This window comes from Pollicipes pollicipes, unplaced genomic scaffold (genome assembly GCF_011947565.3).
Source record: "Pollicipes pollicipes isolate AB1234 unplaced genomic scaffold, Ppol_2.1 Scaffold_4740;HRSCAF=5597_pilon_pilon_pilon, whole genome shotgun sequence".
NCBI lineage: Eukaryota > Metazoa > Arthropoda > Thecostraca > Pollicipedomorpha > Pollicipedidae > Pollicipes > Pollicipes pollicipes.
In genome coordinates, this window is record NW_023596545.1 from 35,177,780 (window position 1) to 35,281,117 (window position 103,338).

The 103,338-nt window shown below is 57.2% G+C and overlaps 3 protein-coding genes across 3 annotated transcripts; 1 reads left to right on the plus strand and 2 right to left on the minus strand.

Annotated features, from left to right (window-relative positions):
* Window positions 1–1,784: 1,784 nt before the first annotated feature.
* LOC119098696 (NAD(+) hydrolase sarm1-like) lies at window positions 1,785–49,135 on the minus strand. Its single transcript, XM_037221694.1, is given in 13 exon segments — window positions 1,785–2,354; window positions 2,749–2,932; window positions 3,319–3,440; window positions 3,806–4,089; window positions 4,686–4,768; window positions 5,310–5,515; window positions 5,517–5,588; window positions 7,046–8,212; window positions 8,653–8,865; window positions 15,800–16,612; window positions 17,537–17,674; window positions 48,181–48,848; window positions 49,102–49,135. Coding segments are annotated over 12 exon segments (3,972 nt in total). The 5' UTR covers window positions 49,127–49,135; the 3' UTR covers window positions 1,785–2,354; window positions 2,749–2,751.
* A 14,726-nt stretch (window positions 49,136–63,861) lies between these two features.
* Window positions 63,862–65,257, plus strand: LOC119099312 (protein FAM92A-like). The gene has a single exon (XM_037222444.1). It carries the CDS (start codon window positions 63,978–63,980, stop codon window positions 65,013–65,015), a length of 1,038 nt encoding a protein of 345 aa, XP_037078339.1. The 5' UTR covers window positions 63,862–63,977; the 3' UTR covers window positions 65,016–65,257.
* Window positions 65,258–77,574: 12,317 nt separating this feature from the next.
* On the minus strand, window positions 77,575–80,264 carry LOC119099405 (meiosis-specific nuclear structural protein 1). Its single transcript, XM_037222546.1, has 3 exons — window positions 80,090–80,264; window positions 79,414–79,675; window positions 77,575–77,805 (listed from the first exon to the last, which is right to left on the minus strand). Exons 1-3 carry the CDS (start codon window positions 80,261–80,263, stop codon window positions 77,699–77,701), a joined length of 543 nt encoding a protein of 180 aa, XP_037078441.1. The 5' UTR covers window position 80,264; the 3' UTR covers window positions 77,575–77,698.
* Window positions 80,265–103,338: the final 23,074 nt, after the last annotated feature.

Genomic DNA, 103,338 nt, shown 5'->3' on the forward strand with positions numbered 1-103,338 from the left:
CCTCCACGGCCACGTGCTGTTTCTGCGAGGCCGGCCGCATCAGCTCACTGCTTTTGCCTCGTGATTCCTCGACTCGATGCCGGCCGAAACGAGAAATCTCATGTTTTCAGGATGTATTGAGGACAAGAGTCGATCGACAAAGATACAGGGGTGAATGGGCACACAGTGTTGCATCCTACCTATGAACGGTTTGTGAGACATCCTGCAACACACAGCAGTACGGCACGGGCGGGATAATCTAGAGCTCCGCGCGCCTGCACAAGTCAACCAACCAAGCATGTATCTCGAGCGTAATATCAACTACCTAGTCACTTTGACAGATAAAAAAACAAGGCAATGGAGCTCCGATGGAGGAGCAGAAACAAGCGCTTAAATACTCTCAGCGGAAAAGGAAAATGGTACAGTGTGTATCACACTCATTCGCATTCAAAAACGCCACCCACACGCAAGTTACACGCATATTGTACCAACATGGCTGTCAAAATAGTTCCGTAAAGCCACAGGGCGTTGAATCGTGCATCGATCTTTTGACTAGGGCTTCTCCCAGTAATATACACTAGACTGGTACCTACAGCCATATACAAGCACATCAGCATCACCGTCATCGCCACAGACGCTTAACTACGTCACAAAACGCCGAGGTAATCACTTCGACGGGCTGAAACACGGGTGCGAGTCTTAGCTGTGTTAAAGCCGCGGCTGGGGCGTGCGTGCTGGGTCGGAGCCGCGCTTCACAACGCGACATCCCCGACCATTTTTCGGTGGATGGCCAAAGTGGCAAGGAACTGCCTGTGGCCGCAACATGCATGGCCGTAGTACGCACATATAGCTCTGGTGCGCAGACCCGCAGGAAAGTTACACCGCTGAACGGACCAATGTCGAAAACATTTTAACAACGTTTCGTCTTGGGAAGAGCGGTTCAAGACCGTTGTACAGCTGCACAAAGGGCGGAGCGACGACTGACGCCTAGGCGCTGAGTGACCTCAAAACAGCAATTCTACTGGCACCAGGACGGCGGACGGGATGGACAAGGCGCAGCGACCACGTCCCCGCTGCTAAGACCCTTCCCGTGCTCGCGTCTCCGCAGAGACCGCTTCCAGCCCACACCTTGCGCGAGTCGGTTTGAATTGCATCCGCTACAACATGAAAAACGGGAGCGCTCGTGTACCCCAAGGGCGCCGTTCGCATTCACAGAGCAGCGTCTGCCACTGTCGTACGGAGCAGCCGCGACGCGAAGCGGAGCTAGCTGCCAGCGCGACCCACGGCCGGCTACTTGTCTTTGGTAATCATGTTGCGGACCTTGTGCAGGGTCCGGCCGACCAGGCTGGCCTTGTGGCGCCCCTGGCGGGAGGCGTCCGAGTCTCGGCTGGCCTCGGACGCCACCGACGGCTCGCGCTCGGCGTCGGGCGCCGCCGGCGTCTCGGGCGCCGGCGCCGGCTCGGTGGCGCCCGGCGTCTCGACCGCGCCGTCCTCGCCGCGACAGCAGCCGAGCTCGTCCTCGGAGCGGCTCAGGAACGCGCTGTCGGCGTCCAGCGGGCCCGGGCCCGAGTCGAGGATGGCGTCCAGGCTGCGGCTGCGCGTCATCTCGCGCCGGCGCGCGCCCGACACGACGGGCGAGGCGCGCCGCTGGTACTGCAGCAGGCGGCGCGGCGAGAGCGGCGACATCGGCGGCCGGCTGGGCGTCCAGCGGCCGGGGCTCTGGCCGCGCGACAGGCACGGACTCTGCGCGCGCGCCGCCGCGCCCAGCGGACTGTGACCGCGCCCGCCAGCCGGGAACCTGCAACCAGGTGACGCCGCACTGTGAGCCGCGGGCTCCGCCGAGCGGCCATACGCTCCACATGGCGTGGAGAAGCGGACAGACGCTGGCGCGGGTGGCCGCCAACGCCGAGCTAAGCGGTATGGACGTGTGCGGACATGCCAGCAGCTAGTATACACACCGGCCACGCCGCCGAAAGGCGAACAGTTACGGACTGTACAGGTAAAAATAGATACAAACACACCCGAGAGCAGCATGAAACACGGACACAGAAACTGACAAGGCGACGAGATAAGTGAGGATGGGAAAAGAACGAAACATGCCGGTTGCAATGATGTCCCGAACATCATCCCAAACGCAGACGTGCTTGTCTTCATGCATTTAACATGCCGACGGTCATACAGACGCATGCAGGGTGCCGGCAGCAGACGTTGATCTTGTAAATAAGTAAACCATGCGCGAGGCTGTTGGACAAATGTGTACCATTCGTCGCACGAAAACAAGGTTTGTACAAGATACAAACCAAACTGGTCGACTGAATCAAGACAAAAGTGGCCGGCTCGACTGTTCATTTACCTGATGTGTCCTCATATGGCCGCTTGAAACGAAATCACTTTCAGTCCGACGTTCTTAAAGGTCGACTGCTTCGCTTTGCAGTCGTTTTCAAAGGGCATGAATCCAGTAACACAACGTTGTACACATCTAGTTCAGCGAATACCTTGCGTACGCTAAAGGAAATAAACCATGATCTAGCGGCAGATATGTGCTCAACAGGTACCCCTCTGTTAGTTCGAACAACACCCATCCTCCTACCCCAGTCAGTCACCAAGCAGCTCTACGAAGCGCACCTCAGCAGCGTCCAGGCGTGTTAGTCAGCGGCAGCGAGTGAGAGAAAGACAGCGTGGAGCCGCTCCCAGAGCTTACCCGGCGCACCGTCCACCACTACCGCCGCCGCGCGCCGCCGCACGCCGCCCGCGCGCCGCTCACTGTACCTGTTAGGCGTCTCGCGCCGACTCAGAACTCTGCGTGCGCAGGAAGGGGTGCGGCGGAGGCCGGGTGGACGGCGTGCCGGGCCCGGTGGTGTGTCCTCCGTACCGGCCGTCCGAACGGTTCAGCTCGCCCCGCATGAAGCGCTCCAGCTTGTCCACGCACGCCTCCTGGTAGTCGTGGATCCACCTGGCGGCCGGCGGCGACACTACGGTCAGGCGGGCGGACTGACGCTCGGGTCGCCCAGCGGCGGGCCGACGCGAGCGGTGTCGGCGGGCGGGGTCACGTTAAGGGTCGAGTTCGAGATGGACCGAAATAGGGGCGAAGGCAACGTTCCGTTCCAAACCGACATAGACCGTGCAGTCGTCCCCCTTAGTGCCACATGACAAGCGCTGTTTGTTACCGCCGCACTTTCGTATTCAAGTACACTTGCCACAAGTTGCATGCAATGTAACACAATCTACCAATAGTTCAAGCGAACGTCTTTTCGCCGTCTTTCTCAACATAAGTCAGCTTGTTAATCATTGACCATAAAATGATTTCATAAAAGACACGGCTGCTGCCCCTGGGCTTACCGGACGCCGTTGAAGGTGCACACAGACTTGATGTCCTCCGGCAGCTCGTCTGCCTCCGGCCATTGAAAGTTGTCGATGATTGGAATGATGTTGCACTTGGACTGAAGTGCCGCGTACACCTCCTGAGGGTCACAGAGATGTGGTCAGGGTGCAGTCACGGGTTTGTGACCCCTCCGGCCTCACCGGCAGTCGTGGTCCTGCTCCTGCGCGCCCGCTCATTGCGGCCCAGCCATTCGCACTCAGCCTTCTTGGTCTATCAACGTATCTATTCTCAGATCTTCTGATTCCCACACTGTGCACCTTACCAGTTCAGTCCCCACCTTGTGCGTTCAGCTCTTTCGGTCATACAAAGTGCAACCCCTCTAGTCCCGCAAGGTTGACACAGCACTCTCAGTCTTCAACTTGCTCACCATGTCCTCTGTCCTTACCTTGTGCACCCAGATCCCGTGCCTTTACCTCGCGCTGACCCCGTCCTGCCGGTCCTCACCTTGTGCACCCAGTCCTTCTGGTCGTAGTCCTGGATGCAGCGGTCGAGCGCCGACGGCGTCAGCACCAGGATGAAGTTCTTGGCCTGCCGGATCGAGTTGAGCAGGTTGTTGTCGAACTTGCCCGCCTCCAGCCGCTCGACGTCGATGAAGACGGAGAAGCCGCGCAGCTCCAGGTGCACCTTGAGCAGCGACGCCAGCTGAGAGCCGTTTGAGCGCCGGTACGAGATGAAACAGTCGAGCGTCTTGTCCATATCCTCGGACACTTCGGGCGGCGCCGACTCGTCTGCGGAACGAGGGGGGGGGGGGGGGTCAGGGAGGTGCGAGTCCACTGGCGTGGCACGCGTCGGTTAGCAGAGGGAGTCCATTTTTCATGAGTGAAAAGTGGGGCACCGGGCACGATCAATATCTTGAAGGCTACGCATTTCGTCTTGGACGAGCCGCCGCAGCACCCAGTTGTGCGACCCTCGCTTAAAGTAGGGCCAGTGACGTCATTTGGTCTTCTATCTGACGCCCGGCGGATGAGATCACCGGCGCTCAAAGACTATCTGTCCGCGATTGCTCAAGCAAATAATGGTCTCTTGATCCTTGGAACACCTTCAGAAAAGGACCCACCCTTGTACCTTCCCTGAACCGACATAGGTTGGTTGCATGAAGATTCTGGTTCATTATGCAAAACACACATCGCACTGCATCCAAAACGCTTCGTCAAAGCCCGCATACCGGCATGCAGTTTCATAACCACGTCGGTGATTACCTGTAGGGGGTCGACATTATGTCAAACACGTCACGATAGAACACGAGAAAGTCACGCTTTATGCGGAGGGGGGGGGGGGGGCTGCACTGAAACTGAGCTCTCGTCCCGCTCCTGTATCTTCTTACTCTTTATGGCTTCGTGTATCCGCAGGCGGTGAATGGAGTTAGATATGTCACACTCGAACTGCAGCTGCTCATCCGTCAAGTACCTGCAGGAAAGTCAACAGGAGCCGAGTCATCCTACGGGACACGGCTTCCGGCCGCGTGTTGGACTGGACGATAACGCCCTATCTACCCCTCTTTGATGTCAGACCTAGTGGACGTTATCATTCGCGTCTCGGGGAACCGGACTGTAAATCGACCGGCTAAGATCTGAACACGGTCTCATCCAAAGCGTACGCGAATTCCCTGAGGCTCAGCAGCAATCCACTGATTCGATAATTCATTAATTGGTATGGCCCCGCGGTGGCAAGCAAAGCCCCGCAAGGGCAGTCATAAGGACAGCTGCACACATTCCAGCCACGTCAAAGCTGCGAATAACCATGAAAGCCGAGCTGCGCTCGATGCACATTCATTATGCAGGGCTCAACAGCCAAGACTCTGCATCAGTCGACAGCAGAGGATCAATAGCTCGAGTATGAGTCGCCCACACGAGCTATTCGAGCACCCAGCGCGTGGTCCGAGCTAGCGTTCCGCCACTATCGGGCCAACCCGTCGAAGGTCGGTCAGCAGAGGCGGGTGACTGCCCACCTGAGACAGTCCTTGTCCACTCCGCAGGTCAGCATGGGGTACGTGTAGACGCTGAACTCTGGACTGATGCTCTGCAGGAAGGTGTTGAGGCCCGTGGAGTCACAGCTGGAGTAGTCAGCCATCTTCTTTAGGTTGCTGAGCTCGCGCATGAAGCGGTTCCTGAGGATGCCGTTGGCCATGGCAATGTCGTCCTTCAGCATGTCCTCCTGTCATGCGCAAGAGGAGGTCGCCGTCCATCCGCGATCGCACGAAGTCGTCGGCAAATTGGGAGAAGTTAATCTGTGGAAATCCATAGAAGTGGTCAGTGAAAGGGGTTCCTGCTTATGTGGGGTCATTTGGCTTGGGAGACTCGGGAGTAGTTTCAGAGCTTGAATTTGGAAATTCTTAGACACCTTTTGTTTTGATTGAGAGTGAGGGTACAGGCTGACCGAGTCGTGCTTGCACGTAAGGTAATTTGCACTCAAGATAATTTCTAACCTGAACGGCCTGGACAGACTATCTGCGACGTTTTCTAGACTGTAATATCGTCACAGCTAATGATCCTACGTTAATACAGCTTTCCGCAAAAATAGCCGTCATGCCCCACACATTGTGATTTTGTGCTGCTGTTATTATTTTCTTGCAAGCTGTTCGAACAGGCGAGATTTTCCTGCAACATTGCAGCTGAAACAATACATGACCTTCCTCATACGCTTAACACGTGGACGAAACAATTTTCAACCTGCAATGCAGCTGAGGAGCGCGGGTGAAACAAAGCTGCAGATCTCAGCGATCCGGCGTCACCACGACACCATACAAGTGGAATAGAACGCAGCACAGAAGGGACAGTCTTATGAAGACAATTGTGAATCAATATAAGTATACCACGAGCGCTTGTGTGCGAACCAAGGAACCGATCAGTCCCCTTTTCGAAATTTTTAAGTAGCGATGTTAGACATCGGCAATCAGAGGAGGTAAGGACGGGAAGCCGATTGCGCGGCAACGGTGAATATGCCCCCTACATTTTACCAGGTGATCTCAACACTGTCCATCGCATACAAGCGTCAGCAATCAACAAAGAGATGGCCAACGACACCTTTTCGCAAACCAGCCTCGCTTACAGGACGCTGAGACCTAAAACGAGAGAGATCGCGCATTGGGAACATTTTCATCGTGCCTTTCACAGCGACGCAGTCTCTGGAATTAGCTATTCCCCGGCACAGCTGATCAGAAATACACCACCAGCGATAACGACAGATGACAAGGAATTCTGAACGGACGCAATGTGCGTAACAGCGGTGAAGGCAATAGCAAAACGAATCACGAGTACAATTCCCGCGCTTTCCTTGGGTGAATATGAATGCACTGAGCCTCAATGCAACAGCAGTCATAGTCAGTCATGTGGACTGTGAATGTAACCTGGAAAGCGCGTTCACTATTAATGAGATTACAACTTCATGAACGCTTCGTCCACGATTAACAGAAGCGATAAGGGATGCATTTTTGGCTCGGTCCGCCACATCACCAGTGCTCATGACGTGGCTCGCTGTGACAATACGTCAGACACGCTCGACAGTCCCTAGAAGATTCCACTTCAAATGCGACGGAACGCCACCGCGTTTCCACGACTCCAACCGCTCGCTGAATTACAGACTCCGACAAAAGTGCGACACATGCCATCCATCCCGCCACACAGCAGGGTCAAAGTCTGACCTGGCGCCCACACCCGCCTGCAGCAGCCTGTCTCTCCAACTCACCTGTTTCACCCACTCCTTGACGTCCTCGACGCTCCAGAGCGGCACCTGCTGGCTCAGCTTGTGCGGCACCTCCTCGCCGAGCAGGCGGAGCGCCTGCGCCGCGTACTTGGACGCCACCGCGTTCGGCGAGCTCGCCACCTGCTTCAGAGGCTCGATGGCGCCGATTTCCTCGAAGATCTCCGGGCAGCCCTGGCGGATCTTGATGCCGGCCTCCATGCAGAAGTGGAAGGCGGCCAGCTTGCGCGCCTCCTCGCGGTCAGAGAGCAGCACGGGCACGAGCCGCTTCAGCCAGCTGCGCGACTGGCCGTGCACGTGCGCCACAGTCGACTTAGAGAACTGGTCCGGGTCGTGCGAGGTCACGAACGGCTCGACCAGCTCCAGCGTGCCCGACTTGAGCACGGCCGCCTCAATCTCCTTGTTGGCCACCATCGACGTGATGGCCAGGCACGCGTAGTACTTGATGTTGTCGTCGTTGTGGAAGGCGAGCGGGAAGAGCCAGCTGGGTACCTTGCGCTTCATCATCGCCTGCTGGTTCTCGGGGCCCCCGTACAGCGAGAGGTTGGCCAGCGCCGACGCGCAGTGTCGCAGCGTCTCCAGATCCTTGTTCTTACACTGTGTGATGACGGCGTCCAGCCCGCCCATGCGCACCACGTCACTGCACGTCCCCTCGCTATGCTTGAAGAGGTGCTCCAGGATACCCGAGCCGACGCGCGACTCGCGCTCGTCGGCCTTCTCCGCGCACGTGCGGCACGCCGAGCGCACCACATTGTCCAGACCGCGCTCCACCACATACTGCCGGTTCTCCGTCGTCAGACACTGCTCGAGCACGCGCGCACTCTTCAGGTCCACCTCCTTGCTGCCCGTGTTGCACGTGCGCATGAGCACGTCCAGGCCGCCGTTGTCCCTCATGACGTCACAGAGCGAGTTGCCGAGTTCGTGGCCGTATGTAGGCACGGACCAGGCGCGGCGCATCATAGTGTCCATCTGGTCGAACATGGAGAGCTGCTGCGAGGGCTCCTGCTGGTCCAGGCCGCGCAGCATCTGCGCCATGTGGTGGGAGCACTTGATGACCGCCTGGCCCACGTCCAGCGGGCTGGTGCTCCGCTCCAGCCGGTCCAGCTCTTCGACGGCGAACGCCACGGCCGGACTGGTCGGCGTGGTCACGCCCTGCCAGTAGCCGCACATAACTCGTCAGTGCCCGGCAGGTGTGACTCACGCGCCGGTAGCCCAGCCGGACGTCACCGTCGCCAACGCAGAGCCTCTGCTCTGGCGATGACTTATCGCGGGGTCAGATGTCGCGAAACAATGAGACCGGGAGGTGGGCGCGGGAGCCACCGACCGCGTTATGCCTTCGCTGAGTCCGCCGCACGACGCCTGCATCAGACGGCACAGTGACTACCCTCCGGAGATGCCAGCTCAATCGCAGCGGCAGACGGACGAGCCCAGCCACTGCACCCAGCTTTGATAGCCCACGCACCGCCCACACACGCTACCTGAGACAATGGAAGAGGCACGATACGCGCACGCTTGTAAACATGACTAGCATGGCAGCGCCACTTCCGGGGAACTCGACCCCTCGGTGCTCGGCTCCCTCGCTTTGTCCTGACCTGCTGCTTGTTGATGGTGACCTTAGAGTGGGTAGACTTCTTGGAGCGCTGCTCCTGGTTGACCACGCCAGCCGCCGTGGTTTGCCGCTGCTGGTTCTGCTCCATGGCCACCTTCTGCGTGCTGAAGCCGTCTGTAGAGAGCTTGGCGCCGGCCACCGCTGCCGACCGAGACTCCTGATGCGTGACGTCACCTGCCTTCAGCTGGCGCGCCTCCTGAAACCACGGCCAATTACGGATCAGCAAGCAGCTCCTGATGTGTCGCATCACCTGCCTAGAACTGGCCGGCATCCTAAAAAATGACCAACCATGAACCAGCAAAAAAGTCCTGGGTGCCATGTTTCCTGACCTCCGCTGTTTTACCTCCTGAAACTACGATCCACCACGGACAGCAAAATCATACCAGATTTAGCAGGAGGTATCTTGTTGAGTTCAGATATACTGCACACGTATATGCGTCAAACCTCGCCCGACACTGCGTCGTAAAAGTCTGACTTGTGACGAGCCGAGCTACTCAGGTTCAGTGTTACGCGTTGACCCACAATGTGTGTGTCATTGGGGCTTTACGACGCACTCAGCTGCTGAGGCTGTATGGCGTCGCCTACCTCTCACACTGGCAGGAGGGGCGGGTACCGCGGGGAATCGAACCCCGTACCTCTGGTTTCCCAGACGCATTGACCCACAATGAAAACACATCTTCTCCAGGGGACAGTTAGCCTCTTGTGCCACAAGGCGGTACGCGGCACCAGTGATTTCAGCCCAGCTATATTCTTCGAATGCCCGTCAGCTGGAGCCAACGGCATGCCAAATTTGCTGGAGCCAACGAGACCGAAATTTTCGCGCAGAAGGCAAGGCAATCGATCACCGCGCGGGCGGCGCGTGGAATGCTAACACCGGAAGGCGGCGACGGATCGGCGGAAACGGTTCCTTCAGCCACATGAAAATAACCAGCTCAGGCGCATACCGCATCGACCGCCGACGATACCTGATCGTTGACCCTCATCGGCGGCATGCTGACGCGCGCTCTGCGCCCAGCCAATGGCAACAGGTCGGGCCAATCCGTCAGAGGGGGGGGGGGGGGGTAGGGTCGGGGGCGGACGACGGGGCGTTTTGCGCAGCGGCTCGGTCCACAACCGGAACCGGTTCGGTTCCCGGCAGGGCGGCTCGTGAATCGTCGGCGGCGGAAATTGCTAACCCGAACCGTTGGCGCACAGATGCAGATGCCGTTGGTCATAGCGGGATACTAAACGTCAACTGTTGGTAAGTAGGGTGAATGTGCCAGCGTTTGCGGACCAAAATCGGAAAGTGACGCATTTGAAGCAAGGGACTTTTTGCAATCTGATCTTGTAGCTGTATCCTGAATTCCGTACTTTCAAAATAGAAACGCATTAATGGTTGAAGCCATGCTCATTGTTCATTGAAGACCAATACAAGCACCAAAAACGATGGCCGATCAAACAAAAAATCACCCACGTTTTTCACTTAACATAATAATTTTAATTTGCGTTGTCTTTAGCGCAGGATATCGTGGAAATGCACGTTTTCCTGGCAGGAGTGCCAGTATAAATTGTGTGAGCAGCGTGGACCATTTACACCCTTTTCAGGGACTGCACCAATCTGAGATGGCCTCATCGTTCTTCGCATATCCTGTAAATATTGTCCCTGATCCTCAGCCGCAGGGATGCCTCGGCGATGGGGAGCTCCTGTTTCATGTCGTCCCACTGTACTTGGGCTAGCGGCGCTGTGTTTGGGCGGATGCAGGATACCACGGAAAATTGGCCACGCAGCTGACCAGGAGCGACTGAAGTGCCGGATCAGCCAAACACTTAAAAACAGGATAACAGCCAGTTGGCTGGCACAGCTGGCAATCCTGGCGGCATCCTTTACTGCGCGCACGCCTCAGTGGTCGGGCGTCTGCCATTCCTCACCAGGACCAGAGTTCCGAACCTGTTTGCGGCGGGCGAAGTCAAGATACAAACTGCCGCTGTCTCAGAACAATGCTCGCCGTTCAGGTCACTGAAGCAACATTACTCCGTTGTGGCGATGGACGCAGACGCAGACAGTTGTTAGCGGCAGAGCCACGCAGTATGGACGCCTCCATTTAGCTTGGTGCACCCAGACTGGGCTGAACGATAATCCTCACTGCCTATGTATGCGCAACAGTGTGTCCAATGTCGACAGCTGTTCCCAAATTTTGGGCAAAAAGACTGAAGCCATGACAGGGGCGGGTCTTCTGCACCCTGCAGCTCCGCCCACCCCGCCCTCGACATGACGCCGTCACATCTCCCCGCACGCGGCCTCCGCGCCCGGCGCCCTGAGACCTGCCGCGGCCCGCGGCGTAGTCCTGCGCTGTGTCGTCGGTTCACCGCCGAGCGCGGGCGGCTCAATGTCGGGACGCTTGAGGGCTGTGGCCGTGCGGCGTCGGTCACAGTGGACCGGCGCGTGCCATTGACGGAATGCGGCGCAGAGACCACCTTCTCCAATGAGAGAGAGAGAGAGAGCGAGAAAGCACCAACACCTAACTCACAACAGACGTCCAGCCCTGCCTCCACCGCTATCAATCCTCGTCGCACGCGGTAATAACTGAGCCGACGAGAATGCTAACCAGCCGAAAAACAATCTAACAAGCAGTTATTCACGTCGAAGACAGCTCGATATCCTACCAACTGCGCGGGGGTCCTCATCGCTCAAAGGCGGCTTCACTGCCGGCCCACGCACAGTGATGTTAGCGGCGCCGGCCGGCGCGGCGGCCGCTGCTGGCGCCGGTGCGCCACGCACTTCGCCCCTACCTTGATGACCAGGTGCGGCATGGCGAGCCTCCCTGCAGGGCGCCGCAGCGCTCTGCTCCGCGCGCTGGACCCACCAACCGCCGGCCACCACTGCCGCCCGACTTGGTGGAGTTCCAGTGGAAGACAAGTGAGCTCACCGTTATTTTTAGCGGCGGGGTCGCATCCCTCAGCGCGCGCAAGGAAGGCCCCTGACGTGGTGCTCGGCTGTTTTCGCCAGAAGGGGCCGACCTGGGCAGGCCCGCGCGGGCGGGGACGGCCCACGGAGCTTGGCGTGGACGGCTGGAAGCGGCGCCACAGCTGCTCACGACATGTTGGCTGCCGTCCACCGATGAGCTCTTGCCAGCGGCACGCGGTATTGGGTTCATCTCTGACGCCAAATAACAATTCCACTTGACCACTTTGCTCGGAGTTATGGGCGCGCAATGGCCATGATAACCGACATGACCTCGACCGCAGCGCCTGTCCCAGCCCCTGAACACCCTTTGGGGCCGATGGCTGTTGGACTCTGGCAGGACAGACAGGCTGTCGGTGGAGATCGTTATCGGTGGGCCTGTTGGACTCACTCTTGTGATAGGTCGTTGCGGCACACACATAAAAAAGAGCGAGACGTCGCCCACGCATTTAGACTGAAGCACGCGACGCGCGGGGGCACGCCCTATAATAACATGCGATGAAGGAGATAAGCGGGTTTAACACACCGTCTGCCAAAATGAGAAATGATGGGCATCCCATATTTAGAGTTATTAGCGACGAAATTTACATTTCATTACCGATATTGATGGATATCGATCACTATAAATGCGTCTGGCTGCTGAATTAAGTTCATTAAGGCAGACAAAGGACGCCAAACCACGAAGACGTTCACTCCACTAAGAAGCAGACTTCTTACAAGACGTGTTATATTTACGTTGAATAGAGAGGCCTGAGTGAGTTAGCCTGATGGCTTGACTAGCAGATTGGGACTAAAACTGGAAAAACCGGACGCCGTAACCAGGCTTCGTAAACAGCATGCCATACATTTAAGCTGCATCATTATATGGTTCCTACATCAACGCCTACGCACTGTTGTTCAGCGGCCCATCCCATTGTTATAAGGCCTTTCAAAGCGCCTTGCTCTTATGTCGATTGCGTAAATCTTGTGCATTTTCAAGTGCCAATTTCAGGGCAAACATAATTCTGGCGGCTTAAAAGGCCGAAGCGTTCACCGTCGGCACACAAGGTCATGGACGTAGTCACCGTTCACAAACGGGAACTGCTCGGCAGATGGTCCCAGACCTCCATCAACGAATTCGCGTGGCGGATCAGTGAGCTCACTGTCAGAAGCCGAGAACGAAGACCTCGACATCACGGACCTCGACCTCGCATGGACGTCATAGAAGACTTCACGTGAGCGTGGCGATTAACACGACTCGCCATCGACAACCCAGGGTCCCACGACGGCACGAGCAGCGCGCCAGACCACATCGGGCCAGCCCAGGCGACAGGTGGCGCCACCAGCACCTGCCCGCGCCGGCCGGGGCGGGCGCGCGCCGGCCGGGCGAGCGGTCACCGGTGAGGGTCGCGACGTGTTTGTAAACACGGGCCCCCTGACCGCAAACAGCTGGCGGCGGGTGGCGCCCGTCACCCGGACCTGGGATCGTACGCAACAGAACACGGACAGAGACTCGTTACGGCACATGGTCCGTCCCCGGATAAATATTTACCGGTGTCGGCTTGCAGAAGTGACCTTGCGGAGGCACCATGTCAGCAAGGACATCAGAGCCGGCGCCTGCGGGTGGCCGCCCGCGGCTGGCGACGACCAGGCGAGTTTCAATCGAACCGCAAGCGGCGAAATCAGCCGCCTCGTCGGCGTTACGACTGGCCCTGCCGCTGTCCCCGACCCACAAATAGCGCGCGTCTGGTTCGATTTCCCGTGCCGGCAGCCGCGGCGACGTCGCAGGGAGGAGGAAGCCGCCGGCGCCGGGTCCGGCTGCAGCTGAGCATCGATCCCGACGCTGGATCAATCTGGCGTCGACGCCGCCGGGTTGGCAGTTACGGCGGGGTCAGCTGTCGCCACCGGGCCGCGACACGCACGCGGCGGCCAGGCGGCGGACGCCCGGCGGCGAGCGCGGCTCGGCGCCGATCCGCCCGACGCGCGAGGCCGCCCTCATGCCCCGGGACGCTCCCGCCGCGACGTTGATAGTAAATGTCAGCTCACACGTCCGATGCGACGGCTTTGTTGTCGGCGCCCTTGAGGCGGCCAGGGTGACAAGGAATGATTACTATGCACCCATTCACAGCCGAGTGGAATGCTGGCACGAAGGTCACGGCCACCTCAGCCAGTCGGACCCTCCATTAACTACCGTCGCGCTCGTAAAAGGGCTAGGAAAGCCAAGGCGACTACAAAACGCTGCAGCACAGCACCTTTCATGCCAGCTGAACCTTACACCCGGTCGATTAGTTAGGTACCTGACTTTCCCACAATGGCGCAATATACTTCTTTAATCCCCGTAATTTGTGAACACTAGGGACCAGTTATGAAGGGCGCATACAGTGCCAGACGGTTTACCGAATTGGGGTATTAGCGGTGATCCTAGTGAGCTGTGACATACTAATAAGAGCGCGACGTAACGCGACGCATGACATGACATTTGATGCTGCGGATCAAAGATTACGCGTTCAGTCCACGAAACGGCACGTCATGAACGCATCGTGCTTCTTAAGTCCCGAGGGTAGAGACCACCTAGGTCACAAAAGTACAACTTTGCCTTGATCAGTGAAGCGATCTTTGGATATCTGGAACATATTTCGCCGAATATGACGCGAAATTTGGCTCAGCTGTGACTCGCTACGATTTGGCACGCCCTGTTTATCTGGCTAGCCCCAAAGCATCTCAACTACGGCTACGTTTCGAGCGCCATCGCTCTCCATACACTTTACAACTTACACTTAACCCATGTCACACGCATCACAGCCGCCATCACCCACAGCAGAACCAAAGCTCCCCTTCTCCAGCAGACAGTTCATGATTTCTCCTCCAACACACGCACCTCCAAACGCCCCTGATGCCAGCACTCCTTACCCCACTCCGACCATCACACCCCAGCGGTCCTCTCTCCCGCCTCACCAGTCACTCCCACCTCACCCCTCCGACGGCGGCCGCTCCTCCCGCAGCAGCCGGCGGCTCCGCGGCGACGGCGGCCGGCGGCCCCTCGGCTCCGCCCTGGCCGATCAGTGCGCGCCGCAGTCCGCTCAGTCCCCCGCCCAGTCTGCGGAGCGGGCTGCCGTACATGCCGGTCCGGCGGCGGCGGGCGCGGGGCGCGACTGCGGCCCGTCGCGGCCGACGCCGGCCGTATCGATCCCGACGGGGCACGCTCGTCCCGGCACATCCGACACAGCGCGCCGGGCCGACCCCGGCCACGTCAGAGCGGCGGTCACGGCCGACAGCGGCCGCCCCGCCGTCGGCGACCGGCCGTGTTGCTGCTCACGGGCGCGGAGCTGCTCTGTCGCCGCCGAGTGACGAGCGTGACGAGCGGGGTGACGAGCGAGGTGGCGAGCACGGGAGGAGGCTGAGGAGTGCGCCCCCGTCTCGAGCTGTCTCGCTCCGCTGGATGGGAAGGGGGGACGCAGCGGGACGGCAGCGTGCTGGCACAACACCGCTGAGAAGGGCGACGCCAACGACGTCGTATGAGAGGTACAAAGAGCAGACGGAAGGCAACATGGCGAGGCGGCCACTTCGTATGCGACGTGCGCACGCGGAGCGGGTGGTAGCATCATTGTGCGGATAGGAATAAGTAGCACGCGAAGATTGCTGCTTTGGCTCCACTGCGGAGTTGCCTGCAGCGTCCAATACGACACCGCTCGTGGCGAGTAAAGACCTGGCCGACCTTGCACGGCCTTGCCCCGTGCTTTCGCCTTGTCATGAAAAATACCAGAAGCTTTATTGCTGGAACAATACCCACCACAGCAACCGTCTGTAAAGATGCTTCGAAAGGCCAGGTTCCGACCTTCCTCATTTCCCTATCGCGTTTTCCGCGAAGAGAACAATCATTCAGCAAACGTTAGAGCGCGTCCTCCCCTCGCCGTCGCAGAACTGTAAAGGCTACGTAGTATTGTCAACGCTATGTTTAGTTGTTCGCAAATCCTTGGGCTCAGAAGACATACCCTTCCTTTTAACCTTTCTCTCGCGGTCTTCAGGAGCTTATCAGGATACCACATCGTTCAACGTCTGCTCAGTCGAAATACCCGCATCGGAGTCGGCTTGCCAGTATGGTGGAGAGGCCCTTCTCGGCAATAGCATCGAGTTCATCTCCAGCAGGTCTTACTTGTCTGGTGGAGAGGCCCTCTCGGCGGTGACCCCGTTCATCTCCAGACGGTCTTACCTGTCTGGTGGAGAGGCCCTTCTCAGCAATAGCACTGAGCTCATCTCCAGCCGGTCTTACCTGTCTGGTGGAGAGGCCTTTCTCAGCAGTGACGCCGTTCATCTCCAGGCGGGCGCGCATGTCCGAGCTCGCCTTGTTCTCGTGGTAGGAGTTGTCGCCCTCCTGCAGGCGCGTCATTTCCTCACTGTTGGCGGTGGCCTCCTCCGTGCTGAAATCGTTGGTCACCAGCTTCTTATTGGAGGTCGAGTAGGACTGCTTCTGCTCGAACACCTGCACATTGGGGTCCCGGCTGGCACCATCGTCTCCACCCAGCTCGATGTTGAGCAAATCACGGTCGTCCAGCTTCTCCATGGACAGCGAGTCCTTTAGCTTGTCCATGGACAGGTTCTTGAGCGAGTCGAAGCTCTTGGCCAGCTGGCGCACGTTGGCGGCCGACGCGAGTGAGGCGGCCGACGTCTGTGACTGCAGCGCCGCCCTGGCGGCGCCTGCTTGCACCCCGCGCACGCCGGCCGTGGACGTGAGCGAGGCGGACTGGCTGCTCTGGCTGCTCACGGCCCGCGTGGTGGACGTGACGCACGTCACGTCCGACGCCAGGCCGTTGCTGGCGCCGATCTGCGTCTGCGACACCTTGCGGTTGAAGTTCTGGAGCTCGCTCTGCGCGCAGCTCGAGGCCGCCAGTCGGTCGCTGGCGTCCGCCTGCACGGACGTCTTCAACTCGGAGCTGGTGCTGGAGCTGGAGCTGGTCGTGGCGCGCGTCGACAGCACCTGCGACCGCTGCGACGCGAACCGGGTGGACGTGTTGTTGGACGTGACCTGGAGAGGGAGGTGCCACAGGTCAAACATCCGCGCGCGAACAAACGCAAGGGAGGCAAAGACAAAGCCTGTGTTTGCAAAGGAACCGCTGCATGCTTTGCGTACGTGTTCCTGCAAGTTAAGTACAGTGTGAATGCAAATCCTGCAGTGTCTTTTAAAAGCCCACCCAATACAAGACCGATCCTGCTAACTAGTAATGATGCAACGGTACAAAAAACTAATGCGATGCCATCACCAGCACGTAAACACAAATACAAACAACCAGACAGCGTACACACGACCGCGGTAAAATACGCCGTCTGCAGAGCTTGGACCCGTGTCTGGTTTGATGGCGGGGCAGGAGCTGCAAGGTAACGTCAGAGCATACCAATAAACGGATTATACAAGTTTCCTTTTTGAAATGGAATGCAGTCTTATGCATCTATTTCAGGTGCAAGCATGCCAGTGCACTATTGGAGGCAAGCCACCGCTCATGAAGTTCACGAGCGTGAGCATTTTTAGCATCGGAACGTAGGCAGTTCTCGACAATGATCGAAATGGATACTAAGTTAAGACTATTGCCCAGCCTTATACCATGAACCATTGCACTTCGCCTTCATTGCAAGAGCAAGTTACGCATTCTATGCACCGAACTGTTTGATGTCATAATAACATATCTTAGTCAAAAGATAACCACAGTATCTCATGTTTACAAGTTAAATGCTACAACTGAACCATTTTTGCTGGTATCTAATAGCATGCGTCAGCTACCAATCTGGAGAAAGCACGTGGTAGCATCGCCACGCATTTCGGAACGGCGTTTCGTGCAGATACAGCCATTTCCAGAGCGAAATGCTCACGCCGCTGAACTTCTGCCACCATGATCTACCTGCCCTGGAACTGCGCTTTACTAAAAAGGCGTACAGCAGCCCCAGCCGTACGCACCTTGGCGTTGCTCATGGAGTCCGGCGAGGTGGGGAATGCCGTGACCTTGGCCAGCGGTCCGCTCTTGTGGCCGCCGCTCAGGCCGTTCTGCGGAGTCTCCGGCAGCGTCACCACCGGCTCCCCCTGCATGTCAGGCATCTGGAATGACAGGGGTCATTATGAGATGGCAGGTCGTCAAAAACGCGAGGACCTGCGCTTAGCCGGCTCACCTAATCTTCAGCTTTCAGATGTGCTGGAGATGTAGAGGATTGTGCTTTTGTGCTTATGCTTCCAACAACGAAGGACGTCGACTGGCAAGTGGAAACAACGTTCGCGTTGCGCTCTTCAACATTACGTGTCACGAGAAATGCCTTAAAAACGTTGCAGCATCTCAAACGCTGAACCACTTCACCATTGTGAACGGATGCTGTAACGGAATCAGTTTGCAGAACTTGAGGTTGGCAGGAGCTGCCTGGAGAAATGCAGATTGAGAACGAGATTTCCCAACGGTTCATGTCTGGCTTTTTGGAGCTGCTCAAAAACCAGAGCAGGCAAAAGCAGCAGGAGCAGGACTCGCGTGCAGGACAAAGCATCTAATAAGCGGATAGGAGGTTCCTATGCGGGAGGGACAGGGACGCAATGTGCAACATCTTAAATGCTCATCGTGCTTACACACGTGAACATTAGAGCACGAACACGCGGTAACTATCCTGCCAAAATTGTAGCCCAGTTCCCAAATAGGAGAGCTTCGAGTTTTACGGCGCGTGCAGAGCGCTTAACCATTCCATGTCGGGCGATCTAAGCCAACGTTGTCACGCAACGCGGGAGATAAGCCGAGAAACGCATGCGCCGCTTTGAAATGAATGGAGCCAGCGTTTGTGCCGGACACGAGCAATTACACGGACGTCTGTTTGCCGAGGCTATAAAGCTTTAGAGGCGATTGGAATGCCGCCAGTATCGTAGATCCGCGATTTGTCAGTTCAAGGTCAACTTCAGCCTGAAAGAGCTCCGTCTGCCCACCTTGCATAGGGTCGTTCTCTCACCACAACGAAACCTTTGGCGCGCCGTGCCAGCCCTCGTTGCCGGGCATCGGGCCCACCTCTCAGGGCGGCCTCCTCAGCCAGACAAGTGATGGATGCAGCCGCGTCCTGGCCAATCACCACCGGTTCCGTCTGCTCATCCAAACCAGCACGAAAGGCGTGGCCCGCTTCGACGTTATCTCCGGAGGCCCCGCGGCGGGGCTCTCCGGCAGATGACGGCCGCGCAAGGCCAAGGCCCTGTAGACGTCAGACCCGGGAGCTCCCAGATACCCAGCTCCCAGCAGGTCTTAGTCTGGAGCGTGCTCGTCCCTCCCCCACCGTTCTCGGCTTCACAACACTGATGCAACTTCCTGTCAGCATGCGTTGCATGCACGGCGAAAAAGCACACCGGCTTAAGCAAACAGGTCTTTTCCCACAAGCAGCACCTCAGAGTTCGTTCCTGAGATGCCAGCTGGCACTGGCCCGCCGACAGCGTGGCGACTGAGAGGAGCGAACGGGGCAGCCACCTCTGGCCTGCTCATGAGGCGTCTGCTCGCCTGTTGTCAGGCTGCTGAAGGTCACTCAGTGGCGCCCATCACGCCCCTGGTGCCCGGCGAAGCCCCGCCTGCAGAGCGTGCCCCCGGGGAGCGCGGCTGGGTCGGGCGAGTCGGCCGCAGCGCTGAAGACCTCTCGTTTCTGACCCTGTGACCTACCTGGAGGTCGTTGGGCTTTCGACCTCTACCCGGCACTGCCTGCCTGGCAGACCTTCAAACGGGCGGATTTGGATGGCGGAATTTCCGCAGCGGACCTTTCAGCTGGCCGTTCCACTTGCGCGGTCGCATGATCGAGCTGACTGGGTTCTCCGAAGGGGGAACTCCGGCCCGACACCTCACCGCCGGCCGACGCCGAAGGGATCCCGCTCGCGCTCGGACCAGGAGCGTCAGCGGCGGCGCGGCGCCGTGACGAAGCCGCCGCCGTCATCCGACCGCCCGGCCATCCATCAGGCCGCCCACGCGGCGCGCACAGAGCGGCGCCGCCAACCCCGCCAGCTGATTGGATGACGGCCGCCCGCCTCCGCCCGGCCAGGCCGGTCAACACCGCCGCCGGCTGACGAACGCGGCCGGCTCGGCGGCGTCCCGCACGCGGCGAAGACGAAGCCACCGTCAGCGGAGGGCCGACGCAGCGCTGGTGGGGCAGCTGGGACGTCACTGGAGGGATGTTTGGGTTTGGTGCGACCTTGAGGATTGCGGACAGTTTGGTAGGAGTACCAGAGTTTGGTAAAATTGCATCTTGTTTACCATCTGCTTTAAAAACGATATCAAATGACCTCACGCAGCTCCCCGGCAGGATTTGTTCAACACCTGTCACTGGCCTCTACGCATTTTACGGGGCATTTGCGATAACCACAGTAGGCCAAATTATCGTCGCAACATTGTTATCTGACTTTCGCACTCCATCACAAGCTTATGGCTATCCGGAAAAAAGGCGTCGACCGCCCACCACGCTCGCCTTGGATACGGAGGACTTCGAAAAGGGTCATTATTGAGTCTTGAGCGCGGTTGAAAAGTTTGAACATGCAAACAAAATCCAACCTAAGACAAATGAGGGCTTTAGGACGCCATTATTGCAAAGGTCATCATTAAATTTTGACATAACCAACCAGTAATTAGCGACAAAGTTTGGTGCAAATTGTAAATGCATAAACGGCAACACCCAAAAAACAAATAGTTTAAACTCCGACCACAGTGCATCAAGCCCTCAGTTGGAGATAACTGAACAATGTTAATGATCACATGGCTTAAATAACTGCATCATTTTTCACTTAAATGTAAACGCCAGCCACGTCGTCACGTTGTCACGTCACGCTGATGCGCAGATATCTGGTCAACTTTGGGATAACCGCATAAATGTACACGACAAAATCAACAAGATGATAAAACCCACGCGCGTTCAAAGCGCACCTCAGGCCTGAGAGGTTTTGAAGGACACGTGTGTCTCACCACCGCGCCTGCGCAGCCGGCCGAGCCTGAGCCAGCCAACACTGCGGCCCGGCCGCTGGGCCATATCTACCATGCTGAGCATGTTGAAGCTGCGTTTCCTGACCCGCAGCGTGCCGGACGTCACGTCCAGACTCATCTCCGTCCGCGTCATGAAGGTCAAGATGGAGTCCAGCGAGCCGCTGAGGCGCTTCACCAGCGGCGGCGGCTTCCACGCCGCTGGCGTCGGCCGACGCCGCGCGCGCTGCGCAAGGTCCTGCATGCCCCGACCGGCGGACGCACGCTCGCGACACTGCCGCCCCGGCCGGCACGCCGCGACCGCCGCAGTTCTTATCGCTGCCCCCCTCCCCCCCCCCCCCACCCAGCCACTCGCCCCGCATCCCGTCGACAGGCGACCGGCGGCACGCGAGAATCGCTGCAGCGGCCCAGCGCGGCGCCACGTGCCCCGGGCGGGTGCCGGCGGCAAGTATCCGTCGGTGCGGCCGGCACGGGCACAGGCGCACGTACCGTCGACACCGGTCTGTGCTGATGACCAAGCCTCTCTGGCTCAACGCACAGTGGTGACCAGACCTCTCTGGTTCAGCGCGCAGTGGTGATCAGACCTCTCTGGCTCAGCGCCCAGTGGTGATCAGCTGGGCCATGAAAATTGCCCTGAACCTTCTCCGAGCTCATCTAATCCGCATTTAAACACGCAGTAGTTTTAATGTCATTTCCGGTTTCGCAAGCCGTCTGCATCGCTGCTCGCCAGCCTTATCGCAGCCACTCCCTTTCTCAGGGGGACATTTGTGACTCTGTACCGCCGCGGTGGACCGGAATGCAGCACAGCCTTCGCTGGGCTGACCACAGACCACAGATGCTGGGGCAGACCGCCAGACCACGACCACTGGGCAAAAAACTGAGAGCATGCCGATTTTCCATCGTTAATTTTGCATTCACCTGCCACCATAGTTCACCTGAAAATCCCAGTCCCAGTCCGTAACCTGCATACCATTTTGCAACAGTCCTTGCAAAGGGTTACCGTGCATTTGTTTCAGAGCCACCGTGTCGCGAAATTTGACGATAAATCGTCTACGCGCATGCACCGGTTTATCATCACGAAGCTGGCCGTAATTTTCCGTTGTACGTAACACGTCATCCACAGACTGGTTCCAACAACAACACTGACTTTACTTCTGAACACCGGGAGCTTCTAGCGCCCCTGCCGGAGCCTTCCGGCCGGAACCATGACGTCCTGCGGTGTTCTGGGAAGCAGTGACTCACAAGTGACTCGGCCGGCTGGGACGGCTGCCGCGCCAGGTATGCGGCCCGCGGCGACACGGATACGTCACTGCCGCCCATGACGCAACGGCGTCGCCATGCCGCGCGTACAAATATCCGGCGGGGCGGTCACGGCGCTTACGGTGATCGCACCGGACGTCCGGGGGAGAGGCCCGGACAGGTGGGGCAGGCCGGAGGACCGGAGGCCCGGACAGGTGAGGCAGGCCGGAGGACCGGAGGCCCGGACAGGTGAGGCAGGCCGGAGGACCGGAGGCCCGGACAGGTGGGGCGGGCCAGAGGACTGTAGGCCCGGACAGGTGGGGCAGGCCGGAGGACCGGTGGCCCGGACAGGTGGGGCGGGCCAGAGGACTGTAGGCCCGGACAGGTGGGGCAGGCCGGAGGACCGGTGGCCCGGACAGGTGGGGCGGGCCAAAGGACTGTAGGCCCGGACAGGTGGGGCGGGCCGGAGGACCGGTGGCCCGGACAGGTGGGGCGGGCCGGAGGACTGGAGGCCCGGACAGGTGGGGCGGGCCGGAGGACTGGAGGCCCGGACAGGTGGGGCGGGCCGGAGGACCGCAGGCTCGGACAGGTGGGGCAGGCCGGAGGACCGGTGGCCCGGACAGGTGGGGCGGGCCGGAGGACCGGAGACCCGGACAGGTCAGACGGACTGGAGCGCTTGCTCATGTCGCTGGGGAGACTCGACCGGGTGAGACGCTGAGGCTGGTCTGGTATCGTCTGGATGCTGCGAGGGTGAGCCGCGTCAGGCCCGGAGCCGCCGTGCGCGCCGCCCGAGTCCGGTCGCACCGCGTCAGCAGCAGCCCGACAGTGAGTTAGGATTAACGACCCCGCAAGACGTAAATCCATCAGCTTCTGAACAGACGTCTGCCCCCTCGCAGATGTGCTGGACGGACAGCACGACAGTAGCGTATCCTAGCGAGGGCGGGGGGGGGGGGGTGTCAGACCGCCTGGCCGCATCCCAGGACCGGCTGCATCAGCGGCGCTGAGATCCTGCAGCGGCGCCGGCCAGGCCCCGCCGCCGGCACCTCGTCGTCAGAAGATTCACGCGTCCAGCGCCGCCCCTTGTATCAGGCGCCGCCCTGCGCCCGCTGAGGCCGGGAGGAGCGCTGCCGCCGGCGGGCGGGCAGGCGTGCATACATCAGCAGCGCGACCTCGCGGCCGGCGCCGCCGGCCGGTGCGTAGGAGCTGAGGAGCCACCGCCAGCGCGCCGCCATAAACAGACCGATAAAGCCAAGGCTTCGGGGCGCCGGGCGACGCCGCGCGCCGCATGAAAGGCTCGCGACGGACACTAACGAGCCGGCCCTGTCGATAGCTGTGCCGCGCTATTCCTACGGCAGGGGCGGGGGGCACGCGTGTCACGGTCGCCGCAGGGGTGGCCTTGTATGCCAAGGGAGACCCGGAAGGGTTGCAAGCACGCGGATAGTTAGCGGGTTGAGATGGCTGCTTTTGCTATGAGCATGGGCATTCGGCTGCACAATGAGGCGAGCACGGCTTCGTTCCCATCATTTGGGAAGAGAAAGGATATTTAAGTCCATTATCGGTATATTTGGATGATTTAAGCGTCCAATAATGGCATGCGATGTCATGAAGTCTTTAATTTACATGCCTTAAGAAATGGCGCGTCAGCCTGGCCACGATAACAAAGATAATTGGAGATAACCATCACCTTCGTGAATAAATAATCTGACTCTTGTTGGCATCCGACCACTAATTGCACCTAAATATTATTGCGACATTGTGATGACATAAAGTACACACAATCAGCTACTTTTACAGCCACAACCATCCGGTAGACGCCGCGCCTCCAAAGTTCTCGTAAAAGTCGTCCACCCATCTCGGCGGAGAGATAGCTGCGGACGCGGGGTGCGGAGGCTGCGGTGAGCAGGGCCGGTGTCCCCAGCGCTCGTGAGACCGCAGATCCCCCGAGCTCCGACGCTGTCCTTCATCGGCGCCGCCTCCTGTGCACGCCAGCCGCCGCCTGGCTGCGGCGGAGTCGACATCGGTTCCTGAACTGCTTCCGTGTTGGTCTGCATCACGTCCAGATTCGGTGTCATTGGCTGTCCGCCCACATCATGTTTAGAACATGCTCATATATATATATATATATATATATATATATATATATATATATATAAATGAGCAATCTGGATCACGCCTGTGCCGTTAACAAGCGCAGCAGGCCGGTATACATGGTGGGAACGGCCATTTTGAGGGATTTCAATTCATGGAGGGTCTCATCGGTTCATAGGCGCCGGCCCGATTGCCCGGCTGGGTATCTGCATCGCTGCATTGCATGTCCGTTAACTGGCTGAGTGGAAAGTGCGCATGCGCAGAGAGTGATTTGATTGCCGCCAGCTGGACAGTTGGAACACTGTAACATGTCCAAGCTGATACAAACGCTACCTTGAAACTCATTGTATTTTCACTTGGCCTCTTTGAAACTGGTCAGTTTATCAAAAAATAATTGTTTGATTAAATCTGTCATAAGTTGCAAATTTTGCCCTTTATGCTGCAATAATTCTGCAAAATCTTTGCGATAGCATGGTACTTGATGACCCAAAGCAGGAACGTAGCATTGTTTCGTTCGTTCAGGATATGTTGGGGTCGAAAAAGGGTTATTACGATCAAAATTTTCCGCTCGTTTCAGGAAAATTGCAATGGGGAATGTTCTCGAATCGGCCGAGCTCCTCTAATTATTGAGAAAACAATTCCAGGAGTTCCTCATGTTAACTGACGCAACTTGGAATCGCCAAACCTACACAGAGACGGGAAAGCACACGGCCGAGCGCTGCGGCGGATCAGGAAGAGACGGTGGCGGCGCGGCGGGTAGAACCGGGCCAAGCGTCCCGGCAGCCCTCGCTCTCGGCCGTCGGCGAGCTGGCGCTCCGGACAAACGAGTCCGGTGTTGGCAGGTACGCGGCATCGGTGACCGACAGTGAACTGAGGCGACGGCAGAGGCGACGCCACGGTGACCAGAGACAGGACGGCCTGATCTGAGAGCTCAGCTCAGGGAGACCTGACCGCCGGTGACATGATCACTTAGTACAGGGAACCCTGACCGACGGGACATGCTCACTCAGCTCAGGGAGACCTGACCGACGGTGACCTGAGCTCTCAGCTCGGGGAAACCTGACCGACGGTGACCCAAGCTCTCAGCTCAGGACGACCTGACCGACGGTCAACGGAACTCTAAGCTCATGGAGCCCTGGCCTGAGTCCTCACCTCAGGGAGACCTGACCGACGGGACATGCTCACTCAGCTCAGGGAGACCTGCCTGACGGTGACCCAAGCTTTCAGCTCAGGACGACCTGACCGACGGCCACAGGAACCCTCAGCTCAGGGCGCGAGACCACGGGAGCACTTCTCAAACACCCGATGTCAAACGTCCGATGTGCACCCGATATGACCGATGATGTTTCGACGACCTTGGGGGAGGGGGGCACACTTTTTCTCGGAAGTCTCCGACTGAGCGGTCACTGGCTCACCACCACTGCTGCCATCTGTTGGTGGCAAGGTCAGACAGGAGGTTGCAGGGATCAGAAGCGGAGATCGATGAATTTGGATTAGTGAGGCTATCGAAAGATACCGCGTCGGTTGTGTTGTGTGGTGGCTTTTCCCTGCATGGGCTTACCCAGTCTGTCAGTGCTGCGCAGACATATGAAGGCTATGCAGTTCCCATTTGGGAACATGCCAAAACAAATGAACACACCTAGGTCATGAAAATAGGCAGGCGTGCACCCATGTGCATGCTGTCTTTGGCCCAGGCACGTGGTTAACGATCTGGTCCCCCTGGAACCATTCACCCGCCTCCGGGCCGATGCAGTTGCGGGGTGTGGGTTGATACATGGCGGGACTTAGGTTGATACAGTGGCGGGATTTAAACTAATACAGTGGCGGGGTTTAGGCTGACACAATGGAGGGATTTGGGCTGACACAGTGGAGGGATTTAGGCTGATACAGTGGCGGGGTTTAGGCTGATACAGTGGCGGGGTTAAGGCTGTACCAAGGCGGGGTTTAAGTCGGTACAATGTGGGGGGGGGGGGGGGGATTTAGGCTGATACAGTGGCGGAGTTCAGACTGATACTAAGGCGGAGTTTAGGCTGATACAGCGACGGGGTTAAGGCTGATACCAAGGCGGGATTTAGGTTGATACAATGGGAGGATTTAGGCTGATACAGTGGCGGAGTTTAGGCTGACACAGTGGCGGGGTTAAGGCTGATACCGAGGCGGGATTTAAGTTGATACAGTGGGGGAGGGGGATTTAGGCTGATACAGTGGCGGAGTTTAGGCTGACACAGTGACGGGGTTAAGGCTGATACCAAGGCGGGATTTAAGCTGACACAATGGGGGGATTTAGGCTGATACAGTGGCGGAGTTTAAGCTGACACAGTGGAGGGATTTAGGCCGGTACAACGAGGGGGATTTAGGCTGATACAGTGGCGGAGTTCAGACTGATACTAAGGCGGGGTTTAGGCTGATACCATGACGGGGATTAGGCTCATACCATGGCGGGGTTTAGGCTGATACAATGGCGTGGTTCAGACCATTAAGATGGCGGGGTTTAAGCCCACGTTTTTCAGCAGCGACTCCAACCGGGCGACGGACCGCAAGGCGGTTGCCAGGGAGCGCGTTTCGCCGCACTCGGGGCCGGCCGGTGAGCTGGCGCCAGTCGTGCGCAGCTCTCAGCCAGCCTTGAATGTCTCGGCGGTGCGGCTCCGCAGCGCCGCCCCGCCCGCGCGCGCACCTCGGCGCGCAGACAATGAAAAACGGCCGAGCTGCACCTCTCAAGCTGCCGGAGCCGGTCCGGAGGCGGTCAGCACGCGGCCGGCTCGCCTGCGGCCGCCGCCCCGCACAAAAAGCGACGCGACCCGCCGCCGCCGCCGCCGGGCCGGTCGCGCTGACCGCGGCGCCGGGCGCATATGGCCCGGGGGCGCTGCCAACGCCGCGGGCGATCGCAGCCCGGCCAGGCCCCGAGGCATTTCCCGAAGTGCTGGCGGTCGGCCAGCCGGCGGCGGCGGCGGCGGCGGCGGCCCCGGCCGGCTCGGGTGACGCCGGCGTCGGACGGCCGCGCCGGCGCGGGGAGTCGTGACGGGGCTGACCTGGAGGGTGCGCCCAGTCGTTGGGAGCGGACACCGATCGGCCCTAGATTTAGATGGGTGAACATCGACGACAGACGGTGCAGTGGGAGGATGAATGACGCATACAGAAGGGGGGTGAGCGGATACGGAAGTGTGCGGCGTGCACGGCCAACAATCAGTGAACTAATGTACGGAGGGTCAGCGGACGTAATCCTCAGCTTTCAGCAGTTTTTTTTTGCCAGCTGGTTCATTGTTCATGCTTAAAAGCAAAACCAAAATTGAGAACAACGCCGTGCATTTGGTTTCAACACGAGTTACGTCACTGTATTGGTAGTAGTGCAGACAGTTACCTGATTACACCACAAGCGCATCACACCATTTCAGAATCACCAAAGATAGCAACAAGCAACCGGCTCAACTTGCCGGGACGAATAAAGTGAGTGACCCAAATATTCTACCTGCTATGCAGCACGGGTTGGAAATGCCGCCGCTGTGATGTGGTGTTGTCGCCCCTATGCCCCCAGTCGGCCTCGCGCGCGCAATTCCAGTGATGCCAGTTGTGTTGCAAGGACACCGTCTCAACGGAGGTGCGGCCACATATCAGAGCTGCCCCCCCCCCCCCTTAGTCAAACAATGACGAGGGAATTATCTGAAGAGAGGTGGCTTCTGCCAAACGAGGTGAGGGAAATCACGGGGGATTACTGGCCGGTGAGCGCGGATAATCACGCGGGATTTTGAAGTCCGTCTAAGCTGCCGTCACACAACACTATAGGCAGTCAGGGGTCACAGTCAAAGTGCTGGATAAATGGATGCTCTTATTGGAACCAGACATAAATTTTGGGGGCGCCACAGGTGCTCAGCTGCGCGCACTGACGGCAGCCAATCAACGAAGACGGAGCATCACATCAAGAAGTGGAGGAAAACAGCGACAGCGACGCAGGCACCGTCACGCTTGCTTCCGCAAAACGAGTGGTCACCGTTGGATACTTTTCTAAATCTCCATCTGGCGAGCAAAGCATATCTCACTCATCTCTGCAAGGATCACCTTGCCGCTTCAGACGCAAGATCAACAGAGCCGACTGCGTACCCGTGCAGCGCCGAGTGACCGAGACGACCGCGAGCTGCCACGGCCTGTCTGCCTGTCTGTGTCTGCCGTGTCTGCCTGTCTGCCACGCGCTCGCGGCGCGGGGTTCAAGACGAGGTCGTGAGCCGGCGGCAGGCAGGCCACTGAGGCGGTGGCAGACCGCTCCCCCGGTGGCCCACCTGGCGCCGGCCGCCAGCTGACTGAGACAACAACAGCGGGCGGCGCTGGCCCGTCTGCTGCCGTGCCGGCCCGCAGACAGCAGCGGCTAACGAGAAGCTCGGGGCCAGCCAAACAAACGGCCCGCGCGCGCCCCACACGCGGAGAGAGGAGGCCTGAGTTGTGGCCGCCACGTGCGAGCCCTGCTTGGTCGCGCAGATGCACCGCGTCCTCAGGGGTGATTCGCCACAGGGGACTGTGTCCTGTATGTGCGGAGCAACGCGGCCCACCTGCTGCTCCAGGGACCCTCAATCGTTGCTTGCTGAATGTCGACCCAATATCCAAGCCAGCCTGGACGTCGCCTAAGTTGTTTTCTGTTGCCGGTGGACGGCGCTGGTTGTCTGATGAGAGGCGTCGTGGCAGGTGAAGGTCAGACTCAAGATGTCTGGAGCCTGGCCGTGTCGTTCGGATGGAACGGGACGCTATGCTGTCCATGTTTGGCCGCGACCCAGGCAGACGTGCTGGACAGCACTGGGCGCCTGTCTGCGTCGGCACGCCCAGCTCACGATCGTCCCTGCTCGTCCCGCGGTGGACGTGTGGTGCGTCGGGGCGGCCGGCGAGCCGGGCGGGCGCGCTGTTGCGCCGACCAGGCGCCCTGCCCACCTCTCACCTTGAGACGGAGCGGACCGCCGCGTGGCTCCAGCAGCTCCACGATCTCCGGCATCGTGACCCGGGACAGCTGCGCGCTTTTGGCCTCACACCACCGGAGCAGCACCGACAGTCAGCTGGCTGCTCTACGGTCGGCCGCTGTTCGTAGTGACAGTGTCACCAAGCCTCACTAGCGCTGCCAGCTGTCCACCCAGGTGTTTCGCACTGACCGCTGCAGAATCACCCGCTCTACGCTGTAGCAATGTCCCCCGACTGCTGCAGCACTATCCACAGTCTGTCCGAGCACAACACGCTGACCGGCGTGCAGCCGGAGTCGGCCGTCCGCTCCCAGCGCTTGACGCTGGGCCCGCTCGCGACAGATCACCCGCTGCAAGCCGCGCCGCCCACTGCGGCACCACGCGCTGTCGGGCACGGCGACCGTGGCGCGCTGACCGCGTTCTAGCAGCACCAGCCCGCACCAGGCTCCGGCTGCCACTGGCCGACTGGCGGGGTTCCACCCACCGGCTGGCACGCACACGCGCTCGCCGCGTCACTGCGGGTACCGCCCGGCCCGGCGGCTGACTGGCCAGCGGCGGCGGCGGGGCGGCGGTGGAGCAGTCACTGCGCGCGCGGGCTCCCAGCTCGTGCCAGCGCGTGCCGACTGCGGGCTTGGCGCCGAATTACGGGCGCCAGCCAGGACAGAGGTGCTGCCGCGAAGCACAGGGCCTCGGATGAATAGCCGGGTTGGCGGGATGTTAAGTTGGTGGCGCGCGTGGGCGGCGGCGGCGCGACGGCAGACCGATGTGCTCTACGGAGCGTCAGCGGCGGCGGCGCGCGCGGCTGTCCCAGGAGCTCGCTGCCGTCTGCGCGGCGGGCGCGGCGGGCGGGGCACCGAGCGCGCCGGCCGGCCTCAGGCGCCTCTGTTTGGGTGGAGTACGCGGCCGCGGCCTCGCGCCTCGGGGTAAGGACGCGTGAATCACGCCACCGCCGGCGCCGGCATCACCACTGACGCACCGCCGCCGCCGCGACGTCGACCGGCGCCGGCGCTCCGCCGAACGGCGCGCCCTCCTGGCGCGCCGCGGCCCGCTCCCCAGAGGCGGCCGGCGCGCCCGGCGGCGGTGGGTGCTGTTGCCAACGGGGTCCGCGAACGAGCGCCGCTGCCGGCGGTCGTCGGCGAACCCGCCGCACAGGTGCGCCGATCCGGCGAACCGGGCGGCAGGGGCGGGGTCTGTTCCGGAGATCGGGGAGGTCACGCCTAGTCTCCGCGGAACCGGTCCGGCCGCCACCCATCGGGACGGACAAAGGCGAAGATGCGATCGCTTGGTGACACACGGCCGGCCTATGACTGGTCTCGGTTCTGGTTTAATTAACAGTCGCTGAGAGGTAGCGTCTCAATCTGAAATCGATGCTCGGTTCCGGGCTAACTATTTGTCTATTACCGGGCTTCGATGAGATTCCCCATAGCGGGTACGGGGCTGGGGGCTTCCATGAAGTGTGACAAACATTCAGTTTGCCGAGACGAACACACACTCTAGTTCCTTCCTTGAGCCTGTTCATTAACTGTTTCGGAAGTCTCCCCCCCCCCCCACCCTTCATTTGCGTTACCAAATGCATTGGAAACAGAAACGCGCTGACATATACTGGATTATCCCGAAAGACTTCCGTTCCGAGAACGCTTTGTACCAGGGGCGTACTGTTGCCAAATGAGCTTGGGCCTGAACAATGAAAAATGACGAAACTTTCCCTCAAATTCGCCAACAAATTGGTTTCTCACCTGATCTGGCCCACTTTCTTCTCAAAGTTACTAGTGGAGAGGGGGGGGGGGGGGGGGCTGGAGCCTCTTCAACTGAATAGAAAGCTACAACCATGCTACGCACAGCACGTCTTCACCTCCTTTTTACCGTGCCGTGCGGGGCGCGATAGAGTCTCACTAAAACTGAGTCGGTGAAGCGACATGTCAACTGCTCTTTCAATGACCCAAAGTATATGCCCATACCTAAGAACATGAAAATTCAGAACTACAAGATGTGAAAGGAGCGACGTAAAGCCACCTATCGACTTGAAGCCAAACAGACCCAGCGAACACACGAAGACGCAAGTCTGTTTGATGGAGCGTGTCTAATCAGAGTCGAATCCAGATCGTTCGGGCCAAACACATCGGGCCGACGGCCGGCTGCTCGGCCTTCTGCAGCCGGATCTCGGCGTGGGCGCGTGGGACTCACGGGTCTTATCGTATTACCATTCATAAGAGTAAACACTCCCGCTAGAATAAACACTCCCCGACACCCCCCCCCCCCCCCCACCATCGGGTTTGAACGCCCTGCACACCACGTCCATCGACCAGCAGAGCTCACCGGACACCCCAGCGAACACACGTCGCCGCAGGAGATACTGCCGGCTCTGGAAGCTTTCTCAAGTGATCGCCAATGGGTCGCCCGCAACTAACGAGCGCTGCTTGTTCTAGTTGAACATCGGGGCACACAGAAACAACAAATCACTCGAGAATAGGGTATGATCAATCTTCCAACCTGAACCTGTTGCCTGACACATACTACTGCAAGTTTTTACCTCCGCGGTTGTAGTTCGCGACGCTCACGGTTCGCTCGGCAGCACTCCGAACAAACGCGAATCTTTGGTCGCCGTGCCCACCTGCACATGCACACGACTCGTTCATGACCGGCGTGCGAATGCTGTGACCACACCAGCCCGTGCACAGCCGCCCGTGAGAGCTGGCCGCTGAGCGGCGCACACGCCCCGAGCTGCAAACCAGCCAACACCGGCCTGCTGACGCACAGCATCCGGGCCGACCTGCGGCCCGACATCCGGACCGGCCTGAGGCCCGACAGGTGTCGGCGCGGCCTGAGGTCCGACAGGTGTCGGCGCGGCCTGAGGCCGACAGGTGTCGGCACGGCCTGAGGCCCGGCAGGTGTAGGCACGGTCTGAGGTCCGACAGGTGTCGACACGGCCTGAGGCCCAATACGTGTTGGCGCGGCTTGATACCAGACAGATGTCGGTACGTCTCAAGGCCCGACATGTATCGACGCGCCTGACGCCCCACATGTGTCAGCGCGGCCTGGGTCCGACAGGGGTCGGCGCGGCCTGAGGAACGACAGGTGTCGTCTGAGCTGGGATGTGGGAGCCGCGCAGGGCTCGACCGCCCGACAGGTGTCGGCGCAGCCCGTGACGTGGAGGCCGCCAGGGCTCGGTTGCTGGAAGTCCTGCCGTATATGCCGGGTACGTGCCTCTCCGCTCCGTAAGCGTTGGTTTGACGGATGGATAGGCAGGCTGGCGGAGACAGACTTCACGCACTCGATAAATCTAGATATTTGAGACTTCTCCGTGAAATCGACACTGGATCTTCAGCGGACCGGTCCGGCTTCGCGCGGCAATGATTGAGACTGAATCGATTTCAACAACAATTAACGAGCATTAATTGATCGGAACGGATCGAAGAGTCACTATCAGCTCAGAAGGTCTTAAAAAGCCCACATACGCTACATTTGACATATTATGTTAAACCTACCTACACGTGAATGATGTGGATTATGTCACGGCACATTTTTACCGTGACAATGATTGTAGCGAATCGGATCTTGAAGGCGAAAAAGCGGATTGATGGCAGGATTGACCTTGAAATTGGCAGAATGCATTGGGCTAGCTCCCATAGATTTCAGCCATGGAGGCCTCTAGCGAGCATGCCCCTTCCAGTTACCCAAAAGGTGCAAGGCTTCTCGTAAATCACGTTAAAGTCAGCTGAAGTCAATGTTAAAATGGACTAACTCCGTGCAGACTAACAATAAATATTCATGTTTACGCTGGCTACAGCATGCGCCACTATTCAACAGCTGCCCGTTTTACACTCATGTCTGGCCGCGTCTAGGGATCCATCCAGGCAAATGGTGACCGCCTGACATAGGCGCAGCAGTCAGCGATATTTCACTGCACACTGCATCGGCACCGTGTATACCGAGCTGCTTAGCTTTCATCTCGCAGCGTGCTTGGTTTTCACTTTGTCGGGGCTTCGCCGCAGCGTTCTGGCCTAGCTTAAATGAAACTGAGCGAGCGAAACGAAAGCTTTTCACTTAAACCTTGGGCGGTGTTCTCCTGACTCTTGTGAGTAGTGTGCATGCCAGCTGCTGGGAGTGAATGTGTGTGCGACCGAAAACGACTGCCTCCCGGCAAACGTCGTCCGGCAAGATCGTCGGCTGGTCTGCTGGATCGCTGCTCGCTCATTTAGAAACGTTCATGGACTCGCACCCCGCGAACTCCGGATACAGCCACTTCTGTCGGCAATTCTCCAGCTACCCCACTGAAAGCAGCCCTGCCATGGCGTCCTAACCTCTGCCGCTTGCACCCAATGCACCCGCTCGCAGACGGATAGACGCTCCGGCCTAAGTCCGAGGAGAGCGGACATGTGATCCGCGGCTCTGTCCGTGGAGCCGAGCCTAGCCGCAGATGGGGCGGCGGGTGCCCGGTGGCAGCGCTTCCCTGAGTCACACCGGTGTGTGGGCGTCCAGACACCAGCGGAAGGCGAGCGTGACCCCGCACCAGCCGACTGGATGCAGTCATCCGATGATTCAGGTGATGAGAGACAAGGGGCGGGCAAGCGTCAACCGCGCGGGTTATAGCCGGGATGGTGGGAGGCAAGGAGTGAGCAAGCGTCAGCCGCGCGGGTTATAGCCGGGATGGTGGGAGGCAAGGAGTGAGCAAGCGTCAGCCGCGCGGGTAATAGCCGGGATGGTGGGAGGCAAGGAGTGAGTAAGCGTCAGCCGCGCGAGTTTTAGCCGGGATGGTGGGAGGCAAGGAGTGAGCAAGCGTCAGCCGCGCGGGTTATAGCCGGGCTGGTGGGAGGCAAGGATCAAGCATCAGCCGTGCGGGTTATAGCCGGGATGGTGGGAGGCAAGGAGTGAGCAAGCATCAGCCGCGCGGGTTATAGCCGGGATGGTGGGAGGCAAGGAGTGAGCAAGCATCAGCCGCGCGGGTTATAGCCGGGATGATGGGAGGCAAGGATGAGCAAGCCAGGTCCGAGCAAAGCATCAGCCGCGCGGGTTATAGCCGGGATGATGGGAGGCAAGGAGTGAGCAAGCATCAGCCGCGCGGGTTATAGCCGGGATGGTGGGAGGCAAGGAGTGAGCAAGCGTCAGCCGCGCGGGTTATAACCAGGATGGTGGGAGGCAATGAGTGAGCAAGCATCAGCCGCGCGCACCATATCCAGGTTGAAAACAGAAATACCGCGCATAGATGGTGTGCTCTACGATTCAATGAACCTGGTTATCGCAGGAGAAAGCAGCCGAATGCGTTATCTCTCACGATTCGCTATCAGGGTTGTAGCCTCTATTCAGTTGGGGAGGGCCAGGTAGGGTGGGCTTCAAACGCCGAATTAATTGAGACAAAAGTGATTGAAGTCCGGCATGAAACCTATTTTCGTGCATTCCGTAGTGTGCTCAGCCGTTTTTCTCGCTCGGCCGCCTAAACTATTTTGCACTTTTGCTTAACATACACGAACGGGTATCGACCCCATACGTAATTGTTTTCAGCGGTACTGGTTTGTTTTTGTTTATTAAATGGTCTCACGGCGTAGCAGACAGCAGGTGACACTTGATTGACGTCGGCGAAAAGCAAAAAAACTTTCCAAGAACTTCAAGGACTGCTGCTGCTATATCAGAACTTGAACTAGCCGCAGGAACGTCATCCCATGTCAGCAAACAAACAAGCAGCGGATAACACCAGTCGCCCGTCACGCTCCAGAACAGCTGGCGTCTGCATTTCATTGATCAAGAGAGCGATCTGTAACCCCTTGTCATGTCAGTAATTGACGGAAATCCTGACGTCAGAAAAGCGCAGCCCCTGCGAAGAGGTGCGTACATCGTACCCAGGACGTTAGCGGCGACGGCAGATCAGGGGCGTGAACATACCAGCACCCACCCACAGCGGGGATGAGCACGAGCGCGTTGAACTGCGTCAGCACCGCTGCCTAAATAGGATCGAAATATTCAAGAAAGCATCAGCAAAGCTTTATGGCATTTTCAAGGCGCTATGCGCATGGATTTTGCGCTGACAAACTCCGCTTTCTGATGGGGCTGTCTGCGAGGTGTGATGGCACATTGGCGGTGAGCGCGTGGGAGCAGGTCCCGTTCATCACTCCGACTCTTGCCCACCTCCGCGAGCCCTCCCCTCCCACCAAGTCACTCCGATCGACCGCGTCAGCCTCGCCCCCGCCGCCCTGGCTGTGCAGGCGATGACGCCGATAATGGCGGCTCACGTCACACCAATTCCCGACCGTCTCCAGCTGGCCGCGAACACCCAACGTCCAGCCGACCGCCAGCTCTTGCCACGCTGTCGGTTCCAATGTGGCGCTAGGGAACCCCGCCGGAACTCAGAGCGCCGAACGCTGTCAAAAGGACGCCTGTTTGTCGCCGCTCGAGGCTGATCTGTCCCAGTTGCGGTCAAGTGGGATGTTCAGGGGGACGAGGCGAACGAGCGAGTCCTGCCCCCGCTCTGTGCAGCCAGATCCGACCCCTGCGATCGTGCTACTCACGGCACAGCCATGGGGGTAGCGAGCGGTGCCGGCCCCGAGTCAGAGCAAAATGCGCATTAGCCGATTGCGTTGCACAGGGATAATCAAAGGGCGTGTTCCACGTTTGTACGGGGTTTTGAAATGAAATAGCCATCTTGAAGATCATTCGGTGTGGTTCACAGCCCTGTCCTTCTTAAGACGTAAACTCCTCTAGCTTCTACGCCACACGCCCTCGCAAATGCGCAGACTTGTTTGAGGGACTATTTCAAGTCCATCCAGACATCCATGACGCCACACTAACGTCATTCAAATCCTGCCATTTTGATGGCCATGCAGCGACAAAATAAGAAGATAATTGTCGAGTCGTTCTTACCTGGTGCTCACGTGTGGTGGGGATCATATCAAGCCTAAAAGTATACCAATAGTTATAAATGAGCTTGATTCATCGGATTTGATGCTTGCTTCAATAACTTTAAATGTGGGGCATTCCTTTCAACATACATTAACGCACGAGGAATTGTTTACACAGGGCAACACAGCTTTTTGGTGTTTTGGGTCGATTTTATATCGCACAGCAACACTGCTAAGCAACATACGCTTTTGCCGCCGAGCCCCGCCGAACTACCCCACCACCAGGGACGGCCCGGCGCGCGGCTCAACGATGACAACAATGGCGCTCCGTTTCCGGCGGCGCTGCACATCCGGACCGCAGAGCGCCCCGGCTGGCCCCGGCCATCAGCTGGCGCCGACCCGCCAGCTGATAGCCGGCGTCTGCCATTAGCCTTCTGAGAGGAGAACCGACGCCGCCCGGCCGACGTCCCACCGCCGCAGTGGACCCGGCCCGGGGCCTGCGCGTGACGGCGGCCATGTTGGAATGAGGTCCAAGTTGGAGGACGCGCGGAACGTCAAGCTAATGACACGGCGTGTTCTAGGCAGACTGGCGAGTCGTAGCCGAATTTAGAAACGCGTAGGATTTCAATGGAAAGACGCTAGCCGGAATCCTTTGAACTACTCGCCTGCACCTCCGAGTGCCAGGAAGCCTCGTCTCATTATTTAGATATGCATGAAAGGAAGTTGATGATATAGCAGCGCTGCCGTGTTGAAATGGTCCGGTGCTCACGTTATGTCCCCTCACGTGTGTGCTCAAGGGGCGTCACTGTCGTGGATCCAGAGGTCGGATTGCTGTAGGCAGACCTCTCATATCGGGACGAGATATACCGATAGGCCGCAAAAAAGATGGAACGCCACACGTAACCATCAGTACCACGGAAGATGGGAAAGCGGAGTTCCCATTATACCCCTTAGACGAAAAACATGATTCTCGAGTTTCACAGCTTCCACCACAAAGTGGTACAGCCCCAGCCAACAATAAGGAAACATACTGGTACGACATCGGGATGTACGGGCTTGTCCACGGCTGTGGATGGACGGCGGCAGACGCAGGCGATCGCTGAGCGGCTGCCGTCTGCAGACGGCCACGGATCGCCGGCCGGTCACCACCCGCCGGTGGGGCTCGCATGCCCCCCCCCCCCCCCCGCCGCTAGAGTGGGACATACCATGCCTCCACCCGCCAAACACGGCTCTGGCTCCACTGCTGGCTTCCCTGCTGTCGGACTTCCCCCAGGTCGCATAACAGAGCCCTCAAAGTGTGCGACCGTAGGATCTTACTGGAGCTGTTGAGGCCTCAGTTGAAGGTGCCTTATACCTCAATTTCAACGGAATCAAACGGGCCAGCACTTCCTCAAAATGTGCACAGCATGGGAGCGTCTCAATATCGTGCCAGCTTTAGCATCGCCAAACCCAGAAGTCTGACAACAAAAATGCGCCAGCGGTCGGCGATCGGCTCCGGTGCGTGCGTCAGGCCCCGTCTCAGTGGCGTTGCGTCAGAATCCCGGGCTAGATCCGTGAACTCATGGCGTCCGGCAGCTCCGGACCAGCAATTTTTCAGAATGGCGCCGCTCATGAGCACGGGAACAACCGTTAGGAGTCTTAAGGTGAGACACTGAGGCAGGCTTACCACACCTTCAGCCCGCGCATTGTTACCGACTGTAATGCTCACATACAAGGATAAGCACGATGCAGTAAACAGACAGTATGCCGCTTACTTCAATGTTCGGAGAGTAGGTTATTCCAAGCCATGCATCGCTTGAGGTAGCGACCGCTTAACAGGCAAGCAATGGGCGTTTTACAGCAATGCGCTTCGCCTACCTTAATAGGCTCATGGGGCTAGGAAAATGGTTGTTTTCACCCAGTTCCGGTCAGATACGTGTACGGGTGCTGCCACATTTCGCAAGTCCATCCAATGAAGCTCAGAAGGCCTGCCTCACAGCGCTTCACAAGTCGCGAAGGGAGGGTCACGAACGACACTCAGCGGATCGGGCCGGCTTACGACCGCCGGCATCGCTCTGAGCCTCGTCGCCAACGGATCCGACCAAAACACGTTTGGCATCCCGAAGGAGTCGCCCGCCACGGCATGCCGTGCTCGCCGGCGTCGTCCGCGGCTCAGCCGTGGGTCACACCTCCGCCGCGACCACCACATGTGGCCACCGCAAGCGCCGCGGCCAGATCGCCCCGTTCCGAGCGGGCGCCTGGCGCGGCCGTCGCCTCCCGGCACGGTGAGCTCGCGGCGGCTCAGAGCCGCCGCGCGCCGCCGGTACCGGCGCCCGACGCCCGACGCCGACAGCGGATGCTGAGTGATGATGATGATGATGATGATGATGATGGCTGCACGGCTTATCGTGACAGCACGTCCCGATGGCATCGATCTCCGATCTCCGATCTCCGCCCGGCACGGCTGCCGAGAGACGGCGTCGTCCGGCGGCATCGCGTCGACACCGGCCCGGCACGGCTGCCGAGAGGCGGCGTCGTCCGGCGGCATCGCGTCGGCACCGGCCCGGTGCGGCTGCCGAGAGGCGGCGTCGTCCGGCGGCATCGCGTCGACACCGGCCCGGTGCGGCGTCGGCACCGGCCCGGCGCGGCTGCCAAGAGGCGGCGTCGTCCGGCGGCATCGCGTCGGCACCGGTGCTGGTTCGCTCCAGTGCCGACCGGCAGTCTGCAGACGGCGGGACCGGCGGCGGGCCGCAGGAGGCCCTCGAGCCAGACGCACCTGGCGCGGCTCCGGGCGCCCACTGAGTGGCCCATCAGAGGAGAGCTCCTCTGGTAGTGGGGCCGGCCGCAGTCCTCTTTTGGTGTAAAGTACCCCGTGTACCTTGCGTCCGGCTGCAACGGGCCTACGTCAGGCAATTATGGGATCTGTAACTCTATTTGGAGTGCCGGATGGAGCCCGTGGCTCTGCCCGTCCCCCAACTGACAGTTGGGGAGGAGAAGATTTTGGGTATTGAATTGCCCGTGCCGCAAATGCCCTTTGTGTACATTCACGAAATATCACGCCAAAATATGAGCACGACATTTTCCGGTGCCAAGGTTGTGTTATTAAGCTGCGCTTAGTGGAGCGCCGTTCCACCATGGTATTGCCGCATTAACAGCATGCCTAAGTTTTAACACGAGCAAGAAGCTCAGCGTATGCCTGCAGAGGAGCAAATGGGCTTGAATCTCATGGAGTCACTAGAGGTGGCACTCCAGCGGGCGGGGTGACATCATAGTGACAATGCACCGATGGCGCACCCAGCGCCACGGGCGCCGGCGCTGCACTCACCGCCGCTGGTCTCCTGACCCGGCCGAAGGTGCGGAACGGACGGGGCATCTCAGCGGCCGGCTCTGGATCCCCAGGAGCGCACCGCGCGACGTCGGCGGCGTCCGCTTCACCACGCTCAGGACTCGTTCCGGGCACACGGGGCGTCGTCCGTGTCCTTCCTCTGGCCAGTCACTCTGAGCGCCACCTAGCGGCCGACTCCCCGCTGTGGGCTCTTCGCTGTTGTACCACTCCGCACTGCTCGCCGACACGCACAACTGGCCGGCGGGGGGGGGGGGCATCCCACGACGCACTGTGCGCGGTCCGTAGGCCCGCTGACCCGGCGGCGACCCAGCGAGCGCAGCCCGACCCGGCCCGGTCCGGCAGCCTCCAGCCAGCCGCCCGCGCGTGTCAGCAACAACACCCGGCGCTCGAGTTTTTGTCAGAGCGGGAGGGAATGTGCCCGCCGGCCGACCGGACATGCCGCGCCGGCGGGCGGCCGTCGGCGGCGGCGGCGCTCTCACGTGCCGGCGCCCCGCCCCCGCCGCTTAGTCACCTGGCGTCCGGGAGAGCGGGTCGTGACCCGTCACCGCCGCCGGGCAGCGGCCGGTCCGGACTCGGGGGCGATCACTGGCGCTCGTCGCAGGGCAGCGGCAGTGTGTAGCATGTGCTTAACCGAGGCACTGCGATATCACTAGCATGAATTGTCACACGGCGATCGCCAATGGGCGGTGCGGCACACTCTCCGCCCATGATCAGGTGGTGCGGGACCGGCCGCCAGTGGCGCAGACAGGGGGCGGGCACAGGGGGCACATGCCTCCCCCTGTCAGGTTTGAGGGGCCCTTCGGTCAAGGGGCCCAATTTGAGGGCTTAAGAGCGCGAAGAACTGGTCGGAATCTTAGTCAGGGGCCCCGGCCTGCGGGACGGGCCCTCAAATGACAGTCAGAGGGCCCGTTGCGAAGATCGGGGACCCCCCGATCGGAGTCGATTAGGGCCTAATTATCGGTCATGCTCGTGCTGAAATGGGGTCGTGACCTGAAATTTCAGTCAGAGAGCCTCTTTCACTGTTTGAGAACCCCTGAGACAGTGCGGGTGTCTTGGTCGGCCAGAGACCACCATCATCTAACGGTTGGCTCACTATCAGTCCGAGCCCCGGGGTCTATTTCCCAAGCAGGAGCTAGGCCGCAGCTACGATTCGCATTGGTCTCCGTGTCCCTGAAACAACGGTCGGGCCGCTGTGTCCGTCAGGGGCCCACAGTGCCTAACAAGGGGTCCCTTTGTCGGCAAGCGGCCCGAGTAGTCAGGAGCCGTGTTTGTGGAGGTCCGAAAAGGAACCGAAGGGTCGTCGAGACCAAAGATCAAGGTGAGAAGGCTGGAGAGCCCAAACGGCTGGCTGCAGGTCAAATTTAGGATGTCGCCCGTACAGCCGTGATCTCCAATGTCAGTTACGGAGCGCCATGCACCGATCGGAAAATAGATTGCACCGATTGAGGCGGTGCGTTCCTCTACTTCAGCTAAAGATCACCAACACCGAACAGTCGGCTCCGTGTCGGTTTGAGCTCTAAGGGTCCATTTCCCAAGCAGGGACAAGGCTGGGCCCGCAATGTACATCGCTCAGGGTCCCTGCAACGATGCTCCTGTATCGCTCAGGGGCCCGCAATACCTAACAGAGGGCCCTACGTCAGCAAGGGGCCTTGAGTCGGACAGGGCAAGATTTGCTGAACGGGGACGGGGGCGGTTTCCTGAATGCAAGCGGGCCTCTTACGTTGGTCGGGGTCTCCTGACAGTGAAAGAAAACATGATAAATCATGACGAGTGTTCACTCTGAGACAATGGAAGGCTCCTGTATCAGTCAGGGCCTGCGGTACCAAACGGTGGACCCTCCATCCCAACTCCAGCATGAGCCCGTTAAACCACACTGGAACCTGCCAATTACCTGGACCCCTCCGGCGATTACGGCCTATCTGCGTCAATGAGGGCTCTGTGTCGGTCCGGGAGACCATTTCCCGGGGAGAGGGCCTTGCACGCCAGGGAGAGGATCCTGAAAATTCCGTTCAAGCTTCTGGTGAAGCTTCTGAATTATATCAATTTAGAAACAACACACTCAACCATTGTGAAATAAAGATCGTTGTATATTCATTTGGTCGTCAATCGTAGTGTTTCTTCAGTTTCCTAACTACGAAAATCAGACAGAGTTGATCTCGCGGTAGCTTCTGGCGTCTGTTCCAGTCATAGAAGGCAAAAAGAAGCAAAATAACAAAGGAACATGTCCTCTCACTGACAAATCGGCCATATTCGGTGACTTTTTGAAGGGGCCTTTAACTATCAGGGGCCTTTCTTAACCCCGAGTCCCCCTTGCCAAGGACCCTGGCTGCGCCCCTGCCGGCTACCACCGGGCAGCGCCACTGCGAGCCCGTCGCCGGGCGGCCAGCCACTGCCGCCGGCGTCAGGTGTCGAGAACGGTGACGCAGCCGGCGGTGACCTTGACCCCGACCGGGCAGGGAGCGGCCTGCCTAATCATCAGCAGCGGAAGGCCGCGGATTAACTCCGGCGACAGTTTGCAGACGTTAGGCTGGAGGAATCCGACTGCGCGAAAAACTCATTCTCGCGAGTTTCAGAATAGTGCGTGCAAGTGTTTCAGGTTTCGACAGATACGTGTAGGCCGTATAAGTATTTCGAGTTTAGACAGATGCGTGAAAATCGTGCGCCGCGACACGCACGTGCCCATCTGAGCTTCAGATTACCCGGGCTTGACGCAACATGCGCCAAAAGGGATGCAAAACGCGTTCTTATGTCCCCCCCCCCCCCCCCAGTGAATAGCCACGACAGTATCACAGCATGGCTTACAGCGTCTTACAGTGTTTGTGTTGTGCAGGAGTTATGAGGGTGCCGGTGCCCATGATTCATCTCCGCTGACTGACGTACCTCCAGGGACGGACGCTCGGAGCCCGGCCGTGAAATTTAAGCCGAGCCCAGAAGATAAGACGGCAAACGCTAAAAAACGGAGCCTGGTGGCGAAGCGCGTCCCCTGACATCAGCCCGACGGCATCGTATCTCGCTTGTTCACCAACAAATCTGCAAACAACTCGGAGCATCCGCCGCCCAAACCCGTCCTTCGGTATATGTACACGGAGTGGCATAATTACACCCAGCGTGATGGCGGCCACGTACTTGGTAGCAATGCCTGGCGTAGCTGAGGATCCAGCCCGCCCCGCGGCGCGGAAGTGACGCACTAGGGGGGGGGGGGGGGCATCCTGGCAGGTGCGCGTCACGTGAGGGTGTCTGCCCTCCGGCAGCTGATGCATGGCCAGAAAATGCCGGTGCAAAGGCGGCGGCGTGGCAGGTGTTAATCACGGAGCGGTCTGTGCGTATCTTGATGTGGTTGTTTTGACGATGTCGAGTCGCCGATTGAACGGATCTAGCCAGCGGAGGAAAGGTGGTTCTCCGAGGTGTTTCTTGGCACTGGTTTCATGTTCTTCCTTCCCACACCGCCGGTCTAACTCATCTTCAGTTCCTCGCCAAATTCATCATGCACTTACTGAAAACCGCAATTCCAGTTATGCAGACGTTAGCACGATCCCACAGATGCTTCAAATGGTCTTTGTCCACGTGGCTTTATTGATAAACCAGTTATTTCGTAGGTTTCTTGCGAGAGTCGTTTCAAAGGTACTCATCTTCCTTTGGTGCCACCTAGATGTTGTATATATGCCACTAGCCTTGAGCGTCTCTTTTTCTATTGTGATGATTGTCGAGGACATTTCCGTGCTCCAAGTGGGGAGAGCGATGTAGGTCTGAGTTACCCGTTCCCTTCAGATGATTAGATGCTACATTACAATTTTTGCTGCGCTTTGCACCACTAACGATTCGAGCTTAGCTTCCCATCTGATGGGGGGGGGGAAGAAAACCTAACCAAGCGCCGCCAGGGGGACTCAGTCACCTGCCAGCGCCTGCGAGAGGTCACAGGTCATGTCCCTGCTGGCTGCAGATATAATTGTCGGATGCCAAAATAAACGAGCCATTTCTACAGCCGTGGCCAGTCTCACCCACGGCACGATAACCTTACACCTAGCACATGACTAATGACGTCATAGATCACGCCTTCAAACAATTTGGGGGGCCCTAGGGCACCCGCCATGTTAGTCGCACGGACTTATAGCAGGCGTCAAAGAGGAGAGCGTCTTCTGGTCATAACCGTACCATTATAATAACAACGGCAGAGGGACAGGGCTTAGTCAAATCAGGCATGCCATGCTCAGGTCGCCTCGTTGGACCCAATCCTACTGCTCTTCCGGTTCATACTTCCGGCATATAGAGGCTGATAGTTTGGAAATGGAGTTATCACGAATATACGTAACAAATCACATAGTTCGATCCCTGTAAGCTGGCTTATGTGACTCTTATGATGACCTGGTGAGACGTTGTCTGGTATGGCTGACCTTGGCAGACAGTTCAACACACCGAAGCAATCTAAAGCAAAAGTGAAAAAGTATTGTGTGTATAGACAAAAATCACCGTGCAAGCTTTCGCTGAAGACGTCATAACCTCTATCTAGCACCGACTTTGGCTTTTGGTTTTCCGGAACGTGTCGAATGAATCACTCGTCGGGTGTTGAAAATTTGGTGGATCCGCGCAACACGGCTCGAAAGTGATTCCCAAAATTCGACGGGGCAGGGGGGAGATTGACAACTACCCTGCCCCCCCCCGCCATCCTCAAAATAAGCATCCCACAAGTTACGGAGGACCGCAAACTAATCAGTCAGCAAAGAACCAGGCCCATGGGCATCACACCAAACAGCCAAGACAAATATACATCCAAATAAATCGACAAGAAGCGGCATCATCAATGCTAATCGCAGCACCAGCGTGAGAGCACCACTGAAGTACAGCTGTCGCCACCTGCTGAGGGACCTCTTCCGACGCAGTTGGGCTACTCACACCGACCTGGTGGCTCCCTCTGCAGCCGACCGGGGCGCGAGGGCTGCCGAGGAGCCTGGCGCAGCTCAGCACCCTCAGCGCCACGCCGCAGCCGCGCAGCACCATCGCCTGACCACTGCCATGCCATCCGTCCAGCACCGCGCCGAAGCAGGTCCAGCTCCACTCAAGCAGCACCCAGCGCCAGCGGCCGGCGCCAGCGGCCGAGCCGCGCCACACCTGGCAGCCGACCCAGCAGCGCTCAACCAGCACGGCGCCGGCGCGACCAGCGCGGCTCCAGCGGCGCAGCAGCGCGCCAGCCCAGCGCCAGGCCAGCAGCGAGGCGCCGCCGCTGGCGCGGAGGCGCACCAGCAGCGCGCCGCCGCGGCACCACCAGCGCGCCAGCGTCACCACCGCGCGCCGCTCCATGGCGGCGGCCGGCGCCTGCCGGACCGCGGCGGCGCGCGACGCTGTTGTCGCCGACAGCGGCCTCGATGCGGCGTGGACCGCTGCGTCGGCGAGTCGCTGGGGACGGCGAGTCGCTGACGCCGCCGATCGGCCGCCGGCTCCTCAATAGCCGCGCTTGTGAAACAGCTCGCGGCCCCAGCGCCGACCGGTCGGGTTTCGGGACGACGTGGGGGGGGGGGGGGGGGGGGGCCTCTGCTGTGGTGTGCATCCGGCGGCGGCTTTGGTTGCGCTGCATACTGGGTCAGCAGGTCACTGACACGCGCAGCATCCTTGGAATGGCGTCGTCAAGAAGCCTTATGTTTTGTTTGCGGGGTGCGTCGGCGGCATTGGCGGAGACTCAGTATGGCCATATAGGGGAGCTGCAGGTCTATATCCTGCATATGTATGAGCATTTATTCTTCGTCTGCGTTGGCTTTGTCTCCCATCCGTTGTTTTTCAGAAAAGTCCCAGTTGGCGTGTAGTAGTTAGCACCCGAGCATCGCACCATAGCGAGTGGAAGTCGCAATAGCTTGCATGCAAGTGATTACGTGTACTCATTGCCCCCCCCCCCCCCCCCCCGGGGCGTCGAATTCATCCAGCAAGGCGGAGAAGCATTCGCCGCGAACGGGCGCGCAACGGCCTTGCATAACACACCAGAAATCCTCAGGGACGATTTGCTAACAAGCTGTCCAGCAGAGGCAACATTCCGGGGCCTCTGGCCAGCACAGCTGCATCCGATGGGATCGAGAGTAGATCTACGCCCTCCATCTCGGGGCTCAGTACGTCGGCCGGCAGTTCATATTGAGGCGATAATGCACTGTGAGTCGTATTGCCAGCGACGAAGTACCTCGGCTGGGAGAGCGTTCGCCTCACAACCGTGTGCGGAAGATCCTGGGTTCCGAGCCTGGCTCCTGTTCAGGAGTTTTGTCATTCCCCGCCCAAATCGGCATGGATGATGTCGAGGCTACACGGCCGTGGATGTGCCATGCACCATACATCCCCCGCATCACATTCATTTAGCATTGACATAAATGTTATTGGTCCACGTTTGATCGGTTTTTTGGTGCACACACTATGTCATGGAAAGGTTCTCTTCCGTGTTCCACATTCTCCATGTTCCAAATGGAGGGTTCTTTCAGAATTCGCCGGGTAGATTAACCACTCTCTTTATACAGTTGAGGACCGCTTCCGCTCCCCCGGGTAGGTACCGAAGGCGAAATACCCACGATGAATGGCACGGCCGTGGCCAACATCCGTAAGGACATCGGTATGCAAAGCAAATAAACAGCCGTAAACAAAGCCGCGATTCCCTGAATCACCACCTGAGATGCGGTGTGAGATGGGACCTCAAGTCGGGCGGACCGCTCCCAGGGTCTAAATTATCGCCCTCAGGTCATTCATAGGCCGTCAGACACAGCGGGCTCGCCCCGACGCTTCAGGTTTACGGAAATGAGGAACCCCACGTGACATCGCAGCGGCCTGGCCCCGGAGTAGACAATGCAGACAAAATCGAACACTCACTGAACGTCGGTTGTCAACAGGTGATGTCTAGGTGATAACTGCAAAGAGCTGCAGGTTACAGCGGACCAAGTAAGCATTCATTGTATAGAAGTTTGACATGCAGGCGTCAGCCCTCGAATTTGGTTTCCAGGATTTACGATACCACGGATCTTGGGTGATTATGCACGAAATATTTAAGCTGCGCGGATCATCGGTCAATAATTGCGTCATTTGCAGCCGTTCATATCTTATGTTACACATTTTTAGACATTTTTCAATTTCCTCTATCCTGGTTCTGCACTGGTTACGATGCTCCAACCCCGTTCTCTCAAATGGCTGCACTATGTAAAATGTAGCGTCCTCAAGAAAGTTGCATTCCTTTGGCCCCAAATTGAGCTAAGGATGTTTTTTTTCAAGAGCACGACGCACATCGCCACGCAAGCAAGCCTACGGCATCCGGCTGTTAGGTTTTAATTGGTTTTTATAGACTTAAACATGGTTTGGAACCACACCGAGCGTAACGTTACGGCTGTGTAAAACCTCCTCCTCCTTCCCTAGTTACACCTCCGTTACGCACCATCAAAACCACATCGCCCTCCATGCGTGACGTTTTTTGAAGGCAGCCTTTTTTGGGAAACTCTTAAGCATGCTTCGGTGGTAGACAAGTCCGTACTGTTCGCTATTTTAAAAGATTTGAGATCCTTACCACGGCTGACTAGATACCATTGCCAGACATCAATAATAACGCATTATCATAACCATATGCCTCACTTAAGATTGGATCGCAATGACACCATTTGGGGCTGTTGTTTACCAATTTTCAAGCCTTTTTAAATGCGTGTTGCACTTCCCTGCTTTACAGCCTTACACAGAAATTATGTGTATTTATGCAGTTGGACATGAAATTGCAAAATTCCAATACGAACGCGACCGCAAGCCGAGTGAGCCCGACTCAGACTGATCACTCTTTCATCTTGAGTGCCCGGCCCGGCCCGGCCCGACCTTCACGCTTTCTAAAAGCTAATATCTTTGCAACCACCTGATCGCAGGTTCGTGCAGTAACCCGCAGGCCGAAGAACAATTCTTTAAAATTTATGTCTCATGCATTGTTACGCAACCACACGCGATCTGTTCGATAGGATGGTGTCTTCTGCAGCCCCGCCATATCATGGCAATATTAGCTCTCCTTCAATTAACATGGAAGCCTAAAACATTCCAGTCGCTTAAAGCTTGGAGATTGCGGGCCGGAACCGGATCCAGTTTCCACGACCCGGCATCGTAGAGAAACAAGACTGTCGGGTCCGAGCCGAGAACGCAGGCAGCAGTGTCCGCAAAAGCGTGAGTCGATGGAAGCAGATAGTCACGCGCGCTCACCCGCAAACCACGGAAACACGGCTTGGGGGCGGTCTCTGGGCTTTATGTCGGATTTCAGCAGGCACGGCGAATGAAGACATGCAACCTAGCTGCACGATGTAGGCGAATGTGCCGGCCACAACTCACTAGCAGGTTTCAAAACGGTCCGGCCCACGGGTACGCCAGCCATCGACTGGAAAACGGTCCGAGTCCCTTTTTTCGAAAGCGAGTTCAAATGCCACACGCCGGGGCCTCCGGAAAGACACTGGGACATGCAGACTGTATAGAAACGAAAGCTTTGTGGATGCTTGTTCATTGGGACTAATTTATATTAAAAAACTAACCACTACTTTATAAAAATTGTTCAAAAGGTAAATAAGTGCAAATGTATTGATTTTGGCTAACAACACTGCCAGGCGGGCCGGGTCCATGCCAAATTTTCAAGCAATGCCATTCATGAATAAACGCGTAAATCCTGCGTCAGTGAATCCCATCCCGTTGAACTCTCACGAAAGACGGCATCCCTATCTAGCATCGATCAGACTCACTGGTATGGTTTGTGACAGATGTCTGAAGTGAGACTCTAGCGCGGCTGGCCTGTGTTTTTGGTACCATCCGATGCTTAACTGGTATCTGGAAGCGACTGTCCCTCGCTCATCTCACGTTATACAAGGCGCTAGCTGTAAGGGTGCTTCTTCAAGCAGGACTTGAATGTTCTCAGAGAAGCAATGTCATTTCGCAGCGATCTCAGACTGTTTGGGCAAAGAAGTCAATAAAATATCTTACGTGTAAATTTTCAGTTTAGTGGAAAATTTGCGCGCAATACGTTACGGCACGCGCGCCACATATTTCGTCATTAGGCGGTACACTCCGCGTTTCACTATCACGCAAAATTGCTTAATTTCATGTCTTCAGCATGTGTATAAATTTGTTGCGGGAGAAGAGCACCAATAGGCTTCCACACTGGCAAACTTTTTACCTAGGAACCGCCACGTAACGACGATCTATCATCACAGTCACATCGGCTGGTTTCGCCGCAGCCGACTCACCTGTCCCTTCAGACTGCCCATGCCCCGCATCTTGTCCATGATCATGGCTCGGATGATGTTGGGGTCGACGTTGTCCCGGTTGCCCTGGACGGTGACGCGGTCCACGTCGGTCGTCGTCTGACGGATCTGCACCTCGAGCTCGCCCACCTGGCGCACCTGTTCCGTCACGCGGCCGTCGACGGCGCCGGCCTCGCCGTCGGCCGGGCTCGATATGGTCGTCACGGTGACGGAGCTCGGGCCCACCGAGGCCAGCGGCAGCGGCGTCCACTCCGCCAGCGGGCTCAACGCCCCGAGCTCCGTCGGCGCCGGCGACGGCTCCGGGTCGGCCGTCAGCGACGAGCCGTCGCTGATCGAGTCACGCGCGCCATCAGCCGGCGGCGGCGACGAGTCGTCGGTGGATGCCGACACCGACGACGAGCGAGCCACCGGCAGCGGCGTCGGCGACAGCGCCGGCTTGCTCTTGGAGCGTCGGAAGATCTGCAGGCCCTTCAGCCGCTTCTTGTTATCGTCGCGCTTCTTCTCCTTGGTCGGCATCATCGGTTCGTTGCGGGTGCGTTTGACTGCGGCGGCGGCGGAGCGCTCCGCAGCTGACGTTGGTGAGGCGCGGTCCAGCGGCACTGACACCGATCCCGCTCTGGTCCGTGACAGATTCGACAGTGAGTCGTTACCTGAAACATAACAACGGTACAATGATGTTGGCAGTCGGCCGTTTGCTTCAAGACAAGACGTCGGAGAGGCGTCACAAAGGGCGACAGCGGTGACCGGTCCACAGTCACGCGGTGAGGTCTCCGACCCTGACCGCCCACCCCGCCGGCGTCACCGGGAGCCCCCACCACTGCGCAGCGCGACCGCCGCGGCCCGGCCCACCCACCCGGACCGGCGGCGCGCCGGCGCCGTGGCCCATGGGCCGCGTGCACACACCTCTGCGACTGCAGCGCGCTCCCATCTGGGCGCCGGGGTCCGCGGCGCTGCACTGCTGCCGGCGATGCCGCGGCGAGTGGCTGTCCACGCCGGTGAGTCAGCCGCTGGCCGGCGCCCAGCGCTCAGCAGCCGCAATAGCGGCGAGGACCGACAGGTCGCCATGGCCCGCCGCCCCTGGTGCAAACACGCCGCGGCCGCCTCGGCGCGCCCGCGGGAGGGCCGCCGGCACTGCCCGCGTACGGCGGCAGTCCTGTCACTCACCCCAAAATGATTGCGTATCGATAGAAGTGGTTCGGATTGGCTAATCGCTTATCTCCGCGCGCCACTTGATGTCCAATGTTGAAATCTGAAGTTACTTGAGGGTTGACCTCCCGGGGCATGCAGTGCAACAATCATCTGGCCGCGAAGACCGGCTGCGAGGCGCGGGCTGAGGCGCGGGTTTTTCGGCGCCGGCGCGCGAAAACTGCCGCCAAGCGACCCACTCCCGATGATTTTACGCGGATCATAAAGCACTCGCGAGGCACGGACTGCCCTGAGCGTGGCGCGAGAAGGCGGATACGCTCCGTTGCCGGTGGGTGCGGACGTGGAGAGACGATGCCGCCGGGCGTGCTGGCCCGGGTCCCGCCGCCGGACGGCCAGACAGCCCATCGTTCGTCGTGACCACCGCCGGCGCTGGAACTCGGTTGGGTGCAGGTTTAACGGGGCCCGGCGACTGGCAGCGGCCAATTAAATTGGCCATGAATGCGAGGGACGCCGCTGATGTGCATGGCGTTGCAGCGTGGGGACGCGAGTGAAAGGGAGCTGGGTCGAGACTCGATGGCGAACGGCGAGACGCTGCTGGGCGAAACAGCTGGCAAGACGCAGAAGACCGATTCAGTTCGCTGTATACGGACCCGTGTATTGCAAACAAGTCGCCGCGTTCTGAGTCATGCATCATGTCCGCGAACTCATGAGATAAACAGATGGGGGTGGTTTATTTCAGGCCTTCTACGAGGGCCGAGGCGGACACAGTAAGCATGCATCAGCCGTTGTCACCGGTGACTACGCTCTCCGCAGGCCCTCTGTGGGAGCCTGCCAACGCACTGCAGCATAACGACATCGTGACGTCACATGCTGGTGACGCCGCGAGGCTCAAGTTTTTTGCGCGCTGGTTCCTCGCCGACGCAAACATCGAGAGCAAGCCAAGGCGTCACTTCCTTGATTCACCCGAAGACGAACTCGAAACAGGTGCGACGCGGGTTAATGATTTGCGCCGCGTAAATTTCAGTCAGAGTCCTGCATTGCATGCTTGGTTAACGCTACCAAATGGCGTCAATGCCAGTGCTGAAAGTCGGTTGGCGTGGGGTCGGGAGCCCCGTCGTAATTGCCGGCCCTCAGCGTCGACGTCGTCGGGCAGCCTCTCAGTCTGGGCGGCTCGCCGATCTGGCCGGCACGTCAGCGATGATGTGCTGGCCGCCCGTCACGTTCACAGACAGCTCCGTCGGCGAGCGCTCGGCGCCGGCGCGGTGCACCAACACCGCGGTCGACCCAGCCGCTTCGCGCCTCGGTCGCCGCTTCGCGCTTCGGTCGCCAGCCTCGCGCTTCGGTCGTTGAGACCGCTCCACGACGCCGGCGGGGAAGCGACGCGGCCGGGTGACAGTGTGCCAGGATCTTTGAGGCTGCCATCGTGAGCGAAATTGAGTTCAGGTGTTTCACCGGAGTGAGCGCCTGTCGGAGTTGGGCTGAATAACCGCGTGGTCGGAGCCAACACCAACATCTTCCACGCAACGGCAGCCTTATGTCTTCCAAGGGAACCTGACTGCCTTGGCACGGAAGGGCCCGCGCCGCGAGGGTCACGGAAAAACGCCCATGGGCTAATATATCCGTCACAGGCTCTGAGGCTGGATGCTGTAGGTCTGCAGCTGCCTCTCCCGCTTGATGGTGCTCCGATTCCGCCGTGACTAACGTCACCTGCACGGCCGTCATGGAAATACTATGACTCGGCGGTGCAGCGGAATGATGGATGTTGAAATATATTTAAAAGTATGTCGAGTCAGCCACGCGCATTAGGGAGGCCAAACTTGGCGTAAGGCAACTTTTCATCGATTTCGACATTTAGTTGCACCATGGCTTCAAATAATTCAACATTAATCGCCTCAGCTGTCCCATATCCCGTTAACCAACCAGTCAAAAACCAAAAAGCAGAGTCGTAGCGACAGAGCAGATAACGGCAAACGGGCCCGCGAGGGATGCCGGGTCAGGTCTTCCCTGTTCTCCACACGGGGGACAGACTATGCTGCTGCACTGAGACGATTTCTGACAAAGGATGCTGGCATACTTGGATATCGACGCCATTACAAGCAATTCGCGATGTTTGAATCACTGCTGTCAACTGACAAAACAAACATTGTCGTCACGGACGATGATGCACATATTTTCAAACTTAATGTGTTTATCACGGGACGAAATTCTGATCGCCACCGCGTTCCCATTCCTTCGAGCGTTTGCAGCAAGTGAGGGGGTAAATAACTATTCGTTGTTACAAAATGTACTTAGAGATAGCGCCAGTTTTTTTCGACAGACCGCTAGATGCATGTACCGCATCGCCGCGTCGCTCCTAATGATTTGGGTTTGTTCTGTTGTTGAGGATCTGTGCCGGTATCCCGACGTCGAATCCTGTTAGGTCTCCCGGAATCCTGCACAAGCCATTCTTGTCTCGAAACTGCGGCAATTGGCGTTGCTTCTTCGCACTGGAATGCTGTTGAAATACCGAGACGAACTAACAGGAATTATTTCAAGTCACTTTACGACACATTAAGCTTCTAGGTCATTTACCACGGCCGTTTGCCGCACCGGACGCGCCGCAGGACAGACAGACAGACCACCAGGCCGGCCGTTAGCCCCAGCTCACGACTCGACTTGTGGCTGTCCACTGGCCAACAAGCCTGCCAATCACGCCACGCCAAACCCAATAACACAAATCAGGTACCAGATGCGCCAGTTTAAACACAGCCTTCTTGAAATTTCAATTAGAAAACAGTGAAACGTCTATTAGTATAGCGGCTATCGCCCGGAGGTCAAATGTGCCGGCCACTGCAGAAGCAGCAGCAGCCTTTGCGGCAGCGCTGCGGAGGGGGAGTTTACACTAGATCGCAGCAGCCTGGCAGATAAATGTCACGCCGGATGTAGCCATCTGTACTGAACGCCTCGCCACGTGGGATTACTCAGCGGTCTGTCATGCTCATCGAACGGCGCTCGTAAACGCCAAACATGAGGCGGATTTAAGCTGCGGATGTTTTTCCAGCGACGCAATCGCTTTCCTGCTCAGCTGCCACTTGCTAATCGCGGCGCAACGTCTTTGTTCCCGATCTGGCACCCCCGGTAAATTATTCAGAGTTGCATCACGTCTGTTAGGCGGCGCTCACGGACTAATGACAGCCGCGGCTCGGTCCCCATCCCAGCCGCTGCTGGAAGTGCTGTGAGAAGGCCTGAGAATTCCGGGAGTTTCACGGCCAACTCTCCCAGGCAAGCAGACATCACGTCTCGGGCAAGTCTCGGCACAACCTCGTTGTTATTTGTTGAGTCTAGTGTGGAGTCCCATTTGCTAGAAATGTCGCGCCAGTTGCAGAGAAAAATAGAGGTAAACAGCCGCATACAACAGCGAACTTTCTTATTGGTTTCAAGGCGGCTTGGCTTTCGGAGCTTGAAAATCCACGAAGTATTCAAATAATTGTTTACGGGCATGTAAGTCCACATTCACGACGACGCTAAACACATGGATGATCTTGTTTGCCAACAAAATTCAAATCCCAGACTCCAACGATTCACTTCCTCCATTGTCACGGCCCAATACCAACACGAGCTGGACATTGGTCTCCAAACGAAAAAAAGAAAGAGCCTCGCAGAAAAAAAGTGGATTGGTCTCGACGTGAACCCATGATTATGTTGCCTGCTCAATGATCTACCTTACTATGCCAGGAAAAAAGGTCAAAGTTTCCTGAAAATCGAACTATTTCAGCGTTACATGCACGCGGATATCCCATAAACTACTGAAAATTTGAGTGCGATTGCACAACATGAAACGGATTTGGTCATTACGTGGAGCCTTTAAAACAAAAACTTAGCATCAGCCGAATCTGTGTTAATGCCCGAAATTCTAAAGGCAGACGCGGCGTGGGACCCGTCAGGACAACCTATACTCCTCTCCCAAAGCAGCGCATAGGTCAGCCCCATTTGAAGTGTTCTCAAAGCTTGATTATGATCTCAACGAACACAGCAGGTGATGACATGCAACCAAGTGCACGGTGTAGGCAAATATCCCCGGCTTCAACTCATTAAGCAATCTCGAAACTGGCCGACCGAAAGGCACATAATAAATCAATCGGATTGCGGCTGATGTGAGTTTCTTTATCCAGTTCGGACGGAAGACAGCCATTCATACAAGATGAATAAAGGCGCAGCAACACCACGCTCAGTATGCTCCGTTTGCACGCAGAGCCACTTGGTATCATTCCAGGCTGGTTACTGGCTCCTTCCCGGCTCTGCAACCGGAAACTCATAATCTGTCCCAAGCACAGGTCTTGGAAACCAAGCAGAGGTTTGGCACCCGTCAGGAACAACAAAACCGCAGGACGGGAGAAAGCGCAAGGGATCCGACTAGGACGCTTCCAAGGAAGTATCAGGCTTCTTTGTCCGAAACCGGCTGATCCTAGTGCAACCGGCAGATCTTTTTGATCACACCGGCTGTTCCTAGTGCAACGTGATCAAACACCGCGCGGTCCAATATGTTTCGAATTCACCTTGTCACTCTTTGGCGGTTCGTGGAACCGGAGTACCTAGAGACACGGAATATTTATGCCGCAGGAAGGAGACCTGGTGTGTGCCGGGTTACGAAAGAATTTGTGCGATAGAGGTGTTCATGCTCTAGAGTAGATCATACCATGGGGCACTTCCGATTCATTGGCATTCGTTAGATTTATTGGATTCTGATCATCTTACCAGTTTGGCGTCTGCCTTTTACCTTATGCTTATTTCTTTTTTAACTCAAGTAATTCTGCCGACGTTTTAACCGCAACACAGGCCCATAAGAGAGGCGATCGCGCACAGTCACACTACAGGATGCCGGTCTGGTTATAACATGAGTAAGTTGTTAGTGTCGACATCATGACACCTTGGAGTTCTGTCGTCGTAAAGCATAGTCACCCTTTGCACAGTCAGTGTTTCCCTTATTTTAGGCTCCGTAGCATTTGCTTTAGTTGCTACAGTTTAATGTTCAAATAGGATTTCTTGCTTCTGTCAGTGCTACCGTAAAAGAGCTATGATCGTCAGACAGATGCATTATTATCAAAATGCAGTTTTGAACCGTCATGAAAACCCAAGATAATTTTTAACCGGGAAGGCAGTTAACATCCCAGCCTTCGGTAACTTGGGGTTTATCCTGCAAAGCAACGCCAGCCTTGCGTGGCAGGTATTTGTGTTTGCGTGCCATAGCAGGACATCGGGGCAGGCTGTCCCACATTCTTAACCTTGCATCTGTATAAATAGGTAGTTATGAATCTGACATTTCTTACCATGCAGAATATTAGGCACTCATGTTACTTCTCAAAAACGTATTTCTTGACTGGTGCCATTTGGCCAACAGCATGCGGAACATTTTCTCTCTTCTCTGTTCGGTCAAAGAAGTTGGTATAGGCGCAAAGCTGACAGTACGTTACACAAACGATACCGGTAAGTATGTACGAATGTAACTTGGGCACAGAACTCATGAAACCTGATTCAACTGATGAAGTATGTGCGAATGTGATCTTAAGTCATTAGGACCAATTATCAAGATAACAAATAACGGCAGAAGCAAACATAAATTTGTAACAGCCTACAACTTCTTGTTGGAAAAAATATCAGGCATGACTTATACATGCATTTATACACCTCTCTGCTCTCTCTCTCTCTCTCTCTCTCTCTCTCTCTTCTCTCTCTCCTCTCTCTCTCTCTCTCTCTCTCTCTCTCTCTCTCTCTCTCTCTCTCTCTCTCTCCTCTCTCTCTCCTCTCCTCCCCTCTCTCTCTCTCTCTCCCCTCCTCTCTCCCTCTCTCTCTCTCTCTCTCTCTCTCTCTCTCTCTCTCTCTCTCTCCTCTCTCTCTTTCTCCTCTCCTCCTCTCTCTCTCTCTCCTCTCCTCTCTCTCTCCTCTCCTCCTCTCTCTCTCTCTCTCTCTCTCTCCCTCCCCTTCCTCTCTCCCTCTCTCTCCTCCCTCTCTCTCTCATCTACCAGACTTGATTGTCACGGACACTCCATTCAAGTCGCCATACCCCAAAAGCGTTGATAGCGTGGACTAAATGTGCGTCTACATAGCTCAGAACAAACGAGACGGCATGAGCGTCGAATATTCAAAAACTTTCGTGAACACTCAGATGAAATTACAACACAAATCAACGTCACGAAAGCTCACAGAATAGCTCTAAAGGAATTATTGTGCAAAGAGACGCCTGCTTCTGCTCAGCGCATTTGAGCATTTTTCTGTTCCCTAGAGAGAATGCAAGCAATTATCCTCTGACATCAAAGTCGAGACTGTCGTAAACAAGGCTTGCGATATCTTTGATCTCTGCACCACCAGGTGCGGTACGGTTCCTGCAAAGTACAACAGGCGAGCACGTCTTACACGAGGCTTAAGGGATGGGATTCGTCAAAAATGAACGTAAGACGTGGGTGGCTTTTTCAATCACTTCCATGGAGAGCAGTCCCTGAATTGGTCCCAGCTCTCTGATAACAGTTTCCATTCGCCGCAAAAAAAACGGCTTCAAGGCGTTAAAGAGGCAAAAGACGTGCGCGTACCGAGAATCTATAATCGACTCTTTCCCGCCCCGCCACGTGCTGAGTGAAGACTAACTCAAGCCATCCTTGCAGAGCACGGTTGGTGTAAGCGCGCTGCTATATGTGCAGCTGACGGATCTCCATCACATCAAGGGCTGCGGAGGATGGACTCAGAGATTGAAAGGCCACTGGCCTTGCACTGCATCATTGCAAGCAATTATCCCCTGATCATCATCCATCATCATTATTGCATCATTCAATTTGTGATGGTTTTCGTTTCATCTCGATAAGCTTAAGTTTTGGATCTTGATTTGTGTGCTAGGCGTTTACGGTACAGCCCGTCATAACTAATGGGACTACACGTCGAGCTAGTGCTACAGCTAACACGAATACCAAGCTTAACTTCCGTCGAAATCTCATAAGATGCCCCTTATCCTGTTTAGACATTTTTATTTTCTAAGGATTTGATCCGAACCTTTTGAATGGATGGATTTCTGGGATTAGAGCTTACGCTGAGCAGTACTTGTTGTGTGAGCCCTGGTCCTACCATCCAACCGCGCAGTGCCAGGCACCGGCAGAATTTATTGGCGAAAGTTTAACGTGCCGCAATGCTCGGCACGGTCCGTCTTGCCCTCTGACGTCAACCGACCTTCAGGACGACCGCTGCCACCGGCCGCAGGCCATACCGGTCAAGGTCAAATAGCGAGCGCCTGAAGCGACTCAAACCCACCCCGCCATGGGTTGGATCGGAAGACAGGCGCTCTAACCAACAGAGCCAATGGGACGCACGCAGATATCTTTCTGCACATCCTCCATCCCACATGTTTTGTGCTCACATTTCCAAACCGAGCAACGCTACTTCAAAGGCAGAACAGACACACTGCATGGGCCTACTCATCAAATAGACACGTAATCAGCTAAATAATAGACACGTAATCAGCTAAGTAATAAACACGTAATCAGCTAAATGAGGGATGTAAGTTTCAGGAGAGTGCGCAACATTGTGATGAGATGTCAGCAGCTTTGTTTTCTATTGGTTTTGTGGCTAGCATCCTCAGCCTATGACTACGAAGCAGGAATGTCGTTTCCTATTCAGTTAGGGACTTCAATCTCCTCTCCCAAACTTAGGCTCCAGACCCCCACCAACTTTGAGGAGAATGTGGGTCAAATCCGAGGACAAACACGTTTGTTAGCTGTTTTGGTTCAGGTTGGGCCATTTTTCTATGTTCAGCTCCCAAACTCCTTTTACGGAAGTACGCCACTGATGCGAAGATCATAACTGCGGAGAGATCCCGTTTTGGGTATGTTAGAACTATGATTACCCCTACTCAATCGCTCAACGGGATTTATCATTTACTGTCGACAGTGTGCTAATGCTTTCATTAAAAAGGCTCTGGTGCACCGAGCTTTTCACCCAGAACTGCGGTGTAATTTCGGAATACAGCGTCGCTTGTCTGACAAGTCGATCAGAATCCCGCCAAATGCGGCTGGCAGATCAATGCAGAGGAACCGCGATCGGTGCAGCCGACACAAACTCGACCAGAAATCATCATCGATCATCAAGATCTCATGATCACAAGGATGGTGAGAACCAGTCTGCCGGCACACGCGGGAAGATGGCTGATGAGATCGGACTGTCGCGAACTGTTGCGATCGTCGCCAGTGCAACATGAGACGCCTTGACGGCGAGACGACGGGCGATGTGTAACTCCACAGGGTGTTAAATAGATCCCTATGGATATCTTGATGACGGCCGATGTGTAACTCCACAGGGTGTTAAATAGATCCCTATGGATATCTTGATGACGGCCGATGTGTAACTCCACAGAGTGTTAAATAGACCCCTATGGACATCATGCTCTCGACCTAGTCCTAAACTACCACTCCTGTCACTCCAACGTAGTTGGGGCGGGGGGGGGGGGGGAGGAGGAGGAATGAAGTAACACGATTTCTTTAGTGGATTGTTTTAGCTTTTCGGGATAGATTTAACGATTTACCGCGTCTCATCCATGACTCACCATTTTAGGGCCACGCGCTTCCAAAATACGGCACCGCAAGACGAGCGCAGTCGCACTTTTTCCATTCATATCGCACAAGCAGCAGAAACAAGGCTTGCCACCGCGCATGCCACGCGTTCACTGTTTACTGCAGAACACCGTGGTCGTCAGCTGGGGGTGGCAGACGGCGTGATGCCGTGTCACGTCATGTACGAGTGCATGTACATGCACGAGTCAAGTCTTGTTCATGTGTGCCAGTTGACGAGGTTATCTCAACGGCAGACATCGTCCCCAGGCGTGCGAGTTACATCTAAGCTTCGTGCGAGAAGGATTTGACACAGGCCCTCGCCGTTTGAGCCTCGAGATTGAGTTGCTGATCTTCGTCTGACCGAACATGTTCTTCGGGCTTTAAATGCATCGCACGTTCGAAAAGCACAGCTGTCTTTCTGCAAGTACCGGCGAATGCAGGGCTTTCGGGAATATATAGAGCGAACAGAAAGCAAATGAAAACGCTGCAACCATTAGTGGCAAGATTGTCAATCACCTTGCGTCGGACGAAGGCAGCCTATTCATAACGACCATCTTGCATTATTCTTGGTAGATTTTGACGCACTTACAGAGGCAGTCTTTTTAGGAAAGTCTGGTTTTTCTGAGCCTCATATGGTCTTAAAAGAAGCGGTTCACAAATACAACAAATCCATTGAAAAATTGTTCAAGCTTTTTGGCCAGGTCGCGTTCAGCTCCTTATTTTTGTCACCAATAGGCGATGAACTATCACGAACTGACAAAGGTCCACGACAAAATGTATTCACTTGTGCAAACGTGTTTTTTCTGCTTGAATGTAAGGTTTGGGCATGGGGTTGAGATTAAAACAAGACACAGCACACCTGACAAACACAATCAACGTCAAAATAGCTCAACCATCATCGCGGAGCTGTCCCGGTGCTCTTGGGCTTAACCAAAACCGCCACAGCTCGGCGAAGCTCGCGGAAAGCGGACGGAGAGCGTTCTACACAGCCTCGAAGCAAACGCGGCGGACGCAGGGCACGTGCGGATACCGAGCTCGTCGCCTGACGAAATACCATCGACCCGATCCGAATCGCTCACAACAATAAGACGGTGAGCGTCGGATCGCGCACAGGCGCGACTGTGAGCATCCGATCGCGAACAGGCGCGGGCCACTTGCATGACTCGCTCCCTAACGTGGCCAAGTGCTCGTAATGCCGGGACGTCCGCGAGCCGGCCGTCGCGTCTCGGCGGACGGCCGCCGGTGCTCGCAGCGATGCACCCGAGACTGTGTGCAGGCACTGAGCTCATCCCAACTCGTGAAGGGTGTCAGACATGCACAGCAGAGCCGTATGCAGCCGGGGTGGCCTTTAAAGGCGACCAGATCCCTCACCGTGCCGGCTCGACACCAGCTTAAGCAGGCTGCAATGGCTCTGCCGCTTGATTTTCACCGAGTGGGTGGGTGTCCGGCTGCCTCTCCGCGCGCCGTTACTGGATACATATCAATCTTCATAGCTGGGGACGGAGTTATTCAACCAAGAGGCAGTGCGTCATGCATCGGCTGCGTCTCATGAATACCTTAGCTTGCTGACCTAATATGGCAAAAACGCAGGCGCACTTCAACGGCCACGCGTATGTGAACGATATAAAACACTGTGTAAAGCTGGCAAACCCTTGGTTTGTGAATTTACCGGCCAGATCGCAACCGGCGAGAGCATCAACCCGGCAAACGATGGGCTCTCATAACATTGGGCGGCACACTGTGCCCCTCCGTGGTCCCGACAGGAAAAGCCTGCACCGCATCAACGCCAACCGGCCAATCCATGTTCTGACGAACAATCTTTGCGCTTGCACGGAACGTCTACATGCCATTCCTAGCATGTCTCCCTCGAGTGAGTTACAAAACGCTTCCCGGTTGCGATCTGGCCGTGACCTAAAATTGTCACGTGTTGCATCCACGATAGCATCCACCATTTTGTGCTTCGTGTAACAGGGAATGAGCGCTGCCACCTTGGCAAAATTCCACCTCGCAGTCGGCGAAATGCCGTTTGGCTGCTGAGTGACGTTTGCGATCAGCGTGACTCGCATATGAAAAATCGTTTGTCCGTTGCGGCCCGTCCATCGGTAGCGAGGTACGTCACTCATATCCATGTGGGCGGACACCTCACGGCTGAGCCGCACAAATGACTCTGCATGACTCTGTGTCTCCCTCTGTTTCCTACAGACCACTCGAGATCTGCTAATAAGGGGCTTTCTTGACCGATTTCGAAGGAGATAGACATTGGGCGGTCGTCACCCAGATTACAGTAAACCACTGGGAAAACTCTCAATATCCATTGGAGCGAGCCTCGCGCACACACCTCGCTCAGCTTCCTACATCTCTACCCGGCCATGCGTGTCGTGGGGCCGGGGTTCCCACAGCGCAACGCCGGCATCGCCGCTGCAGCGCTCTCCTATCAATCAGTCCCCGCCTATCCGCCCGCGCCACGACCGCCGCCCACGCGCGCATTCCGGCGCGGCGCGGCGGCGGCGCGCTGTTTACCTGCGCGTGGCGGCGGCAGCGGTGGCGCGGCGCGGCACGGAGCACGTCGGCACGGCGAGCACGGCGCGCGGAGCACGGAGCAGCACGTCAGAGCGGCGCGACGCGCGGCGGGCCGCTGGCGGCGCGCCGGCCGCCGCGCCGCCAGCCATGCGCCGCTCCCCTCCCCGAGCTGCAACCGGTTCCGCGGCCCCGCGCCGTGCATGACACGCCGAGATACGTGCCGGAGGGGGGGAGGGGGGAGGGAGGATCGCCCTCGGCCTCATCTGAGCTTAGCGGCGCTGACGGGCGTCAGGAAGCGGCGGACAGGTGGGAGCCGCGATGGCGCTGGCCGGGACGACGCGCTCCGGGCGGTCAGGCTCAGCGCCCCGCACCCGACGCCCGCTGCCGGATCCGGCAAACACGGAGTCGGAGGCCGAAGAATTTCGCACCCAGATTGGCAACGTTTTTCCGCGAGGAACGCACGACTCGCCCGCATCCTGGTGCTGGGTAGTTCCGGGCGGCGGCGCTGGTCCGGCGCGTAAGGACCGGAACTTGTGCCGCGGTGTTGGTCGGCGGTCGAGCTGGACTCGCGGAGGCCGCCCACCGGACAGGTAACGTATGAGCAGGCAGCGGACACCGGAGAGAAGAGAGAGAGAGAGAGAGAGGAGAGAGAGAGAGAGAGAGAGAGAGAGAGAGAGAGAGAGAGAGAGAGAGAGAGAGAGAGAGAGAGAGAGAGAGAGAGAGAGAGAGAGAGGAGAGAGAGGAGAGAGAGAGAGAGAGAGAGAGAGAGACGAGAGGAGAGAGAGGAGAGAGGAGAGACGAGAGAGACGAGAGAGAGATGAGAGAGAGAGAGAGAGAGAGAGGAGAGAGAGAGGAGGAGAGAGAGAGAGAGAGAGAGAGAGAGAGGGGCGGAAACTTTCAACTGATGGCTATCGCCATATAGAGCCGAACTTACAGAGCCCTGGCCGGGGAAGCCGCGTGTCAGCAATCGGGCCCATACCGGCCTTGTGGTCACGTTCTCGTCTGCGCTGTTGCAGGAACCTTAGCGATAAGGTAACGCCACCCAAGACAATGCCCTTTTGTTTTAAAGCACGACATTTAGTTGCGTGTATTATTGCCCCTCTATTCTATTGCGTACAGGATGATGTCTGCCAGTGACTATGACGGCAGTGCGACCATAGCGTAGCCGGCATAGCCGCCAATGGGTAGGTCCTGTTGGCATGAATGACTTGGTTTCTTATCGCCTAGCAGAACGGTAAACAAACAGACAAGCTCGTCAAACAGCGCCCGACAGTGCGCCGCCCCAAGAGGCCAGAGGCACGTCTCAATGCCGAAACAAAGCCCCGTCAACAGCACAAACACAGTGAGCGCTGACAAGTCACGCGCGGTGTTGTCAAGAGCGGCATGAACGCCCGGCGAGGTATGATTGCTCCTGTACTGCCTCTCCCAAAGCATTGTATTGCTAGCTCCAATGATAAATATTAATAACTCAGAATAGTGTTTTGCCAGCCCCTGCAAGACTTCGTGGCTACCCATGGCGTTTTGCGAAGAAGACGCAATGATCGATAATTGTACCCATATAGCACACAAAGGACATAGGTCATGTTTACATTACAGCAGCTTCCAATTAAAACCGCCATTTGAGAATGCCTCATTTGACTCGTCGCTCAAGAGATTCGGGTTCGAGCCTTGACACAACATTTGTTGCCGTCGCTGTTGCTACCCGCTGGCGTTGCCAACAACCACAGCTGATTCGAGCCTAGAAAAACAGCCTGACCAGCCAGCCCGTGCCCCTGTATTAGTTCGGGTTGAATCGGCGCAGACAACCGGAGGCGCGCGTGCATTGGGCGTTCACGGAGCGCCGTGAACGGCTCTGCACGGCCTCGGCGCCGGCTCAGCGTTCAGAAAAGCTGCGCGGAGAGCGTTCATCAGGCTCCTCGGTGTGCATGCCGAGGCTCGCATGCGTTGGTGCGAGGGTGGAGGTGCCCTGGACTCGGCGTGCCCCCCCTCCTCATTCACGGTTCTTGGGTGCTTGGTGTGCCGATGAGCACTGGTTCCAAGGGCGTTCACGAAGCCTCGTGTTTTTTCCTTCAGAGAGGTCCGACGCTGGGGAACGGTCGCGCAATGCCCGCCCACGCCGTCTGCAAACCACCCTCACCCCGTGTCTTCGTGGACGGCTGTGGGATAGGTCTTAGGCAAGTCGTCTCCATTGTGGCCGCAAAGCAGAGTACTTATCAGCTACAATCGACCATAAGATTTATGGCGGTTTTATGGCGGATTTATGGCGGTTTTCCACGGACATGTGCATCGGTCAAAAGAAAGGGGCAATGAGTCTCTGCTTGAAGGGTGGTGGACGTCAAGGAACGGTGCAACATGAATTATATGAAAGGTATCTTAACCCTCAAGAACATATCAAAGACTGGACTTCATTGAAATTCTAGTGTCTCAGTGTACGATAGCGATGGTCCCAGTACGTTTGATAACAGATACTGCAAATGCGTCATAAAACAACTGCATGAATGCAAGCAAAAGTTGACTGACCACAGAATCGGTGGACAGAAAAGACGATGATCGGATCAAGCTCCCACAAGACCAAAGTGAAAACTGCCTCAGCACGCATACACGCCCGAACAGAAAAGAACGCAGGGAAATATTCACGCTAGTTTCAAAAGACTAGCACGCAGTCGGAAGGTCAGAAACGAGGAGGCAGGAGGAGGCCAGCAAAAGGCCAGAAGACGACATGTTGCCCTTGCCTTGGCACCTCCAACGCGTTTCGTGCGACCCTGCCGTACTCGTGAAGGAGATTAGGCCTGCCGAAAACAAACTTCTCGGCACACTATGTGTTTCTAAAAAGAGACGTTTAAGCCGTGATGGCAGCTATTTAACGTCAACTAACGCAGGAAAACGACCAAATCTCCATCCTTGGAAAGGGAAAAGCGGACTGGACCGTCACGTCATGCAGTTACCGCCGCGCTGCGATGATAACACGCCACTGATGTGTGCTTACCGGCGTCCCATAAGGCCGCGATTAAAGCCAAAATTGCATTACAAATTGTCACAAATTACGTTGCGCATGGAGGAGACCGGGTCATTTGGTGGGGAGTGTCCAAAGTGTAACTCATGTTTTTAGATATGCTTAGTTCTTGAGCTGAAAGCAACTGACCTTCAATATAGCCGGAGGCACTGGTCAAACGATGATGTACTCGCCATCGGCGAGGCTTTGTTAAACAAGTGACATCGCTTGATATCGTCATTAAACTGGCATTTCCTAGCGTCTTGGGCGGCAATTATTTCCATTACAATAATTCATGATGGCAAATAGATGAAAGTGTGGTTGTGCTTAATATTTCCAGTATATCCTAAGTGTAAGTGCAACATCAGGTCAAAAGCTCTCGTGAATACAAAAATAAAATAAGCAGGCGATGACTGAAGACAGGCGTATACAATTCGCGATAGCAAATAGTCTTTCTTGTCTTCTAAAGGGTTCTTGAAAACTTAGACCTCTATAAGCGCTTTTCGGGACCAATGAATGCAATGCAATCATTGATGTCATTATAACAATTCATCATGCAGGCGCAAGGCTTTAACCCCGCGGCAAATATCCACTCTGTCAGTGAAACACAGGCTAACTTCATCAATAGCAGGATTCAGAAAGTTGAGCGCCACTTTGGCCTTCTGTGCAGAGGAGTAGCAGTCATTGCACGAAAAAATGCAAAGTGCAGAGATTCAATGGACGATTTGGCAAGAGTTATTGTGGGATATGCGGACACAGAAACGCTCAATAGAACAATGAGAACCCAAGTTACCCATCTGGCGGACACGCTGTGCGGGATTGCCGATATTCAACAGATATTAGTTGAAAAGTTGGAACTGAGGATAGTGGGAGGGCTCTCCACATACAAGGACGCCTGCAAGCATGCCAAAGGTGACCTGGCTTCAACATTTAAGGCCCAGACAAGGGAAATGCGAACAAGCAACAAACTGGAGGCCATGCGTGCGCGGGCCCCTGGAGACTACAGACAGATTGCCATGGCCGAAACGGAGCTGCAGAGGGCCGCCATTGACGTGGCTCGGACTCACGCTGCCCTGGAGGAGAGCATGGAGTACTTCGAGATGAAAAAGCTTCGCGATCTCCGACGGTTCCTTCTGGAGTTCTGTCACGCCAAAATCCAGTACCACGCGCGTAACATCGAGATGTACTCGCGCGCTTACTCGCTGATCCAAGAGATCGACATTGAAGGCGACCTGGAGGACTTCCGCAAGGCCATGAAGTTCCCGGCCAGCACACTGCCGCGCCACCCCACCGAAGTGATACAGAGCGCAGCCGCCATGTCCTCCACCGGCTCCAGCAGACCCGACCTGGCGGCGCTCAGCTCCAGCCGCCTCGCCGGCTTCGACCGCCCCACCCCACGCTTCGCCGCCGGCAACGAGAACTCGCCGTACAACAGGGGTGAGCGGCGGCGCTCGCAGTCGATGGACCGCGAGCACGGCGCCCGGCTGCGCGTGCAGTCCCGACCCCGCATCACAGACGACGACGTGTTCCAGCACTCGTACGCCAACCTGGCGTACTCGGCGGCCAGGGCCTCGCGCAGCCGCTCCTCCTAGCTCGCGCGGCAGCATCGGCCGGAGGAGGTGTGGCGCCGGCGGGCACGCCGGACCGCGAGGAACGGACTACGTGTGCACATTTGTACAGAAGTGTGTGTACAAACCCGTCGCGCTCAGTTTCAGTATCCATGTTTGCAGAATGGGTGTCATGAGAAGCGTCAGTTGATGCTCAGTTTCAGCTGGCGAAGTGCATGCTTTAACTTGGTTGTTTGCATAGTGGAGTGCTGTTGTGGTCCGGCAAGGTAATTAGGTGTCCGAATATAATACCCGCGGCCATTTACTGGTGGTTCTTTGAGACGCCGGGAGGAAAACTGCATGCACAACGACTACTTAGTGAAAAAGTTGAGCCCATTTCGGTGACCAATATATTCATCCCCCTATAGCTCATACACTACGGCAAGTTGGGACAAGTGCATGGAATAGCCCAAGCTCGAAATTCGAGGATATGTGGAATAAACAACCCCAAATACGTATTGATTAAACAGGCATGTAATGCCGAATGTCGCGGCGAAGGCGAGCATACGCTCCGTCCGCCCTGTTCGCACGTCCCAAAGTATTACACACCCGCACAGATATGTACACTGGCGCCGCATTGTCCGACACATTTGTCCGCAGCCCTAATCTGCTCGAAGGCACGCCAGATGACAGATACGGCACGCTCAAAGATTCCCAAGAGTCCTGAGAAGAATGTCCCGCCGCAGCAGTCCCGTTACTCCGGGGGCCGTCATCTGCATGCTTGCAGTCGTCACCCTCTGCTTCTGGCCCGCGTGCAACAGCTGCAGTACGACTGCGCGCGCTGCTAGACGCGTTACATGCGCGATGAGAGGTCTCAGAAGCGACTGCGCGTTTGCAAGCGTTCTCTGATCTACTTCTATGCACGACCACCGGAAGGTCTCACAGGTAGGTGTGGGAGGTCGGCAGCCAGGTTTGGTCAGTCCTTTCCAATCGGCGTCGATAGAGCCAGTGTTAAGTTTCAGAAAGTTAGAGCTAAGCATCTCTGTCACTCTCATTCAGGGCTACCCGCCACTGCATCAGTGGCTCATTAGCGGCCACGAAACCGAGACAGCATCTTTATTGCCAAGAGGATAATGCTGCAATTACGGTAACCAGCGAGAGCCCTCCAGCAAGAACCACTCCGCGACTGCAACAGGTTTGCATGAGTCACGCAGCGTCGTGGGGAACTGACGCGGCCATGGAGCGGCAGGGCAGGGCTGGGTCGCATGTTCGCGGGCAGCCAATTAGTGCAGCGGCACATGGCGGATTTGGGCAGATTTGCAGTTATTTACAGATGGCCCGCCGCGCTATATCAGCATAGGAGGTGCATCTGGTTCAGAAGCCTACGCAAAGCCTTGAAAACTTAGCCTACGGAGTTTTGCACGGCGTAAACAGATGGCAATACGTAGTTGGTACCGGATCTCTCGTGATCACCCTGCTCGCTACGTAAACCTCCAGCATGGGGTCTCGATTAATCTGAATATTTTTAAGTACAGGTTGACCGCAGCCTACGTCATATATTTAAAGTTAAGGGGACCAAGCATATAAAACAACAATTTTTGGGCGTTGCACACAAAGAAAATTCCGGCACCCCTCCTTGATTCCTTTTGGGCTTCTTGTTCTGCCACTCGGCTGCACTTTACCTTACAACACTTCTACGAAGTTGTGGCTTTAGCGCGGGCCCCACGGGGTGCAGCTAGCGGAGGTGCAGTCAGGGTTCTCTTAAGGGATGAGAATGGGCGCGGTGAGTACGCACCAAATCGACTTTTTCGTTCAGCCGGGAGCCCTAGGTGGCGAAATACAAAGCACCCAGACCTTAGGGGGCGGGGGAGGAAGGGGGGGGGGGGGCTGGCACTCGCGGGTTGGCACTCTTCTTTGGCTGCACCACTGTTGCTGACAGCGCAGTGGCTTCACTGTAGGTCTGGGGAAACCAGGGGTACAGAATTCGATTACCGCGCTTCCCGCCGGTGTGAGAGGCGGACGACGCTTTGCAGCCTCAGCAGCTGAGTACACCGTGAGGCGCCAAAGAAGCGGAGATACGAAGCCGCGTGGTGGTGCCCTCTCCAGCGGACGAACGACAGGCGACGGGGATGAGCTGCCGCGTGGTGGTGCCCTCTCCAGCGGACGAACAACAGGCGACGGTGATGAGCTGCTGCGTGGTGGTGCCCTCTCCAGCGGACGAACAACAGGCGACGGTGATGAGCTGCTGCGTGGTGGTGCCCTCTCCAGCGGACGAACAACAGGCTACGGTGATAAGGTGCTGCGTGGTGGAGCCCGCTCCAGCGGCTGTACTGCGGACGACGGCGATACTGTGCCGTTTGGTGGAACTCGCTTCGGCGGCCGCGCAGCAGGCGACGGGGATATGGCGCCGCTGGTCGTCCTGAAGCTGAAAAACTTACCACTGGAAATAGTAAACTCGAAACTTTTCTGCTGCGTACAACTCACTGCACTACAGTCATACATGCTGTTTCTGTCACGAAAGAGTGCGGCCCACGCGAGCGGACGCCCTCCAACATTGGTGGACAAAGTCGCGCTGGACCGGCGACTACGCTGGACTTGGCCGGGTGGCGGCGGCGTCCTTCATCACCTCCCGATCGCATCAGCACGCCAGACTTCTGCAGTATGTGCCTGCAGCGGACGGATCTCGGCCAATGAAGCTGTTTGGTGCGCGGCGTCGCGCCTGGCGGATTAGCGATCCGGCCGATAGCAAGACAACACGTCGCTGCGGCGACGTTTCACCCGGGCGTCAGCACCGGCCCGATACCGATCAGGAGTCGCGGCGCGCCGCCTGCGTCCGGTTCTCAGCGGCTTCCGTTCCGGGGCCGCGCTCCATCACGGCGGAGGGCGAGAGCCCCGGCGTGCCTTTTTTGCCAGATCTCAAGCCGTGACGCAAGGATGATCTGGCACTCTCGGCGAGAATTATCTGCAACCTAGCGCCCAAAGCTCCCACGGGCGACATTCCCGTTCCCGTCGTGGAGTTATGTTTTCGGCGCAATCTGGGCGGATGGCTTGCGATGGCGCAGCGGCGTGACACGCCCGCAAAACAGGCAGCAGTTGATATTTGTACCGTGTTGTGGAGCGCTCCGCCTATGGGTCGATTCTGAAGCTGTCTGGCTTCTCATCACCTTCACTCACACTGAGACAGTGGCCGCTCTCAGCAAGGCCTGCCACATGAAGTATTTCGGCATTTGAAGACTTTCCCGGAAATCTTATGCATGATAACTGAAGGCCAAAGTACTTTGATTTGGCATTCCCTAGAGTAAAATATTCTCCAAGTTGGTGTAGGAGATTCGCGTGCTGATGAATGAGTGCTATGTTGAGGACGCAGAACGCTCATTATCATTAAAAAAAAGCAGCGGCAAAACAAATCAAACCACACGGAGTGTTTTCTTACAAACTAGCCGACATTATGTAGCCAAATAGACGCCGTCCTCGTTATTCTTAATATCGGTGTCCTGGCAACTGTAGTCCTTAGCCAAGATCTTCATGCTCCAGTCATGGTGTAACAGTATATAGATAGACTATGTTCATGAATTATTCCACATTGAAGTGATTCCATTGTGTGTTCAAGCCCGTTACAGAGGCAAACAATGAAAATGACAGTTTTTTTGTTGTCATTTTCTGGTTCACTAAGCCAATAGCCTCTGTCAAGTGGTGAAGTAGTATCTCATTAGGGTTCTATAAAGCTTCTGCTATTGCATGGCTTCTCTCTTATCTCTGGTTAAAAACGCGTCATGTTCGTGGTCACATCTCACGCTGAATGCCGGCCTCTCGCTGCACTGCTGCTTGGCCCACCGATAGTTTTCTGGGATTAATTTGTTTTTTGATATAACGCTGCACGGATGATATCCTGAACACGGCGAGCCCAGATCCTCACGCGTAGTCGGAACACCGTTGAAGCCCAGCTGGGCAAGCTACAGTAAAAACCGTCTGTCCCTGACGCTGTCTGCTCGTTAAAATCGCCCGGGACTTTTGCGACTGGTCATACGTTTCTGTCAGGTGTTGTCATTAAAGCTTAATGGCGACGTCTGCAACGAATGTGGCAAAACTGGCCACCGCATCGCGCTGGGCCAGGTCGACTTCAGAAACGCCGTTGATTGGAAAGGCCGGTAAAAGGAACTACAGTTTCTGTTGTTTTCGTTTAATTTGTTAAAACCAATTACTGTAAGATCCATAAGATACTTGTATTGTAGCGAAAATAAGACCCAAACAACTAATGGTGGCTGACGGAGATGATTCCTACCATATGCGTGCGTTTCAGACAAGTAGGTATGCTGGAGGAATGCAAAACCGGAGGTACTAAGAGGAAAATTTAAATGAACAGCACTGCTTTGTGCGTTCTCTACGTTTTAACTGGGTTATGTTATGTTATCACGCACGGCTCACCTGTGAGGTGGGGTCACACTGAGGTCACATATGGTGGGGTCCCAGGTTTCGTCACTTCTACGCAGCTATTATACGCTGGTGGAGACACAATCTATAAGTCGGCACGCCCACCCAACTTTGCTCCATCCTTGTAGCGACGCCAGAAACTCATCTATTGACGGATGATGCTATCTTTTAAAAAATCGATCACAAACGCGGTACGCTTTGGCTCAAAGTGAAATATTGCCCTACGAAAAATCATTATGTTATACTTAGTCTGATGTCAACAACATCTACCTGAAATATTTGTATTTTTCACCATAATCAACTCGAAATATTTTGCAACACCCCGGACAATGAACCCGCGAAACGCGGGTAAAATTAACCGTCAGGGTAAGCCTGTAGGCAGTCAATTTGTAGTAAAGCTATTTTCGAAAAAAATTCAAAAAAACTCGTCATAACTCCCATAAAAAACAAGAATACGCGCGCGAGCTACATATCCGCGAGCTAATCCGCTACATCACATGATTTTCTCGCCAAACTCTCGTGAAATATGCAACTGACTTCTGCTTACTGATATGAGCAGTGTGTCTTACTGGTAGGTGGCGATGCACCGCGGAGAGCGTTGCATTTCAATAATTCCCCGCCCTTAGTCACAGGTGGAATTTTAACCATTTCCCTCCGTTCACCGCGTTCAGCTTAATTTATTGTCGATCATCACGAGTTCCGGCATCCATAACACATGACGAAATCATGCACACCAAAGCGCAGAGAAAACACTGAGCCGGCATGCGAAATTCCCCTCTGGTGAACGGTAACCATGCTTGGTCCATGTGTACATGATCTGTCTTCTCCGGTTATTCAGCGTCACAGTATCAAGCCGATTGTTACGGGTGAGGGTAGAACGCCAGGCTAGCAGCTTAGCCAGGATCAAAGCCCAAACTTTGCCCACACGATCGTGGCAGGAGGCCTACCGAGTGCCCGCTGCGCCACACTTTCTAGTGTGCCTAGTCAAGAGGCAACGCGAGGTAATGGTGAAATGTCGCATCTCACGCTGTCAGGTGAACGCAGATGCCACCGGGATTTCCTGCCAGGGCCAGCTGATGGTCGGGCCGGTGCGGCGGTGGGAAAGCTGATGCTCTGCGGGACCAAACTGATGTCTCGGAGGGATCAAGTGTGATGAGACTTACAGATGCGAGGGCAGGGGAGGGGGAGGGGACGGGGGCACGCACGTCATCCTAGAAGTCCTCCCGCACTTGGTGTCACCCTGAATGCGTAGTATCTCTGCTAACTAAAAACTAGTAAATCTAGTAATACAAAAGGCGATAGCCTGGAATTTAGAAAGTTAATATGATGATCACGTGAGGCTCATTTTGGCCTGTGTATTTAACAAAATGGTCACTCTGCTGTATCCAGCGCGGGTTTCAAGGTTTACTGAAAGTAAGTCTACGAATTGTCTTGAAGACAGCGTCAAAGTGAAATATATTATATCTCTATCGTGGAAGAAAAACGATTTCATTGTATGAACATAGTGAGAGGATGCATTTGATATAGTAGAAGGTCAGGGACGAATAAGGAGATGCAAGTGACGCATCACTCGATCTGTCTGCTGTTGTCAGCATATAACAAACCATTCACTTTTGTCTCTTCCGCACAGGTGCATGGAAGTCCTTGTCGCCGTGGGTTAAAAATAGCGTGCATTTGCGCTACAAACACAAATGTTTGAGCCATCCTTTATTTGAGCGGTTCAGGAATTCAAAACTGTCATAATCCTTCATGTCCTGATTTGAAGTCACCCGTGCGTCATGTTATGAAGCTCAATAATTTTCAAACTGCATTCCGAAATGATAAAGCTGTCAAAAACACCGCGATTCCCCTGACCTATCAGCGGAACACACCGCGTGTGCATGACCGGGAACGTCCCACGACCAAAGCCGACTTGCTGGCAATGCGGCATACACAATGCTCCTTGACAGGCTGACGTGCCGCGCCTCCCCGCGATCGCGTCGAGCATCGCCTCCCCAGCCGGAATCGGCACTCTTCTGGCTGCCCGGTGCGATTGCCACTCGAGACGAGGGCCCCAGATATTCTTATCGTCGCTGACGGTCGCGAGCTCCATGTGGGGTCCCGTTTGAGGTTTGTGGTGGCCACCACGTCCTGCTTATGTCGGGTCTCTTACGTGCTTCAGGGAAAGCCCCAGTGGCTCAGCCACGGAGATCAAGTGACCCCAGGCGCCTGCAAATTCCACGCATTCTTCACACAACATAAGCTTAACGTTCCACTGGTCTGACGCTCTAGAGGAAACTCCACAAAAATTACCGTCTTACTTTGAAATGAGCCCTTTATCGATCATTATATCGTTAAAGAGTGCGAGTACCGAGCGGCGTTGTCGAAAATTATTCCGAGTATTATGTACAAGCCGAACAGTTATGATCCCAGACACGAAATTACGTGACTGATGACATTAGAGAAATAACACTCTGTTCCGGCTAGAAAAAAGACGCAACGTCGACAGCGTGTAGCATTCCAAAGCAAAACAATAAGCTCCGAACCGTGTCGAGACAGCGCTCGTTCCGTTCGTATTGGGACAGTCCTTAATCTCACACGCTGAAGAACAAAAATGCTCCTCGTTCAGAACGGCACGAGTTTAAATAAAGACGATTCCCGTGGTTCCAAGACCTGTTACAAGTCACTTGGATTGGAGGCTGGAGAGCAACAAGCTAAATTTAGCCACAATTCTACCTTTGACGTCAGTGATACCCAGCTGAATCCGGGCCCGAAGGCCACTGGATTTTTTTCGAACGGAGGTCGAAATCATCACGGAGCTCTTGATACTAAATCACAGAAAAACCCAAAAAGGAGGATAATCTAGGCCGTCCTAGAAACTCAGGTGAAGCACAAGGCGGACGTCAAATCATCATCCGTTGCAATACGACGGTACACGGGCTTTTCCAATGGGAGTAAAAGCCATGCCCAAATGCTAGGAGAATGGCACAGACATCGATGCGGGGGAATCGGCGAAGGAGACGCCAGTCCTAGGAGATCGGCACAGAAGATATTTATATCACTAAATAAATACTAAAGCAATTGACACGAAAGGATCATATGATCGTGCCGGCGCCGTTCTCAGGCAATCTAGGGCGGTTTAGTTAAAATGTCTGGCAAGCCTCGCCCACACAGTTACCATGAGCTTGTACCACATGACGTACGCCATGCTCATGCAGTCGCCGTCGCGCGCCCGGGAGGTGTGAGAGCAACAGCGTCCTTCCTGTCTCAACACTTGAAGCCCGCAACGCATCTCTGATCTCAAATTCTACGATGTCCAATATCAGGATTCCATTGCGTAAACAAATCCAACAGATCCAACATGTCACTCAATGCACCCGACGCTCAGTGTGCAAAGCGAGCGGTGAGCAAGAGTCCCTGGCCTCGCAGAATCCCAGGGACGGCCTCATGTGCCGATCCAGATCCATCATGGATGTTACAACCCGCAAGCACGACCCAGGAGGAGAGCCGTTGCCGTGTTGTGCGATCCTGCATAGCTCACCGCAGCGTCTACGATGCGAGGCAAGTCAGTCACTTCAGAAACTTGGATTGTTCAGGCGGTGAGCAAGCGTAGGCGACCAGTCAAATGCACGAACAATGCACTGGCAGAGGACAGATGGACTTTCCGGCTACTTTAGACGCTGAGCCATAGCCTGACAATGCCACCTGCCTTCTGATGCTACGCCCGCACTCTCGCTCTCCGACGTAACCCACATAAATGAAATGAAGAGTCCTCGACTCATTCCAGTAGCTATAGGCAAACGGCGAGGCGAGGACGGAGATGGCGAACGGCTAGCCAAGCATGCCATAGGCGGCTGGTCAAGCGGCTCACCTCCGGGAGCCAGATGGGTAAAATGACAACGGCTCGTACAGAGCAAACGCGCAGAGCGACTCGACAAAATATTGTCGGCTATCCCCGCAGATGGCTCAAAGCGCAGATGCATATCATGGTCATGTAACTGTCGACTCGGTCTCAGCGAAGAAGAATGTCGTGTAGTAAGGAGATATGCGTATTAGTTAGAGGCACCAATTTGCCACCAACTTAACATTAAGGATACAAAGATAAGACAGTGGTATTTGCCTTATTCCTCGGAGAAAAACCAGGAGAATGGAAATAAGTTGAGTTGATATTTCGGCAACATGCCTTTATCCAAACAATAGCAGAAGTGAATTCACTTCTGCTATTGTCTCCATAAAGGCATGTTGCCGAAATATCAATCCAATTTTATCTCCAGTCTCCTGGTTTTTCTCCAAGGAATACGGCTAGTACTAATGTCTCATCTATGTGAATAATGTTCCTCGCTAATAAGCTTAACAACTTACGTAATTAGGGAGGGCACTACGCTACAAAAGAAAACTACACCCAGAACCTATAGCTTGCATATCAACACATTTAAAGGAAATATGACACCTTCGGTGAACACTTCAATTATTGTTGATCAGATGCGTCCGATTCGATCAATACTGCCAGTTTTCTCGAAATCCCTCCAAATAGCTCAGAATTTTGATTCGCGCTCGTGCGGTAACAATCTCATTGCAATCCCAGCTCACCACCATGAAGGTAATACATTTCATTTGTCTTGCGTTTTCCATCGTGCGTGCTCTGCATAGCTGGCAACGCACTGATTTGTTGACATGCTTGCGTAATGATTGCTCCGAAAACTTGAAACACTGTGTTTAAAAAAAGATATGCAAACAGGAGGCTCTTATCCCGAGAATTCAACGAAACGCCGTGTTGAACGTTTGATTCCCCCGCCCCCTGGCGTCGCCTAGTGACTTTTTCGGAACGCACTTTGGCTTCGGGGAACGGAGTATCACATGGTCTATCATGACGCACTGGTTCAAACCTCATCAATGCGCTTCTCGGTAACAGGCCCTTGTAACCCGCTGTGCCGATCACAAACGTGGGTTTGTACTGACGTCATTCACACCAGTAGAGGTGACACTTTTAAGCTCCAGACCCGCAATGTGCGGATGAAAACAGCTCAAAAGCGGTGCCTCTAACCCGTACCAGCTGACAACGACCCTCAGCAGATTCCGCCGTTGTCACGACGACTGCGGTTATTGCGGCGGGGGTGGTCGCGACAACTGCAGTTGTCGCGAGCTCGGGATACACTCTGGGGCTACCAAGAAAGGAAGAAGTGCAGGGCTGCTACAAAACAGTGATATCGTAATTTGGTCTACAATAACGAACGTAATTATAATTTGTATCGTTGTTACGTTTTGATGGTGCTGCAGTGCCACTACCCAGTGGTACTGTTAAAATAAGTGGTCCTGAGGTTTCACCAGAGTACTTTTATTGGGCGCAAAATGACCCCGATGCTGACGCGCCCTTAAAACCAAATCACCACCACCACCACAGAGTACTTTTATGAAACATGCCCCACAGGTGAGACACTCCCTTTAATGTTGCTCATCGCAGCTTTCAAGGAACCATGTGTGACGCACTGGGCACGGCCGGGCCGTTTCAAGCAAAATTTTCAAACAGCTTAAGTGAGACTCGCCCAGCGTATGCCCTTGTTCGCACCAGGCCAGGTCAATGGCCGGGCGAGTGTGACAGGAACTGTAGGGAACACTGTTGGCTTGAGCAACCCAGTTAAGCAAAACACCCTTCACAAGCCGATGCTTTGGCAACCGCTGGTCGCAGATCCATGCGGTCTTGCGCAGAATAAACCACTGCGCAACAATTTGTATGTACAATGTTAAGACGTTTGTATCTTTATAACGCAGCACAGCAATAAATCAACATTCTACCTCCCATTCTATTGGCAAAGGGTGCGCACTGTTTGCAACCGAAAAACAACCACAGAACACGAATCGAAGCAAATCACAGACCATGTCGATCTGACGTCACAGGCACACGAGATGAATATTACCAGAGCGGGGAGAAACAAGCAATGGAAGAGGCAACCAATGGGCATCACTGCCAGCTTACCAGCAGCACGCCACTTAAACGCCAAGCTCAGAACAATTGCTTTTGACCGTTTGCTGGATTCAGCGTCGCTTGCTGGTAACCGGAACAGGCAAAATGAAATACCAAATGTGCAGCACTGACGGGTGGACCGCCCACAAACCATTCAACTATCCGAACGCCATCCAATGCCGGGTTGTTTTCTCAAGACCGCTTTTGTTGTTTGCCAACAGCTGACAGAGAGCTTGACCAATAAAGAACGTCGGTTTAGGGGCACATATCGGTGACTGGTGAAGGACGGCGGATCCGACGCTGTCGCTGACAGCAAGTTTCCATCTTGGGATCACCGCAGACACAAAACGGCAGAAGCGAGAGGCTGTTTCGCATTGGACCCCAGAGCTCTACGCGCTTTGCGAAACGAGGATTGCTGTGATCCACAAGCGTGGGATTAATGGTGTGTGTAAATCCAAAGCCGCGGATAATGCGAACAGAATTACAATATACTGTGGGAAATAGCATGCACGTATATAGCCCTAACAAGAATGTGACGAAAGAATGTGACGCAAACCCCGATGACTAGGTCATGTCCTGGTGGTAGAATAGCGGAGAAGTGGAGCGCCAACAGGACCCCACAGCCCGTCTAGCTGCCAATAATCACACGGGAAGGGCAGACAAAAACACCCTCGTCCAAGTCTGGAGCATTCGAGTTGCTGGGCTTAAGATAAGCAGGATATGGCCATGTGTGGCCATGTATGGCTATGCCTGTCTGCTCAAATCGTGTGGAAGAGGGGTGGGGTTCCAAGGGCACCTGGCTCTGTCCGTTCAAGTTTGAGAATGTCAACAGGGCAATAATGCTCATCTCCGCTGACACTTCGTTCGTCCCACGTTAAATACGCGTCTAACCCGCATGCAGTCGCGGACATTGACGAACGGAGTTTCGCCAGGTGTATGTTATATATGTTTTGTTGTTTGTGCCAGCGGTCTCAGCTTATATTTGCCTAAAAAAACTGACAGCGTTGCCTCACTTTTTAAGAATCTTCTGCGTAGAGACGAATACGTAAGTGAAGAACCCTACAATTTTTTAATATTTATGGCATTTTTGCTTCTTTTGGGATTGGTACAATTTTGAAATGTTTAAACAGATAAGTGCTGCTTCCGCGCTTAGGATTTCACGAGCGAGTTAGTAGTTCATTCTTGGCACTCGATTAATGACGTTCCTCGAGAGACTCGCTCTCAAAACACGAAAAGTATTTCAACTGAAGACACAATGACAAGACACGTGACGAGTCTCTCGGGAGCCTCACGCGGGTGCATGCTGATGCATCGTGCACAGCGCGTGAAAACCCGAGGGACGGGAGGGGGGGCACCTCAAACATATCGCTCATCGGCTGGACTAAGCACAATTCTGCTCTGGCGTGACGTTGACTGCCACGGCTGGTGTGCGCCACAGCATCGCAATGGGATCCACGATCAGACCGGAGGCACTCGCGCGCCACCTATCGCGCGCCAGCGGCGTCATCAGCGCAGAACGATGGCAGGCTGTTACGTGCATTCGGAACTCGGTCCAAATCACCCACAGCTTCCATGCTAGACGTCATGAGGCGCCCCTGGTAGCTGGTCCTCTGCGCCTCACATAAGGACGAAACCTGCACGAGGCCAAATGTGGTCCTTGGCAATCAGTAAAAATCCCAATTCAAGGCGTGAAGTATCCGGATCAAGTGGGAGACTGCACTATGCCACATTACACAAAGCGGGCTTGACCCCCGAAAATTTTTCCTGGAGAAAAGTAATGCCGTTCGATTGGCTCATTGCACAATCATTACCCTACCAGCAAACACCCAATTTCATCGCGAAGCCAAGTGATGTTGACTGCTAGTTAAAACAAACGTACCATAAAAGGAGCATCTGTCTAAGTTACGCCACCCACGTTGAGGACGTTTCAAGAGAGTCACGCTGACCGCCAACAGCAAAGCACAACCACGGGGCGGAATGTATTTGCTCGCCAGGATGGCAGCCGGTGGTCAGACTCCTCGAGCGACACATGACAAACACATCTCTGGACGGAGTATATCGGACGGACCACCGCGCTTCAGCCGCGGCCACACACAGGACAATTTAGTCCGCCTGACCGCACCCTCGAGGGTCAGCCGGCGCCCCCCCCCCCCCGCTCCTGCACGGCAAGAGCCCCGCTCGAGCAGCCTCGTTAGCACTGGCCCGGCCGCCCGCCGCCCACACGGTCGCGGCGGCGGCGCCTCGATTTTCGTACTCGATGAGATCGTGCTAGCGTCCGTGGGAAGCGTCGACGCCCGGGACGGCTCCTGACCCGCCGACTCCGGACGACACCCTCGTGCTGGACATCCGAGCCTGGCTAGCAGATGCGGACGTAGCTTCCCTCTTCGGCATTCTCTCGCAGCGTGTCCACGGCCTCTGACTGGCTGCCCAGCTCCTGCAGCTCCTTCTCGTCCCGAAACACTCCTGCCAAACACAGCAAAAGGTGCGCAGTCAGCGCCGGCGGCAGGCAGCGGCTGGTCGGAGCCTCGCCGGTGGGCCGGAGGCTATACACGAGAGAGTACAGTGCGAGGCGCCAGATCACGACCGCGTCTGGACGCAGGTACATAAGAGCCGACACGCAAGGTAACACTAAGCCGTCTAGCCCCGCTCGGGCGGGGCTACATGAAACATCAAGAGGTTACACGGCCGGTCTAATGGGTACAGCACCTGAACCGGCACTGAACAGACGAGTTCGTAGGAACACGAATGCAAGAGAACAGGGCAACATCGCCAGATCTCGACCAGCGTCACGCAGACGACCGCGAACGAGCGTGAACTGACAAACAAGCGCGGCTGGGTGGCCCTGGGAGAATCAGCAGTGTCTCCAGAGCTCAACAGATGGCGACACAGATTAAGATGTTGCACGGCCGACCCACCCGTAATGCTGGTAATTTGTGAACACCATCCTGGCTTGAGCACGTCTCTGCTACGCATTCGCCAGAATGTCACCAGCTTACTGGAGATGGTGGCAAGTGCGCCTAGCAAATACTGCTCGCCATCATCCTAACCTTCATCACCGCAACCTTCGTACCTAACGTTCGTCGGGACATGAATTATTGATGGTATGCATCCGCGTGAGTGGAATCCATGGATTCCGTCCGAAACGAGCACTCATGAATACACCGAAACGACTGTATAGAAGGCTAAGCTCTTCTGAAAACCGAGCCCTATCCAATATTTCCTGCAGTGCACCGTCCCGCTGCAGGCGTCCCTGAAAGTGACGTAGTGTCGGGGAGTCTCTGCAAACGTCGAACATAATCCCGCAGTTTATGTCGAAATACAGCTAAAGCCCGCGTAGCTGCCTGGATCTGAACGCAGAAAATAGGGGAATTATTCGGTACCAAAGCCCAGACCAACATCAGCTAAACACTTACTGGCAAGTGTTGCAGCTCACACAAAAAGCTATCATCTAGCACCCAGCCTTCTCTCGACGAAAGACCCGAAAACTAGCCTCAAACCAACGCCACATTCCAGGTACGTCACCTACGATATATCACGATAGCATACCAGGTACTTCCGAGCTACTTTCATCCGGCTTAAGGTGCAGGGATCGGACAGGTCGGAGAGAGGGCCCAATACGACCCTACAACTGCCCATAGCCGGCTTAAGGTGCAAGGATCAGACAGGCGAACCGACGCCCCGTCTCGGTCGGCAGCACCACCCCCCACACTTTGCACCTCGCTAGTGCTACAGCCCCGCCACCACGTCCCAGACGTGCAGTGACACACGTTAGCCGTCTGTCCTCGATAAAACAGTCCCCGTTGTGCGGCAGCTGAGCACTGCCACCTCCAGCCCGACCCGTCTTCAGCCTCTGAGGATCAGCCCGGAGGCTGTACCTAAGGCGGCAAGGCCTCGCAAGAGGCCCGCGACGTATGTGTCCAACAAAGTATGTGTCTAAAGCGCGGGCGGCAGCCGAGCGCTTCACCACCGCGCGCCGGCGCGCCCGTAGTACGGCCATTCCGAGCTCGGTAGCGTGGCGGCCGCCGGCTCCGAGCAGCCCGCTCGCCAGCGACAGAGCAGCCGCTCACGCACCCTTCGGCAGGAAGTCGACCAGCTTGATGGCGTGCTGCTCGAGCAGCCGGCGCCGCTCCTGCTCGACCAGGCGCAGCCGGTCGGCCTCCATGCGCTCGAGCTCGCGCTTCTCGTGGCACAGCTGGGCGATCTCCTCGTCGCGGCGACGCCGGTTCTCCTCCATCATGCGCTCCACCTGGCGGCGGTGCTCCAGCTCGCGCCGCCGCCGCGCCGCCAGCGTCAGCAGCTCCAGCCGCTCCTCCTCGGCCAGCTTCTCCATCATCTAGAGGCGGAGAGGGCCGCGTGAGCGCGCGGCCGCCGCGGACAGCGCGCTTCGTCAGCTGGGGGTCATCATATGTAACAGAAGGGGAGGCGGCGCCCAGTGAAATGGATGGGTCTCGTGTTATGAGTGAGTGCTTCATGGCACGCCGTAATCAAGCTATAAGGCAACGTAATGATCAACGCACACATGGTGTGAGCAACTCATGGATGATTTAGGTACGAAGCGTGAACTAATCCGCCACCCAATAAAACCAAATTGTCTTATTGCCTCATTCTCTAGATAAAAACAGCTCAACAGGGAAACAACTCCTACGGAACGCCTAGAGCAAACAAATATATGATATGTCCATCCATCCACACCATACCCCTGCACATCTTCACACGCTCTCGCTGTCCCGTCGCCATCGCCCCTCACCGTCTTATGGACGGCCTGGCGCTGCAGTTCGTCCAGCCGACGCTGCTCCTGCTTCTGCTGCAGCTGCAGCTCGATGGCGCGTCGCATCTCCTGCATGCGGCAGAGCTGGCGCTGCGCCTCGTCGCGCTCAGCGCGCTCGGCTGCGCGGCGCCGCTCCTCCGACTCCAGCTCCATCCGCAGGTGCTCCTCCTCCTCGCGGCAGCGCTGGTGCTGGCGCAGCCGCTCGGCGAGCCGCTCCTGCAGCCGGCGCAGTTCCTGCAGCCGGAGCCGGCGCTGCTCCTCGATCGCCGCGTCGCGTCGCTCCAGCTCGGCCGCGTAGTCGATCGCCAGCCTGCCGGGCGTGGAGCGGGACGTGAGCAGTCCAGCGGCCGCCCGCGGAGCGGGAGTGAAGGGTCCAGTGGCCGCCGCCGGAACGGGAGGAGCGAGGGGTCCAGCGGCCGCTCGCGGAGCGGGAGGCGCGGGGGGTCCAGCGGCCGCCGAGGGAGCGGGAGACGCGGGGGATCCAGCGGCCGCCGAGGGGGCAAGAGGCATGAGGGGTCCAGCGGCCGCCCGCGGAACGGGAGGAGTGAGGGGTCCGGTGGCCGCCCGCGGAACGGGAGGAGTGAGGGGTCCGGTGGCCGCCGAGGGAGCGGAAAGCGTGAGGGGCCCAGCAGCCGCCGGCAGAGCGGGAGGCGCGAGGGGTCTAGCGGCCGCTCGCGGAGCGGAAGGCGCGGGGGTTCAGCGGCCGCCGAGGGGAAGGCGCGAGGGGTCCAGTGGCCGCCGAGAGAGCGGGAGGCGCGAGGGGTCCGGCGGCCGCCGGCGGAGCGGGAGGCGCGAGGAGTCCAGTGGCCGCCGGCGGAAAGGGAGGTGGGCAGTCCAGCGGCCACCGGGCGAGCGGGCAGCAAGAGAGATCCAGTGGCCGCCGAGGGAGCACTGATGATGCCACTCATGGCACCCATGGACGGCTTAGCATGATGACGTTGAACCCCGGAACACGTAACAAAAAGGGGTGGAATGGCAAATTCATTGACGACAGAGCTTCCCTGCTCCCTATTGATTGCTGATGTGCTGATGAGCTCAAGCCAATCGACAGTCGAGTGGTGGAACAAGAGAACTCGAGGCCTTTCATCCAACATGTGGTTAAAACGGTCGGATTAATTTCGAGACAGATCAGATAACTTAGTCACCTCATGTGGTCAGGATGATTATGAGGCCGCACCAGTGGTGCTGCTTGACCTAGGCCTAGCTCGTGCTGGTGCTAGGTCAACTGCTGATGATACAAGCATCCTAACAAAACGCCACTTGATGCTGGGCAAATTACTACCACACACGAGCGTCTATCACCAAGGTAAAACGATAAGGTCTTAACCTGCGTACCACGACTCCAGAGACAACGCAAGGAGCGCGGTGCAGGCGGCGACTCACTTGTTCTGTGCCTCACTCTGCATCTTCGCCTCTTCCCTCTGGCGCTGCCTGGAGGCGAGCTCCTCCTCCATCTCGCGTTTGGTCCTCTCCATACGCTCCGCCCGCTCTCGCACCATCCTGCCGGGAAAGCGCAGAGTTAGTGACGCGCCGCGCACGGACGGACCGGCGGACACGAGCAGCAGAGCGCAGCGCCGCGCACGAACGGACCGGCCGACACGAGCAGCAGAGCGCAGCGCCGCGCACGGACGGACCGGCGGACACGAGCAGCAGAGCGCCGCGTGCGCACGGACGGACCGGCGGACACGAGCAGCAGAGCGCAGCGCCGCGCACGGACGGACCGGCGGACACGAGCAGCAGAGCGCCGCGCGCGCACGGACGGACCGGCGGACACGAGCAGCAGAGCGCCGCGCCGCGCACGCACGGACCGGCGGACACGAGCAGCAGAGCGCCACGCCGCGCACGGACGGCCCGGCCGACACGGGCAGCAGAGCGCCACGCCGCGCACGGACGGACCGGCGGACGCGAGCAGCAGAGCGCCACGCCGCGCACGCACGGACCGGCGGACGCGGGCAGCAGAGCGCCGGCGTCGGTGTCGGGCCGGGCCTCCGCACCGGCGCGGTCCTCTGACGTCGCCGCGACCTCGTCCAAGCGGTCCGGCACTCGAGCACGGCAGGCCGGCCGGCGCGTCCGGGTGGCGGTCTGAGCCGCTCATCTGTTCCCAAATTAGACCATGGGACCGGATACGAGCGGGGTCGAGAGTTGGCGCTCGGGCGAGCGGCAGCCGCTCAACATGCTCCGGCGGGAAAAGCCAGCCGGGGACGCTCAAAACCAGTTGCTGCTTGATTTCATGGGGTCGTCCAAGTAGGGCGTTAAAACGAACTACTTGCTCCCGACTCTGTTCAAGTATAATTACTTTACACTGAGCCACCGAGATAAGAGCATAAGTCCGGCGAGGGGATCAGATAATCAAAGGGAAGTAAGCATCTTTCTTGAGCACGAAACAATTTTAACCTGAAATTTAGCTTATGCGCCGCGATGTGCGACTGCAACCCCACGCATCACCAAGGCTGGAGATTTTTCCACGGAGCGGGAGCGGGGTAGGGAGGGGGCACAGGCTAGATATCTTTTCGGGTCCTACCTCGCTCCCCATCCTATACACCACCGATGACACTTGGGAGCATACGGGGGGGGGGGGGGGGATGGGCGGATCAACATTCTCCGACTTCCCCAGAACCTGCCTTGCATCCAGAAGTCGAGCAAATGAAATAGCCCGAATCAGGAATCATGTACCTATAGAAGTCATGACTATCGGTCTCTGGCCGATTCCTCCTGATCCTGATTACTCTGGAGTAATCACGTTCGGCAGTCATGCACACCGTCCCTTCGTTTCTCGCTGCAAACCCGGACTGCGGATAGCAACTCCTTACGCTGTTCAAGTAATGCACTCCACCAATCAAATCTCATCCTTTAAACAATTGTCCACGCCATAGGCAATTCCACGGCGCTCCTCAAATCTACCATTGGCTATCACCGGTGTCGCCTTCACGCCTGCCGCCGCGGTAACCTCACGTTCCACCCCGCCCATGGCACGGTGCGCTCGCCCAGCCGCCGCTCCCCGCGCCGGAAGCGACGCTCCCCGGCGTCGCCGACGGCCGGCGGGCGCGGCGTCCGGCGCCGGCGGCACAGGACGTGCCACGGCCGGCGCGCCCCTGCTCCGCGCCGACCCCTCCCGCAGTCTGCGCGCCGCCGCCCCTCCACACCGTAACAGATCACCTCTATTATCAAACCCCGATTGCCCATCCGATGTCGGTGGTCCTTTGCCATGTTCCTATGCATAGACCTGCTCCTATGCATATATCTGCATTGTTCATGGCTGGAAATTGGCTGGGGGGATGGTCGGAGCATCTTTCCACGCTATCGGTTACTTCCGCGAAATAATTTCGATCGCTCAGACCAATAAGACAAAGTGCAGTAGCCAACGGAGTGTGCGATCATCATATCCTGTTTCAGTAAGAGCACATATTTGTCTGTCAAGGACCGGGCAAAATGGGTCGCCAATTTGACTAAAATAGCAAGCTTTTGAAAGACAACTTTTAAGGGGAATCCGGCCAAATCTTGAAGGTGACGTCCAATGCATCCACGTAACCCTTACAGGAAAAACCTCGTAAGAAGGCCAAAGGAATCAAAATGGCCAACATGTCTGACGGCACATATGCCGTCAATGCTCAAGGTCACGTTATGCCAAATGCTAAAAACGTCCAAAATCACGTTGGCGCACATTCCTTTAATGTGTTTATGAGCGCGCCTTCTTTTAATGTGCATATGAGCGCGCCTTCTTCTAACGTGCATATGAGCGCACCTTCTTTTAATGGGCAGATGAGCGCATCTTTTAATGGGCATATGAGCGCGCCTTCTTCTAATGAGCATACGAGCGCGCCTCTTTTAATGTGCACATGAGCGCGCCTTTCTTTAATGTGCATATGAGCGCGCTTCTTTTCATGTGCATATGAGCGTGCCTTCCTTCAATGTGCATATGATTCAACCAATCTAATGTATCATGTCGTATCGTGTAGCTTACAAGGTCCCCCAAGGTAAAGATCATGCACGTCGTTAGATGACATAACATGGCGTCGCGTTTCACGTCGACCTCAAATGAAAGCGTGCCTTGGTAGCTTGGTACGGGGACACCGAAAGCGCGTTATAAGTGGCGACATGTGATCAGGTCTGACATAAAAGGACAACCATCACTCATCGCTTAAAACAACCTTCTTAGACTTTTGGTATGAAAATGTACCGTTGCTACACATTTTTGCTCTATGCATAGCTGAACTGAAATCAACAGAGGTCGACCACCACCGCCCCAAAGCTGGCGAAGGTGGCGGATGCAGCGAAGTTGCTGAAGGCTAAGGCCTTCACGGCTAAACAAGTGGTGCAATGTGTAAGTGGAGTGGGGACGGGGTCGTTGGGGGCACGTGCCCCCGTAATGAAAAGTTAGTGCATGTCAGTGAGTGTTCACGGTGAAAAAACAAATTACATATGTATGTACACTACAAAATGCACACTGAAAACGGCCGAACAAAAATCCATGCTAGAAATTTCGCGCGTATCGTTACGTACGTTTTTGGGTGGGAATCATCAGCTGTGCCCCCCATTGCGAAGTTCTGCATACGCCCCTGACGACATCGATTGCAACCAGGGCTTATGACAATGCATGGCGATCTAGTCCCATGCCTTCGCGTGATAGCATTTAACTTTGGGCTTGAAAGCGGGATGTGTCGCACGGATTGAGGTTTTCCTTGTCTAACTGTACCGTCTGTATCCTGTTTGTATTTTTCACCGGCACGGAATATGGCACGTCATAAGGGAGCGGTAGCGAGCGGTGATTAGTATTCTCGAGCCCAAGTCGGCCTTCCATGTCGCTGTTAAAACGGCCACACCATCCATGTCGTCTTGCGCCTCACTCACGGCCAGCGCAACCACGCACTGAGGAGAGCTCACCACAAACCCCGCCGACAGCGGCGACGGCAGGGGCAACATCAACGCCTGGTGCCAACATCAACGCCTGGATGTACAACTAACATCACACACGCAAGGCGGATGCAAACAGGCACGTGGCATCTTCTGCCCAGCTGTCAGATTTCGCATGATGCTGAGAACATTTACACGGCTCCCTTCACCATTCGCCATGAGCAGTGCTCACCTGCGGCAGGAAATCCTAGAGCGAAGGCGAGGTGATCTTTTAGAAGCAGTGCTGTAGTGCACGAAATCCCATAGCGATGGCGAGGTGATCTCTTAGAAGCAGTGCTGTAGTGCACGAAATCCTACAGCGATGGCGAGGTGATCTTTTAGAAGCAGTGCTGTAGTGAACACGCCCAGGCAGTGCTGCCTTCGCTAATCTGGCGGTGGGAACGACATTTTAGACCCCACCCCGTTTGTGTTCGCAAACCGGGTGTCTCGCGCATGTTGTCAACAGGCTACGAACCAATGGGTGATAACGGAGCGAACGCTGCGGTGCGCTGAAGGAATGTGTTTCAATGCTGAAACCACGTATTCGGGCCCGCGCTAAGAAGGAAGTCTGCTGATAAGGAGCGTCGCTCCCTATGCTCCCGGGGTGACTGTGTTCATGACTGAAGCCCGAAACAACACAAAACCGCGAGCCGATGTCTCCGGGCTTAGTTCATGCCGCTGACCAACAACAACGTCCGCAGCACGCGGAGGCAATATGGAAAGAGCAATGCAGTGAATTGAGGTTGATTTAAATCGGATAGTGCCAGGTTCATACCGTTTTACACCAGCTGTGATCTCGTGAAAACATGCCAGTGTGCTGGAGGCCTAATCAGTAAACTTTACTAGCGCATAAAACGGGGATAACTTGAACACAGATCCGCTTTGAAATGGCCCGCACTGTATGTCGACACGGGGCCGAGAAAATGAAGGTCGTCCTTGGGCATTGGCAGGTAATCGCATCGGAAGACAGTTTAACTCACATGGGCGTTATGCACTTCGAATCTATCAACATATAGCGCCAGTTTTTCGTTTCAAAACGCCGACTTCAGCTGGCTTGGGGGTGATTTGGGTTGCATGTTCTCTTCATAGGGGATTGTCACTCTTGTGCCTGGTGGACAAGGCCATGTCCGTGTCTTGTGACAGTTTGCAACATTCTTCGCTTTGCCACGGCGACGGCCTCGCAAAAGACCGACTCATTACCCAGCCACCAATGCACCACGCAGAACCAATTGTACACAGTTTATCTTGACATGGACTATCGCAGCTTTGTGTCAAGTTGGATGTGTGGTCATTTGAAGCGCGCTGACGCGCTACACGACAGAACCCGGCCCAGCACGGCCACATGCAAATCTCCGCAGGCATATTCAGGCTCGAGTGCAGGTACAGGCTCGTTAAACTTGGACAAGGAAACAGGATAAGTCCCTTCTGTGTGAGGCAATGTCTATGATTTCATGCAAACGCTCACGATTTTTGACGCATCCGTTTTTATGACCATCCCCGTGCAATGTGCAGACGTGCGCAACATTAACTCACTTTCGAACGTCTGCGTGCTTTCGTTCAGGAATAAGGAAAACTGGAGAATTTTCAGCCGCCAAAAATAGGAATCGCGGACATCCACGTCGCGGCACGACACATTTTTGCCGGGCGTTAAGTCTGGAGGTGACGACCACCAGCGGACGCTCCCGGGCCTCCGACCTTCGAGGCTAAACGCTGCGAGTCTATGGCATGAAGGCCTCCTGCATCAGGCGCCCAGCCCTGTCAGAACTCATGGCTGGGGCAGGGTCGCGAGCGCCCAGCGGGTCAACCAGGCAAGCCTCCCGAGTGCACGGAGTGTCTGCGCTGAGTCCGATGCAGAGCGCGCGGAGTGTGTGCGCTGAACCCAGTCCCGAGGGCGCGGATGTCTGCGCTGAGCCCAGTCCCGAGGGCGCGGATGTCTGCGCTGAACCCAGTCCCGAGGGCGCGGATGTCTGCGCTGAGTCCAGTCCCGAGTACGCGGGGTGTCTACACTACGTCCGGTCCCGGGCGCGCGGGGTGTCTGCGCTGCGCCCAAACCCGAGGGCGCGGATGTCTGCGCCGAGTCCGGTCCCGAGTGCGCGGATGTCTACACTACATGCGGGCCCGGGCGCGCGGGGTGTCTGCGCTGAGCCCAGGGGACAACAAAGGAACACTTTTCTGACTGCTGAATCTCTGAGCTGAAGGAGGAACACTTCTGGGGGCGTGTTGACCGCAGCGAAGGCCGGACATGATCTCAGGTTAATCTCTAGTTGTGGTCATTCGGACGAAGCGAGTCCCGGGAGACGAAAGAGGAACACCTCGAGGACGCAGTGACTGGAACGAAGACAGGATTCCATCTAAGATTAATCTCATGTTGCGGTCGTTCAGGTGAAGCTGAGTGACCATCTCAGCTACAGTCCTGGGAAGCCGCCTCACGACCGACCGGCGGGGGAGGCGTGGGAGGGGAAGGGCGGCAGCGCCTGAATTGGCTGGAACCGGGGCGGCTGGCGCCCGGCGGGCGGGACCAGTTTGGGCGACGGCTACAGTCGGCGCTGTCGCCTACACGACAGCATGTAAGCCGGCATTCCGGCCAGCCGCCGCTCGGCCACCACTCAGCGCCGAAGCGCCGGCACGCCTCCTGCACTGGCGACGGCGAGCTCAGCAGCACTAGCACGCGGGACCTCGCGCCGGCCGGCCGGGCGGGACCGGCTCGCGCTCTCGGGCCCACCCTCTCCCGGCGCGCTGCGCTCTCGCGCCGCGTGTCGCCGACCGGATCCCACCAATCGGCGCGCCACACAAACACGGACGGCTGACGAGCGTCGGCAGCGGGCGGCGCTGACGAAACATCGGCCCGGCGGCAGGGCGGCCGACACAGTCGGTGCGGCACGCGTGAGGCGCGGATTACCAGCCCGGGCGGCCGCGGCTCGGCCCGGGCTTGCGGTGGGCGCCGATGGGGTTCGACGAAGGCGCCCAGCCGCCCGGGGCCCACCGCAAGACGGCTGAGACCCCGGTAGATCCGGCCCAAAGGGCGGCAGCGCCGCACGGCCGCGTCAGGCCGCTGACGAGGGCGTGAGCAGGCCGGCTCACTCGCTCGCCCCCGGCTCCCGCACGAGCGAGCTCGGCTCCGGCGCCGGCAGCCAGGCTGAGCACGGCCGCATCGACCCACTGCCCATTGTCGTCCGGCCGCCGAGCTCAGCAGTATGCAGCACACACGGCGTCGGACGCGGCCAGCACGGCCAAACCGACACGCCCTCCTACACTGACTTAACGCCGCTGGAGGCCTCCACGAGTGCGATTTGCGTTAACCAATCTACCCGCTACCCATGGTGCTGTAGCGTGCCCCCCCCCCCCCCCCCCAGTCAAAACATCAGTTGTACCCGCCCGTTTCGCATCTGTCGCATTTTCCAGACACTTGAGTTCCCAAGTATGAGAAGGTTTCAGAAAGCTTTAAAACGAAACATACTTTTTGCGCTAACAATTGCATAGGTGGTGTGAGTGGAACTTATGACACACGAAGCGAAAACAGGAGCATTGTGTTGTAGTTCTCGAATGATCCAGCCCATATTTAAAGGTATCTTAGCCATACCTGCATCCATAGCTGTAATTTTCTCGAAATCTGCACCCAACCCGACCTGTTACCCATTCTACATGAGTACACATGGGTTTACCCAACTTGTGCGTCCGCTTCGCGACGGCTGGCGAGCAGGCGGCGTCGAAGCCGAGCCCAGCCGGCCGGCACGTGCCGGGCCGCGCCCCGGCTGCCCGTGACCTTGCCGGAGAGGGGCGTCGGCCGGCCAGCTGACCGTGCAGCCCAGCCGGACGCCGGCTGACCCACATAGCGGCGGCCGGGGTCCGGCAAAGCCGAGAAGAGTCCGCGCGCCGCTGCGGTACTACAGCGGCCGCGGTGCCGGCAAGGACGCCAAATGGGATTCCCAAGACAGCCGCCCGTCCAACGGCACCGCGGCCGTGGATGGAGCGCGGATAGCGACGGCGGGGAAAACACAGCCCGCTGCTCCGGTGCGCTACGCTGTGCAGCCTCGCCGACAGATGCACGCTGGTGACGTCGCCGTGAGCGTTACCCAAGAGAGCGTGCGATAGTCCAGTTGGGAAGGCCTCGGGCTCGCACGCGGTAGGCGCGGGTTCGATTCCCGGCCGAAGATGAGGCCGATGTTGTGACCGTAGTATCCGCTGCCGTCCCATGAGGGACTGTCCAACGACGTGCGCCACGGACTGATGAGGGCATACAACCACGCATAACGTGGGTGATGGAATACATCGGTGCTCGGTTTTGCGATCCATGAAGTTATACACATAACTTGATGTTTGGAAACATCAAAGTCGATCGTGCTCTTGTGCGATGCCGGGGCTAAATTATGCAAATTTATTTCAACCCCATCGTATCTTACGTTCGGACGGTTATCTAACCGTCCGCCTTAACGACTGCTGGTCACGACCGGTGTACCGAACGAACCCCAAATCGCCCACATCTCTGTCCGAAGATCCCATCCGCCGCGACATGGAAAACAACCAACACGCCGAGCCGTAATCCGGCTGGGGCGGACGGCCGCAGGCACGCCGACCTGGATCAGTCACAGCCGACGCCGCGGAGGCGTGGGCGCGCTGGCGCCGGATGACAGATGACAGGCGACACCCGGATGTCGGCGCTTGAAGTGCGTCTCGCGGCATCCTCGTGTCAAGGGCGGCGAACAGGACAGGGGCGGGAGGTCGGCCCCCGCGGGTGGAGCCCCACGAGCTGGACGTCCCCCATCTCGCCCACCCCCGTCACCCGCCGGACAGCAAGGCCGCCACGGGCTAAACTTGGCGCAGCCTTGCAGCAAAGCCACTTTGTCAGGGTTATGAAGGTGAGAGCCAAAGCGCAGACGCGTCGTAAATTAATTCAATTACGCAAATTCCTTTAATGCCACTAACTAATTTAATCAGTGCATTCGCTGCATGAAACAGCAAGACACGGAGTACGAACCGTAACGTCACCTCCTGCCGTAACTTGGCCGCCAGCAAGGAACATTACAGCGCCGGCGCCGGCCGTCGACTCTGCAGGTGCATGGCGCAGGTCATTCCAGAGCCGATGCAACGTTCTTGGTAAGCCCTCGGGGGCCGACTCCCGGATGTCCCAAGCGGGGGGGGGGGGGGGAGAGGCGCCTCGGCGACCCGGGCTCAGCCGTGGCGCATGGCGCAGGTCCAGGCGACGGGGGGAGGGAGGAGAGGGCGGGGACGGAGCGGGGAGTCCGGCGACCCGGGCTCGCCCGTGGCGCATGGCGCAGGTCCAGGCGGCGGGGGAGGGAGGAGAGGGCGGGGACGGAGCGGGGAGTCCGGCGACCCGGGCTCACCCGTGGCGCATAGTGCAGATCCACGCGGCGGGGGGGGGGGGGGGGGGAGGAGAGGGCGGGGGCGGAGCGGGGAGTCCGGCGACCCAGGCTCAGCCGTGGCGCATGGCGCAGGTCCACGCGGCGGGCCGGCAGGTGACTCGGGCTCGTCCGTGGCAAATGGCGCAAGCGGCGCGACCATCCATTCGACGCCATCGTCGGACGGTGCGCCGGATCCGGCCCAGTCGCGCGGACCATCCGTCGTCAGGAGCCGGCAGCCCACGGCTGACCGTGACCCCTCGCAGCCCCCGCCTGGAGCCGGCGACCAGCGGCGGCCCGCCGGCGCGCCGGAGGGGTACCGCCTCAGCCGCTGGTATCAGCGTCGAGACAGGGACAGGGACAGGGACAGGGACAGGGACAGGGACAGGGACAGAGACAGGGACGTCGGAACGGCCGGCAAAATCGGGCGCAGCAACAGGCGCGGTTGATTCCTTTCTGATCGCGTGACGCGGCAAGTGGAACAGCTATGAAAGCCCACACTCACTCGCGAGAACATCTCGGGGGAGGTCAGCGACCCGCTGCCATTCCTGGGAAGAAAGTCTGAAATGGTTGAGATGCGGTACAAAAACGCAAACGGACCACAGAGCAGATATAAGTGAGTTAATGTTCAAAGCCAGATTTGGGTATGGACCTCACAATAATCCTAGGAGGCATCGTATGCCTCACACCAAACTCTGAACTGACCTACTGGCACTCAACTGACGCACGTGTGTCAAACTATTTGTTTTATCATTTTATTTCGTTTGTCGTTCCATACAAAACATCCTGCTCAAAATGTCACCAGCTGCTGTTACATGGGGTTAAAAAATGTAAAAACTTTAACATCTAGCACTGTTGTTTTTTTAGAACACGACATGCACCAGCGCCGTCAGCTGAAGTAAAGTTGAGAAATGTGCGCACAATCATGTAAGGAAGCCCTACCTGTCACTCAGCAGTGGCCTAGGGAGACATCGCGTTTCGCAGAGCTATGCGCTCCAACGCGCGGAATCTTAAAAATCACGTCAAGCAGCAGCGTCGGGAAGTAATGTCGTTCGGGAAGAGCTCGGAGGGCAGGATAACCCCCTGCCACTGGATTCACGAGAATTCCGAAAGCCTCTGCGAGAATAGCTCCGCAATGATCCCTGACCACTTAAAGCCCTTTAAAGGAAATGGGAATACCGTCGCGGTGCGTTACAGGCGTCATTCAAGGTAGCTCCAGCCAGGTCGATCGAGCGGAAAGGACGAGCTCAGTGCCGCCCGCACAATCTGACAGCCCCGGGGCACCTAAAGCCATGACTGTGTTTCATCACTCCACGCGTTGTGTGTGGTTAATCCAATTCGTATATTTATGCCTATATTGCCTCGTGATCACATGTACCACCATTGCGTCGACATGAATTTCACACAGGCATGGATGGTGGAAACCGAACCAGGTTCACAGAGTGACAATGACATCGAAGCGCAGCGACCTATGGAAAGACAAAGCAAGTTGCTACATGCGTAGCGCATTTTTCGGTTCAGTTTGTATTTCTGGTATCATAATTATTTCATGGGTTCCCTAGATAAACATGTCTTTAAAGGCGTGCAAAAACCTTCAACCACAGAGACGGAATTCCCCCCCCCCTCCGATCTCAAATTAACACCAAAGCCTTGTGAACGCCCCCGCCATCGCCCTACACAACCCGCTCAGCAACACCGAGCAGACCGAACGGAGATAGCTGCTGGCTGCAAGCGCAGCCCTCGGCGCCACACTAGGGAATCCCGCACATCTCGGCCGGTCATGAGCCACGCCGTAATCGCAGCTGATACGGCTGACCAGCCGGCGCCGCTCAGCAGGCACCGCGGCCACTGGCCTCGGACGATCCGACGCAGCCGATCCCGGGATACTGCGCCACACAGAGCCGGATGCAGGCGGCGGCCGAGCCGGCGCGGCGCGGCCAGGCTGGCGCGCGCCGTCGGCCGGCGGGCACAGCCGCGGCGGCAGCTGCGGCCGCCCCGGCCCGGCCGGAGCGGACTGAGCGCTGCGGGCGTCGCTGGGGCACGCCTCGTGGGGCGGGCGCATTCCCATGGCGGGTTTGGTGGAGGGCTAACTGGAAGAGCTCTGGTCTGCAGGGAACGAGCACTGCGGCACTAGCATCCGCCCCGGGAAGCATCAAACCCACGGGGGGGGGGGGGGGGGGGGCGGATACCACGCCACAGACATGCTCCACGTGCAACAGGATCATCACATTCCCAGTGCATTACAAAATAGGGCAATAGCCCGGTTAGCCTTCTCTTATGTGCGCCAGCGCAAGGGATTCTGCTGCGGTTACCCACCGACGGGGTAACCCTCGGACACCCACGCAGACGACCTGACGGCCCCGGCCGCAGCCTGGCACTAGCTTCAGGAAGCGAAATTGGCTGCGAACTGAGGCATACGTCCCGTTAGCATACAAGCCAAAAGCAGGCCTATCTCTAAACAATCTATTGATTTGAAATCGTTTACGTAAATTATGCGCTGTAACGGAACGGTCACAGACTCAGGAGCATACGCAGTTTGACGTGGCGGCGTATGAGTATGCGTACCACAACGGCTTGTTTCGCCGTCAAGTTGTCTTTGACAACGACACGAACGGAAACATAGGGTCAAACCGTACACTGTGAGTATGGGTTTAAGAGGTGAAAGTTTGGTAAAGAAGTGCACAGGTTGGCACCTTGTAATTTGTGCACCTGGACTCAGGTCTGGGGGGCGGTAGCAATGACGTGAAACATATGTTAGAGCTGGTTGTGCATCGCAAATACACACCTGATTCAGGCACGTCGCTACCACCAAACCACGTTCCACCCATAAACCCAAGCAAATCGCCTGTACTAGAAACATTAAAATGAAATCACTCAAAGAGATAAGCCGCTGTTATTAGTTGCATCCCTTGGAAAGCTACCCAGCGTTGATCGGCATCAAATCGCGTGCATTGCTGTGGCGTGGCGGTTATGTGCCGGCTTCGTTCGACATAATAACATGAAAATAAAACTGCCAATTCTACTCCCAAACAATCCCGAACAGAGCACAAACATCTGACTCAACATAGTGCAGCGCATGGACATGAGCGCCCTTGAGCCGCACAGACACATACAAGGCTACACAACTCCATCAGGCCGCCCTGTGATTTCGCCGAGTCATTGTCGATAGAGCGCCACCTCGGTAGAGGGCAGTCCGCCCCCTGATGACGCAACATCAGGGCATCGCAGTGTGCGGCGCAATAGACAGAGACTCCAACCGACGGCTCGTGCCAGGTGTCCACACACAGCCAGGACACTCGACCACCGAAGGCGCGAGAGCGGCGGAGGAGCCGAAACGGTGCTGCCGCCTGGCGGCGCCGCCCTCGGCCGACGAGGGCCGCCTCGCTGCCGCCACCCGTGCACGGCCAGCCGGCTGTGTCGGCGGCGGGTGGGCGGCCAATAAAGCCAGTCACGACCTGTGCTGCGGCGCCGACTGACCCAGATGTGTGGCCAGCGACCGTGGGCCGGGGCCAGGGCAACGACACGGCACCGCCGCGCGGGCCATCGAGCCCCGCTTCCCCGATCTGCGGCCACACGCGATCCCCGCGGGATCCCATCACGGCAGAACGCGGCTCTATCAGCCACGCGCTGAGCTCCTCGGAGCACCGGCCGCGCCGCCGCCAGCTGCGCGTAAGACCAGAGACACGGAGCGAGGCTCCCGAGATGAGACCCTTCGCCGAACGCGATCCCGGACACCGGATCACGGGGCGCGCAGTTCCGCTGGAAATCTCCGTGTGCCACTTGTGAGCGCACCGCCGCGCCGCGATTCCCGCATTCCGCACGGGATCGGCTCGGCGGCAGCGTCGTGACCAGGGGCCTTGGCGGCGGCGGCCCGGCCGCGCTCGTCGGCACCGCCGAGCCGGAGGTCGCGCCGGCGGCTCGCTGACCGCCGTCCCACCGGCGGCTCGCTGACCGCCGTCCCACCAGCAGCTCGCTGACCGCCGTCCCACCGGCAGCTCGCTGACCGCCGTCCCACCGGCAGCTCGCTGACCGCCGTCCCACCGGCAGCTCGCTGATCGGCCACCCACCAGCGCAAAGCTGCGGCGCAGCGAGGCAGCCCGGCGCGGCTCGCCGCCGCATCCCTGCGGCCCTCACTGGGTCCAGTGCCAAAGCCAGCGAGGTACGGCTCGCTGACCGCCCACCCACCAGCGCAAAGCTGCGGTGCAGCGAGGCAGCCCGGCGCGGCTCGCCGCCGCATCCCTGCGGCGCTCGCTGGGTCCAGTGCCAAAGCCAGCGAGGTACGGAAGATTAGAACGCCTGGCAAGACGGTGATGAATCGCTTGTTCTAAGGAACGGACGGGGTCATGCGCTCGCCAACACTAGACGTGAGAGCTCGTGGACGGAGGTTTATGGCAACGCGGTGAAGAAGGCAGAAGGCCTTTCGCTGGGGTGTAAAGACGGCGAAGGGGCACGCAATAATAACAGTTAAAGGAGGATTAACCCGTCACTTGGAAGAGGATAGTTATAACTAACAAGCTGATTAGTTGCAATGAAGCCGGATAAGTCGATCAGAGCCTTGATTCACTTCATGCTCCTCAACAATGCATTTTCCTGTCCTTCATGCACAGCACACTCCATGCATCGCAACTGCGCTGCAGCATGGAACGCATGGTCGCCGGCAGCGCAGTGCCTTTCGTAAGGCACGCATGCATGTTGTACGTGCGTGTGCATCATAACGCTAGCTGGGATGTACTGAGTGGGTGTATGTGCCGTCGATATTCCAAAACGTAAAAGACGACGTTCTGAGCAAGATCATACGATACTTGTAGATGACTGCTCTGCACTTGCTGACGTTTCCATTCACTAGGTCTGACCGCCGAAGCGAGAAAACTCAAAACTGCATCACATCTATACTGAACGACCGCAACAACAGAGTGTATGCTCGTGACCCAATAGGGCGGGTTAGTGACCAATGAAACCTTTCTCAAGTTTTTGTCAATAACCCCCTGGCACGTGGCGTAATCACGCCTAAATTTTCGGGCAGCCGATGACATTTGGTGACTGACGGATATGTCAATCACGTGCGGCGGGGAAGACACTGTCACCATAATGGAATCTTACATCATCACTATCCGCTCAAAACACAATAGACCACACGTCGTCTACTAAAAAACTGCAAGGAATACGTCGGTACGAAGTTTATGTTGCCACAGTGCACGATTTCGTCAACGTTGTCGCGTTCAGCTGAAATAGTGCGGTTTTCGGGGAAGCTTACTCTTCAGCCTGGCCCGACTGTGTCATTTATTGACCAAGCTAGACCAAACGTATAGCCAAACGCTACATCTCGCCGAGGTCAACCCAGGCTCTGCCATTCTTAGTTCGCATCAGCTTGCACTACGAAAACGGCGAATCCGGGCGAGGACTTAAAGTTGCAGTAGAATCGGCCATAACAATCCGTTATATCGCGCCCCGCGCTCTGTGCCTCCTCGTCCGTCCGTAACGGAGCTGAAGAGCAGCGTCTGGTGCGCCCTGTGCATATGGTCCAGCACTCCTGAGTCTGCCGGTCCGGGAATCGAGCGAATACCCACACTTCATGGTCTACGCAATGGGTTTTTCAAACCACAAGAGCCGCAAAACACCCACAGATGCCAGACTAGAAGCCTGAATCCACTGGACTGTCATCGTGCTCGGGAAGTCCACATCACACAATATAATTAACGCATCAAATTGCAAGGGCTCTGCACTGAGGAAATCATCACAGTACTAGCAAGTAATTAGTCATACGCCATAATTGGACGTTGAACAAACAGGACTACCACCGACTTCACGAATCTAGGGCTGGAACAACTGCGCATTCATTGAGGATGTGCACCATTGATCATGACCAAGTCCCGCTCTTGACACGGTAATGGGGCGGGCATAATCTCGACTCCCAGAATGCGGATGCACTTAATTCCGGCGAAGGCGTAGTGTAAACTTCGAAGATGACATCGCCGTCCCAGCCTTGCGGTCAGCAATATATCGTGGCCAGTGACGCAATAACCGACCGGATGCAGTCCAAAACCCACGTCGGAATTGCATCCGCACGCCGTAAATTATGTGAGAAGGCGGAAAAACCGCAGATTTCAGAACAAATACGTATATGTGGGGCCTCATTACGCCAGAGCCTGGTAATATCAAGGTCCTGGCCGCCGGTTGAAACGCGTCATTTGAACGATGCCTCGGGGCAGGCGGCCTGCTGCATTGCAACGTGCGCCGCACCGCCTCCTTTCCCTTCTTATCGTACATCGACCGCGCCCAGAGAGCAATGATCCTCGAAACGGATCTCAGGCTGACAGCTGATCAAAGCGTAGCGAACAACAAATCGACATACCACCCAAATTGAAATGCCACCTCAAGAGGATTAATGCTAAAAAGGGTTGCGAGTTCAGAGTTACAAGGTAGTGAATCTGTGGTGGAATGGTCGGGGATTCGGTTAGTCAACAATTATTTGGTACACGATAGCTTTTTCACGCAAGCATTATTTGACAGCGATCTGATTTGGTACCAAATCTGAAAAGGACGAAAAATAAAAGAACCTGCCGCAAAGCCCATGGTTTGTCGTCATATTGCGTCATGTTGCGGTCTATCAAAATAGCCAGGTTTTTTAACACAGAAAGCGTTTTGTTTCTGCATCATGCAACTATTCGTCAATTCATCTTTGCGACACTTCATGATTTGGTACCGTGAGACCAAACACGTAAACGTAAACGCGAAACGCAAAAAACGTAAAATAACAAATTGGTACACGCCGGCGGAACGATAACGCTTGCAGAGTAACATCCATCGGCTACTTTGATGGGCCTGACGACAAATTGCCCCTGTTTATACCGATTTCATGCATTTAATAATCAGGTGCCTACGAAATCCGACGGAGCCAAATTAGGTACCAGTCGAATAAACGTAATAGTGAAAAGAGCTAATGACACCATCTTTTGGGCATCACATAACGCTGGAGTAATTTTAAAGCCGCAATACGTTCAACAGGTGCCACCAGCCACCACTTTTTCCGCACTTATTTCAGCCTAGAACTCACACATCATGTTCAGATACCAAACAAGGTCACATGCATTTCATGACTTGCCAACTTTTCCTCACAAAAATTCCATGCCAAGCAGCCTTTCCGCGGACCTTGGCCATACTTTTTATCAGGCGAAGACACACCCTATTAGCTTGACAGTCTGCCTGTTTTTATCGGGCAGGGGCGCACCATTTGTCGAGCAGGGGCACACCCTATTAGCTCGACAGTCTGCCTGCTTTGTCGGGCAGGGGCACACCCTATTAGCTCGACAGTCTGCCTGCTTTGTCGGGCAGGGGCACACCCTATTAGCTCGACAGTCCGCCTGTTTTTGTCGGGAAGGGGCACACCCTTTAAGCCCGGCCGTGTGCCCGTCGCCGGCTCGTCGGAGCCGACGGCCAACCGCCGCGCGTCAAGCATCGCGAGGAGCACGGACGAGGCAGCATCGACACACCGTTCCTTCCTGACCGCGCCTGAACCCATCAGCGACCACTCCGTGGCTGCGCCGGACACTTTCACCCGCCGCCGGGGCGCGCGGCGAGGAGCAGCGGCCCCGCCGCCGGTGAACCTCCTGCCAAAGCAGCGAGGTCGCGCACCTTGGAGAAGGCCCCGTTTAAGATTCGATCGTGATGGCGCTTGCCCAACCTCCGGGAGAATGTCGAAGGCGCACGAAAGCCAAGTCGGCGAGGGATCCTGGTCGGATGTGTCGCAGACGATTTTCCGGTCAGTTCGGACAATGCGATGCAGCTGAGGCCCGGCGGGCTACCTTGCGAAACTGAGCCGCACCGCAGTCTGCCGCTGCGGCCGAGTGCCACCCACGATATCCCACAACCGGATTGCTGTTTGTTGGACTCCTGGGCCGGGTCACGGGGACAGCACACCACAGGGACTCTGACCGGCCGAGTCCGCGGCCCGCCGGGACTGGTTAGCGTCAGGCTTCGGCCACTTCAAAGGTAGCAGCTATTTGAAGTGCAATGATCAGGCGGCCAGCACATCCACCAGGCCTCGACAGTCCCAGGGCCGGCTCCAACAGTCCCAGAGTCGGCCCGACAGTCCTGGAGCCGGCCCGACAGTCCTGGAGCCGGCCCGACAGTCCTGGAGCCGGCCCGACAGTCCTGGAGCCGGCCCGACAGTCCTGGAGCCGGCTGACAGTCCTGTACCGGCCCGACAGTCCCAAAGCCGACTCCAACAGCCCCAGGGTCGGCCCAACAGTCCAAAACCCGGCGGCTGTCTGCGCGCACCGATGGCACGCTTTCTACGGCACAGCAGGAGCTGACGCAGCTCCTGCTGCCGACCCGAACTGGCGCCACGTGCGCGGGCGCGAGGCCCTAGCTGGACAGCCTGATCCCAGCCCCGCCGGCGAGCCTAGTCTGAGTCCCGTCTGACTGCGGCCCAGTCTGAGTCCCGTCTGACCGCGGCCCAGTCTGGGTCCCCGTCTGACCGCGGCCGGCGGGCGGGCCGGCCGACGGCACCGTTCAGGCGCGCGGCGCGCAAATCCGGGTGGCTGGCGCCTGTAGTCGGCATGTGGAGGCATCGGAGCGGGCGGCGCGGCCTTGGGCGCGCGTCATTGTCAAGTTGACGGCACCTGGCCGCGCCGAGCGGGCCTTTCGACGGCAGGTCTCGGGCCTGGCTGTCTCCGCCGCGCGCCAACGGCGGCGCTGCCGGCCGGCTGGCGACACGGCAACGGCCGCGGACGCCGGGCCGGGGCGCGGCCAATGACCTACTGCACCAGAGACGGCTCCAACACACACGGCGCACGGAGCAGGGCTCCACTGGACGAAACTGACGCACGACGTCGATAAGCCGCGTGCATGGTCGACATGCAAAATCCAAAACAATCTTTGGAGCTTATTGGCGGCGTGTGCCGTTTTTAAATGACGCGTGCCAGATGTCACTCGGGTGCGCATCGTCCACTGCGCAAGGAGACGAAAACTATGAAGATCAAGCTACCTATAGCCAAATCACTGGCTTCATCACGCTGCAGAGCTAAAACACCCCTACAGCGCCACCCGAGCATACATTCCCGACACGACCGTGCATTCCGCGATGCACAGCACTGCATTCAAACGACCTCCACAGGCGTCCGAGCACATTATCACGCCACTATATCGGCGGCGCGTGGGGCCCGGAGGCCAAACATGACCGGGCCGGACGGGTGGCCCGACCCACTCCGTCCCCAAGGAGCCAGTGGCCGGCCGCCGGCCACCAATGAGGCCGTTAGCATGCGGCCGCTGCGGGGAGACGCCCCCTCCCCTGTGCCGCTCCACCGGCGCAGGCTGCTGGCCCGCGCACCCGCTGACCGCTGCTGCAGCGCTCCCCGATAGCAGGAGATCGGCAGCGAGAGCCCGGCAGTAATGACAGAGGTCGATCCGTCGTCAGCATGGCTGTCCCCAGTCAGAAGCCGTCGGTCCTACGCTCGATCCGTCGTCAGAATGGCTGTCCCCAGTCAGAAGCCGTCGGTCCTACGCTCGATCCGTCGTCAGAATGGCTGTCCCCAGTCAGAAGCCGTCGGTCCTACGCTCGATCCGTCGTCAGAATGGCTGTCCCCAGTCAGAAGCCGTCGGTCCTACGCTCGATCCGTCGTCAGAATGGCTGTCCCCAGTCAGAAGCCGTCGGCCCTACGCTTGATCCGTCGTCAGAATGGCTGTCCCCAGTCAGAAGCCGCCAGTCCTACGCTCGATCCGTCGTCAGAATGGCTGTCCCCAGTCAGAGGCCGTCGGTCCTAAGCTCGATCCGTCGTCAGAATGGCTGTCCCCAGTCAGAGGCCGTCGGTCCTACGCTCGATCCGTCGTCAGCATGGCTGTCCCCCACCAGAAGCCGTCAGTCCCCCACGGTCGATCTCGTGTCAGCATGGCTGTCCCCCGCCAGAAGCCGTCAGTCCTACGCTCGATCCGTCGTCAGAATGGCTGTCCCCCGCCAGAAGCCGTCAGTCCCCCACGGTCGATCTCGCGTCAGCATGGCTGTCCCCCGCCAGAAGCCGCCAATCCCCCACGGTCGATCTCGCGTCAGCATGGCTGTCCCCTGCTAGAAGCCGTCAGTCCCCCACGGTCGATCTCGCGTCAGCATGGCTGTCCCCCGCCAGAAGCCGTCAGTCCCCCACGGTCGATCTCGCGTCAGCATGGGTGTCCCCCGTCAGGAGCCGCCAGTCCCCCACGGTCGATCTCGCGTTAGCATGGCTGTCCCCCGTCAGAAGCCGTCAGTCCCCCACGGTCGATCTCGCGTCAGCATGGCTGTCCCCCGTCAGAAGCCGTCAGTCCCCCACGGTCGATCTCGCGTCAGCATGGCTGTCCCCCGTCAGAAGCCGCCAGTCCCCCACGGTCGATCTCGCGTCAGCATGGCTGTCCCCCGCCAGAAGCCGGCAGTCCCCCACGGTCGATCTCGCGTCAGCATGGCTGTCCCCCGCCAGAAGCCGTCAGTCCCCCACGGTCGATCTCGCGTCAGCATGGCTATCTCCCCCGTCGGAAGCCGCCAGTCCCCCACAATCGTGAGATCAGGGAGGCATTCTCGGCGCGCCTGTGGCGACCGCGACACCCACCCACCGCCGGACGGGCGCGACTCGTAAGCTCAGCTCAGGGGCACGCCTCACGGGCTCATCGTGGGCTCGGCGCCGCTGATGGAGCGACATCCCACGAAGCCGTACTTGATGCACGGGAACAATCATGCCGCTGAGACGCTGCCCACTCAGGCAGGCAGGGGGGGGGGGGGAGCAGCGACACCAGGAGATACACCAGGGATGCTGTCAGCCAATGACGCAGAGCTGCCGTCACAGCAATGGAATGAAGAGGACAGGCACAATCTAAGAAGTCATACGGTTGGTACGCGGCGGTTTAAATGTACCCAAACGTTTAGCGGTCGCTTGTGGGACCGCACCAGATAACGCCACGCCTGCGTCCTCTCATCCCACAGGCCCGTCATTATCCCCTTAACCCGAGAAGTGCCTTCATTTCCCCGACGATGCGTGACAAGTGCCTGTCTTGAGTCCGTCCTAGAGCGCCTGCGCACGGCGTCTGTTCCCCGGCTGTCCAGAGAGCTGTCTTCCCTCGGCTGGCCCGCGCCACTTCTGTCGGCTGCATCTCCCGTCTGCCGCCCCGTCTACCTCCCGTCCACCGCCCCGTCTACCGCCCGTGCCCTACGCCCCTGACCCGTCACGGCCGCCACCTGGCGTCACTCGCCGAGCGCCTGCGTCCGGACCGCGCTGGCGGCGCTGACCCGCGCCAGCTGACCTCCCCTGACCTGGGGACGTGAACCCGGAGCTCCAGCGGTCCGCGGACTCGCGCGGGGCCGCGTCAGCTGACGACAGGCCGAGCGGCCGCCACGACCGCGCTCCTCTGTCCGGTTCCGGCTGCCTGGGCTCGTCAACGACGCTTCAGCTTTGACTACAAGCCTGGGATAACGCCGCCGACCGGCGCAGATTCGGCGGCAGTCACGGGACAAACGACCCCCGGTCCGGCCGGCCGCATCACTCGGCCGATCTCGCTGGTCAGCGCCCGCGGACCAGCGCCGTCTCTCGCCTCCGGCTGTCGACTTGCACACGTGACCGGGTGCCCCAGGCGACTGTTGACATCGAGGAATCCGGGTCCGATTCCCGCCGCACCAAACCTCCACTGGCCCCAGTTTACTCCATCACGCCGCTTTCCACCTGGGCGTTCAGCGCCCCGATGATATTGCACTGAATAATGCCAGGGGGAAACCTGCGGATTGCCACCGCGGACCGTATGGCGGTGGCGCTCCTTGCAAGGACGAGATCGCCGCTACGTGCCGCCCCCGCCGCCGCTGCACACGGCGGCGGCGGCCCTGACCAGGCAGCGCGGCCGATCTCGGCCATCGGCTCGCGGCCGGCGGCAGCGACGGGGCGGCGACACCTGCAGGACCGGACCAGTCCACCGCAGCAGCCCCCTCCACAGCCGGATGTGCCCCCCCCCCCGCCGCCCGCCTGGGTCAGGCCGGCCCACGAGGCGTCTGTTGTGACAACACGACGGCGGCGGCGGCTCCCGGAAGTACCAGTCACGCTCGTCCGCGCCGATCCCCATCGCCCGGGCCGCTGGAGGAGCCGGGGTCAAGGCGAGGCGCGCGCCTCTTACCTAACAGCAGTGGAGCGGCTTCGGCCGGCGGATGTGGTCACCGATGTGTTGGGATCGGACCGGCACGCTGGGACCCAGTCACAGCCTTAGTTAGGGGAGGGGAGGGGGGGGGGGGGGGCAGAGGGATGACAAAGGGCTCTCTGTTAGTGAAATCCCCCAAATTATAAAAAAAAAACACGCACTGGATATGAGCTGCATAATTTCGATGAAGCACATTTTCTTTATTTTATTGTTCTTATTGCATTATTTAACAGGAACAAAAGCCGCAGGAAGATGCAATACCATTCACGTTTGGAAGTCAATAAAATAAAGGGTCCAAGGGGTAAATCACTGCATGAAATACACCACCAGCGTTATTCATTGTTAAGTGATTCAGTATACTCCTCTCTCTCTCTCTCTCTCTCTCCTCCCTCTCCCTCTCCCTCTCCTCTCCCTCTCCCTCTCCCTCTCCCTCTCCCTCTCCTCTCCCTCTCCCTCTCCCTCTCCCTCTCCCTCTCCCTCTCCCTCTCCCTCTCCCCTCCCTCTCCCTCTCCCTCTCCCTCCCCTCTCCTCTCCTCTCTCCTCCCTCCCTCTCCCTCTCCTCTCCCTCTCCTCTCTCCCTCTCCTCTCCCCCTCCCTCTCCCTCTCCCTCTCCCTCTCCCCTCTCCCTCTCCCTCTCCCTCTCCCTCTCCCGCCTCTCCCTCTCCCTCTCCCTCTCCCTCTCCCTCTCCCTCTCTCTCTCTCTCCTCTCCTCTCTCTCTCTCTCTCTCTCTCTCTCTCTCTCCTCCTCTCTCTCCTCTCTCCCTCTCTCTCTCCTCTCCTCTCTCTCTCTCTCTCTCTCTCTCTCTCGCTCTCTCTCTCTCTCTCTCTCTCTCTCTCTCCTCT

Excerpts from the sequence above, each read along its gene's own strand:
- LOC119099312 (XM_037222444.1), top strand. The coding sequence starts at position 63,978 with ATGCAGGCGCAAGGCTTTAACCCCGCGGCAAATATCCACTCTGTCAGT.
- LOC119099405 (XM_037222546.1), bottom strand. The coding sequence starts at position 80,263 with ATGGAGCTGGAGTCGGAGGAGCGGCGCCGCGCAGCCGAGCGCGCTGAG. Across the intron at positions 79,676-80,089 it reads GCCAGGCCGTCCATAAGACG|ATGATGGAGAAGCTGGCCGA; the intron begins GTGAGGGGCGAT and ends CTCCGCCTCTAG. Across the intron at positions 77,806-79,413 it reads GGTCGACTTCCTGCCGAAGG|GAGTGTTTCGGGACGAGAAG; the intron begins GTGCGTGAGCGG and ends TGTGTTTGGCAG.